Source organism: Podarcis erhardii, assembly GCF_964252035.2.
Source record: "Podarcis erhardii genome assembly, chromosome: 12".
In the NCBI taxonomy this organism is placed as follows: domain Eukaryota; kingdom Metazoa; phylum Chordata; class Lepidosauria; order Squamata; family Lacertidae; genus Podarcis; species Podarcis erhardii.
The window spans coordinates 6,729,058-6,852,372 of NC_138513.1; the positions used below are offsets into that span (position 1 = coordinate 6,729,058).

At 45.1% G+C, this 123,315-nt stretch overlaps 1 protein-coding gene across 1 annotated transcript; it reads left to right on the forward strand.

Annotated features, from left to right (window-relative positions):
* Positions 1-41,482: 41,482 nt before the first annotated feature.
* CTDSPL (CTD small phosphatase like) lies at positions 41,483-108,709 on the forward strand. The gene is made up of 8 exons (XM_081834530.1): positions 41,483-42,160; positions 82,503-82,657; positions 86,484-86,516; positions 89,439-89,540; positions 92,175-92,231; positions 96,101-96,193; positions 101,389-101,574; positions 105,426-108,709. Exons 1-8 carry the CDS (start codon positions 42,085-42,087, stop codon positions 105,549-105,551), a joined length of 828 nt encoding a protein of 275 aa, XP_081690656.1. The 5' UTR covers positions 41,483-42,084; the 3' UTR covers positions 105,552-108,709.
* Positions 108,710-123,315: the final 14,606 nt, after the last annotated feature.

The window sequence follows — 123,315 nt, forward strand, 5'->3', positions numbered from 1 at the left end:
TCTATTGCTTGGGAGCCGGATGGGCAAAATATTGTTGCCAAAAATGCCATAATTAGTGACCACGCCAACGGGCACACTGGCAACCTTTCCCTCAGTCCAGTATGAGTCACAGTCCCTTCCTTTTCTCAGACGAACATGCCAAAACTTTGGCGCTGTGGGCAGCAGTGGCAACAGCAGCGCTGTGAGGCACCTAAATAGCTCCTTTTTCGTACAAACAGCAGGTGATGGGATTTTGTTTTCCCTCAGTTACTCATTTGCTGTATCCCCCGCCTTCCTTTCGCCCCAGCACCGATCCTGCTTTTTTAAAAAAAAACAAAACAAAACAGCACTTTATACTTGAGGCGACGTAGTGGAGCCTTCAAACAGAAGCCTTATTATTGAGAGAGAGAGAGAGACTCACTAGCTCCCCGAATCCTAGGCATAGGGCAACATCCATTTCCAAGTCTCTTGAGAGTTTTCAAAAATGTGAATTCTGTAGGATTAAAATGAAAAGGTTGGGAATCAAAGACCCGCGACACTGTGCCCATGGGCCCAAAATTGCTTTATAGAGTTTGCTTTCTTAAAAAAAAAAAGATTCTTCCTCACACCTCACAGCCAGGCAAAATACTTACGAATCCAATGGGAGTCTCAAATGGAGCTTGTGGCTCTCAGTACGTTTCTGAGCAAAATTCAAAGTGTTGGTGCTGACCTTTAAAGCCTTAAACTATGGGTAGGCAAAGTAAGGCCCAGGGGCCAGATCCAGCCTTCTCAATCTGGCCCATGGACAGTCCAGGAATCAGCATGTTTTTACATGAGTAGAATGTGTCCTTTTATTTAAAATGCATCTCTGGGTTATTTGTGGGGCATAGGAATTAGTTCATATTTTTTCCCCAAAATATAGTCTGGCCCCCCACAAGGTCTGAGGGACAGTGGACCGGCCCCTGCTGAAAAAGTTTGCTGACACCTGCCTAAGGGGCCTCAGCGCAGTATACCTGAAGGAGCGTCTCCACCCCCATCATTCAACCTGGACACTGAGGTCCAACTCTGAGGACCTTCTGGCGGTTCCCTCACTGAGAGAAGTGAGGTTACAGGGAACCAGGCAGAGGGCTGGCTTCTCGCAGACCCTTCAAGTGTCCATATTTTCCAGGGATGTCCCCCGGTTTCTGATTGGATCCCAGAATGTTCCGCTTTTCCTTAGGACGTCCCTATTTTCATTGAAGAAATGTTGGAGGGTATGGAGTTATGCAACTCCCGAGCCGTCTGAAGGCAATCCTGTATAGGGAAGTTTTGAAAAAAATAATAATAATGTCTTATTATGTTTTTACGAATGTTGGAAGCTGCCCAGAGTGGCTGAGGCAACCCAGTAAGATGTGTGAGGTATAAAAAGTAAAATTATCATTATGGAATGGGACGTCCCTATTTTCATGAGAGAAATGTTGGAGGGTATGTTCTCAGCAGTGGCACCCTCTCTGTGGAATGCCCTCCCATCAGATGTCAAGGAGATGAAGAACTACGCAGCTTTTAGAAGACATCTGAAGGCAGCCCTGTATCGGGAAGTTTTTAATGTTTGATATTTTATTTTGTTTTTATTTGTGCTGGTAGTCTGCCCAGAGTGGCTGGGGGCAATTCAGCCACATAGTTGGGGTATTATTGTTGTTATTGTTGTTGTTGTTGTTGTTATTGTTATTATTATTATTATTATTATTATTATTATCATTATCAGCAGCAGCAGCAGCAGCAGCAGCAGTATGCAGTCATTCAAAGTAGAAAAAGTCCCATTGCCACCATAAGCAGCCCTCTTGGGCCTGAGCCAAAAGGCAAGGGCTTACTTTTGGGGGGGTCGAAGGCCTTGCCAGCTCTCCCAAAAAAGCCAGTGTGGTATAGCAGTTAAAGTCTAAACCACTGAGCCTCTTGGGCTTGCCAATCAGAAGGTCGGTGGTTCGAATCCCTGTGATGGGTGAGCTCCCGTTGCTCAGTCCCAGCTGCGGCCAACCTAGCAGTTCAAAAGCACGTCAAAGTGCAAGTAGATAAATAGGTACCTCTCCGGCGGGAAGATAAACGCCGTTTCCCTGTGCTGCTCTGGTTCGTCAGAAGCGGCTTAGTCATGCTGGCCACATGACCCAGAAAAACTATCTGTGGACAAACGTCGGTTCCCTCTGCCTGTAAAGCGAGATGAGTGCCACAACCCCAGATTCATCTGCGATGGGACTTAACTGTCAGGGGTCCTTTACCTTTACCTTTTTAAGCTACTGAAGGTAATGGGGCCCTTGATATGTCCAGCTGTCCTTTGTCAACTACAAATTGTCACTGTTTTTTGTGTTGAATATATGCTATATAGTAATTTATGGACCTAATCGATATCTAAAGCCATTTGCCCATGTTGCCATGCAGCCAGTCCATGCAGAATGTAGGCACCCTATATATAGAAAGGAGCAAACCAGTGATATTTTAGGGAGCAGGCTAGCAGGCGGGGCCCATGAATTACATCATAGGAGCCTACACAACACAAAACACTGTTGCTGTATGTAGGGTTTATTTTATTCGTTTTTTATCTTATATTTTGGAAATGTACATCCAGGGTTTTTTCCCCTTTATATATTTTTGGGGCCCCCAAGAGAGTGGGGCCCTAAGCTATAGCTTGTTTAGCTTATACGTAAATCTGGCACTGGGTGCACCACAGTTTCCTTGGCTGCGCCTGATGAGGATGACGAGAATCTAGTGCCATTTCCCACCCCCACGGTTTCTCCCTCCTTCCTTTCTGGATTTCTGGACCCAGAGCTGATCACAGCCACTCAGGGATGCCAACGTGCTGCTTTTGAGGGGTACGTGGTATTAATCTCTGCTAGCACCCTGGAGCCCGTGTGCGAAATCCTATCAGTGGGCAATGCTTATAAACTCTGCAAACTCGCTTTTTGTGGATTTTAATGAGTTGGCATTTGTCTTTTGTATTAAAGACAGCAGGCCAGCTGCCTGCGTTTGTGGACTCTTCGTGGGGGATGGCTAAGGACTCTCCTTCGAGGCTTTGTAGCCTGCCCTGATTTGCTCCTGCAATTCAGAATTTACCCCGACGCTGGCAGCAAGGCCTCATTCATGCCTGCAAGTGTGAATTGGCCCTGCACTTCCACTGATACGCTCCCAGCCAAATGAAAATCTTTTCTGCGGAGAGAGAGAGGCAAAAGCTCGCCTCCTTTCCACATTCGCTTAAGACCCACCCCTTATAGATTTATGGGAACTGTAGTTTGGGAAGGGTAGTAGTAATAATAATAATAATAATAATAATAATAATAATAATAATAATAAAAAACCCCACCCATCTGGCTGGGTTTCCTCAGCCACTCTGGGCAGCTTCCAACAAAATATTAAAATACAATAATTCATCAAATAGTAAAAGCTTCCCTAAATAGGTCTGCCTTCAGATATCATTTAAAAGTCAGTTGTTTATTTCCTTGCCATCTGCTGGGAGGGCATTTCACAGGGCGGGCGCCACCACCGAGAAGGCCCTCTGCCTGGTTCCCTGTAACTTGGCTTCTCGCAGTGAGGGAACCGCCAGAAGGCCCTCAGAGCTGAACCTCAGTGTCCGGGCAGAATGATGGGGGTGGAGACGCTCCTTCAGGTATACTGGTCCGAGGCCGTTTAGGGCTTTAAAGGTCAGCACCAACAATTTGAATTGTGCTCTGAAACGTACTGGGAGCCAATGTAGAATCATAGAATCATAGAGTTGGAAGAGACCACAAGGGCCATCGAGTCCAACCCCCTGCCAAGCAGGAAACACCATCAGAGCACTCCTGACATATGGTTGTCAAGCCTCTGCTTAAAGACCTCCAAAGAAGGAGACTCCACCACACTCCTTGGCAGCAAATCCCACTGTCGAACAGCTCTTACTGTCAGGAAGTTCTTCCTAATGTTTAGGTGGAATCTTCTTTCTTGTAGTTTGGAACCATTGCTCCATGTCCGCTTCTCTGGAGCAGCAGAAAACAACTTTTCTCCCTCCTCTATGTGACATCCTTTTATATATTTGAACATGGCTATCATATCACCCTTAACCTCAACCTTAACCTTAACCTTAATGTAGGTCTTTCAAGACCGGTGTTATGTGGTACCGGCAGCTACTCCCAGTCACCAGTCTAGCTGCCGCATTCTGGATTAGTTGTAGTTTCCAGGTCACCTTCAAAGGTAGCCCCACGTAGAGCGCATTGCAGTAGTCCAAGCGGGAAATAACGAGAGCATGCACCACTCTGGCAAGGCTGACAGTGTGCGGGCAGGTAGGGTCTCAGCAGACGTACCAGATGGAGCTGGTAGACATAAATACCTGGTTTGCCCCCAACCTCAGATCCTGACCCCTTTCAACACCGCTCCCTGACAAAGCCAATTGGGAGACACCATGTGGGGGATTAGAAGTTTATTTTATTTTTTGACACGTGGCTTAGAGTGCCTTTGCGGCAGTCCCCTCTTGGCCTTTTGAACCTCGGATGCTATTTCTGGGCAGGCAGCCTGTCTCCCTAGCAGATGGCGATGATGGTTGAAGAGCCGGAGCGTGGAGGGAGGTCTCAGATGGACCTCCAAGAATGTCTAAGTGGCACATGATGCCGAAAGGGTTATGTCAGCTCTGGCGGGGATGACTGAGACGCTAAGAATAACCTGTTCCCAGTTTGGAAAGGTGTGGGACTTAGGGAACAAAGCTTAATGGTTTGAATCAGGGGGCAGAAGACGTGCTGGATGGTTGTAGAGACTCAGTGTTGGAAGCTGCACGTGGCTTAGGCTTATTAAACAGCTTATTTAATCTGTTGCCTTCATGTCCCATCTTTCATCCAAGAGCTCAAGGTGGCCTCTCTCCTGTCAGTTTGCATTTCTTAGCGCAGAAAGTATTGATCTGATGTGTAGAGATCTTTCCTATTCCAATTCATTCAAGAGGGTTCTGGAAGCTACTAGAAGCTTCTCTGTGTGAGAGAAGCAGGCAGAAGGGTTAATGGTTGTTTGGGTTGTACCTTCTGGGAAGCTGGTTTGAGCTGGTTCTCTTCTCTCTTCCAATTAAGGTCATGCTGACTATAAATATAGGACAGAAGGAGTCTGGGTTTTAGCTTTCTATCTCTCTTCCTCCTGGTGTGGTGTTCTGTACATAGTATGCTTAGTGATAAGGTTTAGTCTTATTATCAAGTTTATAATTTTGTGTAAGTGCAGCAACTGGATTTTGATGGACTGTGCCTGTTAAGTTGTGGGTGAACATATCAGACGACACAGCGATTCACAGGCCCAGAACAGAACTGAACTGAAGGGTTCAGCCAGCCTGCTTATATAGAGCTCCAGTACAACGCAACTGTAACCACTTTCTGTAACTATCCAATCACTGAACGTCACTTTCAATCCCTTATTTGCATATGTGGACCTGAGTGAAAACTATCTACAGTATTCCCCTGCTAGCCCAGGGTGAGAACTTCAGTACATAACAGTGCCAATCCTGAATGTACTGGATCGGTGACCATTATGCTCATTTGCCTTCAGCACAAGTATTTCCTTGACATCATTCAGCTCTGCTGAATGAAATACTGCCTCTGGTCTATTTTTTGAATCTCTGCGATCGTGTTTTAAGTTTTTCCTCTACACATATGACCTCTCATCCTCCTTGTTTTATCTTCACAACGGCCCTGCGACGTAGCTTGGGCTGAGAGAGGCAGTGACTGGCCCAAGGCCACCCAGTGAGCTTCATGGCTAAATTGGGGATTCGATCCCTGGTCTCCTGGGTCCTAGTCCGACGCTCTCACCACTGCAGCACACTAGCTCCCTTCTGGACTGCAGTTCACATCAGCCAACATGGCCAAGCTGATTTAACTCTTGCGTTGCCAAAATGAGCCTGCCAGTGACAAACATGAATGTCATTAAATGTTTTCCCATCATATTAAAAGATCTTCAGGGGCAAGGAGCTGGTTTTGGATTCATGCATTTAAGGATGATGCACGACACTCTTGAATAGAAAAATATTTTTCTTCAATTTTTTTGCAGAGTGGTTTTTTTATTATTATTAGAAAGAGCTAGCCATATTTTTTGTTAATGTGTACATAGGTACTCACCTTCAAACATCTGGAGGGCTGTCACATGGAAGATGGAGCAAGCTTGCTTTTTCTTGCCCCAGAGGGTAGGACCCAAACCAATGGATTCAAGCTGCAACGAAGGAGAGACTGTTCGACAGTGGAATGGACTCCCTCGGAAGGTGGTGGACTCTGATTTAAGCAGAGGTTGGACAGCCATCGGTCAGGGATTATTTAGTGGCGATTCCTGCATTGCAGGGTGTTTCCCACATGACTCTCAGAGTCCCTCCCAACTTGACACTTCTATGATTCCATCAACATTTTTCTTTCTTTTCTTTTTTTAAATATATATTTATTGGTTTAAAATACAATCTTACAATAAAGGTAAGTACAACCAAGTTAAGCACAGAAAAGAAAGGAAGAAGGAAAAAAGAAGAAAAAAAAGAATTCTCCACATCAAAAAGTACAAAAAGTTTAAAAGTAACAAGAAGAAAAATAACAATTAAAAGTACCAGATATTTATACAACATCATGTCTGTGAAAAGCTTCCAATCCTTCTCATTATGATTTTTCTATTGTCTTGATTTTATCACACTGTTTTATTTATTTTTCCATATATACCTCTAATGTTTATTCCATTTATTTATTATACACAAATATCATTCGATTCTGCTAGGGTGGTATCATTTCTACAATATAGTCTTATATATCCCTTAAATATTTTCCATTCTCTGTATACTTTTTGATGTAAAGTTCCCCTGACTTTTCCACTCAGCTTTGCTAATTGGAAACACTCTATCATGAGTGTTTGCCATTCTGCTATTGTTGGTGTTGTTTCGCATTCCATCAACATTTTTCAGAGGGAGTTTGGAGCTGTCCGTGGTCCTGCATGGAGCTGTCCGTGGTCCTGCAACCCTTGCCTTGCCTTGCCTGGGATTTACCCCTGCCCCAACTTATACTAGAAACCTCATACACCTCCCAGGCCCTGCTTGTCACGTTCAACGAGTGACGAACTTCGGTTCCCTAATTTCTGTGGGTCGGTTCTGAGCAGAACTTGGTTGGCTTGCAACCCTTTATAGCTGTGAGCCGGGCGAGTCCCAACCTGCCCCCTTCACTAGAGCTGAAGTCCGTACATCTGAAAAGTGCCTCGTGAAATCTATGACGGTACGGTCTGCTGGCTTCGGAGCTGTGCCGTGACTGGGAGCATAAATCTGATGCTTCTGGAAATGAATAATAGAAGGGGGAGAGCCATAAAAGAAGATGGCGAGGGGCAGAATTCACCTCACAAACCCTGCAGACGGCCGCTAGAGGTTCCCCGCAGAGTAACGGGTGTTCCACGAGAATGGATCAGGGGCGCTGGACGTTACAAGAGTGATGAGGCGCAGGGGCTCATGCTTTCTGCCCAAGCGCAAGGGAGGAATAGCAAGTGACGGGGCATAAATCTCCCGCAAGGTCAAAGGCGCGAATGATGCTAAGGTGAAGCGAAGAACCATTCCCCTTAATAGGCCGGCAGCAGGATGCAGAAGCTTTGTGATGCATTGCAAAGGTAATTGCTGGAAGGGAGGGAAGTTAATGGCAGGGCTGAAGTCTTCTCTCAATGCTCATGTGGATACATGCGCGCAGTCTCCACTCTGGTCCTTTTCTTTGCAATAACGCAGCGGAATATTTTCAGTCTTCCAGTGCAGTTGTGCTGGTCCTGGGGGTTCATCAAGAGGCAAGGTCAAAGTCCAGTCCGTGGTCGATGAAGCAATATGAAGGCAGTCTGTAAAAGTCTAAGCTGGGTGCAGGGCACCGTTCAGGCAGGAACTGACAACCACCAAGGTTGCTCCTGCAACTTGGGACTGGGGCCGGCTGGCTTTTATATGCCCCGAGGCATAGGGCGGCCCCGATCCTCTGGTGACTCGTCTCTCCTGGCCTGGAGGCGAGCACTCCTCCTGTGGGAACTTAGTTCCCTCTGCCTCTCTGCCCTGAGCCTCTGCAGCTCAGGAGAGGCTGGAGGGTTACCAGACTCAGAGGCAACCTCACCTTCCCCTGACGGGGCTGAGAGTGGAGCACCTGCAGGCAATGGGTCCTCCATCACCTCAGGAGCCAGAGCAGACTCAGCTGGTGCCTGCACCTGAGGATCCAGCACAGGTGAGGACCCTTCAGGCTCAGGCCCCAGCCCCGGCTCAGCTGGTTCTGGAGGCGGGGAATCCTGTGCAGGCTGGGATCCCTCATGTTCAGCATCCGAGTCCGAATCCCAGGCCATCACAGCAGTTTTGAAGAGGAAGGCAGGAGAATGGGAAGGAAGGGGACATGGCCGCTTCTTCCATTTCCCTGACATTTCCTTAAGTGTTTATTGAGAGCCGGTGCGGCCTAGCGGTGTGGTGTTAGTCTAGAACCTGGGAGACCCGGGTTCAAATCTCCGCTTGGCCACGAAGCTCAATGGGTGACGCTGGGCCTACCCTACCTCGTAGGGTTGTTGTGGGGGTTAAGCGAGGAAGCGGGAAAGAACTGCCTCGAGGTCCTTGGAGAAAAAGGAAGGATACCAGTGAAGCAAACCACTTGGTGCCTGAAAATTAAACACTTTGAATTTTCCTCTCAGGCTGATTGTGGCTCTAGAGCAGGGACCTTATTGCAGAAATAGTAATGTTCACACACACACACACCATGGCCCCAGACCATTAAACTACCACTGCACATAGGAACATAGCAAGCTGCCTTTTCCTGAATCAGACCATTAGTCTATCTCATGGGTAGGCAAACTAAGGCCCAGGGTCTGGATCCGGCCCAATCGCCTTCTCAATCTGGTCTGTGGACGGTCCAGGAATTAGCATGTTTTTACATGAGTAGAATGTGTCCTTTTATTTAAAATGCATCTCTGGGTTATTTGTGGGGCATTCGTTCATTTCCCCCCCCCCAAATATAGTCCGTCCCCCCACAAAGTCTGAGGGACAGTGGACCGGCCCCCTGCTGAAAACGTTTGCTGACCCCTGGATCTACTTCAGCATTGTCTACACTGACTAACAGTACCTTTCCATGATTTTAGGCTAGGGTCTTTCCCAGCCCTATTTGGAGATACAAGCATATTCTCTACCATTGAGCTGTGGTCCTCTTCCACTACAGTCTTCTTGCCAGAGGGATCCCACTTCTTTCACCTGAGTATCCAAGTTCAGCTACGAATCGAGAAGTAACCCAAGGTTCTAGTCCTCAGGAACTAGGAAAAGGTGGGCATCACCAGGGACTGGGAAGTTTGACTATCTGTAGCCAGAACCTCAACACTAATTGCATACCCTCCAATATTTCTTTGATTAAAAAAGGGACGTCCTCTTCTACACCAGGAAGCTTCTCCTGGGTTTGATCTCCCACCCACAAAAGTGTCATACACACATTGACATTGGTCACCTTGAGCCAATTGCAGCCTCTCCACCAAACTTACCTCACAGGGTTGTTGTAAAAGAAAAAAATGTGAGAGGGAAGGAATCATGTATAATGCTCTCCACAGGTAAATGGGTTGAAATAAAATTGTAGCTGTCAGTTGCCTTGAGTCCTTGTCAGGGAAAAAGGCAGGAAATAACAACCACAACAACAACACAATGACGACAACGACGATGATGATGGAAACTGTGAGAATGATCAGGAACATACCAGAGAGTAAATCCAATTGAACTCAGTGGGATTTAGTTCTGAGGAAAAACGCTTAGGATTGCAGTGTAAGGCTGCCCAGTCTTGACCCAGTTACCTGGGAGTAAGCTACATTGAATGGGACTTACTTGTGAGTAGATAGTACAAGGCTCAGATTACAATAAATAAACATTCTACATGTTTCCTAAGAAATGGCTGGCTGTGGAAGCATTGCAATGAATGAATTTGAAGCAGACTGGTGATCTTTCCTTCAAAATTATGGGAAGGGCTTTGTATACACCAGCTTCGCCATTTCCTTCATATTTTATTTTCAGTATTAACCTTGGCCTGATCCAACAGGATCTTATTGTGTTCTTATGTGGCACAACTTTCTTTGGAAAAAGATGCTTGAGATCCACCAGCAGGACTGCCAATCCTTCCACGCTTACAAGGGAGCAAGAACCATTTAACCCAGACAGACATGCATCTGAGTCGATACAGGCATAAGATTTGGTGGCAAGAAACATTTAAACAGGAAACTGCAGAGGCTCGTATCACATGAGTCCAATCCATCTTTTCCATCCTTCTCAGAAAACATGGCCTTCGAGTGACACCATGACATCTCGTGTTTCCACTTTCCCCTCCCCTTCTTAAAAAAAAACAACATGTTTTGTTTGTTCTCTGTTTTATCTTCCTCAAATCACATTGTGCGCAGAAATGGGAAGAAGCTAACGGTCCAGTGAATGCAATATACGGTAAACTGCAGATACGCTTGTGTGTCCGATCTGGCTATGCCTGCATTGCTGCCTTATCTGTCCTCTTATCTTGTTCCCTCTCCCCAGAGGATCCTGGGAATTGATGTACAACTCTGAAGTGTAGGGAGTCTCAAGAGAGAAAGCAAATCTGTTCTTCCAGGGAGGGGGAAAAACACCATGCATTTTCCCATTGCTCCTTTTTGGCTCGATTGCCTTCAGCACTAATTGATGGATTCCATTTGTATCCCGGTGTTTTCTCTAAGAAGCTCAAAGAGGGTGTGCATGGTTCTCCTCCCCTGAATTAATCCCTCTGCTGTGCCCGGGGGCAAACCCGAGCAATGCAGTCCAGGTCCAGTCCTGAATCCAAGGGTTCCGCAAAGAGTCAGTCCGACAGGGTCAAAGCAGGAAACCAGGCTAGGTCAGGCACAGGGTAACAGGCAGGTTCCAGCAAGCAGCAATGTTGCTCCCACAACCTGGGGCGGTGTCCGACAGCCTTTTATTTCTGACCGGGTAACGGCCGGTCCTGATCCCCCGGTGACTCACCTCCCTGTCTCGCCCAAAGGCGAGCACTCCTCCTGTGAGGAGGCACTCCTCCTTATCTCAGACCTTATCTCACTCCTCCTTATCTCAGACCTTAAGCACTCCTCCTTATCTCAGACCTTAGTCTCTGCAGCTCGGGAGACGTTGGTGGGTTACTAGACCCAGGGGCCGCCTCAGCCTCCCCTGACCCAACCGGTAGTGGAACAGCTGTAAGTGATGGCCCATCTGAAGGCAACGAGGTCATCCCCACATCTGGAGCTAGGGCAGGCTCCAGCCCCTGACTCGGCCCAGCTGGTGCTTGTTGCAGGGGAACCTGTGCAGACTGGGGCTCTTCAGCATCAAGCCCAAGACTTGGTTCAGATGATGCCTGAGGCAAAGGATCCGGTGCAGACTGAGTCTCCTCTGGTTTCGAGTCTGAGCCCGAGTCCCAGGCCATCACAATCCCCACGACAGCCCTGTGAGGTTGGACTGAGGGGTAGTGATTGGCCCAATGTCACTTGGTTGTGTAGGGATTTGAACCCTGGCCTCCTGAGTGCTAGTCTGATGCTCTAACCACTCTGCGAGGCTGCCTGCTCATCGCAAAATCTGATAAACACTCGACGCTAAATCCTCCGTCCATGGTAGAATCAGGGCCCAAACTGCATGTGATGTTTGATGAGAGGTTTGTCCTCGAAGAACAGGATTTCCCTTCCACAAATGTCCAACGCAAGGCCTGAGATCTGAATTGGAACCTATGTGCACACAGACAAATGCATGCTGGATGTTGCAGAGTATGTATTTCCAATCCTTCCACGTCTGCATGGGGATCAACATTGGAAAATGCTGATCACTTCTCCTGCCTGGGCAGTTATCTTTCCACAACGGCCGACACTGATGCCGAAATCCAGCATCGCCTGAGCTCTGCAAATACGGCTTTCTCCCGATTGAAGTGCAGAGTGTTTGAGGTCATTTGCAAGGAAACCAAAATGCTTGTTTACAAAGCTATTGCACTACCAACCTTACTGTACACTTGTGAAACGTGGACCACTTATAAACACCATCTCCAACTCCTCGAAAGATTCCATAAACGGTGTCTCCGAAAAAAATTACACATCACTTGGGAAGACAGGCAAACTCATGCCAGTGTACTGGAAGAAGCAAAGATCACTAGTGTTGAAGCAATGGTTCTTCAACATCAACTTTGTTGGACTGGTCATATTGTGCGGATGCCTGATGATCGTCTTCCAAACAACTACTCTATTCCAAACTTAAAAGTGGAAAGTGTCATGCTGGTGGTCACCAAGAGGTTCAAGGACTCTCTCAAGGCAAATCTTTAAAAATGTAGTATAAACGCCAACAACTGGAAACACTTGCCTGCAAGCACTCCAATTGGAGAACAGCCTTTACCAAAGGTGTCATGGGCTTTGAAGACACTCGAACTCAGGACGCAAGGGAGAAACGTGCTAAGAGGAAAGCATGCTTGGCAAATCCACGCTCCCACCCGGAAACCAATGTCCCCACTGTGGAAGGACGTGTGGATCCAGAACTGGCCTCCACAGTCACTTACGGACTCATTGTTAAAACCGTGTTTATGGAAGACAATCTTACTCGGCTATGAGTGATTGCCAAAGAAGGTGTCTGCATGGGGGAGCCTCCCACTGAAGCGGATGGGACCTTCTCCATCCCTGCAAAGAGCTGGTGTGGAGGCCTGATCCATACTTACCAAGTGCCCAGTTTTAAGCACAATGACCCTGCTTTCTTTGAAGCCCCCCCCCCGCCCGGGGCTCTGCCTTTGTCCTGGGGGGGGGGGGCTCAATTTCATGCGGCCTAAGGATGGAAGCTGAGGAAACAGCTCTTGCGAAGGCAGCGGGACTCCCTTCCCCAACAAAATGGCACCCTAATGGAACCACAACTCCCATCAACCCCTAGGAGAGGCGTACCCTCCAACATTTCTCTGACAAAAATGGGGATGTCCTATTCAATTATATCATCATTTATTTATTTGCATTTTTTTACTTTTACTTTTCAAGTTTATACATGTCAGAGTCACCCGTGGTCCCAGCTCACAAGAGACCAAAGTCCACTTCAGCTTATGTACAAAAGCTTTTATTGAAGAACATTAGTAGCTTTACATCCGAGGTCCGTGACCCTACGTCTGTTACGCTTAGACCGCTGAAGTCCCCTCTGAGTCAGTACCGCCTCTACACCAGTTTAAGAGGCTTGTACTGGTCCACCTCTTTCTCTCTTTCCTTTTCCGCAGGGTCTTTCTGCCCCCCTGTGTTCTCTCCCTTCGGGACTCTCCAGAGGCTGAATCCTCTGCCGCCTCCTCCCCCCTCCTTCGGGCTTTGGGACCAGGCTCCTCCCCAGGACTCTCTTCATTTCCGCGCGCCTCCCATTTTGAACTTGGCGCGCGTACGTTGCTCCTGACCTTCCCTTCGACAGTTACACTGCCCTCGATACTACTTTCCTCCCCTTCCGGCAGGACGTTTTGCCCTGATCTCCTTCCCCTCTCTGCTTCCTGTTCTGCTCCTTCTGACACACTGGTCACTCCTCCCCCCTCACTCCGTTCCAGCGGAGCAGCCGGTCTCGCTCTCCAACTCCCACTGGGGGTTCCCCCTTCGTTTCCCTGCTCCTGACTGCTTCCCCCTCTAGCTCCCCTTGGCTTGACCAGAGGGGCTCCCTTTTGGGAGTCCTCCGATTCACTGGACGGACTCATGGACAATCTTGGGTCATTGTCATCCTCTTCCTCGTCAGTCTGGAATCCTTCCCCCTCACTTTCTGTCTCCTCCCTCATCTGCGTCTCTCTCCCTGAACCCCTGACAATACATTTCACGAATTTTTCACTCATTTTGACATTTCGAAATTTGACTTCCCCCTCTTTCTGCGGTTCCTTAAATATATTTTTAACATCTTCTGCATATCCAAATGAAGCAAATGTTCGAAAACCGGAACACCTACTTCCGGTTTTGCAGCCTTTGGGTTCCACGTTGTTCGTGAACTAAGCTGTTTGAAAACTGAGGTACCACTGTATTTGGCTTCTCACCAGTGGTGGGGGTGCAGGCCATCTTCAAGGCCCGTTCACCCACAAATGCCTGACTCTGAGGAAGGGTTTTTACATTCCCTACAGAGGCAGCGAGAGACGCTAGCATGCAGCAAAGGAAGAGACCACCGCCATGCAGAAATAGGTGGCTTTGGTCCACCTCCCCTCAGGCAACGAAATCTCTTGTGCCAGCCCTGCAAGGCTGTGCTTGAGCGCGAACCGGAGACGATCGAAGATACGTGTTTGAAACAAATCGCTAATTATCAAGTTGTCCCGGCAGATGATAACCCCGATAACGGCTTATTACCAAAGCCATCTGCCAGGGATGTGCTTCTGCCTAAAGGGGGTAGTGATCTTTGCTGAGCTGCCGTGAGAAAACAATTAAAAACTGCATAACGAGATATTTTATTAACGGCGCCCTCTCGATACGCTGCTTTTGCGAAGGTTTCTGCAGGCCTCTCGCAGCCCGTCTCCCGGGGGGGATTGCGCCTCTTTGCCACTGTTTTAATCACAACACGAGAAACAGCTGTGTAAACTTGAGATACGGCTTGCAAAAGGGAGAAAGAGAAATCCCAGCGCAGGATCGCACACAGCTGATACGATCTTTTATTTACTAAAGGCTTCCAGCCAAGAGTCACTTTCCATGGGAGGATGAGGCGTGGAACAAAACCACAGAAACACAAACAGGATTCTTAGGAAGTATCAGGGGCCTGCAACGGCATCCAGTGCAGGACCCGCAAGTTTTGATCGGACTCGGTGCCAGGAACCTGGTATGGCCCCAATGGGAGCATCACAGTGCTAGCAATTGCTGCAGGCAGCTGCTTACCCTGGCCTGGCCCTACCATTGGACAGAGTGAAGCTATTGCCTCCAGAACCCCCAGCCATTCCCCTTTGTTGTTGTTTGCCTTCTCCTGGGACCCTTGATCTGTCGCGTTGCACTAGTGCAGGCATAGGCAAACTCGGCCCTCCAGGTGTTTTTGAGACTACAATTCCCATCATCCCTGGTCACTGGTCTTGTTAGCTAGGGATGATGGGAGTTGTAGTCCCAAAACATCTGGAGGGCTGAGTTTGCCTATGCCTGCACTAGAGCCTATTTAATAATAATAATAATAATAATAATAATAATAATAATAATAATTAGTTTGTTTAGTCGTTTGATCGTGTCCGACTCTTCATGACCCCATGAACCAGAGCACGCCAGGCACTCCTGTCTTCAATAATAATAATAATTATTATTATTATTATTATTATTATTATTGTTTATACCCCGCCCTCCCCAGCCAGGGCTGGGCTCAGGGCAGCTAACACCAAATATGAATCACAATAAATGTAATAGGGGAAACAAATGAACAAACAAACAGTTAATTAAAATACAGCTTTAATATATAGCTTAAAATGCAGCCTCATTTTAGTAGTAGCCCATAAATCAAGACCATAAAGGGAGGAAACATCAGATATTCACCCAAGCCAGCTATCCATGCTGGTTCTACATGCACCAGGAAAAAAGCCAAGAGAAAATTTCTATACCAAATCCCATATAAGGGGTCAGAGTGAGTCTAAGCCGAAGGCCACATGGAACAACTCCATCTTGCAGGCCCTGCAGAAAGAGGTCAAATCCCGCAGGGCCCTAGTCTCTTGTGACAGAGCGTTCTACCACGTCGGGGCCAGTGCTGAAAAGACCCTGGTCCTGGTTGAAACCAATCTAACCTCCTTGAGGCTTGGGACCTCCAACGTGTTGTTATTTGTGGACCTTAAGGTCCTCTGCAGGGCATACCAGGAGAGGCAGTCCCGTAGGTTTGTCTGCTTTAAAGTGTTCTGAAGCACATCAGATAGTTATTGAGCTGCCTTCTTCAGTGTTGGACCCTTATTGGTGTTGTCTGTTCAGTCCACATGCAGTAATAATTAAAAATAATAATGATATTTTTAAAAATGGCAGAATAATACAATTACAAATAAAATAAAGATGCATTTAAAGCACACAACAACTATTAAAGCATCTAAAAGCTTGCAGAACATCTAAAAACATGGGAAAGAATCACATACCCCGACAGCTAATAATGTCAAGGTTGCTAGGAACAATATCTTTCAGCCATATGTTGCCTGGGTAAGCCCACCCCCACATGAGCGGGGGCTGGTTTCAGCCCCCGCGAGAACAGGGGAATCCCGGCCGGGTCTGCCCTATTTAGGTCCGGCGCAGAGGGGGCTCGCCCTCTTTTCGCCGGCTAGCCCTCACGTGACAGAATAGATGAAATATATACATAAAAAATGATAAAGGCATTACGGTGATAAGGAGCTATAAGTTCCTCCTGTGTAAGCAAATGATGGCATTTCATTCCAGACATAATTAACATGTTGGACACATAACCTAACCCCCTCTTGCTGAACTGCTGCTAAAGCTTAGGATCATCTGGAAGCTGTCCTGCTATTTAACTGTATAGAAATGCAACTGATTGATGGGAACAGTAGTGATTATTTATCGTATTGTGGGAGGAGAGAGAGAGAAAGCCAGAATCGAAAGCAAACAAGATTTAAAGGTAAAGGGACCCCTGACCATTAGGTCCAGTCGTGACCGACTCTGGGGTTGCAGCGCTCATCTCGCTTTACTGGCCGAGGGAGCCGGCGTACAGCTTCTGGGTCATGTGGCCAGCATGACTAAGCCGCTTCTGGCGAACCAGAGCAGTGCACAGAAACGCCATTTACCCTCCCGCCAGAGCAGTACCTATTTATCTATTGCACTTTGACGTGCTTTCGAACTGCTAGGTTGGCAGGAGCAGGGACCGATCGATGAGAGCTCACCCTGTCACGGGGATTCAAAACGCCGACCTTCTGATCGGCAAGTCCTAGGCTCTGTGGTTTAACCCACAGCGCCACCCGCGTCCCAGACAAGATTTACCATGGCTATAAATCGCCCAATGCCAGTCACTGAGGTTGACAAACCGGACAGGGTGGGTGGGACCAAGTGTTCATGGGGCAGGGAGGACAGGGGATGACATTCTTGGTTGTACCAGTATTGCTTGGTGCTTCAAAAGCACCTTTTAACTCAGCATGCCCCAGCGTGGGGTCCTTCAGGTATCTTGGACTAGAATTCCCATCCTCAGTTACCATTGACCATCTAGGACAAGGCTGATGAGAACTGTAGTCTGGACTAAGGGGAGGAGCCATGAAGGGATGTGAGCCAACCCCACAGCAGGTGTGATGGCCTGGGACTCGGGCTCAGACTTGGAACCAGAGGAGTCTCAGTCCACACCAGATCCTCTGCCTCAGGCAGCATCGGAACCAAGTCTGGGGCCTGATCCTGAAGAGCCCCGGTCCACACAGGTTCCCCTGCAACAAGCACCAGCTGGGCCGAGTCAGGGGCCTGAGCCTGCCCTGGCTCCTGATGTGGGGATGACCTCATTGCCTCCAGCTGGGTCATCACTTACAGCTGCTCCACTACTGGTTGGGTCAGGGGAGGCTGAGGCGGCCCCTGGGTCTAGTAACCCACAAACTTTCCCTAGCAGCAGAGATTGAGGTCTGAGAGAAGGAGAGACCTGAGTACTCGCAGGAGGAGTGCTCGCCTCGGGCGAGACAGGGAAGTGAGTCACCGGGGGATCAAGACCGGCTGCTACCCCAACAAAGATAAAAGGCTGTCGGACCCACCCCAGGTTGCGGGAGCAACATTGCAGCTTGCTAGAACCTTCCTGAGACCCTGTGCCTGACCTAGCCTGGTTTCTTGCCTTGGCCCTGTTGGACTGACTCCTCGTGGAATCCTTGGATTTGGGACCGGACCTGGACCACGTTGCTTGGGTTAACCCCTGGGCCCAGCACAGCAGGACCAAGACAACAGAGAGAAGGAAATCTGAGGTGGTCATCCCAGCTGACTGGAAAAGCCATGATGCTCTCTGACTCAAGGCCCTAGTGACTCTGATGGTGCAGGAGGAAGCACATTATGCAAAGCGAGAGTGTTAACAGGGAGGGGGGCAATGTAAGTCCACCAGGAAACAGTTCCTGCGTAGAAACCGGTGAATAGATACCTTGATTAGAACTGAAACAGCAATGTATATAATGGGTATTTCCAAAAAAATATGGTGTCGTACATCCTGGAGCACAAGTTGTTGAACTTGGGGGGGGGGGGGCAAAGTTGTTTAGCTGAGCCTTTTTTTGCTAAATCTAAAAAAAATAAGACGACATTTCCCCCAGGCATTTTAACCGTTTTCCAGAAATTCCAACCGGACACTATTTCCGACGGATGAATCCTGAGGAAATTCCGGATGTAGGGTGCTTCATTGCCCTTTGGCCACTCCCCTTGGGTGACTGTTTGCAGATGCTAACTTATATCATTTTGAGGACTGGCTTTCTGTAGTTACTTCTATTGCATCTTTTTGCATGGAGCTGTAGTTTAGTTCAGGGGTCTCCTAACACCTCACAGCACCCTTAATGAACTGCAGTTTCCAGAATCCTTTGGGCAGGGCAGTCACGATACTTAAAAGCAGTATAAGTAAAGGTAAAGGGACCCCTGACCATTAGGTCCAGTTGTGGACGACTCTGCGGTTGCAGCGCTCATCTCGCTTTATTGGCTGAGGGAGCCGGCGTACAGCTTCCGGGGTCATGTGGCCAGCATGACTAAGCCACTTCTGGCGAACCAGGGCAGAGCACGGAAACGCCGTTTACCTTCCCGCCGGAGCGGTACCTATTTATCTACTTGCACTTTGATGTGCTTTCGAACTGCTAGGTTGGCAGGAGCAGGGACTGAGCAATGGGAGCTCACCCCATCGCAGGGATTTGAACCACCAACTTTCTGATCAGCAAGTCCTAGGCTCTGTTGTTTAACCCACAGCGCCACCCGCGTGGCGGGTATAAGAAGTGCTCAAATCCCAAAGAAATCCAGGTAAGATATGAGTGGGTCAGCAGCAGTGGGAAACAAGACAGCCCTTCATTTGGCATTGAAGAACCGGTGGCCTCTTTGAAGGATCTGTGCAGTTCAGTGTTGGCTGAGGGAAGCTGAAAGAAAGGAGGTCACCTTTAGGAATTAGCCTTGGGATTGCACAAGCGGAAACTTTTAAATGACGCGTGCGGCCGTAAATTTCCTCCTTAGCAAATTAAAGAAAGGTTTATGGGCTCCTGGCATGATTGCATCCATAGCAATCCGGAGTTGGGTTTCAAATAAACTTTGCTCCCATTAATTATCGTCCTGTAATCACAAGGGGGGGGGAGGAGTCCCAGCAAGGAGGGGGGGCAGTTCCAAAGGAGAGCTATGAAGAATGGAGGGAGGGAGATTCCTCCCTGGAAAGACATCTCCAGTTGCCATGATAATTGATTGATTGATTGATTGATTGATTGATTGATTGAATTAAACCAATCCACTTAGACTGATGATCCACCTCATTCGGAGAGTTTTAGATAGACAGGAGTGGCTTTATGGTTTTAGAGGCCAATGGCCTCAAATGCCTCCTTATCATGCCCTGAGAAGAACGGTGATAATTTTGCTAAACGTCCTTTCTTAATGCCCTTTCAGTGAAGCTTGTCTAGGTAAAAGGTAAAGGACCCCTGGACGGTTACATCCAGTCAAAGGCGACTATGGGCTTGTGGTGCTCATCTCACTTTCAGGTCAAGGGAGCCAGCATTTGTCCACACACAGCTTTCCGGGTCATGTGATCAGCATGAGTAAACCACTTCTGGCAACAACGGGACACCGTGACGGAAACCAGAGTGCACGGAAACACCATTGACCTTTCTGCCGCAGCGGTACCCAGTGGCGGAGCTTCATGCTCCAGCACCGGGGGGCAGAGAGCAGGTGGGGCTGGGGCTGGCGTGCATCCCGGGGGTAGGGCGCGCCGCCCGCAGGGGCGTGGTGCATGTTCTGGGGGTGAGCACGCTGCCTACAAGCATGGCACGTGTTCTGGGGGTATGGCGAGCGTTCTGGGAGCGGGTCACACTGCCTGCAAGGGCAGGGCACCCAGCGCAGGCCGGGGACAGCCGAGATGGCACCCTACCAGGATCGCACTGCCAGGGGCGGTGCGTTCCCCACGCACTCCTCTTCCTCCGCCAGTGGTGGTACCTATTTATCTACTTGCACTGGTATGCTTTCGAACTGCTAGGTTGGCAGGAGCTGGGACTGAGCAATGGGAGCTCAGTCCGTTGCGGGGATTCGAACCACCGACCTTCCAATCGGCAAGCCCAAGAGGCTCAGTGGTTTAGACCACAGTGCCACCCGCATCTTGTGAAGTTTGTCTGGGGATGGCCAAAACAGGCCTTTTTCTTTCACATCCACCTGTTGCTCCTGAGAATAGAGTTTGCCCTAAGAGGTCTTCAGAACGTGAGCTGATTGGCAGCAAGGAATGTGGAAAGCCCAGAAATTGTACGTGTGACAAGCCAAGCCCAAGTCCAGCTAAATCTAGTTTTAAGAGTAGAAGGGAGGTGTCCACATACTGACATACCATCCAACTTTCCCTGATGCAAAACCAGGACCAACTTCATCAGCTTGTGTCAATTGGTTGCCTTGAGCTATTGGCTGCTTCAAATTTGGTCTAGGATGCTACTGCTTTAATTTCCTCCCTGTTCCATTCTTCCTTCCCCCTTTCTCAATCATCCACATCCTTCTCTCTCCTCCTCCTCCTGCAGAGCCAATTACCCCGTCTGACTTCAGCATCCATAAACAAAGCCAATATCCATTTCCTAATAGCAAGGATTCATAATTAAAGCAATGCCCCTCTGAAAAAAATGTTTCATAACAGCCAATTAAGTTTTAATGAAGGAAGGAGTCTCACAAAATGGGGGTGGCTGTTGGGTGGCGGGTGGGGTGTCTGTCTCTGTGTGTAAGTGCCGGAAAGCTATCCAAATTAAATATGGTGTCTTTGGATTCTGCTGAGGGTGAAGCTGTTGAGATCAGTCAGAACAACTCTGCGTTGGCCCGTCAGACTAAGGGTAGGGTTAAGTAAAGGTAAAGGGACCCCTGACCATTAGGTCCAGTCGTGGCCGACTCTGGGGTTGTGGCGCTCATCTCGCTTTATTGGCCAAGGGAGCCGACGTACAGCTTCCGGGTCATGTGGCCAGCATGACTAAGCCACTTCTGGCGAACCAGAGCAGTGCATGGAAACGCCATTTACCTTCCCACCTGAGTGGTACCTATTTATCTTCTTGCACTTTGACATGATTTTGAACTGCTAGGTTGGCAGGAGCAGGGACCGAGTAACAGGAGCTCACCCCATCGCGGGGATTTGAACCGCCAACCTTCTGATTGGCAAGTCCTAGGCTCTGTGGTTTAACCCACAGCGCCACCTGCATCCCCGAGGGTAGGGTTGCGTTGCCATAAAAGAGGGAACGCATCATTTTATGATGGAATCTCATTTAAGATTCAGTATCTGCACAGCACTAGGGTCAACTAGTGTTATCTCTAGATATTCTTGTCCTTTGCTCCCCCCCCCCTCACTTAGAATGCCAAAGATAACCCGCCGGCGGCACCCAAAGCATTTGGAATATTTTGTGTCACTGGAAACACGAAGGTCACATTCCGGCACTGATGGCTCAGCATCTGACATATCTCTGCGTTAAGTAAATTGAGGGCCTTGCAGTTTTTTCTGTGGGGTGGCAGAGGGGAGGGAAGAGAATGGAGACTTCTGAACAAACATTTTAAGGCTGGCTAAAGACCTCTCCCCACCCCAAAGAGCTGGAGGGAAGTAAAGTGGAAGAGGAACTGGCGTTCTCTTTGACGTATACACCAGTCCCACCAGCCTGATCAGTATTTTAAGGTTTGAAAACCAAGGAAAATCCAAGCTCAGTATGCCAGCTCTTGCAAAAGGTTTATATCGGATCTGATGAATTCTGCTTTGGCTCTCATATACGCTGGACAAGTGTATTGGCAAGGCAGCTATCCTCTCCGAAAGGGTGTGTGGGAGAATGTACAGTGGTACCTCGGGTTACAGACGCTTCAGGTTACAGACTCCGCAAACCCAGAAATAGTACCTCGGGTTAAGAACTTTGCTTCAGGATGAGAACAGAAATCACGTGGTAGCAGTGCAGTGGCAGAACAGTTTCAGGTTAAGAACAGTTTCAGGTTAAGAATGGACCTCCAGAACGAATTACCGTATTTTTCGCTCTATAAGATGCACCAGACAACAAGTTTTTGGAGGAGGAAAGCAAGAAAAAAAATATTCTGAATCTCAGAAGCCAGAACAGCAAGAGGGATCGCTGACCAGTGAAAGCAGCAATCCCTCTTGCTGTTCTGGCTTCTGGGATAGCTGCGCAGCCTGCATTCGCTCCATAAGACGCACACACATTTCCCCTTACTTTTTAGGAGGGAAAAAGTGAGTCTTATAGAGCAAAAAATACGGTAAGTTCATAACCAGAGGTACCACTGTAATGCTTATGACCAAGATGAATGTTTACCACACTGCTTTATGAGCACACTGCTTTATGGAAGTGAGCTGTGGGCATTCTTAAAACCACTTGGAGTGACATCTCAACGCCTTCCACAAGCACTGTGTCAGGAAGATTTTGGACATTACATGGCAGGACAGGGTTTCAAACAAAGATGCACTCCCCCAGGCTCACGTCCCCAGCATATGTGCACTGTTGTCTCAACGACAGCTATGTTGGCTTGGTCATGTTCACAGAATGGAAGAGGGCAGAATCCCCCAAGGACGTGGTCTGTAGGGAGCTGGATTCAGGCCCCAGGCCCCATTGGCAGACCAACTCTGTGTTACATAAAAGTAAAGGTAAAGGGACCCCTGATCATTAGGTCCAGTCGTGGCCGACTCTGGGGTTGCGGCGCTCATCTCGCTTTACTGGCCGAGGGAGCCAGTGTACAGCTTCCGGGTCATGTGGCCAGCATGACTAAGCCGCTTCTGGCGAACCAGAGCAGTGCATGGAAACGCCGTTTACCTTCCCGCCAGAGTGGTACCTATTTATCTACTTGTACTTTGACGTGCTTTCGAACTGCTAGGTTGGCAGGAGCACGGACTGAGCAACAGGCGCTCACCCCGTCACAGGGATTTGAACCGCCGACCTTCTGATCAGCAAGTCCTAGGCTCTGTGGTTTAACCCACAGAGATGTCTGCAAACGAACAATAAAGGCCGGCAACATCAACCCTGCTGTCTGAGAATCCCTTGCAGATGACCACAGCACCTGGAAACAATCAGTCAGGTCATGTATCCACAGCAATGACCAGAGGAGGAATGACCGCTGGGAGGAGCGCAGAGAAAGAAACGCCATAGTGAATCTGCAGCAGCCCAACTGGACGCCTTCATCTGCCCCAGCTGCAACCAAACATGTCTCTCCCATATTGGTCTCTACGGCCACAACAGGTGCTGTTGCCTTCTAACACAGAGCAGGCACACTGTTCTGTGGTCTCCCGAGAAATATTGATGCCAGTCCATTCCCTGAGGCTAGCGTCAGGTTTTGCCCAGCTCTGTCCTCTCCATCTGGTCCTGGTTCCACCCCCTGACCATGGCCCAGGAGGCCACTGCTTTGAAATCAACCACTGACAATCTTGCGGCCTGCCCCACGGTTCCTGATTTGAGTGGGCTATTCATGTGACCCCACTTAATAATAAATAATAATAATAAATTTTTATTTATACCCCGCCCTTCCCGGTTCAGAAAACTGGGCTCAGGGTGGCTAACAACAAATTAAAAACACTTAATTGATGCAACAAAAAACAGCATAAAATACAGTATAAAACATGAATAACAATAAATTCAGAATTCAAAAATCAATTTGGGGGGGGGGGAATCCATCCAATAAACATTAGATGATCACCAGGGCTAGCTGGCTAAATTAGTCCTATTTGGGCCAGTGAGGAGACCAGGGGAGAATTAGCTGTGGGATCCCAGAGCGGGTAATCTTCATATAAAGGGGAGGGGGAGGGAAGGAAGGGGAATAAAAGATCAGGCTAAGTTCAAACTGAAAGCCAGGTGGAATAGCTCTGTCTTATAGGCCCTGTGGAAGGAGGTTAAATCCTGCAGGGCCCTGGTCTCATGGGACAGAGCTTTCCACCAGGTCAGAGCCATCACTGAGAAGGCCCTGGCCCTGGTGGAGGATAATCTAACTTCCTTAGGGCCCGGGACCTCTAAACTATGATTATTCATGGACCTTAAGGTCCTCTGCGGGGCAGACCAGGAGAGGCGGTCCCGTAAATATGAGGGCCCTAAGCCACAAAGGGCTTTAAAGGAGGAGAAGGGTACCTCATCCCATCTCTCCTTGCCTTGCCTCTGTGGAGGATGAGATGCTACCCGCCCGGATTCTGCAACGAGAATAGCCTGCTGGCCACACTATTTCCGTGGCTGGGCTTTGGGTGGTTTCTGGCGAATTACATTTGCCTCCCCTCCGGTGCACAAACAGCATCCAAAGGGATACATGGAAAGCCATTGGCTGATGCGGTGAAGCTCTTAACATGTTGCCATGGTGTGATGAACGCAGTGGATATATCCCTGCCAACAGGCAGACGCTGCACAGCAATTTGCCGAGTACATGCTGTAATACCTACAGCCAGGTGGTCATTATTTTTCCCGGTGGGGAGCGGCAGCGCCTGCCTTGAATGACACGACGTCCTGGAGGACGCAAGGTAGAATCGCAAATCACGGCTCCCAAGATGCTAAAATGAGAGCATTAGTGCAGCAGTTGAAGGAGGGAAGAGCAGCAGTTGAAGGAGGGAAGAGAGAAAGCTGCCTTCGCCACTCTGTGCTGGTCTTCGCTGCCGGAGTGATAACTCAAACTCCCAGCTTTGTTTCTGCTAAAGGCTTTAATGCAGAAATCAGATCGGTCCATTGGCAAGGCACGAGGTGGAGCAGGTACATAAGAAGCAGTAGGGATGCCTAGCTAAGTGCAAGGAAAGAGGCTGATTCAAAAGGTAACACACATAAGAAGAGCTTGCTGGATCAGGCCCCATCTAGTCCAGCATCCTGTTCTCACGGTGCCCAACCAGATGCCTGTGGAAAACCCGAAACCAGGATTTGAGCATAAGAGCAACTCCCTCTTCTGTTTTTTTCCAGCAACTTGGATTCAGAGGCAATTACTGCCTCTGACTGCGGAGGCAAGGCAGAACCATTGTGGCTACTAGCCATCATGGGATGCGGGTGGCGCTGTGGTCTAAACCACAGAGCCTCTTGGGCTCGCCGATCAGAAGGTTAGCGAGTCAAATCCCCACAACTGAGTGAGCTCCCGTTGCTCGGTCCCTGCTCCTGCCAACCTAGCAGTTCGAAAGCATGCCAGTGCAAGTTGATAAATAGGTACCGCTGCGGCAGAAGGGTAAACGGCGTTTCCGTGCACTCTGGTTTCCGTCACGGTGTCCCATTGTGCCAGAAGCAGTTTAGTCATGCTGACCACATGACCAGGAAAGGTGTCTGCGGACAAACGCTGGCTCCCTCAGCCTGAAAGCGAGATGAGCGCCACAACCCCATAGTCGCCCTCAACTGGACTTAACCGTCCAGGGGTCCTCTACCTTTACCAGCCATCAATAGCCCTCTCCTCCACGAATCTGGCTAATCTACCTTTTAAGCCCTAAATGGCCTCAGCCTAGTATACCTGAAGGAGCATCTCCACCTCCATCGTTCAGCCCAGACACTGAGGTCCAGCTCCAAGGGCCTTCTGGCGGTTCCCTCACTGTGAGATGTGACGTTACAGGGAACCAGGCAGAGGGCCTACTCGGTAGTGGCACCCTCCCACCAGATGTCAAGGAAATAAACAACTATCTGACTAAGAAGACATCTGAAGGCAGCCCTGCTCTGGGAAGTTTTTAATGATTGATGTATTGTGTTTTTACTACTTTTTGTTGGGAGCTGCCCAGAGTGGCTGGGGCAACCCAGTGAGGTGGGTATCATCATCAACATCAGCCTAGTAGGTGGCCCTCACTGCCCCCTATCATTTAGATGTCTAGAGGCTTGTGTGGTCACCGTCACAGTCCAGTTCACGGGCGATCGAAGTCCCTGCTGGGGACGTCGGGACCGGGGGCAAGATGGCGGGGTGGGAGCAGGTACAGGAGTCCAGAAGCCAGGAGTCTGAAGGTCAGGAAGCAAGGGGTCACGAAGTCAAGGGTCTGGGGATCAAGAAGCAAGGAGTCACGAACTTAGGGGTCTGAGGATCAAGAAGCAAGGAGTCACGAAGTCAAGGGTCCAGGGATCAAGAAGGAAGGAGCCAAACGCAGCAAGGCAGGGAACGTGTTGCTGTGGCAAAGAGCCAAAGGGAAATGCTGCCCTTATATCCCTTCCCGGCTCTTGCCACCAGGTGCTGTGAGTTACCAATCAGCCCCACCTGTGCGGCCGTGCCTTGCCTCTTCAGAACCAACTTAGGAAGGCCCCAGTCCTGCTGGTCACAGGGCCTGGCTCCTGCACGCACGCCTGACAGTCACCTCCTCCAACCAGTTTTGAACTACAGCTCCCATCAGCCCCAGTCCAACACACAGTCCAAAACACCTTGTGGGCACCAAGTTGGGGAAGGCTGTTTCAGGACACCCACCAACCCCTGCCCCTTGTCCCTGGTTGAAGAAATTGCTGCTGAAAACTCCAGTCAGGATTCCACCTTCCTTGCCCTGTGCTTTCCTCTCTCTGTTAGGATGTGGTTTGCAAAAATAAACAGGTATGGATTTTCTCACTTGCTGGGGAACAATGGTTCAGTGTGATTTGCCAATGGGTGGCTTGTTAAGCTCCCCGCCTTGTTATTTGTCTGCACCACAAAAACATGTCTGTAGCATGATATATGCCACAACTCCTTTGTGCCGCTTATAATCCTGGAGGGGGTCCAGTTGCTTTTCGTCTCCAGGACTCATTCATCATTTCTGCTCCTGATCGGCAAGCGGGGGGGGGGGGGTGCGCGGGTGGAGGAACCGGCTCAGAAAGAGAAGAAACCACACACATCTCATTCACCCTTCGGAGAATACTGCGAGCATTGATAAAGCTGTTACATAAGAGCCGTTCCCTGTGCTTGTTTTCAAATGGGGCACATCCCTCCAGGGGCTGGGCCGTTTCGAAATACGGACGGAGGAACTCCGATGCAGAAACGCTCTCCGGTTTAGGAAACCCGAACGCAGGAAGTGAGCAATTAGAGAGGACGAGTGTGGCTTGCAACAAAATGTTGCAGTGTTTGCTATTCAGGATTCCGTTCCAACCGGCTTCCCATCTGGCCCCAGGTTTCTGATAAATAAAGGTAAAGGGACCCCTGACCATTAGGTCCAGTCGTGACCGACTCCGGGGTTGCGGTGCTCTTCTTGCTTTATTGGCTGAGGGAGCCGGCGTACAGCTTCTGGGTCAGGTGGCCAGCATGACTAAGCCACTTCTGGCAAACCAGAGCAGCGCACGGAAACGTCGTTTACCTTCCCGCTGGAGTGGTACCTATTTATCTACTTGCACTTTGACGTGCTTTCGAACTGCTAGGTTAGCAGGAGCAGGGACCGAGCAACGGGAGCTCACCCCGTCATTGCGGGGATTCGAACCGCCGACCTTCTGATCGGCAAGTCCTGGGCTCTGTGGCTTAACCCACAGCGCCACCCGCATCCCTTTCTGATACATAGAATTATAGAGTTGGAAGGGACCCTGGGTCGTCTAGTCCAACCCCCTGCAATGCAGGAATCTCAGCTCTCCCTCTCTTTCAAATCAGAACCAGTGAAGGCGGTGAAGGTCCTGTGTGAGTGCCTGGAGGTGGTTGGAGGATGGATGGCGGCTAACTGATTGAGGTTAAATCCTGACAAGAGAGAAGTACTGTTTTGGGGGGACAGGGGGTGGGCAGGTGTGGAGGACTCCCTGGTCCTGAATGGGGTAACTGTGCCCCTGAAGGACCAGTTGCGCAGCCTGCGAGTCATTTTGGACTCGCAGCTGTCCATGGAAGCGCAGGTCAATTCTGTGTCCAGGGCAGCTGTCTCCCAGCTCCATCTGGTATGCAGGCTGAGACCCTACCTGCCCGCAGACTGTCTCGCCAGAGTGGTGCATGCTCTGGTTATCTCCCGCTTGGACTACTGCAATGCACTCTACGTGGGGCTATCTTTGAAGGTGACCCAGAAACTATAACTAATCCAGAATACAGCAACTACACTGGTGCCTGGGACTGGCCGTCGAGACCACATAGCACCCGTCTTGAAAGACCTGCATTGGCTCCCAGTACGTTTCCGAGCACAATTCAAATAGTTGGTGTTGACCTTTAAAGCCCTAAATGGCCTGGGTCCAGTATACCTGAAGGAGTGTCTTCACCCCCATTGTTCTGCCTGGACACTGAGGTCCAGAGCTGAGGACCTTCTGGTGGTTCCCTCCTTGCAAGTAGTGAAGTTACAGGGAACCAGTCAGAGGGCCTTCCCGGTAGTGGCACCCGCCCTGTGGAACACCCTCCCACCAGATGTCAAAGAGAAAAACAACTACCAGATTTTAGAAGACATCTGAAGGCAGCCCTGTTTAGGGAAGCTTTTAATGTTTAATAGACTATTGTATTTTAGTATTCTGTTGGAAATATATATTCCGGGTGGGGTATAAATAATAAATTAGTAGTAGTAATAGTAATAGTAATAGTAATAGTAGTATTAGTATTATTATAGCATTCATGACTGATGGCCAACCAACCTCTGCTTAAAAACCCCCAAAGATGAAGAGTCCGCCACCTCCCGAGGGAGACCATTCCACTGTCAAACTGTTCTTACTGTCAGAAGGTTCTTCCTGATGTTTAGTCGGAATCTCCTTTCTTGTATCTTGAAGCCATGGGTTCGAGTCCTACCCTCCAGAGGAGAAGAAAACAAGCTTGCTCCATTTTGCATCTCCCTAAGTTCCAATGTTCCAACTCAGCTCTGTATAAGGTAACATCATTGGTGGGAGAGCATTCCAGATAAAGGGGGGGGGGACTGGTGTGTGCTGCAACATTTTGTTACAGATCCTGGCCATCTCATCACCAGGTTGTCCTCTTCCCTGACAGCCCTGGGTAGAGAGTGCTTTGGGACCCTGGCCGGTGCTTCCCTACATGTTATTCTTTCACCCTCCCTCCAGTCCCTTCCAGCTAAGCCCAGGGCACTTGTAGTAGTAGTAGTAATATTTTATTTATATCCTGCCCTCCCCAGCCAAAGCCAGGCTCAGAGCAGCTAACAACAGTAAAAATAGCACAATTTACATAAAATCACAGTCAATTAATTAAAATACATTCTAAAATCAATTCAGAATCAAATTAATGGCAACCATTGGGCTAGAGTTCTGTGAGGATTACAGAAAGAGAGAGGGGAGTCAGGCTGTGCCTTGGCCAAAGGCCTGGTGGAACAGCTCTGTCTTGCAGGCCCCGCGGAAAGATGTCTAGTCCCGCAGGGCCCTGGTCTCTTGGGAAAGAGTGTTCCACCAGACCGGGGCCACAGCCGAAAAAGCCCTGGCTCTGGTTGAGGCCAGCCTAACCTCCCTGTGGCCCGGGATCTCCAAGATGTTTTTATTTGAAGACCGTTAGGTCCTCCGTGGGACATACCAGGAGAGGCAATCCATAGGTCCTGTAGAACTTCTTCCCTTTTATATCTTCTGGTGGGGCCTGGAAAACAGCCAGATTTAGGGCTCTCTTGATGCTTTCGAAGCACCTGGCCTGCATGGCTGTGGGAACATGGGAGTTGTAGTCCAAAATAGCTGCAGACCCACCCGCATGTCCTTATTTTCCAGGGACAGCCCAAAATTTACAGAAGTCGTCCTGGTTTGTCACGCTTTTCCTTAGGTCATCCCTTTCTTCATCGGAGGAATGTTGGAGGTCGCCAGCCATCTGAAGGCAGCCCCATATAGAGACGTTGTTAAGGTTTAATGTTTTATTACTTTTTTATATATATCGGAAGCCACCCAGGGTAGCTGGGGCAACCCAGTCAGAAGGACAGAGTATAAAGCACAAAATGATGATGGTGATAGAAATAGGATATAGTTATAATAGGAGATCCGTATAGGAGGCCCGTATAGTTAAAGCTATGGTTTTCCCAGTAGTGATGTATGGAAGTGAGAGCTGGACCATAAAGAAGGCTGATCGCCAAAGAATGGATGCTTTTGAATTATGGTGCTGGAGGAGACTCCTGAGAGTCCCATGGACTGCAAGAAGATCAAACCTCTCCATTCTTAATAGAAATCAGCCCTGAGTGCTCACTGGAAGGACAGATCCTGAAGCTGAGGCTCCAAGACTTTGGCCACCTCATGAGAAGAGAAGACTCTCTGGGAAAGATCCTGATGTTGGGAAAGATGGAGGGCACAAGGAGAAGGGGAGGACGGAGGACGAGAGGGTTGGACAGTGTTCTTGAAGCTACTAACATGAGTTTGACCAAACTGTGGGAGGCAGTGGAAGACAGGAGTGCCTGGCGTGCTCTGGTCCATGGAGTCACGAGGAGTCGGACACGACTAAACAACTAAACAACAACAAATTTTCATCGGAGAAATGTTGGGGGGTATGTACTTGCAGAGCGCCCCGTTGGGAAAAGCCAACACAGAGTAATAAAGCGGCCAAGCTTGAGCGAAGTAATTTTATCCATCAGCCTTCATTTTGTGCAAATTAAAGATACCAACAGCCCGAGCCACCAGGGATAAAGGATTGCTGGACTGGCGTCAATCAGCACAGTTAAAGGTAATCAACCCCACAGCCTGGGTCGCAGTTCTCATTCTTCCTTCCCTATAACATTTCGGTTGCAAATGCTTTGTCCTCTGATTCACTTGGGTGATGCCACCTGATAGACTTGCATTTCAGTTCCTTTTCCAGTGTGGTGTAGTGGTTAAGAGCGGTAGACTCGTAATCTGGTGAACCGGGTTCGCTTCCCCGCTCCTCCATATGCAGCTGCTGGGTGACCTTGGGCTAGTCACACTTCTCTGAAGTCTCTCAGCCCCACGCACCTCACAGAGTGTTTGTTGTGGGGGAGGAAGGGAAAGGAGAATGTTAGCCGCTTTGAGACTCCTTAGGGTAGTGATAAAGTGGGATATCAAATCCAAACTCTTCTTCCAGTTCCTTTTCCTCCCAGCGGGTTCTCTACACCACCAGCTCACCCCCCCCCCCCAATTATGTGCCAAAATGGCAATTGCATCTCAGAAGCTGCTTCATAAGGAAGAAGGGATGTCCTCGCCATTACTTTGTTTTGAGCAATATCTGGTTACCGAAATCCACCCCCGTCGTGGCGTTTGTTGGGGAAACAATAAATGGACTGCAAGGGGGAAATTAAGAGGCAATCCTCACCACTTGGACGTATACAAAGCAATATACAGCCAGCAGACACTGTATGATTTAATAGCTGCAGCGATGCTGAGATGCTTAATCTATCAAACCATTTACTGGAAAGAGTCTAGCAGCAGGCACCCATAATAAACGCTTACGAGCTTTCAGTTTCTCCCCACCCTGTTCCAGGGACAATGCTTTTCCTTCCTCCTGTCACAGCAAACTCAAGTGGCTTTGTGCCAGTTGGTTTGGAAGCAAAAAAATAGAGGGCCACCCAAAAACTAAAGCAGCGGCTTCTACATTAGGTTAAAATAAAAATAATCTTGCCTTAAGTTGGCATGCATCCATTCGCCAGGCTTATCGGTTTATTCTTCAGCACTGCTGCGGTCTGCGGCACTTCGCGGTATATATGGAAAATTCTGTTTAATTAATTTACTCATCTGTTGCATTTATATCAGGGATCAGCAAACTTTTTCAGCAGGGGGCTGGTCCACTGTCCCTCAGACCTTGTGGGGGGCCGGACTATATTTTTTGGGGGGGCGGAAATGAATGGATTCCTATGCCCCACAAATAACCCAGAGATGCATTTCAAATAAAAGGGCACATTCTACTCACGTAAAAACACGCTGGGATTTAGAAGGCGATTAGGCCGGATCCGGCCCCAGGGCCTTAGTTGGACTACCCATGATTTACAGTGGTACCTTGGGTTAAGAACTTACTTCATTCTTGAGGTCCGTTCTTAACCTGAAACTGCTCTTAATCTGAGGTACCACTTTAGTTAATGGGGCTTCCAGCGCAATTTCGGTTCTCATCCTGAAGCAAAGTTCTTAACCTGAGGTACTATTTCTGGGTTTGCGGAGTCTGTAACCCGAAGCGTCTGTAACCTGAGGTACCACTGTATATCATGCCTTTCTTATCCAAGGAGCACAAGGTTCTCCCCATCTTCCTTTCATCCCCGCGACAACCTTGTGAGGTAGGTTAAGCTGAGAGACCGTGAATGGCCCAATATCACCCAGTGAGCTTTGCGTCCAAGTGGGGATTCAAACCCTGGTCTCCCAAGGCTCTAGTTCGACACTCTAACCCAGGGGTCTGCAACCTTTAAGACAAAAAGAGCCACTTGGACCCGTTTCCGGAAAAAAACAAAAAACTGGGAGCCGCAAAACAAGCCAAATGTAAATAACCACACATTCTTCCCCTTCCCCCATTCTCTCTCTTTTCCCTGAGTCTATTTCAGATAGCAAAGAGGGGTATGGTACCTCTCATATCCATTTTTTGCAAAGCACCATGTGCATAGAGGGCATTATACAAATTAATACATAGAAAAGTGTCTGTCCCTCCCTGCAGTTCAACTCCCTCTCTTTCTACTAACAGCACATATCCATTCCTTTTGCTGGTGCAACTTTCTCATCATTTCTACATAGCAGCATTTATAAACCAGTGCCAGAGAAACTGGGTGAAAGGAAGGTGAGAGGGAAGAGATATGAATATTTATGTGTGTATATGTATACATACACACACCTACACAATTACAGGTTTGAAGCCAACTTAAAATAAAATGAGCTGGTAAGCAAAGGAATCTGTGGTGCTTTCCATGGGATCCGGAGACATGTCAGCTAATACTCTTCCCTTTCTTCTTCATTTGCTTGTCTCTGCAGCAAATCTCAAGGGGGAAGGGAGAAGGGCAGGAATTGCATAGGCATGAGAGAAGGGGGGGGGAATCCCGCATGCAGGATTTTGGTGCCTAACAGCCCCCCTCCCTCTGCAATTGCTCTCGTGCTCCCCCGCCTCTCCTGCTGGCTACCTCTGGACCCCCTCCTCGTCACTGACGTAATTCACCCCTTCCTCCCTGACAGGGAGGGCGGGCCCATTTTGTGGTTCACCTCAGGTGCTCTCCCTCAACTCGGCGGCCACTCAGAAGCAAGGCACGGAAAAGGATCCCGAAGCACCACCGCCACCCCCCCCCCACAAACACACACAAAAACCCCGCCCCGCCATTTCCCTCAAGCACGCGCTCTCTCTCTCCCTCGCCTCAGGTGCCTCGCACGCGGGGCTGAGGAGAGCGTGGCCTGGGTGGGCGGCTCTCGATGTCGCGCGGCGTGGTGCGCCGGGCCTAAGGGCGGGCGGGCTGCCGCGACGGCAAAAACAAGCGCGCCTGCGTGTGGCAGGTGCAGCCGCGTTCACCTGAGGGGAGAACCGTCGCTGCGCCCTAGCACACCTTCCTGCCACCGCCCTCCTCCTCTTCCTCCTCGCTCCCTGCACCATGAGGGAAGAGGCGCCGCCGTGAGCTGCTCGGCCGCTTCCTCACCGTCCTCCAGACGAGGCATCCCTCTCGCCGCCCGTCCTACCCCGGGGGAAGCTATGAGCCATGAAGCCGCCTGGCAGAACTTCCCTCCGGCGGCAGAAGCAGCAGCAGCAGCAGCCCTTCTCCGGCCGCCGCTGCCTCCTCCTCCATCCCACCTCTCGAGCTCCGCTGCCGCCGCCACCTTGCTTTGCCCGGCTCGGCTGCCCAGCTCCATCCCCCTCCTCTTTCTGGCGCTTCTGCTTTTCTGCTCAGGGTCCCCGAGGATCTGCGGAGCCGCGGCAAAGGTGTAAAAGAGCCGCATGCGGCTCCGGAGCCGCAGGTTGCCGACCCCTGCTCTAACCACTACATCACACTGTGGCTCCCTGCCCACCAGGTGCTTACAATGAAAAGTGTGGAAGTACAGAGAGAAGATAGGGACACGGGTGGCGCTGTGGGTTAAACCACAGAGCCTAGGACTTGCCGATCAGAAGGTCAGTGGTTCGAATCCCCACGATGGGGTGAGCTCCCATCGCTCAGTCCCTGCTCCTGCCAACCTAGCAGTTCGAAAGCACGTCAAAGTGCAAGTAGATAAATAGGTACCGTTCCAGTGGGAAGGTAAACGGTGTTTCCATGCGCTGCTCTTGTTCGCCAGAAATGGATTAGTCATGCTGGCCACCTGACCTGGAAGCTGTACGCCGGCTCCCTCGGCCAATAAAGCGAGATGAGCGCCGCAAGCTCAGAGTCGGCCACGACTGGACCTAATGGTCAGGGGTCCCTTTATCTTTAGAGAGAGAAGAGAAAGCAAGGTGGGGGTTGACTTGCAAGGGAAAGATGGGTAGAAACAAACCAGCAGTTTCGTGGGGTTACCGTCGTCGACAATGCTTCTTTTATGCTGACCAGCATCTGACTCCAGCCCTAAGCGCAATAACTACCACTAGTGCAATGGGGCTTTCCCCCCCCCCTCTCCTCCGCCCCCCACCTGGGGCAGATTTAGGTTTGATGAGGCCCTAAACTACTGAAGGTAATGGGGCCCTTTATATGTCCAGCTGTCCTTTGTCAACAACAAATTGTCACTGTTTTTTGTGTTGAAGATATGCTATATGGTAATTTATGAATGTAATAGCTATCTCAAGCCATTAGCACCTAACAAAATATGTATTTTATCAAAGTAACTGTTGAATTGAAATACAATTAAGAAGAAGTATATTCACAGTGAAATACAATTAAGAAGAAGTATATTAATAGTGAAATAATTCTTAAGCTCTAACTTAAAATGATTTTTTTATTCATAGCAAACTTAATAATGCAAGCACATTGGCATTTGACAATAAGAAGAGTTCCTTTTCTTTTCCTTTTTTTTTGGGGGGGCCAAGAGAGTGGGACCCTAAGCTATAGCTTGTTTACCTTATATGTAAATCCGGCACTGCCCCCCACTCCCCCCAAATTGGCACAGGGGGTGGCTGGAGAACCCCCAGAACATAGCTGTCAACGTTTATCTTTTTTTAAGGGAAATTCCCTTATTCCAAATAGGATTCCTTGCAAGTAAAGAGAAAAGTTGACAGCTATGCCCCAGAATTACATGCGGAAGAGGAGAGATCGTTCCACCAGGTAATGATAAATGCTTGTGCAGACAGAACGAATGGAAGAGCGAGCTGTTTAATTTATTATTATTATTATTATTATTATTATTATTATTATTATTATTATTATTAACAACAGTAGAGGAAGAAGGAACCAGCGCACATTGTACCAACAGGCTAAGATCAAGCCTGGATCATCATCACCTAATAGCTAATCTAAATGCTAAACAGTATTTCAAATTCCTGGCTGCTGGGTAATAGGCCTCCATTTCCCTTATTCCCTTGTGCGCTGAATTAAGATTAGGAGGAATGTGGACCCGGGTCAAGTAATGTCAAGCACTAACTTATTTACTTTATTTTACACATTTGCTTCCATTTAGCTTTTGCCACATCGGGAAAGGCTCTCCCAGAGTGTGGCACGACAGGGAGAAGTCTCCCTGCCCGTAGCACATGTAAATTACCCAATGGATAGTTTATGCGTTAAATTGCCAAAAGCTACCAGCTCTGAGCCCGTTTGGGTGGTTCTTGGGAAAGGTGCAGAGAGAGAGTCCTTTCCTCTTGCAGTACATCCTAGAGAACAAGTCTGGGGGTAATTGTTGGATTTGGACGGCAGTGCGAAGCAAACTGGGGATTCAAATACTGTATTCTTTGCTCTATAGAACACACTTTTCCCCCTCCAAAAATGAAGGGGAAATGTGTATGCGTCCTATGGAGCGAATGCAGGCTTTCGCTGAAGCCTGGAGAGTGAGAGAGGTTGGTGTGCACCGACCCCTCTCACTCTCCAGGCTTCAGGAAGCTATCCACAAGCCTTCTGAGCGCGGCAGGAAGTGTGGAACTCAAATCGGAAGTGTGACACTCAAAACGAAGCACGTTTGGCTTCCAAAAGAAGTTAGAAAACCAGAACACTTAATTTCAGGTTTGCAGTGTTTGGGTTCCAAGTTGTTTGAGTACCAAGGTGTTTGAGAACCAAGCTACCACTGTAGTCGCCTTTGACTGGACTTAACCGTCCAGGGGTCCTTTACCTTTACCTTTTATAGCTTGCTGCCTTTTCCCCGCTACAAATGCTCTTGCACCTCCCTCAATGTTTAAAACCTTCCATTGCACAAGCAAGCAAAGCATCAACATGTTCAAGTTTTCGCCACTGCTGGAAGGGGTGGTTGCAAAATTGGCTGGCAGCTGCGCAGTAGAGGAAGGCAACCCTTTCAGACAGCCTTACTATTTCCCCAGCGGGCGTGAGGGGCCACCTCCTCCATTCATTCATTCGTCTGCGACTGCCTCTCCCTTATGACTTGCTGTTTTCCCACTGAAAAGAGAAAATGGGTCTACGTTGTGGGTACAAACATGCCCCGTGGCACTGGGAAGCAAGCCACAGCACATCGCTGAAAGCCAGCTATTCCCAGCTGTTAAGGCAGGCTAGGGAGGTGTCTGGAAACTCAAGCTGTAAAATTAAATAAAAAATCGAAAACAAATCTTGTCGCAACAGGTACCACACGGAGTTGCTCAGAAAGGGCAGCTCTTCTGAGAAGCGACAAATAACTCTTTTTTGTCTCCAGATGGATTTTCAATACTTTTTTGGGGAAAGGAAAACAGTGGCATTCCTGCATGCTGCACCGACATGACGGGGGAGGAATGCGCTCTAGCCCGCACGTACAAAAGTAGTGTGGAAATTGGCAGTGCGTGGATTTTTCTTGCAGCGCCAGGGACTGTCAAATTGGATGTCGCTGTAAATGGGACTCTGGTTAACTGTAGCAGCTGTTAGAACCAACAGCTACTACAAGCAGGAAGAGTTCCAAGCATGAAGGAAAAGGAGGGAAAACAGGAGGCCATATTCTCTCTGGTCCTGATACTCACATTCCTCAGGTGTTTTTCCCTGGGTGATATGTGTCCCAGATCTACAATAATATTATGTACTGAAGTTCTCACCCTGGGCCAGCAGGGGGATACTGTAGATAGTTTCCACTCAGGTCCGCATATGCAAATAAGGAATTGAAAGTGACGTTCAGTGATTGGATAGTTACAGAAAGTTGTTACTGTTGCTTTGTAGTTGAGCAGGTTGGCTGAACCCTTCAGTTCAGTTCAGTTCTGGCTTGTGAATAAACAAGAGCTGTCTGAAGAATCGCTGTGTCGTCTGACTTAACAAATAATACCTCTTGCTTGTCAGGAGAAGGAGTGCATGTATGTGTAAAAGAGGGATGGATATCCTCAGGCCTGGAGCTCGAATTCAGCCCCGAGGGCTCTCTCTCTCCAGCCAACATCCTCCTCTTGAGTGATACCCACTCTCTGCAGGCCATGCCCCATCACCAGCCCTGTTTAGAATTGTAGAATGGTAGAGTTGGAAGGGACCCTGAGGGTCATCTAGACCAACCCCGTGCAAGGCAGGAATCTCAAGACTACATGAAGTTTCTGAACCGTCTTCAGAGGCAGCTCTATGATGCATTGCAGTGACCCACCATATAGGTTACCAGAGTGTAGGCCACAGAAGTTAAGCTATCCCTGTCCAGACGGCCATAGTTGGGCCACCAGCTGAATCTGACAGAAGGCACCACTGAGGCCAGCTGGGTCTGGGAGCGACAATTACAAAGCACCCCCAAGCTTAGGTGAAGCAAATCAAATAATAATAATAATAATAATAATAATAATAATAATAATAATAATTTATACCCCGCCCATCTGGATGGGCTTCCCCAGCCACTCTGAGCGGCTTCCAAAAAAAAAAATTATTAAAATACTGTAATACATCAAACATTAAAAGCTTCCCTAAACAGGGCTGCCTTCAGATGTCTTCAGATGACACCAGCCTTTCCACCAGTCTTGATCTGCAAAGCTTGTGAAAGATGGGAGACTAGTTCAGAGCTGTTAGAGAACACTCGACAAAAGAGGTTTAAAGGCTGTCTCAAGGCAAATCTTTAAAAATGTAGTATAAACACCAACAACTGGGAAACACTGGCCTGCGAGCGCTCCAGTTGGAGAACAGCCTTTACCAAAGGTGTCGTGGGCTTGAAGACACTCAAACTCAGGACGCAAGGGAGAAACGTGCTAAGAGGAAGGCACGCTTGGCAAATCCATGCTGTGATCAACTCCCGCCCGGAAACCAATGTCCCCACTGTGGAAGGACGGGTGGATCCAGAATTGGCCTCCACAGTCACTTACAGACTCATTGTTAAAACCGTATTTATGGAAGACAATCTTACTCGGCTACAAGTGATCGCCAAAGAAGAAGAAGTTAGAGAACAATTTGCAGATCAAAAGATATCTTTCCATCTCTGGAGTGGAATGCATAGCCTGGGATTCCCCAAAAGTACCATGAGGATATTCAGAATATTCCTGAGGAATTTGCTTGGGGTGTGAAGGGGTAGTTTTGCTAGAGTGCAACTGAGGATCCACCCCAAAAGAAAACATTTGCAGCTGCGCCCTTAGGATGTAATTGTACGTGTGGTTATATCAAGATTAGTTTTGCGCAGTGTTTTCCCAGGGCACGAACTGGATGGTGTGAGCTACTGCACATGCTCCAGTCCTAGACTTCGTTTTAGAAATTCTCCTAACTTAACTGAATTAGCTGTCAATTATTAATTGGGAACCAGAACGATCATCCCTTCTGTCAACGTTAAAAAGAAAAAGCACAGGGAATAACGAATAATCCTCGCACAGAGGTTTACTCAAAGCCTATGGAAGAGAAAAAGAAATGTTTTGAAGTATTCTTGAGATACAGAGAGAGTTTCACTCGGTTGATGACTGCCAACAGACACACCTGGACAGAGAAAAGGGCCTGGGAAATAATGAAGCAGCCTCATCCCTCAGGCAGTATTGCAGGTGTCTTCATTTCAACATAATGTCGAAAGAACGCATTTTTAAAAAATACGAAAACGTCACATATTTTGAAGTCATGTCAGGAATTTTAATTATTCCTATCCCCCACCCCATCAGGTGTGTCCTACAACTGTGCCTGCTGAATTCTGATATTCTTTTTAAAGCTGGGGGGGGGCTTGCAGATGTTGCTGAACTACAATTCCCATCACCCCCAGAAACCATCATCAATGGCCAGGGATTATGGGAGTTGCAGTCCAGCAACACCTGGAAGGCCAGTTTCGACACACCTGCTTTGAAAGTCCTCTCTTCCACAGCAGTGATGAGAGCAGAACTTTTGTTGGATTGAAACGAAGTGGTTTTAGCAATAAGGTTAGAATGAATTTGCAAAAATAGATTGATAACAGATGAAAATATAAAGTTACAATGTGTTAAGACATTGGATTAAGATTAAAACAAAGAGGGAAAGGATTTGCTGAACTAAATATGTGAAATGGAATACAGAAAAGGGAGGTGTGAGGGGGTCAGGGAAATAAGTAAATGAAGTATAAGCTATGAAAAGATGGATTTGTTTTTAATTGTTGTTTTTTTCTATTTTGTATTTCGTAACTTCTTTCTTGTATCTTTGTACTTTTGTATCTTTTCTTATTTTTTTGACATCTATTTTCCTTTGCTCTTTCTAAAACCTTAATAAATATATTTTTTTTAAAAAAAGAGAGAGCAGAACTTTTTTCATTCTCTGAAAAATTCTAGAAGCCAAAAGAAAATGAAAAACAGCATATACTACTATATACCTTGAGTATCTTTTATACTGAGCTTTTACCTGGTATGCAAATATATTTAAATTACTGCTGCAATTGGCTAGATTAACTGATTTAAAAGCTTCTAATCCAATAAAAAGGTGTGCCACCTGATTAGTTGGGTAACATATACACAGTATTTTAAACTTGTTCATGAAAACTGCAGAAAATAAGCTCCATTTTAGAAGAGATATTCTCCCTATTCTCACAGTAGGAATCTTTCTTCTGAAAGAGGTACCTGCTACAATCCACATGGACATCATAAAAGGGGGGGCGGGGACTGATTATTCCTGCCTTCAAAATATTGGTTGTTGTTGTTTTTTACCACAATGCAAATTAAATTTACAGATTAGTTAATCAACTAAAATTATTGAAATGGATTGTTGGACTAATTCGAATCTGATCAGTTAATCTACTATGCTGCACAGTCTGGGAAGAGATTTTTTTTTTTTAAGATACATTTTGTGCATGCTCAGAAGCAGTCTTAAATCCGGCATTGCTTGCTGGTGGGCAATGAAGGGACCAGCCAGCGGTGGGAGCAAACCCACATCATACATTTAAAGCAAACCTCCCCACGCCCCAAAGATTCCTGGGAACTGTAGTTCGCATCTCCCCAGTGCTACAATTCCTAGTACCCTGAAACCATTACCCCCAGGATTCCTGTGTTGTAGTGGGAACTGTAGTTCACCTCTCCAGAACTATAATTCCCAGCGCCCTTAAGTCCCCCAGGACTCTTGGGGTGTGTATGCTGCCAACCTATGCCGCGCATCACCCCCCCCCCTCGCCCCAGACAAGACACGCCTCCCTCCTCCCCCCTTGAAGAAGACCACCCGCTTTGCAGTAGGCAGCAGGTCCCCAATATCAGCGCAAGCTCCGCCCACGCCGCTCATTCCCCCGCCCCTTTCGGGGATCGAACACGCCCCTCGGCCCAAGAACGCAATCAGAAGCAAGCCCCGCCCACGCCACTCATTTCCACCCCCTTTCGGGGATCGAACACGCCCCTCGGCCCAATCAGAAACAAGCCCCGCCCCCGCCCCTTATTGGAAGGACCGACACCCCCCCCCTCCGTCCACGGACGCAATCAGCGCAAGCCCCGCCCCTAACGCCCACCCCGGTTGGACGGGCCAGCCCCTTCCCCCGCCTTGACGGACAGCCAGCGCTGGGCCACGCCCCGTTGTTTACCGCTCAGGCAGGCAGGCAGGGAGGAGGGAGAAACGGGTCGGGCGGGCGCGCGCAGTTCAAACCGCCCCCCCCTCCCTCCCGCCTCCATGTTGTTGCCTGAGGGGAAGACGCCGCCGCCGCCGCCGCCGCCGCCACAAGGAGGACGGGAGGAGGAGGAGGAGGCGGCTGAGGCGGCTGGTGTCCCGCGCGCGGCGGGCCTGAGGGGAAGGCTGCGGGGGCGGGCGGCGAAGCCTGTGGGGCGCTGAGGGGAGGGAAGGCGGAGAAGGGGAAGGAGGCGGCGCCTGGGACTGGCGCTGACAGGCGAGGAGGGAAGGCGAGCGGGAAGGCGGCTGCTGCTGCTGTTGCTGCTGCTGCTGCTGTGGCGCAGCGCGGAGACCGGCCTCCTCCGCAGGCGCTGCCTCCCCTTCTCCCTCCCCCGTTTTCTTCTTCTTCTTCCCCCCCGCCTTTTCTCCTCCTCCTCCTCCCCCCCCCTCGGACTCCCCCCCCCCCAGAGCTGCACAGGCGAAGGAGGGATGAGATAATCCCCGAGGGGAGGGGGGAAGGGGGGAGGACAGGGCGGGTGGGGGCTTGATTAGGGGAGGGGAGGGGAGGGCTCTTTCGGGGTGGGGTGGGGAGCACCGCTTGCTCCTCCTCCTCCTGGAAAGGGGCATTTTTTCCCCCCCATCTTCTGGCGGGAGGGGGGAGGTAGGTAAGTTTAGGGATCTAAATAGAGGGGGGGGGGAAGGAAGGAAGGAAGGTGCTGCCTCCAGATGAGGAGGGGGGTCTGAACCCTCCTTTTTTTGGGCAAGGGGATTTTTTTTGGGGGGGGGAAATGATAGATCAGAAGCACGGTTTGGGGGGGTTACATGTAGGGTGTTTTGAATTGGGATTTTGGGGGGAGGGGTAATACAAAGCCTCGGCTTTGGGGTGAGTGCAAGTGGGGTGGGGTTTTTTTTAGGGATCAGCTCAGGGCAGCCATTTAGGAGGCGCAGGACAAATTGGGGGTGCGAAGGTGAGCCGCCGCCAAGACCCCGTATCTGTATTTTCTCTACTGCTGTCCTGAGGTTGCTGTTCAGGCGGGTATTTTTGTGCCTGGAGTAGGGATTTGGAGTGGCACTGGGTTTTTTCTTTTTAACTCAGAGTGGTACAGGGTTTTGCTTTAGGTGGGGTAGTCTTTGGATTTGGGGTTCCCTCCCCCCATCTTTTTTTAACTCCCTCCGTTCTTTGAAGAAGGAAAGAGGACAAGGTACTACAGAAGAGACCTGTATGCGTGCTGCCTTCTATAACATTTTTTTTTTTGCTTCGTTCCTGGAGGAGTTCTTTTTTCACACATAAGTCTGCCTCTAGATTTCCTAAAAGGAAAACGAATAAAAAGGAACCCATAAACGCACACCGAACCTGCCTCTGGGAGGGAAATAGCCAGGTGAAAACGCACTCTGTTTCCATGGACAACCCGTCCATTATCACCCAGGTGACTAACCCCAAAGAGGAAGAAATCCTGTCTTGCTCTCAGGATAAAGGTGAGAAACTGCTCTCCACGGGTACACAATACTGTCCGAATGGTTGCATACAAAATGGGCAAGCTGGTTTTTTTTTTTTTTTCCCTGTAATATTCCTTTCAGCATTGTGCCAGTGTAGACTCAGGTTGCTGCTCTAGTGCAGCACCTTGAACCTCTTCACTTAACTGTTTTGCTTCAGTCCAGCAGTAAATTAAGACATCACTATAGCTATTAAAGTGGAATGCATTTTTGTGCCTCTCTGTGTTTTGTCTCTACTCCAATTGGTGTTGAGTGCAACTCGTGTAACCTTGTTGTTCCTCTGCCAGCTAGAGTTTGGGCCAACTCCAAGCTCTAGGGAGGCAGACCTTTATTGAACTTAGTAGGATGGTTTTGAAATCTTGGCATTTGGGCACTGAGGAATTTGTGTTTTTTGGAAGAGGCTGGTGTAAACATCCTTCAAACTGTGGATTAAAATGATTGATTTGGAGACTTTTTGTTTAAGGTGTTTTGCGCTGAAACAGCTAAAAATGGTCAGGGAAAGCAATAAGGTGTACCAGTTTGGATGTAAAGATCCTACTCATAACATGCATTGAACATTGCCCTCCAGTTCAAAAACCAGGTCAAACTGTTTTCATTTTTCCTTCAGCAAAAGCAAGGCTTGAACCAAGATCAAGGTGGATGGTCAAAACTTCAGAATTTAAGGGGCGTTTTAGACCAGTGAAGCATGAAAGAAGTCATTGACTGTGCTCTCAATGTGTGGTGGCATGAAATGGAATGGGCAGTCCTTAAAAAAAAAGGACATGAAATAAACCTGGTGGTACAAATGTAGTCACCTGAAAAATAATAAAGATTATAATCTTCCTCATGGCTGCAGATTTATTTTTCAAGTTGTTGTAGCTATCTCTTTTACTGTAGTGTACTGTGACTTCTCCAGTTCTCTGCTTGTTTGGTTGGCTAATAGGTAATAATCTTTGTCATGATGGCTAGAGTATCCTGCTGTGGAGTAGGGGTTTGATAGCCTTTTCATTTTGGTTTATTGTTTTAATTCTTTGATTTCCCTCATACCATTCATACTCATCATCACCATCATATAAAAAAGAAAGCCGTTATTTTGAAACCAATTTAATGCTGTTAGTTAAAGCATACATCCATGTTGGATAATCCTTTTCCTTCTTTAGTGAGGAAGCTTTCAGATTTTTCAGGTTTCCAAACCGTTCGTCTTGTTCATCATGCTCCTTGTACATGGTCTTGTAATAGGGAGTCCTGTTACTAAAGAGACCAGTCTACATAAAACAGAACTGTGTAATGGTTACGTTGTTTTTGGAATATAAACCCATGTCTAACAGATAAATATAGTGGTGGCAGTGGAAAATGAGGAACAAATGTGAGAACTTACTAGCAACCTCTGTACTAAGGTGTTCTGTTCAATGTGAACCGTGGTTAAGAGGGAACAGGCTGTGGGACCGCATGCTTGATTCCCTTCCCTGCCAGATCTTAACCAGGGTTAATGGTTGCTAACAGACACGATTAATACTAGCCACTGTTGTCTCTTAGCTGGGGTTGGAACTTTGATAGCAAACCATGATTAGTGTTAACTGATTAAAACTAGAATATGAAACATGCTCATGTGAGTAGAGGGACTGGTGGGGAAAGAACATTTGATCTAGAGGCCTGCTCCTGATTTTGAAAAAAAAAACAAAACCCCACTAAGATAAGAGCATTACAACTGCACTGGCTCGAGGAAATTTCCTAGTACTTCTCACTACCAGTGTTATGTTGAAGCAGTTGCATAAACCAACACTTGTCAGAAACAGATGATTTAATTGAAAGACCTATTAAACGCAAGGAGTGAAGCAAGAGACCTTCCCCATCAAACTCTGGATGTTGGAGACAACCAAGAGAGGACTGTCTGTTGTATGCTCTGCTTATAAGCTTCCTGGAAGTAGCTGACTGGCTACAGGTAGAAAGGCAGGACTAGATGGGCCCCCTGATCAGATTTAACAGATTATGCACCTGGAGACTACCCGTTAGGTTGGATTGCCTTGCTAACCGAGTCAGAATTGTGTTCCTCTTCTTCAATGCAATCTCATGCATGTTTATTCAAAATAAACTTTCACTGTGCTCAGTGGGGTTTATTCCAGCATTAGTGTGTTGGGTTTTGGAAGCGGGAGCCAGGGAGATGAAGGTTTGGTTGGTTGGCAAGCAGCGCATATGTTCCCCTCTGGAGTTCTAGTGAAAGTTGGGACTTGTTTTGGCAGCAGGTGATGGAACTGCTCCAAGTGCTTAAGTGGCCCACCACCAAAATGCCCAGCCACAACTTCCTCTAACTTGATGCTAGTGAGCTGTAAAAAGAAATTGCAGAATTACACAACATTTCATACTTGGGGGGTTAGTGTATATAATTTTGTGGGTCGTCCGTCCCCCCAGTAGATTTTTAGATAAGAGGGTGGTTTCTTGAAATGCAGCAAAGGCGGCAGGAAATAACTGCTTGTGCAGCTGTCTTTTTTCATGTTGGGCCTGTTTCTACAGCTGTTTATGATTCTTATTTGTTTGCTTTGTCTCCTCATCACCATTGCCAGAGGGTGATGAAACACTCACTATGGTGAGCATGGGGAGTGGAACGGTGGACCCCTGCTACTAGTGAAGCTTTAGTAATGTGCAGGTGTTGACACATCTGCCTGCCAGTTGTAATTGCTCCGGTCATTTTGGTGAACGAAAAAGCCAGAAGCTCACCGGTTGCCATCCAGAATTCTCATTTTTGCTGAGGTTTGAAGTAGGTAAGAAGAGATTTTGCTGCTCTTACCTTCTCAAAATCACAGCACAAATAGGAGAAAACCCTGCCTACCAAAGCACTTGGTAATTACAGTAAATGGTATCTTCATAGTAGGCCAAGTCAACATTCATGGACTATTTATCCACATACAATATTGACTTTGCGGATGGGCAGCATGTCTGCAACTAGGCAATTTACAGCATAAGCTGTCTCTGGAGCTGCTTTATAAGTTTTTGTATGCTTTCTTCCTCTTGAAAAAATTTGTTCAGCATTTTAGCTTTGCTACAGATCTGAAGTAGCTTAGGACGAGAGAAAGTGTCTTGCCCAAGGACACCCAGTGAACTTCATAGTTGAACAGGGATTTGAACTTTAATTTCCCACATTCAAACTCAATACTCTAGACCAGGCATAGGCAAACTCGGCCCTCCAGATGTTTTGGGACTACAGTTCCCATCATCCCTGACCACTGGTTCTGTTAGCTAGGGATCATGGTAGTTGTAGTCCCAAAACATCTGGAGGGCCGAGTTTGCCTATGCCTGCTCTAGACACTATAGCATGGAGGCAAATAACATCGCCTGTGCTCCATATAGATACCAGTTGGTAAGCAAGCCTGCTTCAGACCAATAACTGGCTTTGACCTTCTCATGATGTGGTGTCATCGTGTCACACAAAATGGATATGGGCTGGTTTTAAAGAATGACACAGTTACTGGTCAATAATGGTCACTCTTGTTGCATCAATGGAATAAGTGAGTTCTTCCCAGCCTGATAAAGAAGTTGACCCATATTGATGTACACTATTTGGGCTAAAGCTCTTTAATTTGTATCAGAATTTGTTAGGATCAGACTCATAAAATGACTTAAGAAAACAATGGTTTACATACAGTTTGTGTTAGTTTCTAAGTGTACTCTGAAAACTTGATACTAAAGTAACAGAAAATCAACTACGCATGCATGTATAAAAATACATAGTTTTTATATTACAATATGAATGTTTATATTTCCAATGGAGGGTGTGTGTGGTTTTTTGTCTTTTTTTAACAAAACTGTGTTGCATAACAAAATTTCCATTTGTAATAATACAATGAATGGATACAGTGTTGATCAAATTTCTCATTTTCAAAGTTGTAATCAATGTAACTGTAAGGGCCATGTAATGTATATGTGAGCATGTGTTAGAAAGTCAGGTGAACCTGGAGACATACTGGAAAAGTATTCCAAGTTGTTCTAGAGACCAACTAAATAGGTAGTTTAGCACTGCGTGAATCTTTTTTTAAAAAATGGTTTGCTGTGAGTGAGAATTGGGACAATGGTGTGCAAGGAGGAGTTTCCTAACTTTTCCTTACCACACCATAGTCCTGAGACAGTCCACATAACAGTGTGTGTATTTTTGTTATGTGTCACCTTAAACTGTTATCTGTCTCAAGCCATTTTGAAAGAGTTGGATAGAACCTGCAACAACGAAATCATAGCCTCATGTGGATATTGTGTGTTTAAATGGTCAAGCAATACATTAATAAAGCATTGCTTTCATGAATCAAAACCATTTCCTATAAATTACATCTCTTTGCTATTACAGGCCTTTAACTTTGTAAACATCAAGAGATTGCAATCTTGATCCTTTTAAGGAGATACAAAAAGCTTGTTTTTTGCGTTTGTTTGTATGCCTTATCTGTTTCATTCTACGTTACCCTGCTTTCAAAACGTGACCCACCTGTTTAAAGTTATAATTCTTTGGAAATTAATCTTCACAGAAACTTTCTTTATTGTGAACATCATTATTGGGCTATATCTTCTGTGCAAAATAAAAGTGCTGCCTAGCAGCTTAAGTATAAATTATACACAAATCATCTCCTGTAGCTTCTTCATGCCACCATGTTGTCAGCTGTGACCTACCCTAAAGGATGATCAGCTCTCTAAGCATTATAAGGCCAGCTATATAAATTCAGCAGTAGCCAAGAAAGGAAGGGGACACTTTACTACAGTAACTTTTGAGAGGGCACCTAGAGGTGGGAGGTGGCTAATGAAGAGTGAATGAAATGCATGTGAGCTGAAATTGCTATGGCCTGAGTGGTAATTTGAGTTTTTCAAAGCATATGTTGGAATGTAACAGTGCCTTCCAAATAAGTATTAAATTATATAAACCCATTAGCATCACTGACTTTTTTTTAGATCTTTTGAAATTACAACTGAATGATATATTTTAAAAATGGCTCTAGGCGATAACAATAATGAATAAAGTACATAATAAATTTAGTACATAATGCTCCCTCCCCAACATTTTTAATGTTTGTATAATAGGCTTTGTATAATGGAAGTCGAGGTTATATGATGTTTGGTTTGTTACTCATTAGGGTAAAGCTTTTAAGATGCTGAATGCAAAACAAAAGAAATCTACATTATGAGAGCAGTGATGCTGTACTTCATCATTGGCTAGAGTTCTAGGTGTTAACAAAACCATTTGGGGTGGGCTTTTCCTTCTAGGCTACCTTCAGCTTCAGATACTTATGATTAATGTAGGGCTTTAAACACACAGTCATAAACTTCTCTGTAAGTTTAGGTGTGCAGGCTTCAGGCTTGCAGGTTCTATTTTGTGAGGTGTTTCCCCCCCCTAGATCCCTGAGATCCAAGAACCAAAGCCTGACATGCAAAAGATAAACGCACAGAATTAAAGAATTCTCAGTCCAACAGTTTGTTATGAGCACCACACACAAATCTAGTCATGCAGACCCCAAGCTTTTGTTATTTCAGCAGTGTAGTTTGGGAAGAGGGGAATAAATTTGTTCCTGCTATTGTGAAATAGTTGGGAGTCAGAAATCTTTACTGATCTATGGTAAACCACTCAGAGATCTAGCAGTAGATCCAGGTTTACCTTCTGCCCACTTCTGCTGAAGTTTACCACAATATTAATAAATAGTATCACACCAGTGTAATTCTCTGCAGGTGTAAGCCTTGTTGGTTCAATGAGACTTATTACCAAGTACATGTGTATAGTGAGGAACCACTTTTGTCCAGAGGACCAGATCCCAAAGTAGTCAATTTTCTGCATGCCACTTTGAGAATTGTGTCATATGTTGTAAGGTGCAGGAAAAGTGGATATGGCTGGGCCTTATGACCCAAAGCCAGAAGCCAGACAGGCCTGATTAGGCACAAGAGCCAGAGGTTCCCAACCAAAGATGTATATGATTGCAGTTTGTAAAGTGGCTGGATGTGTTCTAGACCTTTAACGTTACTTATAATAGCAAATTGCTATTATATAATAAAATGCCTAGTTGAAACATCACTCCTGGCAATGTGGCAGATCATCTGCATACAGAATTGTGTACAAGTGAATATCAGTCTGCAAAACACTTGAGTTGTTTGCTTAGACCAGGTCTATATATATGTAGTGGAATAAAATATGACAGGAAACTAGGAAGCTGCTTTATGCCAAATCAGACTGATGATCCGCTTAATTCAGTAATGTCCACACTGACTTAGAGCAGCTCTCAAAGCTCTCAGACAGGAAGTCTTCCCAAACCTTAAATGGAGATTGAACCTAGGCACCTTTGGCATGCAAGGCAAATGTCCTGCTACTGAGCTATGACTGTTCCCCATTTCAGGTCAGCTTCATCCGCATTTAGCAGTCCATGACTGCAAACCAGTAGACAAATGTGTGTGATTATCAGATTTTGATTCTAACACCCCATTTATTTATTCTTTATAATATTTATATGTTTATCTTCTCTTGAAAGCCCCCCCCCCCGTGTGTGTGTACACACACACACACACACACACACACACACACACACGGAGTACCCATAAAATACCAGAGAAGCAAAACCAAATGTATAAGAGGGTGAGACTTAGTAGTTCCAAAGTATAAAAGTATCAATGAATTTGTGAATGTATAAATCTAAATGTGGTGTTTGCTAACTGCAGACACATCACATCTTCCAGAACTACAGTCACTTCTTTTTGCCTTCAGCGAAAACTTCCTCTCAAAAGTGCATTAGATGGGCAAGAGAGTAATGTGAACCAATTATGAAATGCCCACAATAGACTTTTTAAATATATGTCTTTGAAAATTTTATAGCCAAGGAACAATTTACTTTCACTTGTGTCCCCACCCCCTTGTTTCCTGGTGGATTATGACAACTCTTCCTATTCTTAAATATTGCTAAGCAGCTGCTGCTCCTTCCCTAAACTGGGGGATGTTATTTGTTTTCCAAGTACAGTTTGAGTTCTGTATTAGTTTTCCGCTTTCTACTTTGGAAAAATAGCAGCTTTTAAAATACAAATGAGTCATCTTGGTTTGAGCTGTTTTGTGTGTGAGCTGTTCTTCCCCCTTCAGTAGTTGAGGGAGTTGTTCCTTTCTTAATCCAGTGGCCAGGAATCCTTGTAGGAGTTTTTAAGCTGAGTGTGATTGACAGATTTATGGAAGAAAACTTGGATTAGTGTAAAGGTTTCTTCAAATAAGACGAATTGATCACATTTGACAACTTCTCTGTGTTTCTATAACTTGCAAGCTGCATGTAGATAATCTTGTGTGTGTTGCATATTTGTTCCTACATGAGAGTTTTACCAGTTTCAAATAATAACCAGTGGAAAAGTGCTCCCCCAGCACACACCCACACACATACATATAAAATTTCATTTTCTGATAGTGGAATCCTATACTGTACAGAGTCCCCCTAAATTCAGTGGGGCTAGCTGGCCTAAGTGTATCCCATGAAAGGAAGTTTGCATTATGTTTGGCAAGTCACTTGTTATACATAGTTGCCACCCTTGTGCAGTAAAAATAAACCTGTACATACTTGCAACAATTTTTCACCACTTGTCCAGTTCAGCTATTTTAGGATATTCTAGTACAGCCTGAGGATTGCTGGTTTTGGAAACGCTACGCTCAAGTTAAAATTACCCAGGCAGCCTTAAGAACCTTTCCATTCTCACGTTGTTTTCCTGTTATCTTGTAAGCTCTGTGTCCAGAAGGCAGAAGGTTTATATGTAGTACAAACTTGCTTGTGGAGCTTGAGGCCTAAATTTTGGGATGGTGGCAGGCCTGAAACTTGAAATGCAGACCTCCCTCAATCACTTGTAAAGCAGGGAGTGTAGGTAATATATAATACAAAAAGAAGTATTTGGGTGGAGTTGCTGAACGTCTATGCCTGCTGCACATTTCCCTAAAGTGCTTTTTCCAGTAAATGGAGGTTCAAGGGTGCTAGGCATTGGGGGAGGAAAAAAAATGGCAGTCTTGGGTCAGGTTCCCTTTCCTTTCTGCCACTTTGGTGTCTTAAAACCTAGACACTTTTTTTACAGATGCTTTGAGGGTCTAGTGTGCCTTCTTATATGTTTTCACATTGTGAGATGTGCACATCTTCCAGCTCGCTGCTCTGTTTTCCTCTCCCCCCCCCCATACTTTTTTTAAAAAATGTTGTTGCTCTGGAGCTCTGACCAGAAAGTGACCTAGTGTCCTTTACTCTGCATCTTTCATTCCTGCTCTTAATTCTTGGTCAATTCTTGGTTGGTATCCTTGGGGAGGTTTTTGTTGTTGTTTCATTGACAGAATCATTACTGCTCCATTAACATTGCTCTTCTCTTGACTTCTTCCTCTGCGGAAAACGATGGTGTTAGTATGCAGCGTTGGTTTACAGGTTAACTGTTTGGAAAATGCTTTGAACTTATGTTTATGTATATGATTATCTCCCACAAATGCTGTTATGTTTTAGTCTTGATGGTGGCAGATGTTAGCTGTGTGTGCCACACTTAGCTAGCCAAATTGCCTCTAGAAAGAAACATTTGACTTGGGGTTACACAAGGGCATCATAAAGATTGCTGTAACATTCGCAGCTGTTGCAAGAGCTGTCCATTACAATAACTGCAATCAATTTAACGTGTATACGTAGGATGCCTTGTATCAAGGTTAAAGGTGTTTTACACTATTCTCTGAAAAATGTGGAATGGCATTACCAGTGCAGGCGTGAATTCTTCCTAATACTGGACACTTCAACTTTCTTTTTTCTTCAGTAAGTTTGCAGTTCAGATAGGGGGTAAAATGCAAGGAGCTGGCTGGTTGAAGGTTCATTAGTATTGCAGTAATAAAAATGAAGGCCACTGCAGCAAGGAAGTGAAACTTGGCCCAAAGTATATTAGCTTTGTCAGCCCTTTGGCAGGAAAATAAATTATCTGAAGTTTAGATATCTTGTGTTTGAAACCAGCTTTATTGTCATCTTAAAGGAACATCGAGTCTTTAAATTCTTTTTTTTTTCTTTACTGAATATTTTATTTTATTTCAAGATTCAAAGTTACACTTTGTCACTCAACCGTCGTAATTCTATTCTACAATACTAATGACTTCCCGCTCACCCATCATCAATGTTTACAATCATGATTACATACAATTGCATTTTAAAATTCTGTCATATCCAGTTTCATCCTTTGTAACAGATGTCTTGCTATGTTCTCCTATTTTTTTCTTAGGGTATTTAAATTTAAATAAAATAACCTGTGTATCCCACTGTTTTCAGTATTAGCTGAGTATTGCAGTATTAGTTTCTCCCACTTCTGTTTGCCTTTGTTGTAGGCTGTATTGTCCCAATGTGGATATATGATGCCTGGTTTATTTTAAAGCACTTCTATGCTGCTTAATATTTTAGAAAATATCTCAGTTTTTCATTGAGGTTCTGCTCCTAAGTTCCTTATAAATCATTTGACTTGTGATGATGCTTGCTGTGGTGGTGGTGGTGATCAGACTTCCATGTGCTCTTGTGTTTCTTGTTGTAGAGAGCATTGAGACTAATCTAGCTTACTTGCAAGGATATCCTGCAAAGTATACACATACACAAAATGTCTATGGGGTGAGTAGGCAGAGGGGAGGGACATTAAAAGTGACGCTACAAGTTTAACATGCATTTCTGCCCATGCATGACATTGAGGTGGAGAATCTTAAGAGAGGTACAGTTCTCAGTTAGATACAAATAAGCTGCTTTCTTTTGAGTCAAGCCTGTGATCTACATAGTCCAATGTCATCTACCCTTTCAGCAGCTCTCTAGGATCTTTTCTGGCCTGTAATCATTTGACTAGTGACCTTGGACTCTGGACCTAGAATTTTCTATCCTCTCACTGATCTGATATGCCCCATCTGTATACATGGGTGCTGAAGGTGTTTGTATCTTAAGCAAAGTGGGTCAAATGTAGGCCACCGATGCTTCAAAACAAGGCAAATACTTGTGCTAAAAACTAGTGTGGACACAGTTTTTAAAAGCACAGTAAAGCACAATTTATATTGTAACCAAAGAATAGAGGCAGCAATATCATTGCAATTTGCACATTTAATCATTCATGAAATGGCTTATTGTGGTAGCTATATTCAAAATAATTGGGACGCGGGTGGCGCTGTGGTCTAAACCACTGAGCCTCTTGGGCTTGCCGATCAGAAGGTCAGCGGTTTGAATCTGTGGCCGTGTGACAGGGTGAGCTCCCGTTGCTCTGGCCCAGCTTCTGCCAACCTAGCAGTTCGAAAGCATACCAGTGCAAGTAGATAAATAGGTACCGCTGCAGTAGGAAGGTAAATGGCATTTCAGTGTGCTCTGGCACTCGTCATGGTGTCTCGCTGCACCAGAAGCGGTTTAGTCATGCTGGCCACATGACCCGGAAAGCTGTCTGTGGACAAACACCGGCTCCTTTGGTCTGAAGCGAGATGAGTGCCGCTTCAGTGCACTCCACAGTCGTCCTTGACTGGACTTAACCATCCAGGGGTCCTGTACCCCTTTATCTTTTTACCTATTCAAAATAGCTCTAGATAGTACTCTAAGCCACATTGGGGGATAAGGCTAGTAAGTAAATTTTCGTGAGGTGACAGTGTAAGCCAGAATCATTTTGTGTGTATGCCCCAAACTAGGATAAAACAGCTAGTTTCCGTTACTGTTATAAGAAAATATGCTGAAATCCCAGGGACTTCTCTGGATATGCAGGCACTTTGCATTAAGAGTTATATTTGCAAAGTAGTTTGCAAATATAAAAGCAGCAATGATTCAGCCATACTAAAAACAACAGCAAGAAGATGAAAAGTTAGCCCTAATCAAAAGCTTGTTTAAAAAGGGATGTCCAAGTGGAATACAAATTAAGGAACAAAATAAACCTAACCTCTTTGGGCATGGAATTCCCCATATGGAACACCACAACAGAAAGACCTCTGTCATGTCTTGTCACCAGTGTTCAAAACTCCCATTGTTCTAGGTGCATTTTGCAACAGGGAATTTCATTAGCACAAGCAGTTTCTGATCTCTGGGTGCAGTACTGTGCCTAAAATTTCAGATTAAAGCTGCAGAGTAGAAGGAAAGAATGACCTTTTTCTGCTTCCCCACTTAAAGCTACTCTCCGAAGACATGAGAAAAGAGATCCTCCTAAGAATATTGGTGTGGTGGGCAGACGAAGGACTAGACCATATGAAAAATGAGCATAAAATTTTAGCTGCAATCCATTTGCAGCTTTGTATTCTTGTTATAAAAAAGTGTACCTAGACATTCCGTTGTTGTACCCATAACCTAGGTTTAAGATGCCATTTAGCTCCTGGCTTTCATATCTCCGTTTCTAACATTGTTTGTCACCAGCTTTGCTTTGGGGGATGATGGGACATGCAAGAGGGATGCAATGGCTAACCTCAAAGGATGGGCAAATTCACATAAGGATATGGACTAAGCAGGAGGAGAGTGTCTTACATTCAAACCCTAGCTTTTAATGCCCGCAGTTGTGATTCCTCTGAGGCACATCAGTTTATCAAATTTACCATCCCTCTTTTTTCTGGGTAGTGTGACTGTTAAGTTCTAAAGGAAAATGGCAATCTTCCAGTTCAGTGGTGCGTGGGAAGAACCTAGCAGTGTGGGGATCATGGTGTAAATGTTTCCTGCTCAGAAAAATGTCAATATGTATTAACATAAAAGAAATTGTTTACGGTGTAGGAATGAGGATGCATTCATGTCAGCTAATAATACGCTGACTTCATCTCCCAGGAGTTGTTAACACATTGTCAAAAGGACCCTGGGGTTGCTGGTACTCTCCTAGGCCTAGCTGGGCTATCCTCCATTAAACATTTCAAGTTTCTTGCTATGACTGCCCCTAGTTTAACATCATCTATCTGTTTTCATGAATATAGCAGTGGTGGGTGGACTGGAAATGGCCAGCAAGCCAAATCCCCATCTACTCTGCCCTGCACAGGTCAGGCAGGGCCCACCTGTCAACCATCAGGGCTTGCATAGTACGGTGCACAGACCATAGCAATACAGTCCTGCCTTAGGGAGCTTACATAGCCATTGCTGCCCATATTCCTAAGTTTCACTTTTTGTGTTTGCTAGTTATAGTTCTGTACTCTGAACACCTGTGTCACCCCCATCCCTGATTCTTGCCCTGCTCTGAAACCTTACTTGCCTACTAATGCACTTCTCCAAGCCACTCACTGCCTTGCTGCTCTCTTCCAATGTTCTGTCCAGCTTTGAGTCTCCTGATTCTTCTCACCCACCTAGGCTACCCCAACTGGACATGCTTCTGTCAACATTCTCTTCCATCTACAGCCCTGCAGAGACGACCTGGTTCCTGTGCATTTAGTGTGGATGTTAAGATGTTAAGATTATATATCTGTTCATAAAATGACTCTTTCAATCATGGAAATGGACTCCCATTTTAGGTCAGTCAAGGTGGTTAAGTGTATTGTAGGTGCTTTATAACTTGGGCCTGCTTTGTTAAGTCAACATCTGAAATGAGGTTTTTGTAAACCATAAGCAAACCCCTAGAATTAGCAATGTTATGACATTTAGTCTGATTCTTTTACAAAGTGGGTGGGAACTCCATAGAGACTGCAGTGACTAGTAGGTTCTTTAATGTGAAGAAATATGAATCACTAACAGCTATTCCAGATCTCTGGGCTGCTCCAAATATCAAACATTTTTTTGACTTTTTTTGCAGTTTTTACAATGCAAGTCTTATTTATTGAAAGCTCGGTTTTGAATGTTATTAAAAATCTACTACTTTTAAAGATGCACTATGAAAGTAAAACCTAAAGTTAGAATTGCACTTTGTTGTTATATTTATTTAGGGCTGGGTCATGCATTTCAAAATGATCTGGTATTTTATATATAAGTATATATAAAACCCCACCTCTCTGTTATGTTAGATAAAGTATGTTAATAAAATCTTTTAGTGAAATAAAGCTAACATTCTGCTGGATAATACAGTACTCACAGCATGATTTCTCCAGGGGTAGCACTGAAGAAAGTAGCTGAGCTGCTGTGAGAGAGTAAGGTGAGAGCACTCCCCTTCTCCCCACCACTAGCTGAAGTGTAGTCCACCTTAAGCCAGAAACATCCAGCAGCTTGTGACAGCTGAACTGAAATACTGACTCACCAGCTCTCTAATTACAGTTGCCCACATGCTGCAGCAGGGCACTTGGCTCAACCTTCCCACAGGATGCTGCTTGGAGTAGGAGATAAAAGTCCAGTTTGTGCTGGGTGGACAGTTGGTGGGCATGCTGTCACTTGGGAAATAATGAGGAGTGGGGCAGCAACCTCCCTGATAAGTGACAAGGGCTATTTTTGGAACCCTAAGTGAGAGGAAGAAGGGGGGGTCACCCCAGGATGGTAGACTAAAGTCAAGGATGCTCCCAGATGATGGGTGGCAGAGTCTGCCGTTTTATTAAGGTGGGAAACTACTGGATTATCATCAGCCTAGTTCATATGGTTACACACCTGCACTTTGATGTGGCTGCTGTGCTGTATCATTGCACCTTAAAACTGCTGCTGCTGCACTGCAAAAGTGCTGGATGATTGTTGCATATTGCACACTGGCACATTAATTGCCACTGTACTGTAAAACTGCTGGAGGATTAATATAGTTCATGCTGTGCACAATTGCAATTCAAAATTGCTGTTGCACTCTATATACGCTGTTGCAAAAAGAAACTGTACCTTAGGTTTCGTAGGAAGTGCCTTTTGAAATGGCATACCTGCACTTTAATACTGATTATCGCTGCTGTTGTGCTAGCTGCTGTAATTTTAGCTGGTTAAAAAAATGGTGGCAGAAGAGAGATTTTCTGTAACTTTGTAAGTTACTTTGAAATTTTGTTTTATGTTACGTTAACTACTATGCAGAGAAACATTTTTACAACTTCATTCCCTTAGTGTCTTCTGAACAGAGATGTGTTTGGGTTGTAGAGCTGTGGGAGGAGGAAAAAGTGTGATGTCATTAAAGGGTTGTTACCCTTGTCAGAACCTGCATAGTCATGCTGGTCCACCTAACTTGTCGGTCTACCCTCTCACCTGGTGATGCTGTTGCTAAATGTCAGGTCGGTGGAGGAGTCTTCCCCTTTTGGGATTTCTAGCATTCTGGACTCAGTGCGTATCCCCAGCAGCAAATTACTCTTGGGGTCCGGTATCACCACCACAATGGAGGAGTCTGCTGCAACCTGTCTTTGACATAGAGTGACACGGCCTCTGGTATTTCTTACTGTATGCTTCCTATTGAGTTTATATCGAGGGATAACTATGCCCCACTGGTTCTCTCCATTCCATTTGGAATATGAATTAAAGAGAACTTTTCTTTAAATGTGTATATGAAAAGTTCTAAAATAATGAAGCTTCATAAGCCGTTGGTAAAATCCCTGTGTTCTTTTAATATTGTGTAAGATTTATGGATGCATCACATTTCGGTTGTCTTGATAGCATAGCGTCCTTCCGTGCCACATACAGTCATATCTCAGGTTACAGCTGCTTCAGGTTGTGTTTTTTCGGGTTATGGACCTCCGAAACCCAGAAGTACCGGAACGGGTTACTTCTGGGTTTCGGTGGTCGCGCGTGTGCAGAAGTGCTAAATTGCGCATTGCGCAGAATCACAACCCACGGGTTGCGAACGCTGTGGGTTGCGAACGTGCATCCCGCACAGATCACGTTCGCAACCCGAGCATCCACTGTAGTTCCCTTTTAGTGGTGTACAAAATATTTCAAAGTTCCCTCTGTCATGACGAACAAGCAGCTGTGGATGGTGTAAAGAGCATTACTGTATTGATAAGATGCAAGCCTGGGGGCAGGAGAGTACTACCCTGTGTTTGTATGCTGGTTGGAGAGCTAAAAACCATGCGGGCTGGCGGAGGAGGGACAGAGTGACCCATCTGTCTTCTAATGGGCTGCTTACTCAATCTGCATGGAATTCAATTCACTCACTTGCGTGAGCAGAGGCAGCAATGTTTCTGAATGCCAGTTGCTGGAAACTGCAGGAGAGGAGAATGCTCTTGTGCCAAAGTCCTGCGTGCAGTTTTCCCATGACATCTGCTCAATGCTGGGCTAGATGGGCCATTGGCCTGATTTGGCAGACTCTTCTTATGTTCTTACAGTCTTAAACTTCTGGTCACCTGTGACCACCGGGAGGGATGTAGGCAAAATCATGATGGACAAGGGACGCTTATGTGCTTTTGCTTTCTAACTTGGAATTTTTCCTTGTCATGTGGCTCCTTATCTGTGTTTTAAAACTGGAAATGTGTAGAATTTGGTGCCTCTTTCTGACCTCGACACTGAGTACCCACAGGACACACATTTGGCCACACAAATGTGAAAGAATTGCTGACACTTTTCTTCCTGGAGGCACATAATTTCATTAGGACGTTGTGATAACTGTAGCCTTCCCCACCTTCCTGTTGAAGTCAATACTTAACTTGGTAGGTGTTTGCAGATAATCTCTCCCCCCCCCCACCTCCCGCATGTGCTGGTGTTAGCAAGAGTGGTGGTTTGTTTGGTTTTTTTTTTTAAATGCTGGTAGCTTTAATGAAGCAAGGCTTCAATCTGCAGGATTAAATTTGAGGCCCAACTTCCTGTGCAAGGGAAGCTTGAGTGTGTATGAACAGCAAAGGCAGCCAAAAGGAAAAAAAGGGTAATTGGACAAACATAGAAGGTTCAGTTTACTCTGGCATTGGCCAGCTACTGCTTGGTGGACTTCCTGCCTTGGGAGGAGGCTGACATTCTGGGCACTTTATGTCTGTGAAGCTGCTGTTTGGCCAAGCCCAATTAGTAAGCATGTCAGGCAGCTTATTTTCTCAAAGCAATCTGCTTTTACCTCTCCTAAAAGAAAGAAAAGAGAACATGGGTAGGCGTTTCACATATCAGTATTGGGGGGAAAACCTCTGATGAAGTATGGAGATGCTCATATTGAGTGTATAAAACAAATACTGTTGATGGGAGAACTCTGTGTATTTTGGAAGAGTGGCGTGAGGATTATAGCCCTTATTTTGAATTGAATTTGTTTTCTACATTAAAGCAGCAATTAAACACATGATTTGAGTTCTTTAGAAAGATAATTAGGAGTTCCTATTAAACCTTTGTGCCTGCTTTTTCACACAGATAGTTCATATTTTGTCATGTACAAAATCTTCCGTTCCCTTTAGGTGGCTATTCCACAGCATTCCATTTCAGATTCAGGTCAGTGACTCCTGTTCTTAGCAGATGCAGCTTCTACTTCTGCTACAACCATCTTTTCCCACCTTTGTATTTTAATATCCCCTTTCTTGCCAACAAGCAGGATCAGAAGATCAAAGAATCCTGCAGCCTTGCAGCTGTCCTTCAACCTAGATTTCAGTTCAGATGGTAGGCAAAGGTTTGCTATTCGGTCATCTAGTTCTTACATGCTGCAGTCCCTTCCGCTAGCTTGTTTTTGAGGTAGCATCCTTTTAGAAAACATTTCTTATGACTTCTCAAGATGCTTCAAAAGGCTCCTGGTGTTTTAAGGGGAAATGCCACAAAACACCTGACCCCTGAAATTACACTCTTGCGGCATTGCCCTTCTGTATTCCATGCCCTGACTTGGTAGTGCCACCTTTCATGACTAAAAAAACCAACAACAACCTGACAGTTCATCCTAGATCTTATACCTGGTTCATTCGGGATGGAAGGTTACTTATTGTGAGTCTAAGAATGGCTTGCATTTCTTTATCCCTATTTGCTGAACAGGCAAGGGAAGCTGACTTTGCAAGAGGCAAGAAGGGGTTTCGTCCACAAAATTAATTCACCCTTCAGTCAGTTCCAATGAACAGAGTGAGAAGTTTTGGCTGCACAATTCTTGTACCCTTCACCATTCACTGCCTGCAATGGATCAGCTGGAAACATACCCTCTTCCTTGAGATTGCTTCAATTTCTGCTCCAGAGTGGCCCCTACAGTGGAACACAAATGTACAAGCTTCACATCAATATTTTTAGAACAAGACCTTAGGAACGTGGCCAGGTAGTATCTTGTCTGCGTGGTGCCTTTGGCAGGGACGAAACTAGGCTCATTTTCACCCGGGTCATAGACCCAGTTTGGCGCACCCACCCACATTTGCACACACACAGAGGCTGGAAGCCTCAATGGCACCCCTCTGGAGGCTTCACCTGGTGCAAAAAAAAAGCTGGCTATCTCTCCTGTAGCTACAACTCTGCCTTTGGGGCAATTTTATCAAGGCTGTGTAGTTCATCCATGCTTTAAGATACCGAAGCTTCTATAGCCCTATTGGAGTTGTGAACAAACCTTTACAACCTATTTTGCATCCACGGAAGGGTATGTGTGATTCTGCCAAGGAAAGGTATAAGTTGCCAACCTCTGCTTTGAAAAGGCACAAAGAATTTGGGTATTCAAATATCACACAGCCTATCTTTAAGCCTGATACAGAAATATATATAGTAGGCTTCATTTGTATGACTTGCAAGACGTCTTTATTTTCATTGGGGTCAAAAACACTTTGCTGTTATCATTAGCAATCTTTTAGGTAGAGAATAGTTTCAAAATTCAGGAGTGTTCTGCAGCACACTTAAGTTATTTCTAGCTTGCACAGTAATAGGAATTGAGTGCTTTGGAAGAAAAGAAGATACCAAAAGCAGTGAAGTTTAAACTGAATCGCTGGTGAGAGGCCACACCTTGCCAATTCCCAAATGCTGCAAACAAGCACTGTGTGATGGCAATCTCAATCCTCCTCTGCTTGAGAGCTTCCTAGGGGCTTCTGTTTGACCACAGTTTGACATACTGCTGCTTGAGATGGGTCTTCAGTCTGATCCAGGATGGTTACTGTACTGCTGTTATATCTACTGTCTTAAAATACAGTACACTTCAACAAAATCTGGTGTAGTGTGGTTTTGCAGTTCTTAGACCAAAGCGTACACAGTTCCAGCATTATTTGCCGCTTGGTGAATAAGCAGTTGAAATTTCAGTGTATTGTCTTAACTGATACAAATCTGTTTGCAGGCTGATTCTCATCGTGTTTTAAAGATGTCAGGGCTGTAGAAACTAATACAATATATATTGCTCAGAGAGGAAAACCTTTATGTGAGCAGACCTCCCGCTGTAGCGCAACCATTTTCTGGCTGTCCCAAAGTTAAAAAAGAAAGAAAGTATAAAGCTGTTGTCAGAAAACTTCTAGTTAGTTTTAAGGGCCACTTTATATGTTCAGCAGAAGGCTTTTCCTGAGCTCAACCACTACAGACCACTGGTGGGGATGGCAACTCTCATATGATTGTATTGTACATCCCACAGTAAAATATCAAAGGAGATGAGGCTGAAACTTTTCATTGTCGTGCCTACTTAGAGAGTGTTCTTAATATGGGTGAGTATCAAAATACTTCTTGGGTTGTATCCAGTCTGGCAGAGGAATACCCCACCCTATCTGCCCCAGTACAGGCCCCTGCTCCCTCCAAAAGACCTCTCCAGTGCATCAGGGCTCCCAGGAAAGGCGTGGTATAGTGGGCCGCAGTGAGCATGGGAGCACTTGACAACTGCTGAATGTATAAACTGATCTTCAAATGCCTTTCATGAAGACGGTTGATGATATACAAATGACACTAGAATCCCTCTTTGGCTTATCCTTACAAGATGATAATGTCTACTATGTTTTGCTCAGCCTTCTATTTGCTACATGAAATATAATCCTGAGTAATCACATGCTGCTAATATAGCCTATTGCTTAGTTTGCATGTCACCCAGTAACAAAAGGCTGCCATACACTGACAAATAAACATAGAGCCCCTTCTCTCTCCAGCAACTTGGTAAGAAGACTGTACTTTGACCATGTGTTTTATCTGATCCTGATTGTGCCCCCTAGTTTTGGCCATAATACAGTGGTACCTCGAGTTATAAACGCCTCAGGTTACAAACGCTTCAGGTTGCAAACTCCGCTAACCTGGAAGAGTTACCTCGAGTTGAAAACTTTGCCCCAGGATGAGAAAGGAAATTGTGTTCTGGCAGTGCAACGGCAGCAAGAGGCCCCGTTAGCGAAAGCACGCCTCTAGTTAAGAACAGTTTCAGGTTAAGAACGGACCTTTGGAACAAATTAAGTTCGTAACTAGAGGTACCACTGTACAAACACTATATCGCAGTCCTTATTCCAGCGCTTGTGTTTATGCTTTCTTCTATCTTAGTTATATTGGACTAGTATCTGGTGTATGTGTATCTGGTCTGATTTAGCTGACCAGGCAGTTATTGAACTGATTCTGCAAAATTGTAGACCATGACAAGTCATGGGCTCAAATAGCAGCTTGGAGAAATCAGCACTTTTATTTTGCTATGGTCTGATCATTAGATACCAACTTCCAGTTCTTACTCCGCAAAGGGGATAAATAAGCATCTATCTCACTGCGGTTGTTTGGGATAGCAAGAAAAAAATAAAAAAATTCCTTCCAGTAGCACCTTAAAGACCAACTGAGTTAGTTCTAGGTATGAGCTTTCGTGTGCATGCACACTTCTTCAGATACCATGGCAGACCATGGCAGACCAACACGGCTACCTATCTGTAACTGGGATAGCAAGATTATTGTAATAATAAATCCTTGTCTGGGGTTGCTGTTACTTGAAGATGAACGCCTCTTGTTTTTCAGTGGCCTTCATTCACAAATCTTGCAAGCTTTCCCCCAGAAACTAGGCTTGCATTATTTAGATCCCTTGTGACTAAACCAAGAAATTGCAGGGTGGGTGAGCTTTCATATATGTTCCCAAACATGTTAACTTGTTTGGATCATGGCAGGAGAGAAATCTTCCACATTCCCAGAAGTCTATCAGGTACATCTAGGTGACCAGGCAGAAATAAAATTATCAGCCTTTGTTTTGATAATAGTGAGTGAAATGAGTGAAAGGCATCTTGCTGTGTAAATGACGACAGTATTTCCCCCCCTCTGCATTTATGCAATTGGCTATTGGCATTGCTTTTCATTAATTTATGAAAAGCAGTTAATTATATAAGCACAGCCTCATTATTTGGTACTCAATCAGGAAAGTTTCAGGCATGCTGGGAGCAAATAAGCCTCCTCATTGCAATTCCCTCCATTAGCTGGCTTTGTAAAGACTTCAGAAGAGTTCGTTAGGGCTCAATTAGGAGTCAAGCAGCCTCAAGGATTGCAGGTGGCAAGCTGGTTCAGGCATAAATTGCATGGTTTCCAGAAGGCTTTTCTGTAACAGTTTCCCAAAGCTCTGGCAGGGGAAAACAGCACAGGCTGCGGCTGGGTAACAGCTGACCTAAATTTTAAGAGGTCACTTTGGATTACTTGGGGCTTAAACTGTGTGCTTATTAAATTAAATTTCATTACAATCACACTATCATTTTACTTAGTAGTGGTACGCAGTGGAGTCTTGGCCACTAAGGCTACTGTTTTAAGTATTTTAACCTTTGTATGTTTTATAGCAGGCATAGGCAAACTCTGGCCCTCCAGATGTTTGGGACTACAATTCCCTTCATCCCTGACCACTGTTCCTGTTAGCTAGGGATGATGGGAATTGTCCCAAACATCTGGAGGGCCGGAGCTTGCTTGTGCCTGTTTTATAGTGTGGGTGCCATTTTTTCATAATTTTCTTGCTTTATCTTCTTGTAAACAAACTGAGGGGTGTGTTTTTTTACGATCAAGCGGTGTATAAATTTATTTTATTTCCCTAATCACGGTTCCTCTCTAATGGGAGGCTGTGGTTTGTGAGGAGGAGTTGGTGGTGCTAATAGTTCAACCCATTAAGCTGCATCACACTTCGAGTAGAATATTGCCTGCACATTTTCCTTCTTGGTACGCCAACTTGAAAGAACATCATTGTCTTTACACCTTCTAAAAACACAAGCACACCAGAGGATCTGGAGACTTAAATATCCTCTTTGTCATGAAGTGCTATTTGTTTGTAAAATTACAGTGCTTAAGCATCCACAGTAGTTTGGTAAGGGATGAAGGAGAAAGAATCAGAACATTTTGGCCACACCCTTCTGATCTGTTGTCAGTCCCACCAGATCCAATGGGCACCATCCACCACTGGTGCACCCGGTTTCTGCACTGGGACCAATATTCCAAGTGTAGGAAGCTCTCTTGGACACTACGTCGTGGAAGGATGGGGAACAATATTTTAAATTATTAAGATGTTGTTTCAAACTTCACAATAGAAACATTTTATTTGCTAGCTACTAATATTGTATATCATCAGCTGATTCCAGCTGACCTGGACCATCAATCAATCAATCAATCCCATTGTAAAATAAGAACCCAATGTAGCTTAAAAAAACAACCCCAAATATAAAAAATTAGCACTGAAAATAAAATAATAAACCTTATTACAACATTGGTAGCATAAATGAAAGATAACATAGGAGCCAATGCCAAAACTGAAAAAGGGGAAATATGTTTTTATTAGGTTGTTCTTCAGGCTGTGTTTTTACAAAATTAAATTTAAAAACCAGGCTAGAACCTTGGATCAGTTATCAGCTGTTCCATTTATATGTGGGAGAACATATTCTATGGAAAACATATTTAGCTCTTCAGACACACCCATAATCTTGCAGCCTAAAAAGTTTAAAACAAACAGAGAGAGAGTTTTATAAACTTCCAGCATGCCTCCTGGTGGTGAGTTGGTGCTTGAAAGCTTCTTTGCAGATGCTGTCAGAAACTTCGCAGCCAAGTAGGGTTCCCACAAGGTCCATTCCTGAGGTTGGCTAGTCTATTCTGTCAGCAGCTATTAACCCTGCACACTTACCATGGCCTGGTAGCCAAACTGCGGTAAGTGTCTATGTTTGCTTCCCTGTGACTAGCCATTTTCTCCAAAATTGCAATTTTCGCTGTAATAATAATAATAGGCTAGGAAAACCCCTGCCCCTGAATTTCCCATTCCCTTGCTTAAACACATTAGCAGTTTTCTTAACCAGTGTGCATGAGTTACCCATGTGGCAAATTGTTTTTTCACTTCTCACTTTACCTATCCAACACCACTGTGAATCATTTGAATCCGGGCCCTTCTATGTTTGTGCCTGCTGTCTGGTTGATTTCAATTTTATTCCTTTTTTATCTACTTTCTTGAGCATGTTCTCAGGTGTTAATAAACCTGCAGTTCCTCACTCCTTGTTTTGCTTTGGTGTAAAACTGGACTCCACCATCTGACTCTAATCCTGGCAACCCTTTGTGGGATGTTGGTGGTTCTTTTTTGCTTTCACTCCCCTGGCTAAACCAATGGGATTGGAGTGGACTTTCTTCTTCTTGCGTTGTCATTTCTCTATTCTAGCCTTCACCAACTTGTTGCCCTAGTGATACTTTGGACTACAGCCCCCATCAATCCCAGCCAACATGGCTGCGTTGACTGGGGTTGATGGGAGGTGTAGTCCAAAACAACCAGAGGGCAACAGGTTAGTACTATTTCTTTGCCTCAAGCATGTTCTTCTCTTGCTTTTGAGCCTTTTATTGTCCTTCAAATTTTCTTTTTCCCGTGTTATCCTCTGGGTTCCAGATCTAATTATTTACCCTTCTTGCTTTTTGAGCCTTCTTCTCTAGTTTTTATACTAGGTGATGTTCGGTAATGCTGACATAAAATATTTTCTTGCTCTTCTTGATTGCTTTGAACTTTCTACCATGTATACTGGTTCTGATAGTCATGCTTTAGAAAGAGGAACAACTTTTGCTTTTTCATCTCTTGGTTCCTGTTGATTTTTCCTTGCTATTATCTAATCATCATCTCTATTACCAGACGTTGGTTTGCCTAATTGTTCTTAATCCTTTCAACGATTTGACATGCATGTGATCCCACTTCTGTTCCCTCTCGTTTAACCTTTACTTTCTCCTGTGTTTGCCTTACTTTCTCTAATGAAAATGTAAAGACACTTCATTTTGCTTTCCCCATTAAAATTGATTTTTCACATTTTTATTTATTTTTGTTGACCTTTGTCCATCTCAACCTTTGCTTGCATTGTAATTGAAATTTCCATTCATGTGCTTGACCCACTAAACATCTTTTGACACATTACTCATTTATGCTTACCTCTTCTTCATGTGGTCTTGCTCTGCTAAGCATGACTTTTTCTTGATTATTATTACGTTCTTCCCTGCCCCTCGGTCATTTTTTTTACACTATCATTCTCCTTCTCTTCCTCCAACTTGTTCTCAGGGGGGTTTTTCGTTCAGGTATTTTTCGGAGTGTATGTGTCAATTTTTATTCCAAAAAAAGCTGGCTGGTTTGTTTGTTTGTTTCTATTTTTAGTTTCCAATCCTCTTTGTTCTCCATGTCATCATCTTTTGTACTCAATGAAATCTTCTTTATCATATTTTTTTCCATTTTCTTTCCTTCCCTCTTTCTTAGAAATTCGTCACTGTTCTCTTGTCATGAAGAGCTATTACTTGTCCCCTTGATCCCATTTCCTTCTTTGTCTTAAACAGATTTCTTTGCTTCCTTTGAATTCTCAGTCTTTATTAAGCTACTGTGTGTTTGCCATCCTACTTAACATCTGCTTTAGTTTCTCCTATTTAAAATAGCAACAAAACCTTCCTGTGACCGTTCATTGTTGGCTAACCACCATTCTGTTTCCCTCCTTTACTTGATTTCTAAACTGCTTGAATGTTTTGTGGACCTGTTGGTGTTCCATTTTTTTACGACACACACTTTGATCCCTAAAAAGCTCTTTCCAGCCCTATCATTCAACATAAACTTCTAACTCATTTCCATTTTCTGTTCAAACATCAGCTTCAGTTCTCTGTTCTTATTTTATCTTCCACTTCTGATAATATATTCTTCTTTTGCTGATCCTTCATCTTGTCTCTGCTATTTCTTCATAATTGTTTTCTCTCCCACTTCAGTCTTTTTCAAATAATGTCTTATCTACTTGATTCTTTTTACCATGTTCCTTCTCTTTATCTGTCCCTGATACCACTTCCCTGGTTTTCAAGCTTTCATCCTCCTCTTCCCTCTTTAGATTTTGTCAAAAGCTGTCATTTTCTATTGTTAAATATGGCTAAAGCTCATTCTCGTTTGTTTTTTGTCTTGTTTTCACATTGCTATAATGCACATTTAGCCACTCATCCTTACTTTGTTTTCAATTCCTGTCTTTTCTCTTACATCAGGATTATATGATTCTGTTACTGATTTCTCTGCATATATTACCTTGTTCACATTTATTTTCACATGATTGACTTTTAAATATATCCACTCTCTTGCATCTTCTCTGATAATCAATAGGTTACCTCCCACTGTTCAAAAGATCCCAAGAAGCATCATTTTAACAATATATGGTTCTAAATTTGGAATTTCCCTTCTCCTTCTGAAGCATAATCATTCTGCATTTCATTCTTTTGCTGTCTTTTTAAACCTGTTTGGAGAGGGCCTCCTTTCCTATGTCTTCTGTATAGTCCCTAGTTGTTAAGATCCATAATAAACATTACATTATAGCTAGGCTTTTATCATTGTGGTTTTGAATAATTACTGTAGCTCTGGAGAGATTTGACCGTCTTGATTATTTCCCCTTTCAGCTTCCTTTTGAGCAGTCCCCTCAATTATGAGAGGTTTCCTCATTGGAATTCAAATCCACATTGGACTTCTTCGAAGTTGTTCAATTACATATACGTGGATTTAGACAGCATTGTCTCTAGACACATCTCACATTAGGTCCTGGGTACCATTTACAATTAAGTCCATGGTCTTTTCCCTCCCACCCAAACCCAGTTGGTTCCCTGACCAAAGGTGGGAGGTAGAATAATTGTGATGGTATGTACAGTAAATGCATTATATTCGTACGAATAAATCGGGGGGGGGGTGTATAAAACTTTCCCCCCAAAAAGTCATAAATTTCAAACCCCCTTCTCCATGGAGCAGAAAATTATGGAAATACATTTCACCATAGTTGCAGGTCTGCGTCTGGTAGGTGCCAAACAATGGGGTTTTCAACAAGAATGTTATGAAAGGATAATAAGTTTCCAAAAGGTCGTCCAATCTCATTTGTTGACCAAATCCCTCGGTTGTTCTGATAATGCTATCATCCATACTTTTTGTCGCCGCATAGAAATTTGTAAGGCCTTGTCCACACTTTCGCTTGCCCCATGCCTAGGAAGCATGGGCCCAAGTGGTTTGCCCCACACTTTCCAGTGGCTTTGCCCTCCCCCCCCATTGTTCTTTCTATTGTTCAGAAAGCTAGCCTTGGCACACAAACATTTTGTCTTGTGATGAGGTGTATTTCCTCAAAGACCTTTTGCTGGAATGGTTCTGCTTTGGTACATGCCCACCACATCTGGTACCAATGTCATTACATCTCCTCTAGCAAAGGAAGAAGGATGACTTGCTAATACAGTTGCACTTTAGCAGTGTTAAGTGCCACCTATGCAATAATTTAAAAATATATTCTTAATACATGTTGATGTGTATTAGGGCCTAGGTTATGCCAGTCCTCTTCAGTCTGAGCCTCTAGGTCTAACTCCCAAAGATGTTTCATAGAATTAAAACAAAAATTCCTTCCAGTAGCACCTTAAAGACCAACTAAGTTAGTTCTAGGTATGAGCTTTCGTGTGCATGCACACTTCTTCAGATATACTGAAACAGAAGTCACCAGACCCTTCTATATAGTGAGAAGGTGGGGAGGGGTATTACTCAGAAGGGTGGTGGGATTGGGTGATTGGCAGATAGCTGTGATGAGCCTGTTGACGACTCTTAATGACTGCAGGTACAGACTGATATCTTCTTTCTTACTAAATGCAAGAACCTGGACATTATACCAGAGGGTCTTAGAATTAAGAACCCTCTACAATACTGGTTCATAGAATTAAGTTGGCCTACTTGTAAATCACTGATTATCTTATAGATTATTGATAATATTTTTTGATAGTGTACATTTGGTGTTCAGAATTAGATTTTCAGTTGGTATTAGAGACCTGGAGGCATGCAAGACAGCAGAAGGGTTGGATATAAAATAAAATGTTCTTGTCCAGGCAAATGTGGGGTAATCCCCTTGGTCAGGGAGTGAACCAATCATCTGTTTCAGTTGCAGGGTGGAGGGAGTTACCAGCTAGAAGCATGACTTGCAGCAGGTTGTAGAGAGATAAAGTAGATAGAGATAAGGTCCTTCGTGTGTCAATTGCCGTTGAAAAATCTTGTTACACATTAAACGTCATCTAGTTTGGGCTGGCATTTGTCTACTCTGCTGGTATATATGCTGTTATTTTGGGAATTTTTGTTAGTCTTGTCCAGATTAGAAGGTAAATTCTGTATTTATTTACAGCCCGCCAATCCATGTAGATAACTCCTCTACAAATATAAACTGTAAAACATTGAGCATCCTTCCTTCATTTTAGATCAAGGATTTGATTGTGCTGCCTGGATTTTTTCCCAGTACATTGGTTTGGAACAGGAGTGTAACAGGAAATACTGCAGAGTCTGTGCATGCATTGCATTCCTTTCCCGCCCTGAGAGAGGGGCCAACAAACAAAGCTTTCTTCTAGTAAAAAGAGACAAGCTGCACAAAGTTCAACAGCAGATGCAGCCACAGAATCCAAACATCCTTTTCTGCCGAGGGAAAGAATTCAGTCTGCTAAGTTTAACACACATACATGCACACGAAACAAAACAGCATTGCCATTTTGAGATCTAAAGCTGGCAAATATATACCAGCTTCATTTAGTTGCCGTTCCTTGTGGAAGTTTGCTTGCTGTGACGAGGCATCGGAATGACGCATGGAGTAGTAAATAGTAATTTATCTAGAATATAGAACAATCCAGACAGCAGGCCGCTGGGTTAAATGAGTATTGCTGTGCTTGACTTTTCAAAATTCAGATCCTTTTTTTAGTGGTGCACATTTTTAGGGCATCTCATTTGGAAGACAGAAGTCTGGACAGATTGCTTAATTCATGGGTAGGCAAACTAAGGCCCGGGGGCTGGATCCGGCCCAATCGCCTTCTAAATCCAGCCCTCGGATGGTTCGGGAAAAAGCGTGTTTTTACATGAGTAGAATGTGTCCTTTTTAAAAAAATGCATCTCTGGGTTATTTGTGGGGCCTGCCTGGTGTTTTTATATGAGTAGAAAGTGTGCTTTCATTTAAAATATATCTCTGGGTTATTTGTGGGGCATAGGAATTCATTCATTCAATGCCCCCCCAAAAATATAGTCCAGCCCCCCACAAGGTCTGAGGGGCAGTGGACCTGCCCCCTGCTAAAGAAGTTTGCTGGCCCCTGGCTTAATTGCTGTAGGAGATGCAGTTGACTGTTTCATCCAGTGAAAGCAACTTAATTGGCCGATAAGCCCTTATCACCTAAGCTGGATATTTTATACTGTGTTTCTTCTGAAGATGTTGCAGTTGATGCCTCTGTGAAGTCTCATATTTTGGAATTACATACACACAGAAGCTCAAACCTGAAAGAACTCGGCCATAGTTGGACACTGCCTTATGCCTTCAGTACATTGGTCCATCAGACTCAGTATTGTCATTGCTGATAGGCAGTGAATTTACAGCTTTCAAACGGGTCATCTGCAGTCCTTCCTGGACATGCTGTGGATTCAACCTGGGACCTGCATGCAAAGATTGTGCATTATTACAAAGCACTGACCCTTTCCCTTTTGGTTTTTGGGGACCGAAAGAGTCATGTCTGCTTTCTTACAAAGTCTGCATAATATTTGGTTTTCATTTAACTGTTCATGCCTGGTAACGACAAGCATGTTTTAAGCCTCAGAACAGTCCCTCCCATTGTGGCCTCCTTGGCAACGAGGAGGGAACTGGACAAGGCAAAGCTTAATGCGGCCTCCAGCTCACTTACTTTGCATTGGCCATCCAGAAGGATAGTGGACTGAGCGTCTCTCTAAGCTCCAGGGCACTCCCAAATGTGTGTCTGCAAACCTTGGGGCAGTATTAACTGGAGGTAAGCAACTCCATTATTGCCTCTATAGAGCTTAACTTAATGGGTTTTTTTCCCCAATTAGCATAATTTTAAGATCGCTGAAATTACTAATTCCCCTCCTTCCCAATCTGAAATACATTCTGGATCAAGTAAAGACCCTTGAATGAAAACCTTGTCCAGGACTGTAGAGGAACAATATTTGGCATGTACTTCCTTTCCTTTCCTTTTTAACTTAGCAATCCTTATACTGAACAGGAAACACATGTTGAATTTACTAGTTCTTCCTATTGGGCCTAGTCTGATTTGCTTAGCTATGGGAATAAATTACATCATTTGTTCAGTATTTGACAGAAAAGAGGAAGTGTGTGTGTGTGGAGTGGGAACTGAAGTGGATGGCAGATAGCATCATTTTAGGCTTTTCAGTCACCATTAACTCCCTGCAACAATGAATGGGCGTTTTCAGAGCAAGAAAAGCACTTCCTGAACGGGACTGAGAAAAATATCAAGAGTGCATACATGCTTATAAAGCTGAAATAAGTTCAGGTTGCTGCTCTGCTCTAGTTCTGATTTTTTTTTTATGATGGTTCAGCTAAGAGCCAAATGTTTGCCCAGCACTGAACTAACTTGAAAGTAGTAATACTGGAGTGATTAAGGGAAGAATGTGATGCTCTACTCTCTGCCTAATTAAAAAAGAAAGAGACTTTTTATGGTACAAGTTAAACTTGTATGTTAAAGGTTCCGTTAGCCTGGTCCAGTTATAGTCATGTACAGTGGTACCTCAGGTTAAGTACTTAATTCATTCCGGAGCTCCGTACTTAACCTGAAACTGTTCTCAACCTGAAGACCACTTTAGCTAATGGGGCCTCCTGCTGCTGCCACGCCACCGGAGCACGATTTCTGTTCTTATCCTGAAGCAAAGTTCTTAACCTGAAGCACTATTTCTGGGTTAGCGGAGTGTGTAACCTGAAGCGTATGTAACCTGAAGCGTATGTAACCCGAGGTACCACTGTATAAAAAGGGTGTATATATTGAACGCAATGTTCATCCAAATGCAGAAGCTCTGTACTTGCAGTGCATTGAACTTGCATCCATAGTTCCAGATCCACATATGTGAATGAAAGTCTATTTATACACAGTTGGGTGAGGACAAGGTGCTGAAAACATTCTCGATAACATAATTCTACATCTTACTGTGCACAGACAGATACTACAAGGGCACCCATTCCCCATTACAATCTCTGCTCTGAACCCAGTGCAAAGACGTTTGCTGCTGTTGTTAAGCGTTGCATTTCTGTGCTAACATTATATTTTAAATGGAAAAAGTCTCAGAGCAGCTTAAAACACATGAAAATATCAAATAAAACCTTCCAGAGTAAAACATTACAAAGGTGGTCAACTACAGAACGGACATTGAATGCAGAAAAGTTAACAAAAAAATTATCTTAAACATTTCAAAAGAAAGCATTACTAAAGGAAATAAGATATACAATTCACATTTAACTTGTTTCTAAAACCCAATAAAAAGTTATTTTAAAAATAACAATGAAATGCACATTTAAAACAGCATAATTAGCAAGAGAATAGCTGATTATCATAAGCATAGAACTTAACTGTTACTGTTGCTGCCATGGTGGTTCATGACAGGGGGCAGCAGTGGAAGCCCACACTCAGTGACCTGAGTCTGCACTAAGAGACAGTCAAGATGGTCTCTGGGTTCTTCAGCAGCCTCAACCTTTGTAAAGGTAAAGGGACCCCTGACCATTAGGTCCAGTCGTGACCAACTCTGGGGTTGCGGTGCTCATCTCGCTTTAGTGGTCGTGGGAGCCGGTGTACAGCTTCCGGGTCATGTGGCCAGCATGACTAAGCCGCTTCTGGCGAACCAGAGCAGCGCACGGAAACGCCGTTTACCTTCCCACTGGAGCGGTACCTATTTATCTACTTGCACTTTGACATGCTTTTGAACTGCTAGGTTGGCAGGAGCAGGGAGCTCACTCCGTCACGGGGATTCAAACCGCTGACCTTCTGATCGGCAAGTCCTAGGCTCTGTGGTTTAACCCACAGCGCCACCCGCGTCCCCTCAATCTTTGTAGCTGGAGTCAATTAGGGCCTTGCCCTCTCAAGGCCAGTTTGGAAACAGGCTTGCAAAGCGAGGAGCTACCTTCCCTGCATTGTAAAAACACTGTGAAATATTTTTGCCGCTAATGAATTTTGTATCTTCCTTGTAGTTACAATTTAATGAAAAGCGGAAAGATTAATTGAATGCATTGGTAGGATGATTAGTGCATTGATCAGAGTTGAAATGTGCATTTAAATTATACTGGGGGTGGTAGAAGTAGCCCACCAAGCCCTTCCCTACCGCCTTACTAGAGATGTATTCTACTTCAGGTAAATAGTATGTGGACGTGCGTCTAGACTGCTTAGCAATTGTTTTAGACCAGATATATGTTGGAAAGTTTTTATTTCTGACTGGTTATTAGAAGGCACTGGGAGGATTCCCTTCAATGACTTTTGCTCTTCATGTTTTTGACCAACATGGCGTAAGATTGATAGTGTGTTCCATTGCATATTGGAATCGTTGGTTAAAATGATATTAAGAAAATGCCAAAAAAATAAAAAATAAATTTGCAGAAGAAATATTGTCTTGCATGCATAACATGGGGAGCTCGTCCTCAAGTAGATAACTAGCTTCGCTGCTCAGTGCCATCCTGGAATCTGATTCTGGTGTAAATTATATTTTCTTGCTATTGGGAATCATGCGCATGTGTTATCTTGGAATTGAAAACCATACGGATTTCATGTGCATTTTCTAGGAAGGGTTTGGAAGCAAACAGAAACCAGGTGATCTTTCATAGCAGAGCAGGGAAACAGAATTTAGGGTGGACACGTGTCCTGCTTTACAGAGGTCTGTCCTCTATTTGATGGGTTGTCAGGTCATATTCCATATTCCATGATATTCCATATAGTATTTAAAAGAAAAGAGCTCTAAGAAGGGAGAGCAGGTGCCTTGAAGCTGGACATCAACATTTAACAACAGCAGACTGAACAGGCTCATAGGTTACTTGGTCATTGTTATCTCCATACTGGGGAATTGTATTTCTTTTTAAGTTACACTTACTGTTTCTAAACCTACATCCATATACTTCTTTTCTTACCTTTGAGAGCCAGTGTGGCATAGTGGTTAGAATGTCACACTAGGATCTGGGAGATCAGGGTTCGAATCCCTGCTTGGCCATGATGATCACCGGGTGACCTTGGACCAGTCACTGCCTCTCAGCCTAACATACCTCAAAGGGTTGTTGTGAGGATTAAATGAGGAGCAGGAGTACCATGTATGCTTCCTTGGGGGTGGATATACAGGCAAATCTCCATTTGCGGGTGTTTGGCATATTTTTGGCACTGGAAGGGAGCAGGGGCGGAATGGGGCAGGCTTATGCATGTCCCCCCAACTCATGCAGTGCCTTGGAGTGCAACCCCCGCATAAATGGGGAGTTGCCTGCAAATGCAATTAATAAGTAAATGATACTGTTTTTAAATTAGCATGTGGAAAGTTCATGCAAATTTCTGTCCTCTTTTGCCCTCTCTCTAGCAATGCGCACGTGTCCACCCTAACAGAATTGTCCCCTCTTTGCTCTTTTCCTAATGTAAATCTGAGGCCAGGGCTCTAGAAATAACTAGCTGAGCTTCTCAGCAAACTGCATCATTAGCACCTCATTACCCTGGATATTACTAAGCAGCTATTCCAATATGTGCTGCCTGGGAAGTGTGTGCGTGCTATGAGGTCACTTCGCAGCAATGAACTCCTGAGTTATTTGCTGAGCAGCGTTTTTGGAGTTAATTTACGAGCAGCATCCTTATGAACAGCTGCTCTTGGAGCATAATGGAAGTGTAAATGGGGAAGTTCAGAAAGGTGTTAGGAAAGGCAGCACAGGCTAACAGCACACCCATTCTGTATTTTTGGAGGACGCCTGTGCGTGAATTTGTTTTATGTGCATCAGTGTATGCTGACCAACGCACAGTCTTCGCAGTAAGGCTCTATTCCAATGGCATGAGTATCACAACGGATCTGCTGCAGCCTTCATCCACCTTCACAGCTGTTGTAACACACCACTTGTTATCTTCCGCATGTTCTGCTGCTGAGGACTTCTTGGATCATTCTATGTCTGTATCTATTAGTACAGCGTTGAAAATTCCCTTTGTTAAAAGGAAGGAATGTTTTCTTTAGTAGAATAGCATTCTTTCTTAGGAAATAGTAATCGCAAGCAATAAAAACATGAAGCTCAGTGCCATGTAGAACTTCACTACAGTGGTACCTCAGGTTAAGTACTTAATTTGTTCCGGAGGTCCGTACTTAACCTGAAACTGTTCTTAACCTGAAGCACCACTTTAGCTAATGGGGCCTCCTGCTACTGCCGTGCCGCCAGAGCACGATTTCTGTTCTCATCCTGAAGCAAAGTTCTTAACCTGAAGCAATATTTCTGGGTTAGCGGAGTCTGTAACCTGAGGTACCACTGTATAGAATTTAGAATCAAAAGAATATATGTGAAGCCAAAATTCACCTGTAAAACAAAGCCACGACTAGAGATCCACAACTTGGCTGCCAGTGGCAATCATGTTTCTGAGACTCCGCGAGTTTTTGGCTACCCCGGTGCAAAATAGGCAAGACCGGCCCTCCAGATAAAGGGCTGGGGGAGCCAAAGGTATCATTGCTTCAAAAAGTCAACAAACCACCATGCATCCCAGCTGAAAGTTGTAGCAATCCTTCTGTGGATGCCTTTCGAAAAACTCCTTCGGAAGATTTGGCGAGCTAGCTTCCCTGGAATTGCCACTTTTTCTAGGACTTGTTGTTGGTTGCTTGAGCCCCAACAGAGGACCATGAGTTCCCCTGTGCTAATATCATGGCTGAGTGAACCCTGAGCCAGGAAACCCCTGTCCCAGGAAACCTGTCAACTCACAAGGGTTCCCTTTAAGCAAGCTGCTGCTCTCTTGAATTCATCCTTCTACCTACAATACGAAAATAGTGTTGGCCAAGCTTATTAGGCAGCCATATGATAATGTGGTGAAAGGCTATATTACTTCATTATTTCATTCTCTTATTAAATATGTAATTATTTACTGCTACTATTTTCCTTGCTATCAGTTATCATATATGTGTACCTTACTATGCAGAGCTACTGCATATCCGTCTGCCACTTAACACTATATACATTGGGTTTTATATTCATCTGTAACTCTTCATTTGTTGCTTTATGATGCTGTCTGCATATTCTGTCATTTTAACTCTGCTTAAAAAGAATAGAATCCTATGGGTAGTATGACAAGCCAATTTATCAGCAGGACGTATAACCACCTTACTTGCTTGTACATGTGGCACATACTTGGCTGCGTGCCTCTCCTTTAGTGCAGTTACTACTGTGAAACACTCATTTTGTACCCTCGCACATGCACTTTAATACAGGGTAGCTCTTCACTGCTTGGTTAGGCAGCTGTTCTTTTGACTGATCTATATTTAAAGTCCAGTAAAAACATCTCATGCTTCTGGAAATAAGAGCAATTTGGACGTGGGAAGGTGAGGAAGCCGTAGCTGGCTTTAAAAGCTGCATTGATGTTTTGACTTGAAAGTGTCTCCAGAAAAATGTCTTAAGTAGAGTGAGCATCTTGTGGAGTGGCTGCAAATGTGACCGAGAGAGCAAACGGGGGGTTTTATTCGTTCCTTAGTGATCGTTCTGCTACACCTTTTGGAGCCTTTACTTTTTTGGAACGTCTGTCGTATGGAAGAATGAGTTTTTTCTCCCTCCTTGTTGCTGAGTTGGCTTCTCTAAATGCAAACTCCTGAGCATTTGGCATTTTTAATATAAATTTGAGTAAGATTTATAGCACCTGTGCAAGCAAGTGTTGCAGGTGAGCTCCCCTCCTGCTTCTCCCCCATCCCCAATTGGAGAAACATGGCTGGGAACTCTAAATGCTACTGTCATGCACCAGGAATGTTAAATGTGTTACCTTGGGGATTGGAAGTTGGAGTCGGTGACACTGAGTGCTACCTTTTGAGGCTCATCCTGTATGCCTGAGCGAAGAAGGAAAAGGGTGGTCTACAGGCATATAATAATATAATGTTGATACATAAATGGAAGCTGATGTCTCCTGTGCATTGAGATACAGAATGGGTAGGTCTTTTCTTGATCAACTCAGAACTCTGTAGGAGGACAAAACCAAAACAGGGTTATGTATGGACCAAACATGTTGTGACTGGTCCAGAATTGCAAATCCTGGTGAAGCATTTACCTCTTTGACTGCATTGAAACAATGGCTAATAAATGGTCTACAGATAGCACTGTTAGTGCCATTTTGCGAGAGTCTTGTTTTCTTCGCTCTTCATCGCCGTTCACACAGAACCTGTTTCATATCCTGCTTGGCTCTATGATGGCCCTTAGACAGTGGCACAAATGCAGCAAGTTCTCATTGTCCACCACATTAAAGTACCATAACAGTTTTGAATTGCAACTGTATGAACCTTGGATATCAATTCAGAATATTCACTATGCATTTAATCAGTTGCATACACCTTGAATATTCAAATGTAAAATTCTGACATTCAGGCAGTTTTTTTACTGCTGGGGGTTTTTTTTGGAGGGGGGTGCTGTATAAGAAGTATAAAATAGTTTTCCAGGAATGCTTCCTATGTACATTTAAAGGTAATTTGTTAGCGGTCCTCTTTTTCTTAAGACAATAACCACAAGATATAAAATTAAAAGTTATAAAGAGCTGATAAATTCATTTAAAAGGGTTTACATTCTCAAGTGTTATATCTCACACTTGCATCACAGTAACAGACATAGTCCTTGCATAATTTTGCAAAACTATAAAGATGTCAAAGGTTATTCCAGAACATCTTTCCACAAGGAAATGTGAGTCAGTGGTAGGCTCAAGTCGTGTTGCATTTGAGGCACATAGGCTATGAAGTAAAACCATTTCACATTAATTTAAATGGTTTCTTGAAACTCAATCTTGTGTAAGGTACAATATGGCCTATATGCTGCTGTGCTATGAAAAATCACCTTTTTATAGACTTCTTCTGCATTAGTTGTGCAACACAAACATCTTCCTTGTGTAAGAAATTGAAAATTAGTAACACAGATCCACTGAGGCCTTAATAATGTACACATCTGCATCTTTAAAAAATATATTTGATCACAGGTAGGACCCATCTAGGGCAGCCTTAAGTACAGGCAATGACCGATTTAGGCATGTCCAATTGACACGTAACTGCGCATTGCAGTGACCTGGAAATGGCCAGAAAAGACCTATTCATGCTCTGCTGACACACACGGGTGTCAGGAGCATAACCCCACATGAATCAGTAACCCTTCCTAAAAGAGGGTTGAATGGTCTAGGCCTGGATATGAAATGGCTCTCCACCACCCCCCACCCCCACCCCCAACACCTACCCACTTTGCACTTTGCATAATGGTTTGAGGCTTCTTCCATTCACACTTGAGGTACTTGATGATCTGGTAGGGCGTATTTTTCTAGACCTTTTGCTTAAGAGACTTGCCTTATGGTTCCTTAATTCATTTGTAAGGTTCCCCCCCTTATTTTTCTTTTAGAACCAATATAACTGCAGCTGGGTAATGGTTCTTTCTTATTTTAATTGGAGTTGGCCACACACAAACAGCCTGCATTTCTTGAGAGAGAGAACTGCAGGAAATAGGTAGTACAGTGGTGCCTCGCAAGATGAAATTAATTCGTTCCGCGAGTCTCTTCGTCTTGCAGTTTTTTCGTCTTGCGAAGCACAGCTATTAGCGGATTAGCGCTATTAGCGGCTTAGCGGCTATTAGCGGCTTAGCGGCTTAGAAAAAGGGGGAAGAAAGGAAAAAAACTCGCAAGAACTCGCAAGATGTTTCGTCTTGCGAAGCAAGCCCATAGGGAAATTCGTCTTGCGAAGCACCTCAAAAGACGGAAAACTCTTTCGTCTAGCAAGTTTTTCGTCTTGCGAGGCATTCGTCTTGCGGGGCACCACTGTACTACCCACCACTTGCATGCCAAGCTGTGGCCCCCTCAGAAGAAAATTTGTGAAGATTTCAGCCATGTGGTGGACAGTAAGGAAGCAGGTGGGCTGGAAGGGAGAAAGTCCATTAGGCCTTGGTTGATCTGCCAGCCACCCAGGTTGCCTGCCACTTCGTCTTGGGAAGGCAAATCATGAAGGTATGGGCCCTTCTGTTGCTAACACTCTACAAGAATTTTGCATGCTCTGGAGTGCAAAATTTACATACTAAGTAAAGACCTAACATGGGGCTTAGTCTTTGGTAAAATATCAGTGACAAGCCCTTTTTGTTCCAAAATGTGTTTATTTCTGCCAGAAACTTTCAAAAGCCTGCATGATTTGCTCACATCTGAGTCAGATGGAAGTAGACAAAGACCCTCCTGGTTTTGCAAGCATAACTCATAATAATAATAATAATAATAGTAATAATAATAATAATAATAATAATAATAATTTATTTGTACCACTCTGGGGAATCTTCCAACAAAGATTAAAAATGTCACACATTAAAAACTTCCTTGAACAGGGCTGCCTTCAGGTGTCTTCTAAATGTCAGGTAGTTGTTTATCTCTTTGACATCTGATGGGAGGGTATTCCACAAGGCGGGCGCCACTACCGAGAAGGCCCTCTGCCTGGTTCCCTGTAGCTTTGCTTCTCGCAGTGAGGGAACCGTCAGAAGGCCCTCGGCGCTGGACCTCAACATCTGGGCAGAACAATGGGGGTGGAGATGCTCCTTCAGGTATACTGGGCCGAGGCCGTTTAGGGCTTTGAAGGTCAACACCAACACTTTGAATTGTGCTCGGAAACGTACTGGGAGCCAATGTAGGTCTTTCAAGACTGGTGTTATGTGGTCTCGGCGGCCGCCCCCAGTCACCAGTTTAGCTGCCGTATTCTAGATTATTTGTAGTTTCCAGGCTCCTTCAAAGGTAGCCCCACGTAGAGCACATTGCAGTAGTCCAAGTGGGAGATAACCAGAGCATGCACCATGCTGGCGAGACAGTCTGCGGGCAGGTAGGGTCTCAGCCTGCATACCAGATACAGCTGGTAGACAGCTGCCCTGGATACAGAATTGACCTGCGCCTCCATGGACAGCTGTGAGTCCAATATGACTCCCAGGCTGCGCAGCTGGTCCTTCAGGGGCACACTTACCTCATTCAGGACCTGGGAGTCCTCCACACCAGCCCACTCCCTCTCCCCCAAGAACAGCACTCATGTCTTGTCAGGATTCAGCCTCAATCCATTAGCCCCCATCCATCCTCCAACCGCCTCCAGGTACTCATAGGACCTTCACTGCCTTCACTGGTTCTGATTTGAAAGAGAGGTGGAGCTGGGTATCATCTGCATATTGATAGACACCCAGCCCAAACCCCCTGATGATCTCTCCCAGCGCTTCATGTAGATGTTAAAACGGATAGAGAATAGGACGGAACCCTGAGACACCCCACAAGTGAGGGCCCAGGGGTCTGAACACTCATCCCCCACCACCACTTTCTGGACAGGGCCCAGGAGGAAGCCTGAGTTTCCAATCTTTTGCCTCATAATGAAAACTACTCTTTTGTTGCCATAAGATCTAGAGGGGTTCATTTCAGGCCAGACCTTGTTCTGTAGGGCAAAACTGTGAGCTGAGCTTGCTTTGAGAACCTTTACTCATAAATGTTTGTTAGGGGTTTCTCTATATAAAAGACATCAAGTGGTTCAGGAAGTAATGGAAGGAAATGGTGAATAAGCTATATTTAATCTGCCACAAAATAGCATTATTAGTACTATGCACATACTGGCTAGTCTGATGTGTGCATCAGTTACTCACCTCCTTAGTCAGCAGTAACGATGCTAAAACTTCTGCAACCAGAAAGTTGCAACTAAAGCTGTTGAAGGTGCAAAGAGGTTTAAGATGCTTCAGCTGAGAAACATTGGAGAGGGGGAATATTTTGTATTGTACAGGGCAATGCTATTCAGTATTTTCTTTAAATCAGACTTGTGCTTTGCCTCTATCTTAGGCAACAAGAAATTGTCTGCAGGCAGGTGCATGAATTCCATGTCCTTGAGCAAGGATCCCGGCAGAAGAGGGACATCCTAGCATAGAAACCAGACAGGCTTCAGGGGGGATTCTCCAGCCTTCCTCTGACAGCTTACAGCAGGCCAGTCACTCCTGTGAGTTTATGTTGGGTGGCCATCCGTCATGGATGCTTTAGTTGAGATTCCTGCATTGCAGGGGTTTGGACTAGATGACCCTCTGGGTCCCTTCCAACCCACAGTTCTGTGATTTTATGTAAAAGGCTGCATGAATCCTTCTAAGTGTTCTCCAGGAACACAAATCGGTAGTCACACCTGGTACGTTTGGCTGATCCACACACACACCGAGTTTGTAGTGAAGTGCATATAGAGAGTGTTTAGGGTTATTCTGCAGGAATAGTGAAGCAAGTGTAAAATTGTTGCTGTGAATGCCTGGATCTAGGTCATTCAGTATGTTGCTGTAGGGCATTGCCACATTTTAGCTAAATGTAGGTAGGCGCTGGCAAAGTGGGACCACACTGTAGCATGGATAAGGGTCTTGATTGCTTGCCATGCTAGCAGCGCACCTCCCTGTCGCACCGTTGTACTAGTGCAGGAAGTGAGCACCACACTAGAGCCACTTGATACCCAGTCATATGCTCTGGCATGGGAACTCAGCTGAGGTACAGCGGTCTATAAAAGGTGGATCCAAATAGGTGGCTAAAATGTTTTAAGATTACATTTTGGGCTTGTCTGACGCACTGCAGGCTCTACAAGAGGCTACATGAGCCAACAAAGGGACTCATGAAGTATCTTGTACCTTAACGGCGTGTGGGGAGAGAGGACAGCATTGCAAGGGGGAAAATATGTCTTAAGTTTAAGGAAAACTGCAGAATCAGGACCGGGTGAGCTCTTCTGCGACTGACAGATCTAGCTTGTAGTCATAGGGAATGAAAATTAATCGCCTTCTGTCTCAACCCATAGTCAAATTCACAAATACCTAATACCAAAGCCCCTGGAACAATTTGTCTACAATTTGACAGGTTTTCTTTTTCTGCCCAGGATGATTTCTCTGATGCCTCCATTTTTAGACCAATTGTCCACAAACACTAAAGGAGAGTAAGTGATCCCTCCCCCTTAAAATATTACTGGCGCCCTGGCAAGAATCTGCAGCTATCCTTCTGAAATTTGAGGTTTGGGTCCTCAGAAGGAGTAATCTGCCTGCAAACTTCATCTGGTTCTGCCCCAGAATGAAAGTTACAGCCTTTTAATCTTTTGAAAAAACAAAGTCACGTTTTAGAGACATCTAACAAAACAGCTCCTGATCCAGTTGATCCATTCTGAAGGGACTAATATATCTTCTCATTTCATCAACTTCTGTGAACTGGGGGAAATGTTAAAGTGTGTGTGTCTGTGTGTTTAAATTTCCCAATAGTGAATTTTGGGGAGGGGGAAGCAAAGTGGATTCAGACACCCAAGCTGAATTGGAAAGCTTCAAAATTAGCCTGAGCCAAATCAGGCTATTTCACCAAGTGCCAAATGGGGAACCTGAGCTGAATTTTGTGGTCTCTACCACCGCTATTACATAGTGTTTGTGCTATCCTGATTTGGGGGGGGGGGTGTTTCCATGCACAGCTGACCCTTTTGTCCAAGCACTATCACAGAAGGCCTTTGAAAAAACCTTTCATTTCAGAAGCAGCTTGCTATGGGGCATAAGGTCCTGCTGTTTGCAGGAACACATTTCACACACACACCCATTTCGAGCTTGCATCACTGGTTCCCCACTTACTTAAATCCTAGCTGTCACAACTTAATTACATATACAGATCACATCCAAGGCCAGAGCTATGTCCTGAAATGAACTTTTGAACAGGTGCTTTTGACAGTCTTTGAAATGCATGTGTCAGCAATTTGTTTGCTTGTTTTGTTTGGTGGTGGTTGTTTTTTTCCTGAAGGGCCGCAGAGGCACAGATGCCTTTCACATCTGCTGTGCCGACTCAAAGGTCCTGCCCAAATGGGTTGCAGATAGAACATTCTCTTCCCTCCTGTATTGTTTGTCATAGTGCCATAGCCATTCCCCGTGTTTCTTTATTGCATAAGAAACCAAAGAACTGCTTCACGCATTGTTCTCTTGCTTGTTAAATATAAAGTGTGAATGTGATGGGTGTCAGTGTTTGCTTCAGCATAATGTGTAGCTTTGCTGTAAAAAGCCATGCAGTGAGACACACAGCTTAGCAAAATTCTGTCCAGTATATTTCTCTGGTATAACCTGGCAATGCTGTCTTGACACCAAACAGCCTTGAATAAAAGAGGCAACAATGCCTCCTGGCATAACTCAAAAGAAGATGATTAATAAGGCTTTCACCTTCAACATTATGATGTTACTTTAAAAGTAGTATGAACACATGTAAGATAACTGACCCATTTTTTCAAGAGCCTAGGAAGCTGTTACACACCTGACTTCAAATGTTGCTTTTCTTTACAGTGTCCCAATGTAATCTCAGTTTGAAGAAGCAGAGGAGTCGAAGCATCTTTAGCACTTTGTTCTGCTGCTTTCGTGACTACAATGTTGAGCCACCATCTACCAACAGCACCAGTGTCCTTCCTCCATTGGTGGAAGAAAATGGCGGACTTCAGAAGGTTGGCATCTTCTTGCTAACTTTTGCTTTTTGGATTAATGCGAACAAACCTTCCGTTAAAAGTTGTGTGCGGCTGGATATCCTGCAATATCATTTGGAAACCACTGAGCTGCAACCATGACTACAAGTTTTTGAGGAGTGGGGGAAATGTTGCAAAGTATGGCAGTTGATGAAACCATTTCCCTCCCCCCATTTGAAACATAATAAGTCATTTGCAGGCTGCCACAGCTGTTGAAGAAAACAATATCACTATCAATTGCATGGCAAACCTAGCCTCTAGATGAAATGTCTGTGGTCTGGTTCAGGTTCACACTGCCCAATCAGCAAACAGGTTTTATGATCAGGAAGCACCCTGCTTCCTCCTTTCCTTCCTTAGTTTGCTGCAGTAGGTTTTTGTGATGTTACGCAGCCTTAACCAAGGATTTCTTCCCAGCCACGGCTTGCTAGCTAGCGTTTCCCTTAATGAATTGTGATGAGAAGATGGAACAGTGTTGTTCCATTGCTGCACACAGTGTGGTGCTCTCTCTCACTTTCCTTCAAATCACAACATGCAAACACGCTTCTGAAGCCCAGCTCAAGGATGCCTCCATATATTTATTTCCACTTGGCGGTTGTGCAGCTCAGCTGGATGACAGAGCACTGCAGTTGCTTTCTAGTTAGTGCAGCACTCTGCTAAGTCCGTTGCTCTCAGTGGTGGAGCCGTGCCATCTTTAAATCATCACAGGCAACCTAGCAACTACCAAATTACCAAACAGGGCTAAGCCTGCTGTGGATGTGCTAACTTAATATTCTCTCCCCCCACCCTTTCCATTTTCCTTCTAAACTATTCCCAGTTGATACTTAGCTCCACATACTAATTCAGGTCTGGAGTTTAAAGAGGAGCCTAGGAATTCCATGGCAGCCGTTTGTGGAAAAGGAAATGATAAGCACATGCAGGTGCATTCTCTTGGGTGAAAGGGCAGAATGTGGTTGTGGATTGTTTTGCATCACAGCTCCTGCCTTTTAACTGATCTCTTTTCTGCTATGCTGGGCAGAAAAACGTGGCCATGTTGACTGTTTGGGAGGGAGGAGGGGACAGAGCTGATCCAACAGTCTTTTTCTGGTAATTATGAGAAGAAGCAAAATGTGACTTTGCCTTTTCCCATATTCTTCATGAAATTGTGGTGAAAATTCAAGAAGATTGAACTGACGACACTTAGCAAGCTGTCGGGCTGACAAACGTTTTAAATAGAACTCACTTGAGGGTATCTTTTTCACACTAGAATAGAATGAAAATTTCCTGCCATTCGGTGTGACAGCAAACTAGCTTGAGCGGTTGTTGTCTGAAGCCATCCTCTAATCGGGGGGGGGGGGGGGGTGTCACCAAAATTTTGGAGCATATTGCAAGCTAATGAAACTGTTAGTACCACACACACTGCAGGCAAGCACGTGCCACATCTTTTTCTATTATTTTGAATCAGAATGCTTCCTTCGAGCCTAATTTCAGTAGGTAAAGGTTGGTACCAGGGAAGGCCTCTTTGTTGATTCTTGCTCTAATGCTGGAATCCTACCCAACTGTGAACCATCAAGCCAAATGCATCCCACCAGCAATGTATTGTAGCTTGTCATGGTATTGACTAGAGGTCTCCATGAACAGAAGACTTATTGGGCCGCTTGTGGACCCCAAGTTGTGCTTGCCTGCTGCAAATAGTTGCAGCCTCCTGGCTACGCTGATAATTTAAAACAGTTTAATGGCCATGTTCAGATAACTCAAACAAATCTCGTGGATTTCCTAATTTTGAATTAATACTAATACAACCTGATTGTAGGTGTTCAGTGATTGTGTAACAATTGGCTGAATAGATAACCGTGGGTAAAACAGAAGACTGAACAGTAGTTTAAATAGAATAAAGTCAATTTTATGTTGAGGGTAATAATTAAAAGAATAGTTAAATTCTGAGTTGGAAGCGTAATGACAAAATCATCAAAGAAGATGGTGTTTAAGCTGCAGGTTCCTACATACTCTACCTCTTAAATGAAAAGGCCTATTTAGACTACTCGGGAATTTAACAATTATTCCTTTGGGAATTAATATGAAAATGCCACTTGAGCTGCAATCCTATACCCACTTGTTTGTGAGCAAGTGCCATTGAGCTCAGTGGGACTTACTTCTGAGAGTGAACACATATAGGGCTGCCTTCTTAGGCTCTGTAGAAGAATATCTGTGTTGGTTCCTGCCAGCGAGAGTACTGATGGTTATTTCAGAAACACCATTGTCAGCAGCAACTTCCATAGATTGCCTATTCCGGTGAAGTATAATCTTTCCATATATGAATTTACAGAAATCAGAGCTTGTCTCATAGACACAAAGCATTGCACTGGAGTAACTTCCAGTACATCAGATTGTCTCTCTTCCTCTGGATCAACAAATCTATACCCTAAAACTGGGGAAAATGTAGAACAGTGCTATGACAGCTGTGCTTGTCTCTCTTCATCTGCCTGTAAGCCCTTTAAGGTAGGAGGACAGGGAGGTCCAGTTTGTCCCCCTGCTTGCTTGGGTGGACCTGTTATATTAAATGGAGAGTGGCAGGACCACACAACAGATGTAGACTGTTGATTCAGGGTGACAGTCTTCAGCCGTCAAACTAGGGCATTGCTAATCTCTGAGAAGGTACTGTAGGATTTGCAGCAAAACATCGAAAACGTATTTTCCTTGTGTCTTCCTTGTTTCAAGGCAGCGGCAACAAAGATATGAAACAAATTTAAGAGGAAGGAAATTGGAAGTGGGTGGAATAAGATTCTGACATAACCACAGTGACTTCAGTTGCTCAGAAAATAATTAATAACTCATTGGCATTGACACAACTGGAAGCTGTAAGAAAAGTGGAAGGGGGTTAAAGTTATTTTTAAAAATAGACATTATGACAAAGTGAAGGAAGTGTGGTTCACCAAGGCTTAGCCCCGAGGCTTAGGAAAGCGTTCGTGTTATTTATTTTATCTTATTTGTTAGACTTATGTGCTGCCCTTCATCATTAGATGTCAGGGCAGTTAGAGTGCATACAGAGTGCCTTTTCTTAAACCTTGAACCAGCCACTACACATCAGGAATCAGAAGAAGCAGTTTCCAAGCTCACATAGGCTGGCCTCTCAGCACCTCTCATATCAAAAATTCTATTAAAAGGGGGGGGGGACTTGTCCTGTGTTTCCGATTCAAACGATACTTTGGCACAATTTATATAGTCCCAATTCACCAAGGCCTGCTTCTAGACAAGCAGAAGGGCTCTTGTTCAACTCATGAGAACAAATGGATGTCAGAAAGCATGAGCGTCCGTTGGTTTTTCCAGTGAATGCTTTATGTTTATAGTGCAACACTAAAATAATTCTGAGTGGTAGAATTTTTAAAAGTTTGAAAGTGCACCCACCCACACGTGACAAGCTAGCCTGTCCTCTGTGTTTGAAAATATGGTAATTATTCTGAACACTAATTTTGGTTACTATTTTACTTGGGGATTTAAATACTTCAGTACTGACTGAGCCCCTATGCATTTTCACTATTTACGAGTATTTTTTGCAAATTTCTTTCAAACAATACTGTGGAGAATATAGGAATTAACAACTAGGGACCCACCTTTCTTACAAATTCTTCTGTTCTATTAACTGGTAATTTTAGTTGCCATAGTTCTAGATCCTTTTTATTCATCTGGTTTCTTAAGCAACTTTTTGAGTTTCTGTTGGAATGGTTTGAGTACTAAATCTGATACTTCCACTTATTTTTATGTTCTTCTCTTTTGAAATTCATCTGGTTTCTTACTCTGACAGTGACCTTTTTTTTTCTCCTTTCCCCTTCAGGGTGACCAGATGCAGGTCATTCCCATACCAAGTGTATGTATTTTTATTCTTTTTCTTTTCTATTTTTGAATTTTATTAATTTGGGGTTGGTTTAATCATTTATCTCTTGTGTTGAGCCTAGATTGATGTGGGTTTTTTTGTTGCATGCTGTAGGACCTTTCTTTTATACTAACTGATAAGATGATGAAGTAACAGTAGCTGGTGAATACAAATCATATTAATGGGAACCAAATGAAACATATAAAGGTCTTCAATCTGTCTTGAGCCATTCACTAAACCTTTGTCATTACACACTTTTTAAAAAATGGTTATTGCACAACAAACAGCATCAATTAACCCACAAGGTAACAAAATATAATGGATGTCCAATTTCTAGCACTGTACAGGCCTCCCTCGTGGCCAAGTGTAAAGGAAATTTCAGCTTCTCTTTTTATTTTATTTTGTTTTTTCTAGAGTTATAAGTGCCCATAACTACCTTAGCCTTATTGGACCAGAAGAGAATTGTTCCACATTCTTGGTGTTCCTTTAATCCATTTCCCAGTGGGCTTTAGAGTTGCACCATAGATTTAAGCACCCTTCTATCCAGTGAATTTTTTGTCACCTGTATCAATTACCTTCACGTCTCTTTTTTCTGCCCATGGCAGCTAAATTGTGCTGGCACCCACAGCACTTTTATCACAATACTGGCACCTTTTTTAAAAACCCCAAAAAGTACTGCTTATATCACTTTAACAGTCATGACTTGTCCCAAAGAATCCTAGGAACAGTAGTTTATTAAGAGTGCTGGGAATTGTAGCTCTGTAAGAGGGGTCTCCTGACATCCCTCAGCACCCTTAACAAACTACATTTCCCATGATTCTTCAGGTGAAGCCATGGCTATTAAAGTGGTATAAAGGTAAAGGGACCCCTGACCATTAGGTCCAGTCATGACCGACTCTGGGGTTGCAGCGCTCATCTCGCTTTATTGGCCAAGGGACCTGGCGTACAGCTTCTGGGTCATGTGGCCAGCATGACTAAGCTGCTTCTGGCAAACCAGAGCAGCACATGGAAATGCCGTTTACCTTCCCGCCGGAGCGGTACCTATTTATCTACTTGCACTTTGACGTGCTTTTGAACTGCTAGGTTGGCAGGAGCAGGGACCAAACAACGGGAGCTCACCCCATCGCAGGGATTCGAACCGCCAACCTTCTGATCGGCAAACCCTAGGCTCTGTGGTTTAACCCACAGCGCCACCCATGTCCCTTAACTCACCCGTGTCCCTTAAGTGTTATAAGCATGCTTTAAATGCATAGTGTGAATGTGACCTTGGTGGCTATAGAAAATTGCTTACCCCACAAGAGAATGCAGCCAAAGCTGCCTATAGCAACCAGCTATGTGTCAAATTCCTACCACATCCCAACTACCTCACATTTCTGATCAGTTTACAGGTGCGTAGTAGAAATCCCACTACCAGCAGCCCTGTTGTTGCAGCACAATAAAAGGATCTCCATTTTCAGCTATCTGGCTACACACAGAGACTTAAAATAAACACCCGTCAAAAGATAAGCCACCCCTTGCAGTTCTGCAATAGCCTTATTCAGCGGCCTGGCTTTTATTGTGTTGTGTGTGTTACATTGCAGTGACTGCCAGAACAAAAGGCTGTTCATGTCCAAAGTACATTTGCAAACACTTGGTGGCCACCAGGCAATGAAGGCCTTCCAGTGTAGATAAATATTATGTACATACTGGTTGAAATCTGATTCCGTTATGAATCAGCCATTTGTGTGACTGCTTCTAGTCTGTTATCAATCGGAGGCCTTAATCTGCTACCCGCGCAGGTACTTTCCATGTGCTTAAGGGGAGTTAGTTATGGTTGGCAGGGACTCAGTACCTTGGCTCATTTGGGGGGTGAGGGAGGGGGGAGTGTTTGTCATCTTCCAGTTAGTTGAGGAAATGCTATCTGATTTGGCCATACCAGATTTCTGCGGGATTTGTTCATCAGCATAAAAATCACCACTTCATGGGAGGGGAAGAGTGGGCAAAGCTCCTGTCGAAAGATGCAGTAACAGCAAAACGATTGCCAAGAGAGAGGGAGGAGGGATCATGCTGCCAATCACCTCTTTAGAGCATCAGTTGCCTCTGGCTCTCATACACACATATCCCGAGAAGTTGGGAGAGGACTGTTCATGCAGGGTTTTGCCAAACCGGGTCCCATGTTTCAACTGTGTGTTTGTGTGTGAGAGAGAAAGAGACAGAGAAGCCAAACAATGGGATAACAGAGGAGGGTCAAGTAATGGATTGTCGGTGAGACTACAATACCTTGGCAGTGCTTTTCCTGTCCCATTTTGAATTGAGGGGCCCTCACACTCTGACCACAGAGTAGTAGAATCACTTGAGCTATAGGGAGATTTACTGTGGAGCTCAGCTTTGGGTTTCTTAAGAAAAAAGATTAAAAGTGGGATTACACTAGGTTTCATGAAGAATCGTTTCTCTCACTGCATTCTTGTTAGTCCGTTATGAACTTTAGCTACTGGTTGTTGTGGAAGAGATTGTGATGGGTGGCGTTCCACGAGGATTATTCCTGAAGATCTCATCCTCCTTCAGAATTGAGATTCTCTTCATTCTCATTGTTTATGAAGAGGATTTTTTGTAGCAACACTGAAACCCACACACTAACTACACAAATCAATGTTTTCCATCTGCTGCACTTCCCAAACACCTAAATGCATAACAAGAGCCCTGTTGAATTAGGCCAAAGGCCCAACTGGTCCAGGACCCTGTTCTCACATTGGCCAGCTAGATGCCTATGGGAAACCCAAAAGCAGAACCTGAACACAACACCGCTCTCCTCACTTGTGATTCCCACCAACTGCCCCCAACATGTCCGTGTTACTCATCAGTGCTAATTACTACTGTAATAACTTCTCTGGGGATATGTTTCTAATAGTGCTTGGTCTTCCTGTGTCTTCCATTCAGCCACCAGCTAAATACCTCCTGCCAGAAATGACAATATCTGATTATGGAAAGAAATGTGTGGTCATTGATCTAGATGAAACACTGGTGCACAGTTCATTTAAGGTATGTATGCTATATAGTATCCTTTGTGATAGGCTGGTAGATGCATGTTATAGGCCATAGCTGTCTGAAGAAACACACACAAGTCCTACAATGGAACCTACTCCTACCTGTCCCCACCCCACAATAGTTGAAATATTAAGTGTTGGGATCCAATGCTGGATGCATCTGTTTTGGAAAAAGGGAGCACATGTCTTATAGCATTTAGTGATGATTTAGATGTATGACTAACCATGGCAGAGAGAGAGCTTCCACATAGCCTCAGAACTTGGTGCCTTTCAGTGAAGCCACCTCACACAATGAGCTCCAAGTGATGAGAATCCAGTGAGAATACGCATGTGAAGCCTGTAGGCTTTCCAGTAAGGGAAAACTTCTGTAAAGAAACACTGCATTCCTTTGTAAGGCAGAGAAGAGTTGAATGTTCCTCAGCTAGCACTGCAGCCGTTTCCAGGAGTGCTGGCATAGGAACGAGGTTTGCCCTGACCCATGTTTTGTCTCTCGACCTAGCGGCCATCCATACCTGGCATTTTATGATGGCACCAAGACTTTGTTTCCTAGATATTCTGTCTGATAAAAGGGCTGCTGTGCAGGATAGTGGAATGAGAAGCTTCATAATGGAGGCTTTAACTATTAACAAATCCCTGGGGGTCTCGAAAATAGATATAGGTGTGTGTTCCAGTATTTCAATTTTCGTTTAAGTCTCCCATTTTGAACAGGCACTGTGTTTAAGTACTCATGATGCTAACTGCTTTATTTTGTGCATGTACTTCAGCAAATAGATTATACACCTCTGTCCCCATCTTAACTCTCTCATCGTCTCCTAGACTCAGACTTTGTGTGTGTGCACAAAGTGACCACCTTATTAGTTCGTTTCACCTCATGCATATGTTGAAGTTGCCTGTTGCCCACAAAAACGTATGCTCAGTAAAACAGCCTCCATAAATTTTGCCTTAGCTTGGCAGCCAATCATTGTTTCCAGGAGCTAGTGCGATTATCTCACATCCTCTAAATTCAGCCTGTCTCTTTTGTACCTTGCTTTAATACTTTGAAGATGAGGTAAACAACAGTTTGTCACCAGTGTTACAATAAACAGCATGGTTGCCATCCAGCAAGAGGTCATATGACATGCTTTTGGGAGAGCAAGCCACCTTGGTATAACATTTTTGACAGTCATTTAAAAAGGCTGCCACATTATAATTTAGGTGGGGGAATAGCACTTCTGAATGATCCTCTATGTTAAAAAAAACAAAACACTCCCCACAGCTGGGTACATGGTGGAATAAATTTCTCCCACATCTGCTAGGGTCTTATTTGCAGTGATCTTTTTTTTAAAAAAGTAGGAAAGCATTCAAAAATAGGATTCTCCCACATGCAATCTGAAATGGAGCAGTATACCTAATTTTGTTGCTATTTGTAGATCAGGCCTGAAAATGCATAGCCTTTGCCCATTAAACATGGACACACCTCCTTTCAAAATGTTTGCAACATGTTCTGAGTCCTTGGTAAAGGGAAAGCCAACTTATTTTCTTAACACATGGCCCAGGAAAAGCTGGTGCGGTCCTCTCTTCCTCCTGGTGGTGTTAGTTGTTAGGACTGAAATTCCTGCTTCTTTCCCCCTTTTGGAAAGAGTTCCTCTGCATTATTAACCAACATTAACCAAGGCTGCTACTTTCCCCACTAACTGATCTGTGAACACGGATGTCAGAGAAATCCAGGAAAAATGGAAGCAGGGGTGAAAAATGACAATTTTTGCTTTGTTCGTGCTATGTCCTGAATGGAAATCAATCCAGTGGATAAGATCAGTGTTCCACCCTGAGCCCGGCTTCGGCTGGGGAGGGCGGGATATAAATAAAAAATTATTATTATTATTATTATTATTATTATTATTATTATTATTATTATTACTTTCAGTCCACAAATGATTACGTTCTACCATTCTGTTTGCATTCTGTTTCCTTTGCGTTGAAATGAATGGGGTAGAACAGCATAACGAATCATAATTTATGTAATAAGTTACATAGTTTCAACGCAGCAGGCAAGTAACTTAGTTTTTGGTGGAAGGTGAACTGCAGCGGAAGGGGGACGGCGCCGCATGTCATGAATACAAAGCGGAACAGAAAATGATGCCTTCTTCCATCCTTGCTGCAGGGGGCCATTCTCAGTTTTGCTCAGACGAAGGGAAGGTTTCCCACCCTGCCCCTTCACGCAGCAGGCTGAAGCCCTTTTCTCAAAAGCAGGCCTGCTTGAGAGGAAGATCTGCTGCCTGCTCTACCTGCTGGCTCTGTTTGTGGAAGCCAAGCAAGCTCCCCTCCCCTCCCCGCTGCCTGTATGAGCACATGAATGAAAGCATCCTCTGACACCCATTGTTTCTATATTGCAAAAGCTGAAAGCGCAAATGTGTTTGTGCAATAGATTTGGGTTTGTGTGTAAATATGTGAACAGGATAATTTTCCAGCTCTTTGGCAGTTGTTCCGAAGGAGTTTTCTGTGCCGGTTGTCGTCAAGATTTTGCAGGCTTCGACAGGAGCTGTGCTGTCACTCCCAGTATGTTTCCCTGGAGCATGTTTGGGGAGCTTACGATAGTACAGACTGTTCATGTTTTCTCAAACTGATTTTATTTTCACTTTTACCCCCCTAGCCAATTAGCAATGCAGATTTCATTGTTCCCGTTGAAATTGATGGAACTATACATCAGGTGAGCTTTGCTGTTTTCTATTCACAATTTCACTGGTTTTGGGTGTGCTGGTATTCCCATGCAGCTTTTCATGTCTGGGTAGCTATTGCTGGACATTGTCTTTCCCTCTTTATGTTACTTTTGAGAATTTCAGAAGTCCTTTCCCATCATCAGGAGACACATAGTGATCCCACAGAGTAAACCTGGCCTCAGGAAGGGGAAGGAAATACAGTGTACCTTGGTTTACGAACTTAATCCATTCCGGAAATCCGTTCTTAAACCAAAGCATTCTTAAACCAAGGTGTGCTTTCCCATAACAGCAGGGGACTCTATTTACAAATGGAACACATTCAACAGGAAGTGGAACGTGTTCTGCTTCCAAGGCAAAGTTCACAAACCAAAACACCTACTTCCAGGTTTGCAGCATTCTTAATCCAAGTTGTTCATAAACTAAGCTGTTCTTAAACCAAGGTACCACTGTAGCTGTCCTGTCAGGATAGAAAATCATATAAAAGGTCCCCTTGTCTCAAAAGACCAGGAAATGATGGAACATCTTTTAACTGCAACTATAACTGGAGAAAAATAAATGCTCCAAAACTAGGTGGTTGGATGACAGGGGTTTGAGAAGTGGCCCAAATGATAACACTTGAGTAACATAGTAAAGGAAGACAGGCAGTTTGACAACTGGAACTGGAGTATTTTTTATTATGTATTGGTGTTAACAAGACACCAGAATATGCTCATCAGTACATATTATTGAGGACATTGTAAAAGTGTGTATAGAAACTAGACCCATTGTCAAATAAGTTTTTGTGTGTGTGGCTACATGTTGTGATTTTCCTCTCCTGTTCCATTAAAAAGCCAATCACTGAATGCCTATGTAAAGAAAAACATTGTCAAATTAAAAGAAAAGAATGGATATGTATTCACCCTGGAGTTCTTCCCCACCAGTTGGGCATCTAAAGAAAGGTGTCAGATTATGAAAGGATGGAGTTTGAGAACTAATTGACACATTAAAAATAGCATGTCACTAGGGCCAGATGGCATTCACTTGAAAGTCTTTGCTCTCGGATTTGAAATGGCTGAACTGTTAACTAGAATATGTAAGTTATCACTAGAATTGCAGAGGAAAGGGGATCTTGTGTGTGTATATACAAGGTGAAAGGGTAGGCAAGAAAAGATTGCCCAATCGGTAACAAATTGTTCGTGCGCACTCAGAGCACATTGTTGCTGCATGATCTCGTTAAGAACTTTGAACACAGACTTTTTCACATAACTGATTCACTTGACTAGAAAACTTCTGCCTTTTCCCCATCTAGTTGATAAAACTGGTTTCTCTAATGTATCCACCTAAATAGAATGGGTTAAGGTACGGCCATGGTTCTCAAAGAGTGTGGCAGGAGAGGATGGCAAGTGTGAGAAGATTCAAAGACAATCAAATAAACAAACATTTCAGTGTAGTATAGCGCATATATATATATAATTTGCAGATTGTGGATAGATATGGAGCAGGGATTTTCAACTCTGACAAATATGAAATATCAGAAAATAGAAAGGCTTCTTTGTGTTGATGAGGATATAAGACTGTGTTTGTCTCCAATTAGACCTAATATAAACGAGATTACCCAGCAAAATGCAAGCTTGCCCCTCTCATTGAGTTTGTATACATACTTAAGGTACATATATAAGAGGCTCGTTTCTAATTATTTGGGAATGATTCGTGTTCTTATGAAGCTGCACTGTTTTCTTCTTTCTGGATGTCCCATGATCATATTCTAAAGTAGTTGTGTTGTTATGTTACAAATCAAGCACTGCTGGAAGTTGTTTCTTTTTGTTTTACCATCGCAATGTATTTCTTGTCGATAACAAAATTCAGTGTGGCGTGAACAATTTTTTATTATGAACGTGTTGCCCAGAGAAAAGCCAGGAGGAAAACTTCAACTAAGATGGCTTGCTTGTTACATTCTTGTTTAAATTGGTTTTATTGGAAACTGTTATATTTTATAAACACATTTTGTTGTTCAGCAGGATAAAAATGTTTTTCCAATATGTATCCACACCATTCATTTAGTCAGTTGTATTTATGAAATTTGCCCTTTCTCCCAAAGCAGTGCAGGGAACCAGTTCTCTCGCTACAGACTTAAAAGGGGTGGACATTCATTCTTTTATCCAAAGGAGCCCTGGGAATGGCTGCTCTGTGAGGAGACCTGAAGTTCTCTTAACCATCTGATCCTTCATTCCCATGATAGTATGGGGCAAGGCATGACAGTTAAACAGATTTAAAACTAATATATATTTGTTGTTGTAACAGGACCTGGGTCACTTGCCACCCACAAATTCCAATCTTTATTTATCAGTTCTCTCTGCCTAATCAGCCTCACGTGCCAAGGTAGTGCTTTCCAAAGATAAGAAGTGTAAAACTTATGGGTTAGAATTGTAAATTGCCAGAATAGAGCAAGAATCTTTTTTTTAATGTGGGACAATTTTCTCTCTTCCCCGCCCCCTCCCAAAAAAGAGAACAAGATGATCACGATCCTTTATTGTCCTCCACTACAGACAGGGTGGTCCTTCAGCAGTTTTGCAGGTGCTGCCTACAGTATTTGCCCATCTGAATAACAAAGCATCTTCTGCAGTTGCTCAGTAAATTTCTATTCCAGTCCCATGACCACTTGGCACTGCTTTCTGCCTTCAGAGTGCTGTGTCGCTGCCCAGCAGGCCTACCTACATTAGCACTGAGAAGGACTGAGGAGTGCATTAAAATGTGTCTTAAGAAACATCCAAGGCCTCCTTTCTTTGCGCAGAGAATCGCTGCTGTTTGAAAAGGGTTGGGTTTTTTTCCAGTTATGAAGTTCTGATTTGAAGGGTGTTTGCGATGAGTTAAATTGCATTTCACAATATAAACCGTTGTACCACTAAATAATGATTGGAGAGAGCTGCATTTTCTCGAACACAGAAGTCATTCTCTATCCTCTGTCCAGGACGATCAGGGTGGGGAGCTCAAACAAAATGTAGAACATCTAGCAACATAGCTATGATTTGGGGCTTTGTTTTTAACAGTAGTAGTCTTCTTTTGAGCTAAGGATTCTGGTTTTTGTTTTTTTAACCACAATAATAGCGAGAGGGAAATAAGAAGAACAAGGAACGTGTCATTTGAAAGCTGTGTGCATGACTTCAGTATGTGATGACTTTCATTCCCTGAAGGGCAGTGCTCCTTGAATGATCTTTCCAGAAGAGGCTGTGACCTGGTTCAAGTAATCCAGGATAGGCTGTGTGCATTCTAAATGGCCTATCCTTGATTACTTGCACTGGGAAGTAGCCACAACACAGTGAAGGCAATGCTGAGAGGTTCGAGTCCACGCGTCTTCTCCCAACTCTTAACAGCAAGAAGACCAACAACCAGATATACTGGGTACCAAGGGCAACTTTGCTATGTTTATCTGCTTCACCATCAAGGATCCAACGTTGCATTAAACATGGGGAGGGGGGGGGGAGAACATGTGCTGTATTATTGTGATGCTCATTTTTCAGTGTGCAGATGTAACACCGTTTCAAGCAGATGTTCCTTGAAAGCACTAAATGTCCCAGATGTATTGCAGTTTCCTTGGCTTAGAAAGACAGCTCTTTTATTTGGTTCAGTTTAAAAACTGATTGTTTGCAAATGGAGAAAAATAAAGAACAACCGCAGCTGCCTTGCTTTCCATGCCACTGTCAATTTTCTACTCCAGTTACCCACCTTGCAAGCTTGCTTTACCTGTCGCCTTTTGTGCAGCGAGTAATAATAGGGCCCATCAACATCTCTTCTCTGCTGATTTAATCTCCGCAGTGTGTTTCCACCAGAGTCTCAACCTCTCTTCTTTTCCCACCCTCCCCTCCTCCCTGCGTCCTTCCAGGTTTATGTATTAAAGCGACCACACGTGGACGAGTTCCTCCAGAGGATGGGAGAACTCTTTGAATGTGTGCTATTCACAGCCAGTCTAGCAAAGGTAAGTCGTGTGTCAGTGCCTCTTTGTGTGCCTTGGTATATTTTACCTCCTTCCATGTACCTCAGAAACTGGCTGGAGCAAACTTTCAGAACAGCTGGAAAACCTTTGCCACTTAATAAATAAGAGCCGCTTCTCTTGAGAGTCGCCCCTCAGAATTACGGGGCGAACTGCTTCAGAAGAGTCACCGAACAAGCGTCTTTCTAAACCTGAACCCAGAGCAGTTCAGCTGGGTCTGCCCAACGTAGGCAGACATCTCTCTCTCTCTCTCTTGATCCTTCATGATGCCTGAAGTCCCCTTCGAGGACTTTAATATATATATATATATATATTGGGCTTTCTTTCCCATTGAAGAGAAAATAATTGTCTTAATCTTCCCCCCTTTCTCCCCTCCTTGCTTTATTTGGCAGCGTGTACTTTTGTCTGCTAGTGTGTGGGTAAGTGTTCCCATGGTAACAATATCACATATGGGCTTGTCTCATAATGTAGCCTCCATGTATTGCTCATGATGGCAATATGAAAGGCCTTTTTTATAGATATATAGTTGCCATGGCTATGGAGGGTGGGGAGGGGTGGGGAGGAGAATGGGAATAAATAGCTTATTACATAACGTAGTATTCCTAAAGCTGCACACAAATAAAGTGTACCGGGCTCTAATGCAGTACCCGTACAGGCAACGAATAGTCGGGGCTCCGGCTGATTAAAGAATACAGAGCACACCTTACCAAGGAGCATTTATAACGTATAAGTGCTTGCAAAGCTTGATGGTGATATTTGCATTGGTGGGTTTGTGGCAGGGGGAACCAGGGATAATTTGATATTTTGTGTGCACTTTGGAGTAGTTGTAGAAATGCTAGTGCATAGAGCACAAGCTCTGCAGTAGACTTAGCCGTCTCTAGCAACCGTGATGTTTGCCAGTGATGTCTGTAGTGGCGATAGCAGCACGTTCCTGTAGAAAACAAAGTCAAACTTTTGCAAACTCCCACCGTATTGGATAAATGGGGAAGCGGGGGCCAACTACGTTGCCTCGGTTAGCAGATAATTGGAAGAGGCTTTCCACGCATTGGCAGTGTGCTTCTCTGGTCATTGGAGAAGAGCGTCTTGTTTGCAACAAGGACTTGGGGAGCACATGTACTGCTCCTGCAAAGCAGCCTTTTTTGCTCTTGGCTTCAGGCAAGCTCATTTTGTTGGGCACTTGCCTGCAGAAAGCTCAAGCTCAATTCTTCCCCTGCTTGTCTTTTGACAATCACTTTTCTTGGCTACAGCCTTCAAGTGCTTCAATTAAACTTGCTATGAAATGAATCTTTTATTCAAGTCAATATAGCCAGGGTTGATATACCTGCCATTCGTTTTTAGCATATGCATAGAAACATGGTTGGGGGAGGGGTGTGCACCCCAGCATTTGGGGTGTGAGAAATCAGGATTGGCTTAATTCCTCCCCATACCCTACCCTCCAGTAAACTTTTGCATACATTGCAGTGAGTGCTTGGGGGTGAAGTCGCCACAGCATCCTCAAGCTTGCCTATTAATTCTTTTTCCTGTTCAGAAGATAGAGGCAGTTTCTGTAGCTTAGGAGATGATAGTCGAGACTTGGATCACATCCACACCACATTTAAAGCACTCTTACGCCGCTCTAACACTCCCCCCAAATAACCTTGGCACCTGCACTTGTTAAAGGTGCTGAGAGTTAGTAGGAGAACCTTCCCAGAACTACAATTCCCACCGCTCTTAGCAAACTATAGTTCCCAACATTATTTGGAAGAATCCATGACGGTTAAAATGGTATAGGAGTGCTCTAAATATATTGTTTGGATGTGAACTTCCAGTTCTACGGAGCGTGAATTTTGTGGGCCTGGTGTTAGTTGTGCATTCTACACAACTCTTAGCCTCAAATTAGATTGTTGCTTTTCAGTAATTTGTAGACTTTGGACTGATGAAGTATGCTTTTGCCTTTGCATTGGGGGTTTTTCTAAAAAGATCTGAAGATCTTGTTGGACTCTTTCTGAGAAGGTCTCTCACATTGTAATACAATGGAGGCTGCTTGTTAGTTAACAATCTGCCTACATTGCTAATGTGATTTCCTGTTACTTGAATTTTGTTGCCTGCTTTGTCCTATAACTAGTTAGGGGACTGTAAATAGAATATTTATAGTATTTATAGTCAGTTATAGCATACTATAATCACTAACATATATTCTCCCTACAGTGATTATGAGTTGTTTGGAAAGTCCCAAGCTTTCTCTCCTCTTGGTGCCACATCAATCTGAGTCCAGTGGTGCACATCCGACGTACAGTTCAGATTAGCTATGAACTGTCATTGCTACAAGAGAGCCTCTGCTCTCACCCAAGAACCTTGAACCCAGGACTCTGACAAAAGCACATGGACTCCTTCCTTCCTTCATCACTTAGGCAGCTTTGACCATCTCCATCACTCCTAGTAATGTTCAAACAGACTTCATCAATGTACTTTCAGAAGTTTCTGGGTTGTCTCTTGTGCTGGACCAAAATAGGGACAAATTCATACTTTCCACTCAAAATCACCAGAGCCTCCAGGTTCCTGTTTCTGAAATTCCACATAATGAAACAAAATAGGAGTTTTCCTTTTTTTAAAAAAAATAAATAATTACATTTATATCCCACCTTTCCTCCAAAGAGCTCAAAATAGTATAAATGGTTCCCCCTTTTCCACCTCCATATTTTATCCTCACAACAACCCTGCGAGGTTTGTTTGAGAGATGATATAAAAGTTGAGTGTATGGTTTGCAGTGCGTTTTTTTTAATTTTGGCCTGTCTCAGCCCTAGTCCGTATCCCCATGTGGTAAAGTACATTTTAAGGAAGTGCACAATAAGACTCTACTCCTTCATGCACCGGTAGCGCAAAGTATATTTGATATCTGTGTAATGACTTTTCCCCACCTCTTCCTGTGAACTTTTTGAGGGTCCATTTCCTGCTAATGCCACCAACTTCTGCATATGGCGCCTTGGAGAAGCCACACCAGGATCCCTAGGCCAAGTTGGCTTCTCTCGCCTTTGTCTTTGGAACCAGACTTGGTACGAAGTAGCTTAGAACGGATATCGTGGCTGTACTTAACCCTGTGACTATGTTTGTCGAATAATTTGCTACACTTGTTGGGCAGCATTTTAGCTGAGAAGAGAGAGTCGGTGGCCAGGATCCCAACACCCAGTGAAAGTTGTTCCAGAAGATCGGGGGGGGTAGGCTTGCTTTCCTTGAAAATAGCAGCTCCCCACCACACCTTCATGCTTCACGGCTGTTTTAGAAACTGAGCAGTGCAGCTGTTGAATCCTGCTGGGCTACTGCAAATTTAATGTGCAGTTACATAAAAGAGATGAGCTGCTTTTCCACTGAGTCGGACTATCTGGGTCAATATGGTCTCTTCTGAACATAAGGCCACAGGAAGGGCACTGCTGGATCACGGCAATGGCCCACCTGGTCCAGCATCATGTTCTCACCGTGGCCAACCAGCTGCCTTTGAGAAACCCACAAGCAAGAGCCCTTTCCCCTCCTGTGATTTCCAGCAAGTGCTATTCAGAAGCATTGGCTGCCTCTAACTGTGGAAGCAGAGCATAGCCATCATGGCTATAGTAGCCATCAATAGCCCTCTTCTCAGTGAACCAGCAGTGGCTCTCAAAAGACAGATATATTCTCCCTGAGGCCCTTTTAACCAGGAGCAACCTGGAATCAAGAGAACATCATCTTCACCAGCATCATTGTTTACCAAAGGTCCCAGGGCAGGATATGACTAATAATAATAATAATAATAATAATAATAATAATTTATTATTTGTACCCCGCCCATCTGGCTGGGTCTCCCCAGCCACCCTTGGCGGCTTCCAACAAAGATTAAAAATACGTTAAAATGTCACACATTAAAAACTTCCCTGAACAGGGCTGCCTTCAGATGTCTTCTGAATGTCAGGTAGTTGTTTATCTCTTTGACATCTGATGGGAGGGCGTTCCACAGGGCGGGTGCCACCACCGAGAAGGCCCTCTGCCTGGTTCCCTGTAGCCTTGCTTCTCGCAGTGAGGGAACCGCCAGAAGGCCCTCGGCGCTGGACATCAGCATCCGGGCAGAACGATGGGGGATGGAGACGCTCCTTCAGGTATACCAGGCTCCTTCAGGTATACTGTTAAAAATGGTTTGAAACAATTTGCAATCCCAGGAATCAGGTGGGTCATAAAAACATGCCTCTAAGGTGTCAGAAGCCAAGATACAGAGGTGTGTCTTCAGCAATTGCCCAAAGCTGTGTATTGAAGATAGCTTACACATCTCTGCAGGGGTTAAAGCAGAGAATGGCCTCTTCCTGGATCAGGCCCCACCTCCGAGCTTCTGAGGGCAGTGGAACAACCAATAGGGCTCCCTCAGCCAATCTTAACATCCAGGGAGGCTGCATGGGCAGCTCTTGGCTATTCCGCCCTGCCATTTCACTAGAGAAAAGCATGCGGGCAAATCCTCTGTCCTTCTTCTTCACGGTTCTCCTGAAAGATCCTCGGCCCACTTTCAATTTGTGCAGCTTATTTCCCTCTGTATTCCCCTGTGGGAATCCTTTGACAAAGCCATTTGGTGAACTTTAGCCTTAAGGATGGAGTCGGGAGTGTTTTCGTTCGCCTCAGAGCCTCTTTCGTAATCTAACATGGCCCTTAGGGATGTTTTTAAATGGGCCTACCGTATACTATCTCTCAGAAGTAAATTTTTAAATAACTTGCCTGTCGCAGATGCTGTGTGCACCTTGCCTTTGACTGCCCTGACTGTGTTGAGACATAAAAAGTATATTAAATGATTGTTAACACATAGAACAAAGGTGTGTGTGTGTGTGTGTGTGTGTGTGTGTGTGTGTGTGTGTGTGTTGAAAGATTGGGGCAGTCACTCGTCCTTCTGTTGAGGGAAGGTCACTGTATTAAAGGATATCCACAGCACCTTTTGTGAATGTTTACTCTGGAGGAAGGTGCTTGGCTCATGTGCAGAGCACCACAAAGAGGGAGGGTCAGGAGTGCTCCCCATTCCTGTTGCACCTTCATGTCGCAGGCATCTGACAAGAGTCTCATCAAAGCCATGTCTCCTCTTCTTCCTTTTGGCTCATTCAACATCTACGTCGAAAAGAGATGCTTGATTTTCCCAGGGTTACATGTGTCTTCACCGTGTGTCCTCCTCTTCTCCCGCTTCCTTCCTTTAATCAAAGTATGCAGACCCCGTGGCCGACTTGCTGGATCGCTGGGGCGTCTTCAGAGCTCGGCTCTTCAGAGAATCCTGCGTTTTCCACAGAGGGAATTACGTGAAGGATCTAAGCCGGCTTGGGCGGGAGCTGAGCAAAGTTATTATAGTGGACAACTCCCCTGCGTCTTACATCTTCCACCCTGAAAATGCAGTAAGTACTAGCACTTTTGCAATAGACGGGAGTCAATTCTTTTGTCTCTGGGTTTGTTTATTCCGGCATTTGCTGCTTGCTAAGATGCACAAGTGCTTGTTCTCGCTACTGTAAAATGGAGCAGGGCAGCAGCATCAACGCCTGAGGAGCAAATGCTACAAAATGCTTGGGTCATGGGTAGGCAAACTAAGGCCCGGGGGCCGGATCTGGCCCAATCGCCTTCTCAATCCAGCCCGCAGACGGTGCAGGAATCAGCATGTTTTTACATGAGTAGAATGTGTCCTTTTATTTAAAATGCATCTCTGGGTTATTTGTGGGGCATAGGAATTCGTTCATTCCCCCCCCCAACAAAAAATATATATAGTCCGGCCCTCCACAAGGTCTGAGGGATGGTGGACTGGCCCCCTGCTGATAAAGTTTGCTGACCCCTGGCTTAGGTGTTAAGAGGCAAGAGAGGGGCAACTCTTTTGTTTGTGTCAGAAACTCATTGCATTCTGTTTCTGAGCTTGCTTGAAAGATGCCATGGTGTTGACCAGGAAAGTGGGTTTTTTGTTTTCTTTTTCCTGGATCTTCAGTGCAGACAACCTGGTGTGTGTGTGTGTGGTGTGTGTGTGTGGTGTGTGTGTGTGTGTGTGTGTGTGTGTGTGTGTGTACAGAGAGAGAGAGAGAGTACCCTGTACATATAAAGCACTGGGATCATTTTAGGCCAATTGATTTTGGTAATGAAAACAAAATGAAATTTTATAATTTAATAGTGCTGGGAAGAACAAAACCCAGTGCCCCAGTGGGGATGCATAAGAACAAAAGAAGGGCCCACTGTGTCAGGTCAAAGGAATACCTAGTCCAGCATCCTCTTCTCTCCGTAGCCAACTAGATGCTGTGTAGGAAACCCCAAAACAGGGCCTGAGCACAGCAACACTCTCCCCATTTTCTTTTGAGTGGAAAAGGGGTGACAACCCCATCAACAGTCATCAGTTGATCCGCACAGATTTGAGAGGCCTGCGTATTTGGGGTGGCCGCACCCACTTTTGGCTACACCCACCCCTGGCATGTGGCTCCCAGAGGGCTTGCGGGGAGAGCAGCCGTCTCCTCACTAATCCCAGATATCCAGACCACGATCTGCATGAGTTTGTGGCGAATTTAAATCAAGGATACAAGGATTGTTACTCCACGGTGTACCAGTAAGGAGAGAGGATCCTTCTCTCGTTGAGCATTCTCCTCTCCTTGTGTTCTCTGCCTTGCTTATGCAGAGGATCGTGGCCACATTCTTTTATTATTTTCTGCTACCTCACACTATAATTAAGTTGCTCCAAAGTTCTGCCATAGTTTAAGGAATCCTAGAAATGAATGGGAATGGGAAGAGGGGGCAGGAGAAGAAGCTGTGGCTCTTTTCAGCAGCCTATTTCAGAGCTGCCGAGCCCTTTTTTGGTGTGTTTTTTAGCCTGATGGCAACTAGGCACCTGGATTTTAGCGGCTCCTGTTTACTCACCCCCTTACAATTGGGGAAAGCTTGAGAGCCCAAGGAACATGCATACAGTTCTTAATAATATTACAGGTTTTTTACTCTTCCAACTGTTCAGCTCTTCGAGACCATTTGAAAGCTGGTATTTTCAAATTCTTCATTGCTTGTTTAATTTTAGAGCAGCTAGACATTATCTTACATAAGGTACCAAATGTTCAACGGGGGGGGGGGGGAATCTGAACGATACCAAATGTTTGTTTTTGTGGAGCTGTGAATGAACTCTGAAAGTGACAGAGAGGGAGAGGGAGGACAACAGCTTTTCACAACCTTACAGTTATCTGTATATGTCGGAGACAATTGGCAGTACAGAGCCACCTGCAGAAGCAGCAGAGATAATCGAGTTTGTATTGGCATGCAGTTTCGCAATGGCCAAGTTTGCATGTTAGAGGAGTATAGCTTACTGCGACAGCACAAACAAGCCAGCGAAAAGCTCACAGCCGCTTTGCTCCTCCATGGATGTGGGGCAATAGTGATGCTTACTACTACGGGGCTTAGTGGGTTGTCCGAACCTGGGATCGTGGTTCTTCAGGTCTCTTCTCCTTAACCATGACCTGTTGCAAACCTCAGCATTGCCGCTGCACCACATGGTCCCATAATGCCTGTGGAGCAGCAAAGCGACTGCAATCTCTCCCTTGGGAGCCAGCGCACTCATCCAGTGCTCCAGTTTGGCTCAGCATTTGCCAAGGGTGCTTCGCAGCCAGAGGAGTGCACACAGCAGAGACTTAACTCTTCATTGTCAACGATAACACCATTGCTTCCTCAGCTCTGGAGACCTGCACACACCTGTCTAGCATCTAGACAGTTGTTCCCAGCTCCGCGCTCTATGGAGCAGTTGCAGCAACTGGGGACCACTCCCCCTCCATCCGTTTATGTACCTCCCCCTGACGTAGCCAGAGACTATGCCGGAACAGAAGCTGCTTCTGCTCTTCCCACTTCAGTTCTCTACTGCTTCTGAGAAAGAGTGTTACAGAGGAGGGTGGGGAAGCACCTGGCCCGTCGCTAGCCTGGCCTGCCCCTTCCTCCTCTTCCTCCAGATCAGAAGCTTCCCCTGCCTATGATTCTTCCTTCCTGGCTGGTACAGGTTCCCACAAACTTCTGCCCCCCCTGCCCGAGTCAGACGCCATCTCCTGTTACCCTGGTGCACAATCATCAGCGTCCTACCAGTCGCTGACATGGCAATCTGATGTGGCCAGTAAGAGTTCTTTACCCACTGAATTATATATCCCTGCCTGATCCCATAGAGTCTGGGGAGTCTGTGATGATGGTCTCTGTCCCCCCCACCCAGCTACCCCGTGGCTCAGATACACAGTTCATGACTACTAGTGGACATGTGTTCGGTGTTGCAGGCCAAAAGCCTGTGGAACCCCCTCCAACTCAGATTAAACAGACTGGCACACAGATTTTGATGAGTTTCAGGCACATGACAAAGACTTTTATTATTTCAGCAGGCATCTTAAAGTAGTGTTTTGGTTTAAGTCCCATTTTATGATGGATTTTGCACCCAATTTATTCTCTGCACAATTATTCTAACCATTATGCCATACAGTGGTGCCCCGCAAGACGAAAAACTCGCTAGACGAAAGAGTTTTCCGTTTTTTGAGGTGCTTTGCAAGACGAATTTCCCTATGGGCTTGCTTCGCAAGACGAAACATCTTGTGAGTTTTTTTCCTTTTTCTTAAAGCTGCTAAGCCGTTAATAGCCACTAAGCCGTTAATAGCCGCTTAGCTGCTAAACCGCTAATAGCCGTGCTTCACAAAAAAAACGCAAGACGAAGAGACTCGCGGAATGGATTAATTTCGTCTTGCGAGGCACCACTGTATATGGGACGCGGGTGTCACCGTGGTCTAAACCACAGAGCCTAGGGCTTGCCAATCAGAAGGTCAGCGGTTCGAATCCCCGCGACAGGGTGAGCCCCCGTTGCTCGGTCCCTGCTCCTGCCAACCTAGCAGTTCGAAAGCACGTTAAAGTGCAAGTAGATAAATAGATACCGCTGCAGCGTGATTGGTAAATGGTGTTTTCGTGCACTGCTCTGGTTCACCAGAAGCGGCTTAGTCATGTTGGCCACATGACCCGGAAGCTGTCTGTGGACAAACGCCAGCTCCCTCAGCCTATAGAGTGAGATGAGCACGCAACCCCAGAGTCGGTCACGACTGGACCTAATGGTCAGAGGTACCTTTACCTTTATGCCATATATAAAATACCTTGAATTAAAGTTTCATGCAAGACACTTCCTTTGGGGATGAGGGTAGCTGATTTGTTTTCAATGAACGTGTTTAATGTGACACTGTTTGTTTGTTTGTTTGTTTGTTTGTTTGTTTGTTTGTTTCAGGTGCCTGTGCAGTCGTGGTTTGATGACATGACAGACACGGAATTGTTAGACCTCATTCCTTTCTTCGAAGGACTAAGCAAAGAGGAGGAAGTCTACACTATGCTCCATAAACTCTGCAACAGGTAGCCCTGCAAGGCCACGCCTCTGCTTGACCGTAGCCGCTCCAGGACAGCCAATCCCAGCGCAGCACCTCAGAGAGGCAGCTCGAGTTGTCAAGAGTCACGATGCTCTCGATCTCCCTCTTAACCTGCTGTGCATGAAGGACAATCATGAATCGATGCGACTTAAATCATGGGAATATTGATGCCGTCAAAGCGACGAGACTACTTGGAGAGGAAGAAAATTAAAAAGAAGCCATTTTGAATGGGGACTGTTTTAATGAATTTCATAAATGGACACAATTTACAGGATCCACTTTTTTTCTTAAAAACATGCCAAAAATATATATATATTGAAAGCTTGATGTTTCAGCAAGTCGACTGGACCCTTTCCCCCCCCCCACCCAAACCCTCCTGCTATGCAGACCATTTTTCCCACCCCGCCCTGCTTATAAGAGCAGTTGACCTGACTCTGAACTTGTCTTTCTTCCATGATGAAGTGCCTTTTTGAATGTTGTTTTCAGATTTTAAAAAAAGAGACATTTTTGTATTAAGGCGTATTTCCAGGCATCTTTTAGTCTTGTATTGTTTAAATGCTTTAAGAAGAAGAGAGAAAGTTGGAAATCTTTTTATAGAGCACTGTAATATATGGAGACGAAGGCAAAAATCGAAAGAGGCCGCGAGGAGGGTCCTGCCTACAAGATCGTGACATTGGGGTTGCATTTGCTACGCTTGTGTCACGTTTGAAAAGGTTCAGGAATATATACGAGGAGAAAGTGATCTGGGTTATATATAGGTTGGTGACGCAGCTGTCTTACTAATTTGAGTCATGTTTTGCACATAGCTTAGGGTATCTCTGCATTTTTTGACTGCATACGACAAAACGGAATGGGATAAACACACAGTGGCAAGGAGTTCTTCAGCACCTTCAAGAGGTGGGGAAAGAGAGAGGGTCTTGTACTGTCTTTGCTAACGCACAACTGCCAGGTGTTTCAGATGCTGTTAGCGGTGAGCTACCGATAAGCATTGACGACAAATGGGGGTTTATTTATTAAGCTTGAATTCCTTCCTTACCGAAAGATGCAAATTGAGCTGTTAAGAAGTGTGGGCCCAAGCCCCCCCAAGTGAAAGGAGTGCAGGAGATCACACAAGAGCACAACTCCCATTCATTTCACAATGGGGTGTCAGTGTGTAGGAGACAGTTCCTCCCCCCTTTTTTGTGCCCTGTATATTTTGTTTTTCTTAACTGCTGCTATTGAAGGTTCACCAAACAGAGCTGAACCCTGGCTGTTATACTGTTCTTCGCCACTGTGCCTGTGCTACTGAAAACCTTTTTCTGTAAGCTGCAAAACATGGGCAACAAATGAAGTGCTAGCTTTGTGTATCAAACAGTATTATATATCCTGGAATCATAGAATTGTGGAGTTGGAAGGGACCATGAGGATTGTTTAGTCCAATCTTTTGCAATGTAGGAATCTTTTGCCCAAAGTTGAGGCCCACACCCTGAAATTATGAGTCTCATGCTCTAGTGACTGAGCTATATAGGCCTAGCTAAATCAAACGTGGCCTGCAAAACTCTTTCAACCTGGGGTTGTGTTCTCATGTGCTTCATTGTGGGATTTTTTTTTAAACTCACTTCCCCTGCTTTGAGAATTACAAAAATGACAATTCTATGCTTACCACGACCTTCCTCTATTTCATTTCATTTTCTTTTCCCCAGTTGCTAGATGAGATTTCAGATTATCATCCCTGAGGTTACCTATATCACGTACATGTTGGAGTTACCCAATTGTTTGAAATTGGAGTATTTGTGTTAAGACTCTCAAAGTGTTCTCCATAGCTTGGGCTTTTATGCTTTTTGCATTTTTTATTGCCCCTGCCCCTAATTTGTTCATGTAAAGCATGTCAGTCTTATCCACAGAAAGATAACTATTAATAGCAAAGGATTCTATCTTTCATACTCTCCTCTCTCTCTCTCTCTTTCTCTCTCTCTCTCTCTCTCTCTCTCACACACACACACACACACACACACACCCCACTTGAAGCTCCAAAGACGACAAACCCAGCAGCACAATCCCATTTTGATGATTTGCCTCTCTGCTCTTTTCCTTCCCGATCAATATCTGAGGCCACTTTTTTTCCCTTTGCACCAACTTGAAATCTATAGTTGCTCAGATTAGCCATACTGGACAGGAATTGTCCAAAAGGAAAAAGGAGGGGAGGAAAACCCTCTTTGGTGCTTAGCCCAGTAAACTATCAGGTGCAGAAACAGCTTGTCTCTACCTGCCTTTACCTGGGCAATGGCCAGTAGGAGCCAAAAATAGGATTTACACTCCTTCACTAAAAACATCGAAGAAGCAGCTTTTAACACATTTATACGTAAGAAAAGCCAGCCTCCATGGGCATGAAATAGGTTATCACAGGCACAGCAGAAAACAGAATTGTCACTCCATAGTACAATTTTGCACGGTGTTCGCAGAGCCTCTTACAATTCCACTTGTCCCAAAATTACCGCCCACCTTTCCACACCTTGCTTGCCCACAAGAGGTTATTTAACTGAGTACCGTATGTTTTGTCCGCCAGGAAACCTGGCAACGTAAGAGAAAACCTAGGGGTTGTTTTCTTTTTCATTTTGACTTTTCTTTTTTTAAAAAAAGTATGGATTCTGGCTAGTCCATTTAAAGCTTACCTTCAATCAAAAGTGTTCTTTAATTTTTGTATTTGAATGCAGAATAATGAAAAGCGGTTGTTACTGCCAAAGTATGTTCTCTGAGCAGTATTTTTCCACTGTGCTTCTGGCCTCCTGAGCCTCAAGTAGAGTCTGCAGGGAGAAGTATTCAGGTTGTAGCAAGGGCAGGGATGACGGAGAATGGTTGGAACGAAGGAGAAGTCAACCGCAGGTGGTTATTCTTGCCCCCATGAAGCTCTGCGATCTTCCAACCATCGCTTGTCCTTTGTCCCGCCCTTTCTAGCACGACGTGACCTTCTGACAAGTTTTACGTGATCTGTTTGTACATAACGCAGGCCATTTTCATTCGATGTTCACTTTTTTATAAAAGGAAGGGGGCGGGGAAATCGTCGATTTTATCTCTTTAACCAGTTGCCTTAAATGTCTGTGAATGAATGTCGATATTAAAAGTGTCTTGTAACATTGTGGAATCCACATGCAATAGACAATGGAACTTCTCTTTCTGGTTTCTCTCCTCTCCCCACCCTCCTCCCCCCCAACTCTATTGAAACATGCTGAAAATAACTCTGGGAAATTTAAAAAAATCTGCTAAATTCTTGAAATAAATAAATAAATAAATAGCAGTTTATTATAAAGCCATGTGACTCCTTACGGGCGAATGCATTTGTCGTAGCATCGGTAGGTTCTGTGAGCCAAGATCTCGTTCTGCCAAATGTCTCAGGAATTCGAGGAACCTCAGTTTGGGGGGGGGGGGCAAAATCAGGACCGTTTGACAGGTAAATAGCTCAGATCCATTGTCCAGTGTTCTTGTGCATTGCAGAAGTCAGTACATGTCTAAGAACCTCTGAAGAAAAATCACCTGAAACCTGCTTTAAAGGTAAAGGGACCCCTGACCAATAGGTCCAGTGGTGACCGACTCTGGGGTTGCGGCGCTCATCTCGCTTTATTGGCCGAGGGAGCCGGCGTACAGCTTCTGGGTCATGTGGCCAGCATGACTGAGCGACTTCTGGCGAACCAGAGCAGCACATGGAAACGCTCTTTACCTTCCCGCCGGAGCGGTACCTATTTATCTACTTGCACTTGACGTGCTTTCAAACTGCTAGGTTGGCAGGAGCTGGGACTGAGCAACGGGAGCTCACCCTGTCACGGGGATTCGAACCGCCAACCTTCTGATCGGCAAGCCCTAGGCTCTGTGGGTTAACCCACAGCAACCTGCTTTAGTGCACCATAAAATTGTCTGGGCCGTTATTTTGAACCCATTGTGTGAGGCGAAATGGAGAAATATGGAGAAATGCTCTCCGTAATAACACAGTCCTGAGGTCGGTCTTTTCACTCTCCAATGTCCACTCTCGCATCACGTCCAGAGCGCTTTACAGCTTGGCCAAAACTTGTTGATCCCTTGTCGGAATGGTTGCTGAATACGATCTGAAGAGAGACCAGAGTACGGTTGCCAAATACCGAAAAAAATGCAAATTACTGTTGCAGTCTACATTTATTGATGGCAGGGGGTGGGGTGTCCCTAGACGTAGACCTCACTGAATATTACAATATTGAAAGTCTGGACTTGACATCTCTTGCAGTTTATATTAAGTTTATATTTTTAGCGCCCATTTGCAAACTGCAGCTTAACCAAACTGGGAGAGAACAAGGCCACGAGAACAAACAATTCCTTAAATTGCCGTGTGACTGACATTAATGCCCTGGTACAGACAATTATACTAAGGGAACATATCAGTGATGCAGACTTTTAAACTAAATTTCTGTCAGTCACTCAAGCAAGACGCTGAAGCTCTGTTGTTGATAGTATGTTGGGGTTCTGGGTGGGTAAGAATAAAATGGGCATGGACCATCCTATAGGTACAGTCTCTGAATTTAAGGGTACCCATAGGCTCAGTAGAGCTCTTTTCGCTTCACAATGCATACACAGGAAGTGTGAGTGGCCATCCAGCTTTCCCTCTCACTTGATAAATCTACTGGTGTTTCTCACTTCCACTGAGGAGAGGGGAAGGGAAGGGAGCGGAAACTGATGAAGCATGGATAATTTTTTTTCTTAAAGTTGAATGGGGAGAGAGATGTGCAGAGATTTGGAAGGACTACAAGAAATACATATTGGAACTGCTACTTTGGATGGCTTGAGTAGTTCTGTTCCTTTTGGTTTGGCCATTGTCATTTAAAAAAGAAAAACCAAGCAGAGATTTTACTCCCCAAACTCTTCTAATGTCTGGTCTGTGCAATCTCTGTCTTTGCATCATTACAAATCAGGATAATTTGGGAGCAATTGCATATCAAAGAGCCCTGGCTTGTATTGCAGAGTTGAAAGTTTTGGGAATTGTAAAACACCTGTAGTCTTTATATTTTTCCAACCCACAAAATGTGCTATAGATCTATTAGTTAAAAAATAAAACAGAACCTCACTGCCCTACGGTAAAACAAATGTTTTTGCCTCTGATTTCAAAGGTGCTACAATCCCACTTTTGAGCAGATAGAAGGGCAGTTTGGGTTGGGGCATTGCTTGAAATCTGAAACCTATGCCAAAAAAAGGGGCTATTTTTATTCTACTTTGTTGTTAAAAATGGATCGCTGGACATTTCTGAAAGGGAGAAAACGCAAAAGGGTGAACTGTTTGCACTTTTTTTCATGTGTTGGAACAATTCCACAGTATTTGAGAAACTTACTACCCTGCGAGTATTCCCAGGGGAAGAGGGCAGAGTGTTGTCAGGCAGCGACCTGAATGATTTCTTGACTATTGCAAATAAAAGGTTTTTTAAACAGTTCAGATACTTGTGCATGTACCTTGGGGGATGGAAGGGAACACTATCTTTTAAAAAACGCACCAAAAAAACCCTCTTATTTCCCAATTTAAATTTAATTCCCATTGCTTGCCATCTGCACCACTGCTATGAACTTTGCAACATACTAACTGCTGAATTCTGCTGAATAAGCCAGTGATTTTTCCATTGCTCTAGTATTGCTTTCTGGCTTTCTTTTATTTTAAAAAATGCTCCCCCCCCCCCTAAAATCAGCTTAATTTAAGTTAGGTGTTTTAGGAAAACTGTGTCTAAATACTTCAAAATATTTGTTTAGATTTAGGAAATGTTAGAAAAGTTGTTCCAAAAGGGAAGAAGGTGAACTCTGGAGAAATTATAGACATGATTAAAAACAATATTGGTATTGTACTTTATGCAAGTCTGGTTATTTCCCATTTTCTCATTTAACTTTCCAACTAAAGGCAAACATTTTTTAAACTAGTCTTTAAAAAAATGATTTTATTTTTGAAAGGATCTTCCTGAATGTGCAGCTATTGGCACGTCACACTGGAGTAGGAATAAATTCTGCACGATCTGTAATCTGGCGATTTTTTGCCTTTAAAAGTTCGAAAAAGGCTCTGCTCTAGTGAGAAGCTAGAATTGGCTGGGGCTTCTTAAGCTTCATGCAGGGCTTTTTTCAGTCCACTGGGTGGAAGACTTGAGCTAGTCTTTTCAGCTGCGGAAATGCCTTCCAGCTCCTCGAGATTAAAATTCACCTGCTCTTTTTTTAAAAAAAACTTTTATTTGAGGAACAGCCATCACCCTATCAGTCACGAAAGGAGGAGGGGGAGAGTAGGTTTTGCAAATTTGCCAAGAAGATGGGGGAAACAGCTGTCTCTAAAATATCTGTCTGTTGCACTGAATATCCACCCTTCTTTCCATCATGGAACTCAAAAGCAGGATGTGTAAAATTTGCGGGGCGTCTCATCGAGACACTGACCGGATTCAGACCGGCTTACAACCTCTTGCAACCTCTTGCAAAATTCGGAGGAGTGTGAATTTTGAACCGTAGCTTCGTTTCGGTCCACCCATTGTTTCACGAAGAGCATATTGGGGTATGTTATTGTTAAAGAGTCGAAATCATCCCCCTCCATGTTTGGAGGTGCTACAGAAAAGGAGACGTTCGAGGCTTTTTGCCTTCCACTCTTGCTCTTGCCGAAACAAATCCTCTTCCAACGATAACAACAATCATCATAGGTAACTTGCAGGATGGCAAGAGAATATTGCGTGTTTTATTTCATTTGGATGCATGCATTTTTATTCCGTCATTCCTTCTCTTTGGCCTTGCCTGGCGGGGGGGAGCTGTGGAATAATAATAATAATAATAATAATAATAATAATAATAATTTATTATTTGTACCCCGCCCATCTGGCTAGGTTTCCCCAGCCACTCTGGGCGGCTTCCAACAAAGATGAAAAGTACACTCTCCCCTTTGCAGCTTCCAGCAACTGGTACGGTCATACCTCATGTTACGTTCTTTCAGGTTACGTCCTGTGGCGACCCGGAAGTACCGGAAAGGGTTACTTCCGGGTTTCGCCGCATGCTCAAAAGCGCAAAATGACATCATGCGCATGCGCAGAAGCAGTGAATCACAACCCGCACGTGCACAGATGCACCGCTGCTCTTTTTATGTTGCGAATGGGCCTCTGGAACGGATCCCGTTCGCAACCAGAGGTACCACTGTATTCAGAATCGTACTGCCTCATACAATCACCATGGCTGTTGATGGGCTTTGCGTGGGACAACACCTAATTCTTACGTGGTAACAGAACGGACCTCCTGATGAGATGGCGTACGCTAGAGGCCTTCTCCTACAGAGCAGAGGGGGCAGCTGGGTATGCAAGATGTGATATTTTAGGAATCCTGGCCCCAAGACACATAGGACTCTGTGCACCGCTAGCAGCACCTTGAACTGAGCCCGAACTTGAACTTTGGTCAGCTGTTTCATATTGCCAGAATGGAAAAGTACTTATTCATTCCACCCACCACCATTATTGGGCATTTTATATATACTACTGCAATGCTCTCTATGTAGGGCTACCTTTGAAGGTGACCCGGGAACTGCAATTAATCCAGAATGCAGCAGCTAGACTGGTGACTGGGGGCGGCCGCCGGGACCACATAACACCGGTCCTGAGAGATCTGCACTGTCTCCCAGTACTTTTCTGAGCACAATTCAAAGTGTTGGTGCTGACCTTTAAAGCCCTAAATGGCCTTGGTCCTGTATACCTGAAGGAGCGTCTCCACCCCCATCATTCAGTCTGGACACTGAGGTCCAGCGCCAAGGGCCTTCTGGCGCTTCCCTTACTGCGAGAAGTGAGGTTACAGGGAACCAGGCAGAGGGCCTTCTCGGTAGTGGCGCCCTCCCTTCAGCTGTGAAGGAAATAAGCAGCTATCTTATCTTTAAAAGACATCTGGAGGCAGCCCTGTTTAGGGAAGTTTTTAATATTTAATGCTGTATTGTTTTTAACACTTGATTGGAAGCCGCCCAGAGTGGCTGGGGAAACTCAGCCAGATGGGCGGGTGTAAATAAATTATTATTATTATTATTATTATTATTATTATTATTATTATTATTATGCAAAACGTATACCTACCCAATTCAATCTTAGGCCAGTCTCTGGTGTAACGAGACGGCAATTTCAAACTAGTATTTACAGTTGTTGCCTCTCTCTTTTTCCCTTCCAGGGTGTTTCTTCCTCATTCCCAAGAACGATTCTTAGTTCCAGAGCCTGTTCCCTCACCACCTCCACCCTGGCAGGACTGCAAACACAGTAGCTAGGAAACGCTCTGTCAACCGGATCTCAGGCAGAATCCCGCCCTGTCTGGTCACATGGGAATGGTTTTGTGGGGACCCAATATTTTCTCTTTGCTTCCACCCCTATCTCTTTGCTTCTTTATGACCTTGGCTGACCCCTAAAGATTTCCTGTGTGAAATGTCAGCTTTTCAGTTGGATACTCCCTAAAGATGCACTAGTAGGTAGCTCTGTAATTCAGGCTAAACTGCTGGGCTCCCTCCCACCCACGTTGTGAAAAATCCTGTTCAACCATTGGTAAACAATGCTAGTTTATTCCAAATACCGTATTTTTTGCTCTATAAGACGCACCAGACCACAAGACGCACCTAGTTTTTGGAGGAGGAAAACAAGGAAAAAAATATTCTGAATCTCAGAAGCCAGAACAGCAAGAGGGATCGCTGTGCAGTGAAAGCAGCAACCCCTCTTGCTGTTCTGGCTTCTGTGATAGCTGCACAGCCTGCATTCGCTCCATAAGACGCACACACATTTCCCCTTACTTTTTAGGAGGGAAAAAGTGAGTCTTATAGAGCAAAAAATATGGTAGTGCACGTGAGAGAGAGAAGGAAGGGGAGGCAGTGTGCTGTAGGGTTGGTTGTGCTGCAGTGATACCAAGCCATCTTTTGGGGAGAGAGATGAGAAGGAAAATAATAGAATCATAGAGTTGAAAGGGTCCCCACGGTCATCTAGTCCAACCCCCTGCAATGCAGAAAACTCAGCTAAAGCATCCTTGACAGAGGGCCCTCCAACCTTTACTTAAAAACCTCCAAGGAAGGAGAGTCCACAACCTCGGTCCCGAGGGAGACCATTCCACAGTTGAACAGCTCTTGCTGTCAGAAAGTTCTTCCTGATGTTTAGTCAGACTCTCCTTTCCTGTAACTTGAAGCCACGGGTTCGAGTCCTACCCTCCAGAGCAGAAGAAAACTTGCTGGTGCTCTCTTCCATGTGGCAGCCCTTGAGATAGTTGAAGATGGCCAACCTATCTCCTCTCAATCTCCTCTTATGATACAATACAATACAATAATTATTGTCATTGTCCCATACAGAACAACGAAACTGAAAAAATCTACATCAGACATTCAAAAACCCACAAGCCTGCTATCCCAGCTATCCAGCCTGGTTAGCCCCTAAAAACTCTGATACCCCATAATTGAATACAGTGGTACCACGGGTTAAGAACTTGATTTGTTCTAGAGGTCCGTTCTTAACCTGAAACTGTTCTTAACCTGAGGTACCACTTTAGCTAATGGGGCCTCCCGCTGCTGCCACACAATTTCTGTTCTCATCCTGAAGCAAAGTTTTTAATGTGAGGTACTATTTCTGGGTTAGCAGAGTCTGTAACCTGAAGCGTATGTAACCCAAGGTACCACTGTACAATATACTCACATAAAGACTACCTTACACTGCATTTAAAACCAAAATCACATTTGGGTAGAAACTGACATTCCAGGGACAGGTTTTGTCCGGGGACAGATTTGTAAATCCAGGGACTGTCCCCGGGAACCGGGGACATCTGGTAACCATAACTTAGGCCCCAAAGTTTCTGAAAGACCACATCTGCGCTGCAAGCCCTTTTGAGTGTTAAGATTAGCAAGGGAAGAGGGGCTCTTGCTAATTATGCCCTATTGCTGCCTTATAGAGAGACAGACCTGTGGCCCATCTAGCTCTACATCGCCAACTCTGGCTGGCAGTGGCTCTCCAGAGTTTCAGAAAAGTTGCTCCCTGCCTGGGACCTCCTGCATGCTCTGCTAATGAGTTGTGGCCTTTGTGCAGTTCCTGATCATGCGCAGAGAACCTGTATCCTCGCTCACTCACACTCCCTGTCTTTCTTTTTTTAAAAAAAATAAAATTAGTATTTTCCAAACAACAGCAACAACATGAAAGATATCAAAAAATAACAATACACAACACACAAAAATCAACATTCAGAAACTAAAGAAAGCAACAACAACAACAAAAACAAAAAACAAATCCATATCTTACAAGTTAATATTAGAAACACTAAAACAACAACAGCAAGACATTGTCACCCCGTCTTTCTCATGTGGGCTTCTTCCTCTCCACCTAACCCTACCTCGCAATGTTGTCATCACAAGAAAAAGAGGCAGGAACTTCACAGATCCACCAGCTCTTTAATCCCTTGCAGGGAACAGGGAGATAACGTAAGGTAAAGGTACCCCTGACCATTAGGTCCAGTCGTGGCCGACTCTGGGGTTGTGGCGCTCATCTCGCTTTATTGGCCGAGGGAGCTGGCGTACAGCTTCCGAGTCATGTGGCCAGCATGACTAAGCCGCTTCTGGCGAACCAGAGCAGCGCACGGAAACGCCGTTTACCTTCCCGCTGGAGCAGTACCTATTTATCTACTTGCACTTTGACATGCTTTCAAACTGCTAGGTTGGCAGGAGCAGGGACCGGGCAACGGGAGCTCACCCCGTCGCGGGGAATCGAACCGCCGACCTTCTAATCGGCAAGTCCTAGGCTCTGTGGTTTAACCCACAGTTGCGGCTAAATGCAACCAAAAGCTCGCGCCACGTCAGTTTTTCCTCGTTTAAATCGCAACGGAGGCGGCAGGGGTGGTCTGTGGGATAAGAATAATGGGAAGGGAGGCTTGGGCAAATATTTAAAAACCTTTAAATTACAGCCTTAAATCTCGACCCAAGCATTAAGTGGCAGTGTTCCAGGAGAGAGCAGAGAACCCGGGACCTCAACCGTGGCAGGGGGCAGTAGTTTGAGATCAAAACTGGCTGGAACAAGGGAGAGAGAGACAGCCTGGAGGGAAGTGTGGGACAAAGAAAATCGCCCAGCTAGGTCCCTGCACAATGGCACAGCTGCCCTTCCCCACAGCAGGGAGGCATTCCCTGGCTTGTTTGCTCGCTCTCTGCTTTGACTCCACAATAGGAAAACCTCCTGTGGTCTGTCCACTGCTTGCCAAGTTAAAGAACAGGGACCTGGTGCAGGAATGCAGGTTCTTGGGTTTTGAGTTCGCCATTGATGGTCCTGGTTCCCCCCTTCTAAGGGGACTGATTGTTATGTACTGAGTTGAATAGGATCCAAACTGCAGCAGTCTGATTGATCCTAGAACAATAGGATCCAAACTGCAGCAGTCTGATTGGTCCTAGAACAATGCAGCAGTATGATTGGTTGGCAGGAACCACCCAATCATGCTCCAGATATAAGTGAATCCACAACCTGATTGGCTTACAGTAGAATTCCAGAATTAGCCAATCATGTGCAGCCTATTGTGTAAATAATGTATATAAAGCAGATACTTTGAGGGGACTTTCATTTATTCCTCCTTACCACTATGAGCTGAATAAAGAGCATGAAATCACTTTGCGACTCTGAGTATATTTCACTGATATTTACATTTTGCTTTGTCAAAACACTGCACTGAAATGACCATAGATGCTATGGCTACCGAAATGCACTTGGTGACTGGCAGCGATTGGCTGAGCTGCCCTCGTGTCACAGAAGGCAGAAGAGTCAAGGACCTCGTCCCTTCCACTGCGTAAACCACCGTACAGTCGTGCCTTGGAAGTTGAACGGAATCCGTTCCGGAAGTCCATTCAACTTCCAAAACATTCAGAAACCAAAGTGCGGCTTCTGATTGGCTGCAGGAAGCTCCTGCGGCCAATCAGAAGCCGCGGAAACCCCGTCAGACGTTCAGCTTCCAAAAATCGTTTGAAAACCAGAACACTCAGTTTTGATCGTTCGGGAGCCGATTTCTTTGGGAGCCAAGGCATTTGAGATCCAAAGTACGACTGTACATCCTGGGACAGTGCTGGTTTTTATTATTAGTAGTAGTAGTAGCAGTAGCAGTAGTAGTAAAGGTAAAGGGACCCCTGACCATAAGGTCCAGTCGCGGACGACTCTGGGGTTGCGGCACTCATCTCACTTTATTGGCTGAGGGAGTCAGCGTACAGCTTCCAGGTCATGTGGCCAGCATGTCTAAGCCACTTCTGGCAAACCAGAGCAGCGCATGGAAACACTGTTTACCTTCCCGCCGGAGTGGTACCTATTTATCTACTTGTGTAGGTGTGCTTGAACTGCTAGGTTGGCAGGAGGTGGGACCAAGCAATGGGAGCTCACCCCATCGCGGGGATTCGAACCACCGACCTTCTGATCGTCAAGTCCTAGGCTCTGTGGTTTAACCCACAGCGCCACCCTCATCCATTAGTAGTAGTAGTAGTTAATTAACATGCTTGCCCATGCCACGAAGAAAGGATAGGGATGAAGCAAAACATTGACAGCATCTCATTTTCCAATGTCACCATCCTGTTCATCTCTCCTGTTGTTAAAATCTGGCTCGCAGGCCAGGTGTGTAAACAGAGAGTAAACAGAAAGTAGCTCTCCCACACAACGCCTCCCAGAGCACACGCATTGCCTGGCCTCTTTTGAGCCTATAGTTTGAATTATGAGAGAAGATGAGTCATGAGCAAATAGCCATCTCTATTATGCAAGTTTGGAGGAACAGATCCCTTCCGCTTAAGGTTTAAAGTTTGCATTCATTTATGAACTGTCTTTTGTCCCTTCCCCCTAAAAAGACCCAGGTGATGTACAACAGTTTTTTTTTTATTATTCTTTTGAAATGACACACAACATTTATTTTAAGAATTGTATTTTTCTTTTGTTAAGCATGCATACACAGATGGTACCCATAGCTAAGTATTATCTGCACTGACTAGTGAATGTTCTCAAGGACTTCAAGCAAGGAGCATCTCCCAGCCCTTCCTGGACTGAATGTGGGACATTTGCATGCAAAGCAGAGGGACAGGCAAATCTATCCATTTTGGTTTCCCTCTGTTTCTCATCTTTCCAATCTTATTAACTTCAGTTCCCCCAATTTCCCACATGAGTACGTGACATTTTTTAAAAAATTAATCCTCGTGAAATTTCACCAATGTTTGCAAAGCACTTTCCCCCAATACAATGCATTTGAGCACATCCTTTTCACTATAATATGCACTCGTAGTCACACTTTACCCTAGTATGTTACGCGCCAACCCAATCTCCAAGAGATTCCAGGCGTTTCCAAGCACTGACTGAGGGTTCGTTGTTCCTAGGAAGAAGAGTTTGGATTTGATATCCCGCTTTATCACTACCCGAAGGAGTCTCAAAGCGGCTAACAATCTCCTTTCCCTTCCTCCCCCACAACAAACACTCTGTGAGGTGAGTGGGGCTGAGAGACTTCAGAGAAGTGTGACTGGCCCAAGGTCACCCAGCAGCTGCAGGTGGAGGAGCGGGGAAGCGAGTCCACCGCTGTTAACCACTACACCACACTGTAGGAAGGAACGTCAGCAGAGACCTGTGCCGTCTTTTGGGTATATGTTTTTATGCACACCTCCATACAACCTGAGCATCGGGTGGAGGGGCTCTGAGCATTGGCACACCTATAGATCTCGCTTCCCCTTTAGGTTTCCAGAGGAGCCTCAAAGTCCAACACTTAGCCAGCATGTTTCTGTGTCTGTCTCCAGTCACCACCACTCTGGCCATTGTTCTCCCATGTAGCAACTGGGTGGATGAGTGGGAAAAGGCTCACCCATGTGTTCTATGCGCAAAGCAAGTTCTTTGCTCTGCCGAATCATATTAATTCACTGTCATGAACTAGAGTCATACGTAGAGCAGCCGTAAAACAACAAAGCACCCAATTTCAGTGACGTTATCTATTTATTGTTTTTAATATTTAGATGGAAGCCACCCAGAGTGGCTGGGGAAACCCAGCCAAATGGGTGGGGTATAAATTATTATTATTATTATTATTATTATTATTATTATTATTAATCATATAAAAAGAAAAACAGCTCAGTCATAGTGAACACAAGAACGCTTCCAAGGAGGTCTTGCCCAAACTCATAACACTATACTATTGGTTATTGGTTTTTTGGTTTTCTTTTAAATCAATTTTATTTCCCATTTTTCAACATTCAACTAAAAAAAAAATCTACCCAAATCAAATAATATTTTCTGCAGCCTCCCTCCACCCCCGCTGTGGTTTCTTATTTCCTATCGCATTCTTAATTCAGACCCAAATTTATCCTTTTTACACATTCTTTTAAATTTATCGCTGCTCGTGTTTGTGTTGATCCTGCTCATTGTTATTGTCATTTTATTATTTTGTACGCATTACTTGGATAGAGAACCACACCGCAAAATTCGGGGAAGTGTACATCTTTGAAGTAAGTTTCCTCTCCTGACGAACCTGGCAGAACAAATTCTGCCAACTGTTTTTCAGAAGTACACATGTACCATCTCTGATAAGAGAGGCGGCGCAATAAGCTGTTCTGTTTTCTAGCCTGATCAGCCAAGCCAAAACTTATTCCTTTCCTGACTAGCTCGGGAAATTTATGCCTGAGGGCGAAATGAGGGGTGTGCACGCACACACACACACACACACACACACACGGTGCCCATGTTAATTTCCTATTCTGGCACCTGATGTGCCACTTAAGCCAAATTGCTTGGCTGTGTGACTCAGGGAGAGCAAGAGGAAAAAGCAACAGGAAAAGGAACCAGGCTGTTCTTGGCTGGTTGTCTAGGCCAGGGGTCAGCAAACCTTTTCAGCAGGGGGCCGGTCCACTGTCTCTCAGACCTTGTGGGTATGTAACCTGAAGCATATGTAACCCGAGGTACCACTTCAGGTTCCAGACTCCGCTAACCCAGAAATAGTACCTCAGGTTAAGAACTTTGTTTCAGGATGAGAACAGAAATCATGCTCTGGCGCCATGGCAGCAGCAGGAGGCCCCATTCGCTAAAGTGGTGCTTCAGGTTAAGGACAGTTTCAGGTTAAGAACGGACCTCCGGAACGAATTAAGTACTTAATCTGAGGTACCACTGTGTGTGTGTGTGTGTATACACACACACACACACACACACACACACACACAAAATGAACAAATTCCTATGCCCCACAAATAACCCAGAGATGCATTTTAAATAAAAGCACACATTCTATTCATGTAAAAACATCAGGCAGGCCCCACAAATAACCCAGAGATGTATCTTACATAAAAGGACACATTCTATTCATGTAAAAACACGCTGATTCCCAGACCATCTGTGGGACAGATTTAGAAGGCGATTGGGCCAGATCCAGCCCCCGGGCCTTAGTTTGCCTGCCCATGGTCTAGGCAGTGGAGGCTGGTCCATTAGGACTAAGTCTGCTCTTAGCTACTCCCTCATCTGCTTGCCTTAAATATAGCATTGTAGAGTTGCAAGGGACGCCTGGGGGTCATCTAGTCCAACCCCCTGCAATGCAGGGATCTCAACAAAACATCCATGGCAGATGGCCATTGAACCTCTGCTAAAAAAACAACACACCGTCCAGTGAAGCAGTCGGCTCCACTGTCAAAAAGCGCTTGCTGTCCGAAAGTCCAGCATCTTGGAAGCAAATGAGAAGGGGGAACCTCCCTGTTATGTACTGAGTTGAATAGGATCCAAACTGCAGCAGTCTGATTGGTCCTAGAACAATAGGCTCCAAAAGGCAGCAGTCTGATTGGTCCTAGAACAATAGGATTCAGAATGCAGCAGTCTGATTGGTCCTAGAACAATGCAGCAGTATGATTGGTTAGCAGGAACCACCCAATCATGCTCCAGATAGAAGTGAATCCACAACCTGATTGGCCTACAGTATAATCCTGGAATTAGCCAATCATGTGCAGCCCATTGTGTAAATAATGTATATAAAGCAGATACTTTGAGGGGACATTCATTCATTCCTCCTCACCACTATGAGCTGAATAAAGAGCATGAAATCACTTTGCGACTCTGAGTATATTTCACTGGCGACGAAGGTGGGATCCCGCTGAGCTGACTGCCACACACAGCACCGCAGCACCGCCACTTGCCGCACCGCTGCCTCGCACCGTGTATCCAGGCTTCAGCTCCGGGACACAAGGAACTCAGAATGGCAACTGACAGCAGCTTCTCGCCATTCAACCCAGCATCTGGAGACTGGGAAGCGTACGCCTCCCGTTTCACCTTCCTCCTAGAAGCCAAAGGGGTCACCGATGAAGAAGACGCCAAGAAGAGGGCAATATTCTTCAGCGTCTGCGGAGAGGAGACATTTGAAATCGCCCGGGCTCTCCTTGCGCCTGAAGACGTCGCTACTGTTCCATACAAAACAATAATGGAACAGCTGAAGGGGCACTTTTCGCCACAGCCCTCAGTGGTGGCTCGTCGAAATGCCTTCTACGCAAAGCGGCAAGCCCCTGGGGAAACCATAACTGGGTTTGTGACCTCTCTCCGCCAAGCTGCCCGGTTCTGCAACTTCTCAGAGCTGGAGAACATGCTTCGTGACCGCCTCGTCGGTGGCCTGAAGGATGAGAAGCTGCAACGACGCCTCTACGCTAAGAAGAACCTAACGTTCCAGGTCGCTCTGGAGGAGGCCCTGGCAACGGAAGCTGCTGAGAGGTCGACGCAAGAGGCACGGCTGAGCCAGCCGTCCCAACCGAGGGTCCACCACGAAGACCTCACCAACGACTCGGGATCCGACAGGGAGGAGGTGCACCGAGTACAGCAGCGCACTCAAGCAGCCCACATACCACAGCTGCCTCGACGAGAAGGAGGGAACTGCGCAAGCTGTGGAGAAAGTCACGAGAGGAGGACCTGCCGTTTCCGCAACGCAGAGTGCAGGCAGTGCAGAAAATTGGGACACATCGCCCGGGTGTGTCGGGCTCGGCCCACCCGAAGCCAGGCATCAGATGACCAATCCAAGAGCCCCAGGTCCCGGGGCCCAACGCACCAAGGCAACTCGACGGAGCTCACAGACTTCCAGGTATACCAGTTGCCCCACCCCAACGTAGAGAAAATTTATGTAGAGGTACAGATAGAGGGGGCCCCATGCCGCATGGAGCTTGACACGGGTTCAACTCTATCCATAATCTCGGCAAGGACCTTAAGGAAACTGTGTCCTACTGGGGGTCCCAAACTCAGGCCGGCCCCATTCACCCTCCGGGACTTCCAGAAACGTAAGGTCCCCACAATGGGGGTGGGGACCTTCAGGGTGCAATACCGAGGGCGGACGCGGCAACTGGACTTGCTTGTGGTCAAGGGCCCCTACATTAGCTTACTGGGGTTGGCATGGTTTGGACCACTGGGACTAGCCATCACCGGGGTGAACCACATGAGCTTACAAGTGGACGTGGACGCCATATGCAAGGAGTTTCCGGGGGTTTTCGATGGGAAATTGGGACAGTATACGGGCCCCCCCATTGCTCTACAGCTTGACCCCGCAGTACGACCAGTCAGGCTCAAGGCCCGCCGGGTCCCATTCGCCCTGAAACCCCGTATAGACGAGGAATTGGACCGACTCGTGGAGCAAGGAGTGCTGGAGCCGGTGCCTAATGCCCCCTGGGAAACCCCAATCGTCACACCCGTCAAGCCTAATGGTTCGGTCCGCATCTGCGCAGACTACAAATGTACCATAAACAAGGCCCTCATGGCCCATGCATACCCAGTGCCAGTGGTCAGCCATGTCCTTGCCACCCTGGCTGGGTCGAAAA

Bases quoted from the DNA above. Each gene is read 5' to 3' on its own strand.
- CTDSPL (XM_081834530.1), top strand. From the start codon at position 42,085: ATGGACAACCCGTCCATTATCACCCAGGTGACTAACCCCAAAGAGGAA. The intron at 89,541-92,174 runs GTATGTATGCTA...TTACCCCCCTAG, and splicing joins TGGTGCACAGTTCATTTAAG to CCAATTAGCAATGCAGATTT. The intron at 101,575-105,425 runs GTAAGTACTAGC...TGTTTGTTTCAG, and splicing joins TCTTCCACCCTGAAAATGCA to GTGCCTGTGCAGTCGTGGTT.